The 102843-nt window shown below is 41.3% G+C and overlaps 2 protein-coding genes across 3 annotated transcripts; both read right to left on the bottom strand.

Annotated features, from left to right (window-relative positions):
- Window positions 1-41165: 41165 nt before the first annotated feature.
- On the bottom strand, window positions 41166-63179 carry KIAA0408 (KIAA0408 ortholog). Of its 2 annotated transcripts, XM_036404549.2 has the most exons (7): window positions 62959-63179; window positions 56207-56313; window positions 51916-52112; window positions 48860-49201; window positions 48439-48518; window positions 45871-47245; window positions 41166-44077 (listed from the first exon to the last, which is right to left on the bottom strand). In XM_036404549.2, the coding sequence occupies exons 2-7, from the start codon at window positions 56211-56213 to the stop codon at window positions 43907-43909; spliced, it is 2172 nt and encodes a 723-aa protein (XP_036260442.1). In that variant the 5' UTR covers window positions 56214-56313; window positions 62959-63179; the 3' UTR covers window positions 41166-43906. The 2 variants fall into 2 exon arrangements, with proteins under 2 accessions (XP_036260442.1, XP_036260443.1); XM_036404550.2 differs by lacking the exon at window positions 56207-56313.
- Window positions 63180-63308: 129 nt separating this feature from the next.
- SOGA3 (SOGA family member 3) lies at window positions 63309-94945 on the bottom strand. Its single transcript, XM_036404519.2, has 7 exons — window positions 94865-94945; window positions 91746-92692; window positions 91202-91426; window positions 87702-87860; window positions 66364-66435; window positions 64586-65761; window positions 63309-63966 (listed from the first exon to the last, which is right to left on the bottom strand). The coding sequence occupies exons 2-7, from the start codon at window positions 92616-92618 to the stop codon at window positions 63862-63864; spliced, it is 2610 nt and encodes an 869-aa protein (XP_036260412.2). The 5' UTR covers window positions 92619-92692; window positions 94865-94945; the 3' UTR covers window positions 63309-63861.
- Between the last annotated feature and the right edge of the window lie 7898 nt (window positions 94946-102843).

Genomic DNA, 102843 nt, shown 5'->3' with positions numbered 1-102843 from the left:
TGTCATCTCTCTTACCACCTTTCAGATATATACAAATAAAATAGGATTTGAAATATTAACAAAAAGCCTGAGTCATTAGAGAATTTCTTTCTGCTTTCTGGTGCTTCAATAACATATACTTCCCAGCAATACACAAGAAAACAAAGTGTACAAGCTTTTAACTGCTGAATCAAATTAATTAATCACAGTTAATGATTTATTTAATGCAGACAAATTTATTTTTCTATTCTTATAAAGCTGGTGATGAGGTACCATGTCATCATTTCCAGAGATACTTAGGATTTCTGTTGGTCTTCTCTTTACATTTGTTAGCATCAATCAGCTTGCAGCACAGCTGGCAAGTTGTGTGTCTGTGTGTGCATGTGTATTAAAGGGGAGTCTCCTGCCTTTCCCTTTACCTCCCCTTCCCCTTTGCAGAATGATGGATGGATGACTAGACAGACATTCTCCATAGTGTGTTTCCCAACACTAGATATTGGTATTATTGTTCATTGAATGTGATCAGACATTTGTGGCCATGTGGTGTGCTGTGCAGTATTCCATTTGCTGTTTCTCATCCAAGCAGGAAGAGATGGGTAGGAAGCATCATCTCATATTAACAAACAAACAAAAGCTGAAACAAACAAAAAAAACACTCCAAACAAAAATAGGAGGAATTAATCTTCCCACAGACTCGGCACAAAGGTCCTGCATGGTGTAGTAGCCTCACCTCAAGCCCTAGGTGGTTAAAATCCTGCCTGGGGCCCTGGCACCCAACCTGTTTGGGAGTCTCAGAACAGCTACTGTGCTCCAAGTGTCATTGAGGAAGGATTAGGCAACCAGACAAAAAGTGAAATTTTGTCTGAATACAAACATGAGACAGGCTCTGTCTGTCACCTGCCAGGTCACAGCAAGGTCATAGTCCTCCTTAAGCAGCATTAACACTCACACGTATTTCTGACACTCCATAGCACTTTGGTCTCTTCCTGGATGCTCTCTGGTGCATCTCAGCTGTTTGACAAACAGCTACAACAACAAATCCTTTACCAAGCAGAAAAGAGGCTGAAATAACACCTGAAATGCACGTGGTACAGGTCTTTGAGAGAAAGGTGGGAAAAAACTTCCATCAAAAAGGGGCAGTGGTGGCTGGCTGGCCCCATCTCTTGGTGGGCTCCAGTGCAGCTGGCAGGTGGATCCCTGCAGTAGCACCCAGCTCCAGCTACTGCCCTGACGCAGAACCAGGACTGAACTGCTGGCTGAGCCATTGCTTCTCACAAAGGTTCCTCATTAGAGATAAAGGCTTTTCCATGCTGTAACTAAAAATCGGTCCTGTTGTAACTTGTAAAGCCTTTGTTTTTGATCACAAGACAATGTGATCAAACATGAAAAATAAAAAGTAGAAAACACTAAAAGTGATTCTCCTATTTTTTTTTTTTTCTGTATTAGCTGTCATATGAGCTCATTCCTCTTCCTAATGTGCCTTTCCAGCATACAACAACCTGGGACTTTTCAGGTGCCTGATACACTACTGTGCCTCATGTTGCTTTTGGAGTGGAATCAATAGTAGTTTAAACAGCACAAAAATCCATTAATATACTAATCATAATGTATATTTAGGGCTGTATGGAGGGAAAGGATGATGGACTACAGTAAGACCAACATTCATTACCTCCTGCAAGCCCAGGAGACTCAGTACTGGGACTGTCTGGACATTTTTTTCCTGTGAGCTAGAAAAGCAAAGAGATGTAATTTCTATAGGTTTGTGCCTGCCTGGTGGCTCATCTAACTCCTTTGCAACAGCACAACATTCCCCATTGGCGACCCCAGGGAAAAAGGCAGCTAACTCCAACATACATGCTGGCTGGCTCCTGGTGCAGTGGGTGACCCATGCTGGAAAGAAGGAGTAATAGTTTTTTGCTTAAATTTCCCTGGAAAGGTGAAGCGGTCCAGCTGGAGGACGATGGTCCTTCTCGGGCGTCCCTGGCCAGCCATCCAGCACCGCTAGCAGTATGGGGGCACTATCCCAAGCTCTGTGGTTCGGGACAGCACCTAAGGCAAACACTCTGTGCTGTGACAGCAGCGTAACCTTGTGGTAGGACGTGGCTTGGCTTATGGCTACAGTCAGCAGAAACAAGAAGAAAGCGCTTTCCAGCTGTGGTGAACCCAGGTTCATTGGGTCCCAGGGGAACCAACAGCCGAAGAGAAAGACGGAGGGGTTGCAACAGCTTATAAGGAGGGAGGGACACAGGGGAGGAGTCAGTCCTTGGACGAATAGAGTTTTAGAGGGGAGTGGGATACAAAAGATTGACTTAGGGAGAACACCAATGGGGATAACTTGAGGGTGGGGCCCCAGCCCCTGAGCCAATCACTCGATGCTCTAGCTGGGAGTTTCTAGAGAGTTCTAGAGAGAAGGGTGGGAGCGCCGAGTGACGGACAGGGCACCAGGGAGGGATTTGAGAAAGGGTACATTGATCTCCAAAGCAACTGGGGAGGAGTTGGGATAACTGGCAGCACAAGGGAGGGAAGGGAGAACCAGGGCAGAACCATTACATGATAGGGGGAAACAGAACAGTCCAACTTATACAGGCACAACACAGCAGAAGGGGAATTCATTTGAGTCCACTCAGCTGATTTATCTGGAACTTTCAGGAATCTGAATACCTTTGAGACTTGGAGACCCCATCAGACTTGGCTGACATAAAACAAAGGGTTCAGGAACTGTAAGGGAAGTGACTGATGTGCAGACTGCATAATTTGCAGGATAAAAATCATAGTGAAAAGAAAGGGATGTTCATACATACATTGTATTTCTTTATCTGGATTCCTCAAATCTGAGGAATTTGGATCACATTTTAAGAATGCTAAAGGAATAAATTGAACTTTAAAAATTAAAAATTGATAATCTTACATGATTATATGACTTATGTTTGCAAATTTAAACTGACAAAATTTCTGTGTATAAAAAATTTCCTGCTTTCCCTATTCCCCAGTATATCAAAGTCTTTTTGACATTTTATTCGCAGTGTCCTGTCCTGTGCTCGGAGAACCCTTCCCAGGTGCACTCAGTCTGATACATGGAGACTTGTAGCTCGCAGCAGTTCACATCAGGGAAAGCCTCCACTTTTTCCTACACAGGCAGCATTTGTGGTAAATATAGCTGTCCTCTGACACCTTGCTTACACACTTAAGGCCTGCACTGCATCAAAGGACTGCACCCATCCCTGTCACCTTGCAAGCAGGATGAGCTCAGAGAAGGAATTTATTGCTGGAACAGGTTCATCTGCCCAAGATATTCAGGACTCCTTGGCAGATTTTCCAGGATATTATAGCTTATATGATATGGGTAGTTTAAGGACTTTAGCTGCCTTTTCTTGCTCCCCTAGAAACACAATATGGTAGCCTACAACCCAGGAACAGTGTAGGTTTCATCCCCATGTAGTAATAATATTTATTTCTTTCAAGGGGGCTGCAACTCCCTTCTTGCCTTATTAAGTCAAAGCAGGAAGGAACAAGGAGCAAGGTATTACTAACAATGGCAAGTTTATACAGTGAAAGCAGAAGGGAAGTGTCAGGAGAGAAAAAAAAAGAAGTTGAGGGGAAGAGGACGGATGAGGTGCTGTGCACAGATTGCTTCCTTCGTCTCTCCAAGACTGGAGACGGTCAAATCTATTTGCAAAGATGGTATTGTCTGGTTGACACTTTTGGCACAAAACAAAAGGATCCCTTGCTGTGGCCATGTTTTTTGTGGTCTCTGCTGCAGGACTTGTGCTGACGGGTAGACACTGTCTACATCATATATCAATGCCCAAGTGTCATCCTGTCTATGACACCTGTAGGACAGATGTCATAGTCCATTTACTGAGGCTTGGCTGAGAAAACCAAGATTAATTTCTCTAGCATGTAACACTTCACAGTGACCCAGCTGGACAAGAAAGAAAGCAAGAAAGCAAAAGATAGATAGATAGATAGATAGATAGATAGATAGATAGATAGATAGATAGATAGATAGATAGATAGATAGAGGTGTATGCCAACAAATTATATTGGCCCAGTTTGACCTCCCATGCTCATTGAAATATTGTCATATTTTCATAATCTTGAGGTACCTACTCTACATAGCCTTGCCTCAGCATAAAACAAGAATGGCAGCTTTAGCAACAAGACCACCTTAGCCTGAGACTCTCTTGAGTTAAGGATGGGTGCTGAGAGTAGACACAAAATTACTGTTCAGGCACATCCTTTAGCCTCACATTCAGGTGCTGCTCTGATTTTCTAGAGGAAAATGCAATGAGAGTCTGTTCTTAGTCCCAGAAACTTGAAAGTCATGGAAACAGTGTGATTCACAGAAACATGTACTGTGTGATTTAGCCTACATTTGCCCCAGAACAGAGGTGAAATTGCCCTTTTGTTCCCAGCAAGAGCCACTGCAGTCATGGCAGATTGGGTGTGAGCTTCCGGTATGACTACCCACAGCTCATGAGGGCCAGAAACAGAGGCTACAGGCTCTGGTACTCCTGCTGTTTTGTCTGGGACTATCATGGCCTGGGTCTGGGACAATCATGGGTTTTGCTTTCAAAGAAATAATGAAGGAACTTTTAGTCATCTCAGCATTTCTTTCAGATAAAACAGTATTATTATTCATCATTAGTAGTTATATGCACTCCCAAAGTAACTGTGAGTGATACTTTAGCAAAACAAAGCAGAAATACAGTATTTCTACAATAATAAGCCAGTTGAAATTCCCTGTAGGGTCAGACAAATGGGGAAACCCAATTTTTGCAGCAGGATGGAGGAACATAGGACATCATAGCTGACACTGTGTTGATGTTTGTGATACAGCTTCAGGGAAGACAACACATTGATCAAAAGGGATTTTAGTTTGGCCTGGTATTCCCAGAACAGGCTTTACTTCAAGAAGTAAATAGCACGAAGCCTTGTACCTGAAGCTTGCCTCAGAGTGGAGACTTCTGGAGTTGCAGCTTCTTGATAGGAAGAGACCCCATCTCCTTGCTTACTGCTGTCTTCACCTGTCTGTGAGGGGTGTCCACCCTTTCTGCAGCAGAGATGCCAGAGCAGTTGCACTGACAGGCAGGTCCCTGGGGACAGCTGGTGCTGAGCAGGCAAGGCAGGCAGCCCATGCCAGCAGCAGGGGAGTCACATAGAAGCCAGGCTGAGGCTTGTGCATCACCTATGCCTTGGCTCAGTTCTGTCATCCTCATGCCTGCACCAGGAGGAGGTACCAGCTTCCTTTGTGCCTGCAGAAAAAAAGTCATGGTGTGAACTAATATGAACCAGTTAATATCATGTGAAAAATCCTTCATGTTTTAAGGTGAAAAAATGGACACCATTTTTTTAAGCACAGGGGTGGAGTGAGGAACTAGCTGTGGGAATAAATGCCAAGAGGACCAGTGAGGTTTTTATCTCTTCATGTACATTTCATTCAAATATCTTCCAAACAAGTTCTCAAATAGCTATACTCAGTGCAGGGATAAGAGGGTGAAATGCAAGTTTTGTTTGGTCAGGTGGTCAGATGAGGTAGTTCCCTTTGTCCTGGGCTCAGAGTTTATAAATCAGTGTCCAGTACCAAGTGCCTTCTTGAGTACGCTGTGCTACAGAAGGACAAAACCAAGCACTTGAAAGCATATCACTGTGAGCAAGGAATGTGTGATGCTCTATCCTAAACTTCAGTCAATGGTGTCCCAAACTGCAAACTGTGACTGCCCTACAAAGCCTGTGTACAGCTGTAGCTGCCAGAACAGCACCTGCCAGTTGTATCTCTGCAGTCCAATAATCCACTATCACCCCCACAGCTGGCTTGCCTTCACTCACACCATCACAGACAGGCAACAGAAGCTACATCACCCTAATTATGAAAAGGCATGGACACAGTCATCAGATAGAAGCAGATATGTCTCCATCTTACTGGAGACATGATATTCCAACACATGTTCCATGAAATGTGTTTTCAGCTGTCTTGCAGGAGACTGTTTCCAAGTCCAGTTGGGGGAAGGAATCAGCTGCCTGCTGGCCATGAACTGCTCTTCCAAGGTAATATATAGACAAGGTGACCAACTTTGATTAATAACACAGGGAAACTGGTGCTATATAACCCTGAAAAAGTTGACTTTTATGAGGGATTTGCAAAATGAGCAGCTGCTTCCACCTCCCTGAACTGCACTGCCTCATCCCAGCCTTGGCTTTTCTCTTAGTGATCCACCTCCTCACTATGCCTAGTGATTTGACCATAAAAGGTGACCAAAAATGCCAATTTTCTAACATTTTTGTGTAGAACCCATATGTCTGTCATTTTAAGGTGAGATTTTCCAAGCTGCAATGTTGGGGCCAGTTCCTCTGTGTCCTCAGCTGTATTCAATTAATGAGCTGAGACTTCCACCAACACATAGCAGCTACAAAATGCATTTCAGGCTTATGGACACTGTATTTGTGGTGCTGCAAAACAGCAGACCAATGGATCTGACCAACATAGTAATCAAAGACATGGGAACCTGTGTGGGAACAAATAGGATAGTGTAAGAAAACTTGATTATGGGCAGGGATTTTTGAGAGAATTAAGGAAAAAATATCCTGCAGTGGTGAAAACAGATGATATTTTGAAATTGCTCATAATGAAATTCAGTTATTGCTCTGCAGATCTATGCCAGGGAATACTCTACTCTCTTCCATACAGTTACTAGGGAAATTAAATAGGGGGTTGTTGCTATTTTAAGTCTCAGAATGAAAAATAAAAGTGCTGGTTTACTGCAGCACAAATTTGTAGGGACTCTCCAGGCCAGGCTTTTTAAACAGACTGAAAAGTGGAGGGGTTTTTGTTGTTTTGGGTGGGGCTTTTTTTGTTTGCTTTCTTTGGAGTTGTTTGTTTGTTTGTTTTCATGTCAAAAGTAGACTTAGGCTCCGATTTTCTGAGGAGAAAAAATTGTAGTGGAAATGTGTGCCCCTTACCTTGTCTGCAGTGTGAAGTGAAAGAAAAATGTGCAGATGCTATTCAGCTCTGCCTTAGTTAAAGGTGTTGCAAAGACTTTGATGGCAGGAGTACTTTCCTGCTGTTAAATTACTCAATGCCCCATTTGTAACACCTGGTAGTTACTCTGACAGCTACACACTGATATAGTGAAGTCTTCAAGAGAGGTTTACAGCAGCTCACAAGGCTCAAGGATGGGCTGGGGCTGAAGGATCAGAGCTTCAAACAGGAGTTTCTGTGACATGAACCAAGAGCAATTCTCTCCTTCTTTCCAGGAAGTCTGTTTTCTTTTTCATTACAAACCTAAAAGAAGCTCAAATCTTTCTTAAAAGCAAGATATTGGGGCAGGCATCTGGCATTAAAGAATGAGGATAAATGTGGAAAAGCAGACCTATTTGCTATACAGATTTATTGCTCCAAGTTCCTACAGGAAAAGCAGTGGTGAGCAAAACCCTTCCCCAAGTTATATTTTGATAACTTCATAAAATGAATGACACAGTATTATATCCTGAAATTCACTTGCAGATTCTCTGAAACTTGCTCTCTGCTCTGCAATAGCACATTGAAAGCATCATCCTCTGCCATTACTGCTCCAAGTCACAGGAGTTCATGATCTCCTGTGGGGATATAGGGGGATAGGATATAAGTAAATAAAGGTGGTATAGAATGTAATTTTACCCCCTAAAGAGTTGCAGCTGGGTTAATTATTAAAGATTAGGAGCAGGCCTGATTTTAACAGGCCACAGCTGTAGCCAATCAGAAGAGTGCTATAAAAGAGTGGATTGGTTGGTTGAGGGGAACTGGAGTCAGTTGGTTGCTGTGAGGATAAGGAAGAGTCAGTGCCTAGAGGAGCTGCCTACAAGAAACATCAAGGAGGTGTGAAACTCTTGCAGTATGGAACCCTTGCAATGTCATGACAATAGAACTCTTACACTATAATGATAATGTGGGGAGCCAAACCTCCACTGCTTTGCCAGTATATTGAATGGCAGAAGTCCTTGGTGGGTTGTGTTTAAATGAGGGATGAGGGTAAGAAGAGCACGTTGTTTCTCAGGCACTGCTGAGGAGTGGCTCTTCTCTGCAGGGATGTACTACCTTGGCTGATTCCAGCCATCACTGGGACAGCATGGAGTTAGCTAAATGGTGTCAGTGGTAGAGCATGAGTCCCTTGGGAACAGAAGAGCTACTCAGCAGAGCCACACACTGCCCACCAGGCCATGCACTGCCCGGCAGCTGGTGTAGCCAGGCACTGCCATACCTGAGGTGGAGCACTGCTGTGCCCTGAACTCATGTCAAAAGTGACTCAAGTCATCTTCAAATTCTGCCTCAGACCTCTGCTGTCCTCCTCTCTCTCCCTGCCTGTAGCTACAAATGTAACACAAGGGCTTGTGCCTGTCAGTTTTGCAAAATATTTACCATAAACATCTCAAATTGTGATTCTTGCTAGAAATGCCACAAGGGGGAAGAATTGGGTTATTTACAGGGCAGCATTTACTTAAAACATTTGGTTTGTTCAGTTGAATTAAGACTGAGACTGCTCTTCAAACCATTTGTTGGGAGAGGTAGGGAAGGAAAGAGGAGAAGGGATAGCATGAAACTAAAATCCAAGGAAAACTCAGTCAAAAAATTCTGGGTTTGTGTCTAGATGGGGCATACTGAAGTTTTACATTGTATTGGTTAAAAAAAATTTGGCCCTTGCCAAATCAATCCCTTTCAAAAGGGCTCTTAAGCAAACTATTTTTCATTAAGCTTTCCATTAATTTCTTCAGCAATAGGTTTAACAGACTGCCCAGCTCTACACCTGACAGTGCTTCCTCTGGCTTTAATAATAAACCACTGAAACCAGCCACAGTAAAGATGTGTCATGGCAGCACAGCTAATCAAAGTGTGCCTGCAGGTTCACTGGGTTTAATTCTTGTTTGAAAAGTTTTTATCCTCATCATTCTAATGGCGTGTAAGTGCCTTGGTGGAAAATGAAAACCCCAGTCATCCATTTCAGATTCATTTCAAGGCAGCAGTACTTGCTTCGCCAGCAGAGCTGTGCCTTGTGCTAACACTGTGCTCCAGAGCACATCCATGTCATGATGTAGTGCTGGGTTTTTACAGAAAAGAAGCAGAGGCCAAAACAACCTGCTTCAGATTAGCACATTGACTTTGCAACCACAAAGCCATAAGTGCTAGCAATGTGTGTGTGTGTATGTGAGCACTGTTGTGCTTATGGGTTGACAGAATGAAGACAGGCTTCCATGACAGTGTCATTTGGATGCTCTTGGAAATCTGAGCAGTTCAGGGAGACAGTATAATGAAATACAGAGTGCAAATTGCTTTAAAATAACCTTGGATGTTCCCAAATTTTTGCCTGAGTGGTTTGGAAAAAAAAAAAGAGAAGTACTGAACCAGCATTCCTAGGAAATGAATAAACTGTTGCAGCCCAATCAGGAAGGCAAGCATAACATTTTCTCTCCTCAGGAAGTAACGAAAACTGACTTCATACTGCAAAACATAACGAGGGGTGTTTGTCATAAGTAAAAAAAATCAATGAACTCCAGCTGTTCCCCTAGTCCTGGAAGCTTCATTCTTCAATGAAGGAATATTTTTCTTACAGAAACATTCCAGAAAACAGACTTCACCTTCAGTGACAGTTGTGGAAAGTCAAATTGTATGGAGTATAACTTTCCAAGCTAGTAGACAGGCTTTCTGATGAGCCCTTAAAATAAATTGCTATATGAGAATTTAGCCTAATTTTTGCAATTAGAAAATTAGCAAATGAGAGTTTCCTCCTCTTCTGAACAGAGGGTCAGCCTCTATTTCAGATGCTGTCTTCTGGTTTGCCAAGGAGCACTTTCATCAACGCACCATGCTGAAATATGCAGGAGACAAATCAACCTCTGGCTTGAACCATACTGCCTTAGGGTGTTTATCAAGTAAAGCATTTACTTATCTAACCAGGAAAGTATCTCACTAACCAGAAGAGATGGAACATTACAGGATTTGGCTTGTCCATCTTCCAGTCTGGACCTGCATCCTCTTTATCTCTCAAGAAAGTCTTCTGGTCAAGTGTCTTTCCTCCGTGCATGCAAAGATGCTTTGAGTCCCCTTTGAACAGGAAGAGTTGCCTTATCTCTGTTAGGGCATGTTAGGGCTCTGGATCTCCAGTTCTGCTGTTTATTCCTATGGACATTGCAATAAACTTGTGTGATGGTGAAGACTAGAAATGAAATACAGTCTGGGCGCCCAAGCAGTCAATCTGACAGAATTCTATTTACTCTTGGAAAAATGTCCCGTGTTGAGCTGGTTTGGGTAGAAATGAAATGATTTAATAGTTTTTGGAGTTCCTCATTCCTATTTATGTCAATGTCTCCCAAGGAAAAAAAATATCAACATTCTAGTGAGATTTTTAAAATGGAGCTGGAGTCAGCCAGCCATCAGAAACAATCATGTCACTCCTGAGAGCAAGCACAGCAAGAAGCAGTGTGAGGGAGAATGGCTTCTGTGCCTAGCTCTAATAATGCCAGCTCATGGGTGACTTTAGCAAAGGTACACAGTAGGACTGTGACACAAAGGACTTTAGACTTTGACTTTAGCAAAGGAACACAGTAGTAGAAACTCACCTGTACTGCAGCAAATAAAAATCAAATTCATAGAGCAGTTTGGTTGCTAGCAGTTATTCACACATTGTGAGTAAATAATTGTGTCAACAGGAAAGAAGACAAGGGAAGTTACAGTTAGACCTCATTTTCACATTCTTTTTTTTTTGAGAAATGTAAACCCAGAATAATTTTTTAAGGACTATTCCTGAAATTTCCTGAAATATTCCTAAGACTTCCATCTATCTAGCATTTATGCAAAGAATCCACAACTGCAAATTTGAGCCATGACTTCCCAGCAGTGTAAGTCTCATAACAAATTAAAATGCAATGTTTCACAAGTTTTATCTTCTTCTAATGGTGGTGCAACCAAAGGATTACATTATTTCAGCTACAGTGCTGAATTTAGGTACCACGTTATCTGCATTAAAGGGTAAGTGTAAATTCAGTGCATTGATTTGCATGGTAAAGCTATTAAAAATGGAAGAAGGTTTTTTTCCCCTCAGTTTCCTTAAGCTGCACCTTTCTTGTAAAGTTTATTCTTGTCACAAGCTGCAGTAATAAGCAGCACTTGCCTACAAATACATTTTTCTGATGTCATGGATTTGGATTTAGCGGTCCTGCTTTGGAATATGCTACTATAACTGAATTAAATTTAGGAAACTAATTAAGTTGACTATTTTTAAACTGTAACCAGTGCTCTGTCAACAAAGCACAACAATTTTGCAATCAACATATGCATAAAATGTTCCAGAAAATAATAAAATAAAGTATCTTTTTCTTTAAAAGCCTCAAGTAGGATTGTAATCATCCAAACATGCATTGCAGCCTGGATCTTGACAGCTTTCCTCCAGGAGTCATAGAAAGAAAAAGCAACAGAAGATCAATGGCCTTCTGTCAGTATCTCTAAGTCATGGCATACTTGAGAAAATCCCGAATCTGGAATTTTCTTCTGTGTTATTTAAGTGTAACACAGAAGAAGATTCAAATAATTCAAATAATGATGTCACATTTAATGTGGTATGTGTGGGTGGTGTCAAGTCATGAAAAATATTTAGTGTAGGAAAGCCCTGATTTCATCCACTGAAGAGTTTAGTTGATAAAAAGAAGCTTGCACATATGGAGTCTTAGATTCATGGATTCATTAGGTCAGAAATGGCCTTTAAGTTTATCAAGTCCAACTGTAAACCCAGCACTGGGGTTTGTGCCTAGTCCAGCACAAAACCCTGTCCCTAAGTGTCACATAGAATGATGCAATCGTTTGGGTTGGAAGATTGGGTTAAAGATCACCTAATTCCAATCCCCCTGCCATGGCAGGGCTGCCCCCCACTAGACAAGGTTGCTCCAAGCTGCATCCAACCTGGCACTGAACTCTCCAAACATGGGGCATCCACAACTTCTCTGGGAAACCTGTCCCAGTGCCTTGCCACCCTCAAAGTAAAGAATTTCTTCCTATTATCAAACCTAACTCTACTCCCAGTTTGAAGCCATTTCCCCTTGTCCTATCACTAGGGGACAGTCCTTGGGGATAGCCTCTGTCCATCTTTCTTGCAGCCCCCTTTAGGTACTGCAAGGCTGCTATAAGGTCTCCCTTCTCTTCTCCATGCTGATTAACCCAAACTGTTCCAGCCCTCTGATTATCTTTGTGGCCCTCTTCTGGGCTTGTTCCAACAGGTCCACCTCCTTCTTATGTTGAGGGCCCCAGAACTGCAGACAGTACTCCTGGTGGAGTCTCAAAAGAGTAGAGTAAAAGGAAAGAATCACCTCTTTTGAGCTGCTGGGCATGCTGCTTTTGATGAGACAAGATGAAAGAAATCAATCAGAAGATCATGCTAAGATTGGTAAGCATAATGATCTTGACCTCTTGGTAAACTGGAACTATTCACTGAAAATAGCCTCAACACAAACCTGCAAAGTTCCTCTTTAAGAAAGAAGAGATGCAAGCTAGGAACTGTGCTAGGGAACAAACAAAAAAACAAGCAAGCAGACAAAATGACCTGATGAGTTCAATCATGACAAAAAGGTTGTCATGGTTTCATGGTGACACTTCATGAGAAAATACATCAGGTTTGAATTACCTCTAGTTGTGTAGACATAGTGCTACAGTAACAATGGTTGGAAAATGAAGCCAAAGTAATTGATGTGAGAAATCAGATCTATACCTGTAACCTGCCTTTGTGTATGTGCATGTGTGTGTGTTTGTGCCAACATAATACCAACATAAACCAAACAATCCTGAACACACTGAGAGGTAAGGCAGGTTCTCCATCTCTGTGGTCTTTAGTTTCTTTCAGAAGCCTGATGTAAACACATTACTTTTGCATCAGAATTTAGGTATTGCACTCAGTACAGGAATAGTGGATGAGGTGTAATGGCCTGTTGCTTTACAAGAAGCCAGGTTTGAAGATCTAATAGCTCCTTTAAATCACCAAAGCAAAAAATTAGCCCTGTAAGCAGGAGTATCAGCAACCATTATTCAAAAAACTGATCCCAAGCTAAATATTCAGCCAGCATAAATGGATGCCCCAAAATTATTCCCTGGAAACACGATGATATGGGAAATTGTGGTCACATGTTTAGAGACTCTCAGTTCCTCTGTTCCCAGTGAGAGATTAACTCATGGATCTACCATTTTTTTTGTCTGTGTGTCTTTTTACCCTGTGGCTGATGAAATAGCTTAGCTAGGTAGTGTGTACTGAGTCAGGGACTGCCCACTGCATTGCAGAAGGCTGCACAAACTTTTTGCAAGAGTTAGTTACTTATAGATTTTATTTGACAAATTGATTCAATGAGAAAAATTATTTGTGAAAATCACAAATGCAATTTGTCAAATCTAAACAGGTTTTCCATTTAAATAGACAAGGAGCAGAGATGTGTAGAAAGGCTGTAAACTGTGTCATCCTCAGTGTGTTGCTAAACAATCCTGTCAGGGTTCTTCCTGACAGGATTATTACCTATTACCTTAATGTCTTGCAACAGTAACAGTAATCCTTAAGAATATAAATCTTTATTATATATACTAAAGAGCTGACAGAGAAAGGCAAAATATAAGCACTAGGAAATCACAGGTGCAGAATGAGATCAGAATCTTTCTTCATGTAGGCAACATGATTGCAACTGCAGCAGCTGGCATCCTCTAAAAATCCAGGCCATCGTGCACTCTGATATCTGCTTAGGTCTTCAAATATTGCCTCAACACTGCTTTAGGTTTGGCAGTGCTAGAGGGGTCTGGTTTGATGGGAGTACCCAGAGTATGATATCACCATTTTAAAGAAGACTTTCACAGGGTAGGAAGTTAATAGAAGCTCAGGGCTGAAGCTCGATTTCCCAGGCAGATAGTGAAACCCAGCAGCCAGGAGATGGAGCAAGTTCAGAGCCCGTTTCCTCCTGCTCCTGTTTTCCTGATCGCTGGCTGTAATAGAAATGCTAGTGAGGAAATTGATCCAGACATTCAGGGCAGAATAGAGCAATTTGGACTGTGATGCAGCACAGATGCATAGTAAAACTCTCAAACTCCACTGAGCTATCCCCTCTTCACTGGGTCCCACTTATTTTTTATTTTGCAGACCACACAAGTTCACTATCATTTTACAAACTTTTTATGCCAAAAAGCTCTCCTATGAGGTCATTTCATTCAGTCAATGTAAATGTCAGCTGCCAGTTGTAAGTATTATTATGTATATGGATCTGTCAAGGAGTGAGGGGGAAATGATGCAGGCAGCTCACTTCTGTCTTAGCTCCTAGGAAAGGAGCCTTTCAAAAAGGGCTGTCAAAGCCAAACCGTCTTTCAAAATCCGTTCTGTAGAAACAGTGCAAGAAAGCACATGCTTTAAAGCCAGCCAAGGTAGGGCTGATATGACTGATTTCTTTTTCTGATGTCAAAAAGCTCCATTAGTGACTACTAGTGGTGCAAGAACCCAAGGCAGACAGAGAATGGACAGAGCTCACGCCAGTAATTGCATCCAGCTGCATTTTGTTTGCTTTGGGGATTTAATTTTTTAGCCTTCTGTTTGACCTAACCTACATCTGAGCAAATTTCTTCCTCTGATGAACATCCCCACATACCCCCATTTCACATCCTCCCTGAGTTGCCAGGACATGGAGCGGTTCTCACACCACGACCTGGATGGGAACAGAGGAAGATCAGGATGTACAGCCTACAAACTTTAAGACTGAGGGGTAGATTTTGTCCTGGCAAGCTTGGCAAAGGAATATGGCATGAATCCAAGACAGATTATAGCACTCAGTTGTGGAGAGATTGACCAGAAATTTTATAAGTGCAAAAAGGAGATCTCTTCACAGAGGTTTGTCTCAAATCTCCAAAATACCTAGGTGCCTAATTCCTGAGGATATCAATAGCAATTAAATAGTTAAATGTTCTGCCAATTACATAAAAGAAACTGAAGGAAATTACATTAGCTCTCCTATAGGAATTGCTCATGCAGTTCTGTGAAAATCTCCCTAGGGGATAGGATTAAAGGAGTAAAGGCAAATTCCAGATGAATGCCATGAAAACATTCTAGGTATCCAGAAGTACTCTCTCATGAACATCCCAGTCCAGAAATGCTCTGTTTCAAGCATGCTGAATTCCAGATTAATAGTTCCATCTTCCATTTTTTTTTATGTCACCCAATTAAAACAACAAATCAGGAAACATCTCCCTGAAGACATCTAAAAGTGACAAGAGACCCCCTTACTACTGCTGCTACATAATACTTCAAGGAAACACAAATGAGCAGGGCTTTATGATCTCTGTCCACATCAGTATTTACTGCTCTGTCCCCTCCTTAGCCAGAACTGCATCATTTAAGAAATGGGCTCTGTCCCCAGCAGGATATGAGTGAAATCATATAGGAAGAGTGAGTCCCTCCCTCCTGCTCCTAGTTTTTTGATCTGAGGGGAATGCTGAGCCAGACAGCATGGTTACAGAACCTTGTCCCTTTACCATGCCTATTTTTAATTTATTGGTGTGCTCAGCTGTTCTTTTTCCCCTTAGCTCATGACACCCTGGCATCTCAGTTTCTGTCTCAGTCCTGTCTACAAAATTCAGACAGAAAATACTGAGACAAAGATGTGCTAATTGAAAAGTAGTTTCATATGAATTTAAGGCATGTGTTGCTATGGGACAAAATCTTAAGGAGCAATGTGAGGTATTTAACTTGGAGATGGAAGAGTTTGTTTTCACTGCTGTTTCTGATTCTGCCATAGGAGGTCCTCAGGAGCAGAAGTATGTGAAGAAAGACAAAAGACTACTGCCAGAACACATTTTGGATGAAGTTATCATATCTCGGAAAGTTTGTGGCTTGTTTACCCATAAAGCTGTTTACCCTTTGACACAGATTTTGTCTTTGCTAGCATATATTGAAAGCTGGGAAGACTTGCTGGAAGCTGTGCTTATGAGGGAGAAGAAATGCTGATTCTTTGGTTCCTCAATGCTTTGCCCTCAGCTGTGCCACCTCTGGCCACCCCAGCAAGCTGGACATCTTCCTGCAGGAAGCAGAAGCTGGTCACCATGGCTCCTCATCTTCCATCTGGAAAGGGAACCCCTGCAAGGGCTTGAGAGAACTACCTAGAATTTGCCAGGATTTCCTGCAAGGTGCAGGACAACTCCACCACCCACCTATGCCACTCTTCACCTCTTCACCCATAAAATGGGACGAGGAGCATTTACCCACCTCATACCCTGACTCTTTTTAAGTCAACCTTGTGTAGGATGTACTTTAGCTTAAGGGCTCAAGTATCAAGTCCTATCCTTTCCCCTTACCATGCCTGTTTTGGATACTTATCCCCAAATAATTTTATCTGAAATTTAGTGGTCCTCTGCTTTACTTATTCCCTGAGAATGTAGAGCATTTTTATTTTCTCTGTTCTCTCCTTTTTATTTTTTATTCCCTCATTCTCCCTTTCTATAATCTTGGGCTCTTACTCTCCAGTCACAGCTCTTGGCTTCTCTCAAAACTGAGGTTTCATGATAATTAGTACCAGACCTGGACACTACATGTTCAAAAAGGACAAATGAGATCAAACAATCACATTCCTGCCAAATTAGCCCAAGCCTATAGCAATGGTTTCTGGCAGCCTGAAGCTTTCACATGAACTTCATATGAGGGAGAACAGTCAGTACCTGAAGGTGAACTTAAAACAGCCGGTAAAAGCTGAACCTGTCAATGTCCTTTGAATGAATGCATAATGGAGAGATTTTTACTCTCAGATTGGTTTCAGGGAGCTGGAGAGAGCTTTTGATCCAGTGCTAGAATCCCAAACTTTCCTAATCTTAAAAGTTTTCTGCAGACTTATCCATGTAAACTCACCAGTTCCTTCCTTCTCCCTGCCTCTTTCCACTGGTGAGCTGCACCCTTTCCCACATCCCTACCTGGCACTGCTGCTGTGGGGGTGAGAATGGGTGATGAAGAAAAGCAATGCAGGGCAGAGAGCAATGGAAAGGCTTTCACTGACAGTGCAGCATCTGAAATTGTATTTAGCTATTGCTCCCTCTATAATTAAGAAATAAATAAAAAGGATCAGGACATTGAATCGAACGGCACTGGTCAAAGCAAGCACTGTAGTGGTTCATGGAGGTTAGTGCATAAATTCTTTGCCAACCCTGGGACACTGCTTTTGTAACTAAAAGGAAAACCAAAATTGCACAACCCTACAGCTCTGATTTATTGTAAAGATGGATTTTTAGAATAAAAAAAAAGAATTTGGGTGAAAGAGTTATTACCAAGAGAAAATTTTCATATAGATTAGTTCTGTGGGCAATTTTGTAAACTTGTTTAAGAAGGGAAATTAATCCATTCAAGATGCCCACTCAGCCCTTTCTTACAAATAAAATAAAGCATCCAATCACATTTTGACAGTAGGACACACTATGTGTGTTGCAAGTTGGTCTGGCTGAGACCGAGTTAATTTTTTAGCTATTCCTATGTCTTTCAGATGTTCTGATACACTTACCACAGGGAAATCACTGCAGACCACCCTTTTATGATAATCCAGGAGAACAAGCCACCACTTTACCTGGTCCTTTGTGCTGTCTCCCCATTTCCCTGACCTTGAAAGTTGCTTTGAATCTTTTTGCAAAAAATCCAAAAGCCAGCAAAATGTGGATTGCCTTGGTAGAGGCTCTGCAGTGTGTGGGGGTGTGTGTGCTTGCACAGAGAATATCCTGAGCAGGCAGTTTTTATGTCTTTCTGGCTCTGACTGTGCTCTGACAGCATTGATGGTGTAAATGCAGTAAATAATTCTGAGCAAAGGTCTTGTCTAAATTTTGTGCAGGATCTTTCTACAGCAGGGACCCTTCTGACCATCATTTTCTGCAGAGAGCAAGCCAACATGGACAGGATTACCATGGAGTAGGATCTTTGGTGTGTAGGCCAGGTAGACATGAAAGCAAAAGCTGTGGGGAGAAAGGGAAAAAACAATTCTCCATGACAATAACAGGTAAGACAGGAAGTATTTAAAAGGAGTTCAATATTATATGTCTTGTTTAGCCCTTGAAGAACAGTGTCCCAATATCAGGGATAACAAAGCATGGAAAAGGAGCTCTCTGAGGCAGTTCAAGTCTAGCTGATCTTGCCTCAATATTTGAGATTCTTCCTGAAGCTGCTCCCATCTCTGTTTCCTGTGATTTTATAAACTGCAGAATACAAATAGTTTTTCCTAGTATTAAACTAGCTAGAGCAGCGAAGCTATCCTCTGTTTCAGGCCTTGTGCCATACAAATAGAATTTTTCTTTTATTCAACCTCAGGGCAACAGGGAATTTCCCAGGCTGTTCCATGGGCAAATAGTTTTTGTGTCATTCACTTATGCCTGTACTTCCCAGGGAACTCCTGGCTTGGCAGGTAGTCATGTACTAACTAACAGGCAAAAGTGCACAGTAAGTATAGCTAAGGGTCCATGTCACCTGTATGGCCACGTACTCATACAAGCTATTAAGCTTATAAGAAAAACAATGACAGCTCTGTAGCACACTGACAAAGCCACAAGGATGGCTCACAGGCATTCCTTCAGAAAAGAAGCTGAGCTAGCCCAATGCTTTCCAAGTTACTTTGTGTTCAGAGCACCAGGCATTTCTTACAGTAGATCTTTTTTTCTCACTTTTGTTGGCTTTCTTTTCCTTCTGTGAACCCCTCAAGAATGATGCACACAGTTGACCCTAGATGCTGCCATGGGAGACACCTAGTTCAGATTACATTTATGAGCTAATTGGAGATCCCAGGATGCAGAAGGAGGGGATGGGCTAGCAGTTTCCATGGCAATTCCCTAGTCTATTAAAAATAATCAATATAACTATAGTAACAAATAGCAACTTGTTAGCACAGAGCAGTGAAGCAGGCTGCAGGTTCATTCTGTCCACAGTACGCCAACGGGGTGTTCTTGAGATACTGAAATGGAAACAGCAAAACAGAAAACTGCATTTGACCTGATTTTTAATTTTAAAAATGTTTCTGCTTCCAGAAGCATTCCTGACATGAGCAGGAATTGCTTGTTATCAGCATCTCTGAAAAACAAGTTCCTGACAAGCATGTGCACGAACAGAGTATCAGGACATGGGCAAAGATGCAGCCTGGTCGTGCACAGGGTGCACAGTCTGCCTCAGTCACTGCATCTCCATCTCTAATGAGATGCCAGAGCTCAGACTGTCTTCCAAGAACACTTACATCAGTAAGGAAAGACCAATAAAACCAGATTAATATCTCAGGAAGTTTGTTTTATGACATTTTAACCTTGACAGTTATGAAGTAAACAAAGCTGTTTTCACATCTGTAAGCAGAGATTTTCAAGAGCTAAATATGCTGAGAATTTTTACTCTTAGTATTCATACTATTTTTTTCTTGTTCCATAGAGCTCATTAGATCCATGCTTTGTTTTAATGTTAAGTGGTTTTCATTACGTCTTCATGGAACAAATGCCTTTTCTTCCTGCTGGATATCCAAAAGAGCTTGCTGCTCGGGTTGTCTGACTTTTACAGAATTTTACTTTCCTTCTGTCTTTAAAGGAGTCACTGCTGTGGGCAAATGCCTCCCCATGCAGCACCACAGGCAGGTTTTTACCACCCCTCTAGTATGTTTGCAGGGCTACCACATTCTCACTAGATACTGGCATATCTACCTCTTTGAACATGACATCAAAACATGTCTTTTTAATGTCACATGCAGTAAACAAGTTATTTAAAATGCAGGGAGAGAGTACTTAGTTGCTGTATTTCCTAATGCTTTTTAAAGAGTTCAACACATTTTAGAACAGAGAAATTCCTTAGGAGGAGAGCTGCAGTGTGTGGTGTCAGCCTGTGCCATCTGCTGAACTGTACTCTGGGGTGCTAAAACACAGCAGCTTTTGTCAGGGATGTGCATCCCCATGGGCAGAAGCAGAAAGGCACTGGCACAGCTGGTGGTGGCTTTCCCTACCAGACAGGGAAGGGTTTGTCCAGCCCGTGGTCAGCCACACTCACTGCCTGTCCTTGGTATACATTTCAGGGCAGATGTCCTCCGAGTGATGGGGTGGGGCCACAGAGAAGGGGGTTTGCAGGGTATGGGGTGGAAGCATACATGGCACTGACTGATGCCAGTGGCAGAGCCCCTGCAGTCCAATAGGCTGACTTGCCTCTGCACTGCAGCCATGGCTGTGCCCTCCTGCCACCCGCCTTCTCCCATCTGGGCTTCAGCTGAGAGCCTCCAGGGACAGCAGCTGCAGGAATGAGCCAAAAAACCCCACCAAAAATGTCATGTGCATCTTCTTTATATGCAGCCTTTCCTTCCCTGTGTGAGGAATGGCACAAACTGTGAACTGGAGAGCTGGAATTCAAACACCTGGCATAAGGAGCATATAAGAGATTAAAAGCAGCGTCATGCCATCAGGTGAAGCTCATGCCAGCAACTCACATGATGGAAAAACTTCCTCCCAGTGTCAGCCTTGCTCTCACTGCTTACATGCAATAAAGTGTCTGCTCTGTGAATTTGGCAGTGTTGGTGGACACAGAGTTGGCTGCTTTAGGGGCTCAATTCCCTTGCCTTGGTTCAGCCTGTGAGGCAGGAGAAGCCAAGCCAGTGGGAAGTGGCTGGAAACCATTCCCCTATTCCAGCTGGCCCGTGCCTGGCAGAGACCTCTGGTCACCCAAGCAGGGTGGGGAGACATTGTTCCCATCCCAGGAGGGAGTCTGCTCCTCCCCTCAGCTGCCCCTCTGGGAGTGCAGCCCATCCAGAAGCACTGCAACACCAGGCTGGCTAAATCCACTGCAGAAACTGCTCCTTGGCTCCCTGCCCGCTACCCAGTGATGTACAGCACAGGCATGGATGTACAGCATCCCAGTGCTACTCCATCCATCAGCAGGCAGCACTGCAAACACAGCTTGGTTAATTCCTTATCACACTTACTACCCTTATCCTCCCCAGTGACAGTTAATAAACAAAAAATACTAGAGTGATCCTTTAAAAATAGTTCTGCTCTAAGAGCATGTGGTTGTAATTACTGAATTTATGGACATGTCTATTCTTTTTCTTTCCTTCCATCTCTGTGTAATAGGAAATGTGCCAGTTTTCAAACATTCTGCTTCATTACTATTAGAAAGAAGTTTCCAAAATTCAGAGTTTGTTTAACACGGGTTCCTGATTTCATCCTGAGGGTCACCCTCAAAAGCTGGGCTGGAACAGATTTGCATGAACTGAAGTTTCTGAAAGTCCTGGGCAGTTCCTTGCCTCTTCACTTTCCTTCTTTATCTATCTTTATTACACTAATTTGCTGCACACTTTCTTTCCCTTTTTCTGATTCTTCTTATGCAAAGTCCAGTGTCCCTTCTCCTTGTCCCCATTACCTTTTCTCTTTTGCCCACAACTTTCCTGTCAGTCCTCATGCTGTCTCCACTGCTGGTCTGCTCCCCAGGTACCTCTCTCACCCCAGACAATTCCTTTCCTTTCTCAGCACCCCTTCTGGGTGTTTGAAATCATCCTCTCCCTTTATTTCCCCTCTTCTGTCCCCCTTTCCATAGTTTTCCATGTCACCATCTTTTCCCCTTCCTATCCTCTTCTTTACCGTGTCCCCCACTCTCCATCCCTCAGTGGGATGCTCTCCAGCATCCCACTTCATGCCTTTTCATCTTCCTGGGGCCTTTCTTTGTGGAGGTCACCCTCTCACTCCCCACTACCTCCACCCAAACTTTCAGCCCTCTCTTGTGCCTTCTTTGGTTGCTTGCAGAGCTGGGTTCCCATCCAGCTGTGCTCTATGACTCTCATCAAAGCATTAGCTCATGCTTTGAGGGGCTGGCACCCATGTGGCAGAGGATGTGAGACCTGTGAGATCTGAGTGGCTTTCTGGGGGGCTGCTGCTGTGCTGGAGTGTTGGCACTCACTTCCCACCCCCACCCTGACACAGGAAATCATTGTCAGAGCCAACAGGCACAAGGCAGCACAGGCTCCAGATCTACTGGGAGAGGTTTGTTTGTAATGGAAGTAATCCTGGTGGATTAAGGAAAGCTGTCTCTTCCAAAAAACACACAATATTTCAATATTAGATGGGGAGAAGTGGCCAAAGGAACATGACCCACGAAATACCTTTGAACTTTTAAGGTTTTGGCACAATGGCAGTGGGCACAATGTTGCATTCAGCCACCTCACCAGTCCCTCTTGCATGGCTAAAAATCACTCCTGCTGCTGCTGCTAAGGGTAACCACAGAGCCCTGCCTCCTGCCAGAAAATTTCAGAGTGCAATGCAAATAATTAATGAATTATCACAACACTGGGGACAGATATATGCTTTTATTATTCTGTCACATACAGGGATTCCAATCAGGCATAGTATGTTTTTCCAGTGCCACTCACCGCCTTCATTCCGACATCACTTTTTTACAAGGTAGTCTAGCAGGTTAGCTTGAGGCTTGACAATCTAGGAGAGGGGAATGCTGGGCAGGCACAGGAGAACACAGAAAACTAAAATGCTTTTTCTGTAGCAGTATTTTTTGTTTAGAGATTTGGGGATTATTATTATTATTATTATTATTATTATTACTACTATTACTACTACTACTACTACTACTACTACTACTACTACTATTATTTTTGTTTTGACTGACAAAACCTTGAAAATGCAAATGTCTGTATTTAGGATATTTCTATGTTCAAGAACTCAACCATTTTTAGGGGAAATCTGACCTGATACAATGCAAGGCTTGCATCTGCCACCTTTGGTGAAAGCACATTGTCACAAGGCTGTCACATGCATAGATACGTGTACACACTGTCAGCGTGCCCCGCTCAGGTAATGCAGTCAGTGCAGCCCATGAAATTAATTCCTAGTATTTGCAGGGCTAGAACTGATCATTAATTCATTTAAGACATTTATGTCTTTCTAGAAGAGAGTAGGAAAAATTGAAAGCAAATGGAAAATATTGGAAGAGGAAATGTACATGCTTCTAAATTTCCAATATTATTTTCTTTATTGACATAATTTATTATCAAAAACTGTTGGCTCAAAATGGTTTGAATTTCTGGGAAGTTCTCTGGCCTCTGACTGACCATTACTGGCACTCTCAATTCTGTGCATGTACTGACATTCCAAGTGTGAGCACAGTTTTGCTGCAGTTCAAAACAGCTTCAAGAAACTGGGCAACCCCAGGGCCAAGGCAGTAACAAATGAATGGGCATGCATGGAGAGGGGTACGAAGGGCTGCACGTGGAAACAGCAATGAGAGCCATAGGAAATGACACATCCCTGGTAGACAAAAGCACAATGGAAAGAAACAAAGTGTAGTGTAATGAGAAAATTATTTGACCAGGCATGTACAAATGAAAAAGAAAACCAGAATACCAAAGCTTGAAGAGCAGAAAAAATACTCAAATACAAATAAATACAAGTACTAACCACAGGGATGCTCAGAGCAGACATGAGGTACTTATCACAAACATGCTTGAGTTAGAACCAATTGCTGCCTTTTACATGAGAGGGAGAGAGGACTGCTCCCCCTCCCATCACAAAGTGCTGCAGGGATTAAACATCAGGAAATCAGCCTCTGGAAGATCTGTCTTTGAGAGTGCATGAGTCATGACAGTTTTGACCATCTGCTACAAGACATGCATGAGAGACACGACTGCAAAGCAGAGATGTGGTGGGCACTTCTCCTGACTCAACAGGAGCAGACACCAGCTGCCATTAGCAAAACCTCATGAAAACAAGAGAGGCAACCAGGGAAGGCTGCACAGCATGTTGTGGTGCTGAAGTCTGCCGAGTCACAAGCTTTGGATGAGCATATGAGCTAAAGACAAGTGTATGTTGACAGCAAAAACCAAAGAGAAAGGATGATGGGTCTTCTCAGGAGGCACAGAAGCTGGGCAAAGAGCTTGCTGGTGTGGCAAGCCACAAAACTAATACTTATTTCTATTTCAGTCTAAAAGAACAGTCCAGAAAAACAGTCTCCTTGAAACAAACCCTTGAATGCTGGCCTAAGTCTGACTTGTATGACCCAGTCTGGGATTTCATGTGCACAGATCTAATTTCACACTGTCACCAAAAGGGACAAGACTGGCCCCGCTGCGCATGTCAAAAGCCTCCCTTGCACTGTCACCAGCAGAAGTAGAGACCCGTGGCAAGCTGAGTCAGGGAGTGTCTCAGGCTGAACATGAGTCATTATTTTTCATTTGGGCTGGTTTTTACCTGCACCTTTCCCCAGATCCTGCCTGCTGAGCAGGGACACAAGCATTAGCCCTAGGAATGCATGGCTGGCAGTGAAGTCCCCTTTGGTAGCAGCACCAGCTGCAGCCTGAGTCAGCAGCACCACCTGATACTGGTGGCATCGCAGGGCAACGCGAGTCCGAGGCACCTGGGGACGTGTGTGCCTGGGCTGAGCATGTGCCTGTGTGTGTGTGACCTGCCCATGGGTGGGTCCTTTCTCACAGACAGCAGAGCTGTCCCTGCAAGCATGGAAACTGGCACACGTGTGACTTTTGTCCTGACTTGGCAAAGTTTCCCCATCTTGCTGCCATTAGTGCATTTTTTTCCTTTCAGTGGTCCAGCCCTGGAGACCACCCTGAGGTCTTCATGGGATATGTTTGGCAGCTACAATGTTTTGCATGCCAGCTGGATTATATTTGCTATATCAGCAGCCTTGCCTGGAGCAGTGCCTGATCTTCTGGCTTCCTTTTGTGGTGATCTCCTCTTTCGTTCAACGTCTGTGTGCTCTGATGCCCATCAGCCTGTCGTGTGCCAGGGAAGAAGCAGCACGACAGAAACCCCCTAAGGATTTTTGTTTTCCCTTTCCACATGAATTCAGGCACAAGGAGGTTCTTGAGGAGCCCTTTATGAACAATTCCGCACTTGTTAGACAATGTCCTCCAAGTCATGCAGTGGGCCAGCACCGGTACAGAACCACATGTTCTCCTGAGGCCCACAGGAATATGATATGAGGTAATCCATCATGCTCTACCCGTTCCTTCACCCCCTCCTGCACTTTTCCCTGTGCACTGGGAGCAATATGCATACTTTCCTCTAGATATACAATTTACTTATAGTCTGGAGGTACCTGAGACACCTTAGCAACTAGAAGCTCATGTGGGACCACTGCCACTAAAAGTGTGGGATGAAAGTTTTGCAGGGAAGAGGCAGGAGCACTGCAGCACTGCTCCATGGTCTGTTCACAGGCACCACTGAGGCTGCAGGGAACCGAGGCAGTCGAACACATCATTGAGAAATGCATTTGCCTTTGGCACATTCTACCCAAAGCAGAAAGTGTGAAACACCTTGAAACAGTCATAAATTCTGTTTCAGCTTGATTGGTGTTTTTACTCCCCATTTTGCTCAAAATGACAGCCAGGCCTAAAACATCCAAGTTAATACATCATAGCAATAGAATTTCCTGTTGTGTCATACCATGAAGGACAAATAAAAGATCTAGTCTTGCAAAAAACATTTAATACATTCGGAAGAATCTCAACCAACCTTCAGTGGCTCTTTATAACAGGTGCCCCTTGCTTTGCGGTGCTCTGAGGTCTGGGGTCTGCTCTAGCAGAATCTGAGCAAGCTGTATTTGTTCATAGATAGTAACTAGCAGAATTTATTGTAGGTCTTCTTCCACTGCTGTTTGCTACTCACTTTAAAATACTACTCACCTTCTTTGCCAGAAAACTACACAATAAGTATCAGCAATTACTACAAGCAATCCCAAGAAGTTACACTTCTAAGACAATTTCCACTAAAATGGAGACCCCTCCAGGGTGAATTGCTCCAACACATCATGGACGTGCTAGGCTGCAAGCAGGGGAAAAAAAGAAAGACTATACTGGAGTATAGGAATTTGTTAGGATTGTCATGTTTCTAGCCACATGCTGCTTTTCCCCCCCTGCTTTTTCAGTGGAATGTTCCCTTGCTATCACCTTTTCCAACCTTTGGCTCCAGTTCAGTGAACTAGTTGGGCACATATTTAACTTCAAGCAGTTAGTCATGTGCTTATGTGCTTTGCCCTGTTGGGACTCTGGTTGTTAACTAGCTGCTTCCTATCAGGAAGGAGGGCTCTGTATGACAGCAACCTCACCCTTGGGGCTGTGGGAGATTACTCCAAACCTTAGACCAAAGGGACTTGTTCAAGAGCACTATGATTGCTATTTTTCCTGGGAACACATCATGTTGTCACAGCATCAGTCTTAGCCTATATAAACCTCATTCTTGAGATGGTCACTTTCTGTGCCCCTGCAGAAAGCAGACTTTAAATCAGAGGCTTCCTGTGGTCCTGCACTATTACCAGCCTGCAGCAACAGCTCTGAAGGCAGCAGTCTCAAACTTGAGCCATCTATGGCACCCAAAGCAAGGGGTAGAAAGAGTATTTTGCTAGCACAGTAGTTTTTCTCTAGTTCTGCATGCAGCTGCACTGCATCAGCCTAAAGGTACTTTCCTGCTTACGTGCCTGCTAGCTTGCACCTCATTGAGCTGACTACAGTTTAAAATGAATTTGGCCTGGCAGAGCATAAGCCTTGCTTTCCACTGCAAGCCTCTTTACTGAAGGCTCTCCTGGGACTGCAGATTCCTGGAGGGAGTAGAAGAAAAGCTGCAGAGCTGGGCACAGAGCCACTTTTGCAGGGAGAAAATACTGACATAGTGCCATCTGCCCTGTAAAAGTTGTTGGCACTGTAAACATGCATACCACATCTTCAAAGTGTAGAACGCCCCATAGAAAGAAAGTTAACATCCCTTGCTAAATCACACCCCTTTTCCTTTGGATTTTACTCTGCTTGCTTAGATTCTTACAGAAATGCTTAATATTATGTTGTCTGGCTGACTTTACCCCCTGTCACTTTTGACAGGCTCAAGTTAGGGGGCTAACTGGAATGCATGTTTAATGCTTTGTTCATGATTGTGCAATGAGGATGGAAAAGCTGTAATGACTGTTCCATGATGCAGGGCCTATAAATAGAGTGCATGGAAAAGGGTGCTCTCTAATGCATTATGTTCTAATCAATAACAAGCTGACTCAAATTATATTTTATTGTCTCTGAGAAAAGTATTTACATGGCATAACAGCTGTGAGTCACAGCAGTGGTTTAGTTAGGAGTCAGATTCACTTAGAAATACTTGAGGCTGATTTTGTTTTCTGCACTCAGGCACTGCACAATTGACTGCTCTTGCTGCAGTTAATATTTAATCCCTTCACTGAACTTGCACTACTTACCTCTAGGTGTGCCTCACAAGAGTACCCTCTAAGGCCATAGGAATGAAAAGGTTTCTAGCTGGAAATGAAAACCCCAACAATCTTATTAATTCTTTGTATGGAGAAGGTGTAGAGATATCAAGCACATAAGATCCTTCAAGTAAATGAGAAAGAGAATAAAAGTAAAAGTGAAGAAAGAAAGATGACGGATCAAAGTCACTTGTCCAAAGTTGCACAGCAGACGATTGGCAGAGAGGGGAGAACAACCCAAACTCCCTAAGCTCTGCATTGTTAGGTCTGGCTGTAGACCTTGGGTTTCATTTTTTGTTTTCTCTGTGGTCTGAGTTGTTTTTGCATTACTTTGTGGCTGTTGAAGACTCACAACAGGTACATAAAGGTCTACTAGAGATACACAGGTGTTGTGAGTCACATGGCAAGTAACCAGAATTCAGTCATAGGGCACAGATCTTATGTACATAGGAGCTTGAGGAAAACCTTCACAAATCAATCAGTAGACTTCAGGTACTCGGAACATGAAGAAATAAAATCCAAATACTGTGTACTTAATGAGAACTGGACCAGGGAGAAGCACATATTTTCAACTTTCAGCCATTTTTTCTCTTCAGAAATGACAAACACTGAGAAAAGATCTTTTGTATCTGTTTCCAAGAGATATAAAAACATACCAAAAAAGAAAGAAACCTTCAATATATATACTGCAATATGGTAAGTACAATGGTAATTATTTTAATTTGATGGATCTAATTTTCAAGTGGCATTTACATCCCTGGTTTCTCCAGAACACTTAATGCTTTCTGACAGCCAGCGAGGATGAAATCTTGAAAGATGGAAAGCTGGGAGGCAGAACAACTTTGGTGTTCCAGGAGAGCATTCACATCTATGTGGAGGTAGCCTAATAGCAACTAATAGTATGAGGTTCCTTTTGTCTCACAAAAGGAAACATTTTGAGAAACTTGCTTGTGCTTTCTTGCTTTTTTTTTTTAACTGCCAGAGAAACATGAGAAGAGATAGACTGAGATTCAGTGGGAGTAATAGGTAGCAGTCAAGACCAAAAATATAAAGTAACCCCAGAGATAAAGCAGAGTCATTTATCTCTTGGACACAACTATCCTTTGGTGAGAGGAAACACATTGCTGTCAGTGAGTTACAGACATCAGAAGCCAGGGCCTAGAAATACCCATTAGCACATTATTGTAAGGCTGGATCTCAATGTAGCTCTGCCTTTGAGAAAGGTGAGGTTGTCTTGCTCTTGTCTGTGCCTCTTGGCTGTTGAGATTTTGGACTCTGACAGTGTCCTGGGAAGTTGCTAATGTCTGGAGCCTGATTTCCAGAGAAACTGCATTATAGGCATGTACATTTTGCCAAAAGTTGTATCTTCCCTTTTGTAATGTCTTTGTATCGCTCAAGTAGCCCGAGCAAGCACCAGGTACCAAGTTATACTTGTGCTTGGATGGTCCAGTGGTTATTCTGACACAAAATGGGAATTCACATAAATCAATGCTTGCTCAATGCTTTGGGGATGTAACATTTTGCATAGCATCAGTACTTGACTCTCATGGTCAGTTGGTCACATCCTTCTCCTCCATTTCTGACAAAGCTATCCAGTTTCACAGGCCAAACTGAGGGCCATAGAGATGGAATGACCACTGCTGTGTAAATAGAATCACCAGGGTAAATCTGTAAACATGCAATGTTAAGAGGTTGTCAGATCTGATACTTCCAATACCAGACCATAGTTAGTACCTCTGCTATGATCTAGGCATGCAGAAATGAGTCATTGCTGACCTTGAACTTGGTAAGTCCATGAGCTCACAGGAAAGAAGATTTATCTCACTTTGCACTAAAAACTTTCTCAATATTTGCAGTCACATGAAATGCAGGGTGTGGAATGCCTCTTGGTGTGATAAATTGCTCTGGAGCATTTGAATATTCAGTAGTTACACTTTTGATTATAATAATTCCATGCACTCAAATTATGATCATTGTGTTTGTCTGACACAATGCAGTCGAAATCTTTCCTGATGCCTCCAAAAAGTACTCAACTACATTTGTGTTTCTAACATCAAAATGCATGTGTATTTCAATGTTTTTAAACAACTACTCAGGAAATTATTACCCTCCTACTTTATTTCATCTACCCTATTTTATAGGGCATCTCTTTTGGAACCCTGCCTTGGCAGAATACAAAATACACTCTGGTAATCGAAGACAACAGTTCACTTCCTGAAACAAATTTATCCACTTAAACACTTCTCAAACAAATCCAGGGATCAGGAGCACTAAAGAGGATAAAGGCCTAAGCAATAGGATTCTGTGTACTGCATTTGCATTTTTTAATTATCATCTTCTTTAAAGGGAGAGAAGGTCTTATTTTGCTAAACAAGATAGCTGGCAACCTTAATGAAAGTGTACTATACTAATTTCCAAACATTCTGGAGCTGCTCCTGAGCAGATGTGCAAGTCCAGCCAGTGACCTTCTTATGAGCAGGACTTTTACATATATGTTTCAAGAACAGCTTTCAGCTATTTTTTTCCCCTGATATTGCTGTGCTCTTTGTTTGACCCTAAGGAACTGCTAGTATTTCCACTAGTCATTGGCAAAACTCCCACAGACTTCAATGCAAGTTAAATTTGTCTGTCATTTAGTCTGTGGTTTGGTCTCACATTAACATGTGCTGCCCATTGCTATGCAAAACAAAATAACAAGCTTCTAAAAGGAAAGTTTATTCTTTTGCATATGTGCTTTCTAACCACATAAGTAACAAATAAAGATGGTAATTTCACTGGCTGCAAGTAAATGTCTGGAGCTTCTTGAAAATGGTACTTCAGAGGGACCACATGAACCCGTAGGGCTCACTGAGACGCAGGTGCTAATTCCATGACTAAGCTGTGTTGAAGTGACTTGAAGACAACTGCAAAGTGACATTCAATGGCTTACCATCTCTCAGGTCAGTGACTGCCCCAGTTCCTCTTTGTTGTGTGGATGTGCCCCAGGGCAACTGTAATCCATGTTAGGAATTAACTTGGTGTTGGTTTAGGGTACCACAAAAAAAAAAAAAGTCTGCCCAGTCTGCAGCAGTGATGACAAGAGCTGATTTTTGTCAGAATACAAAAAGAAGGTGATGGAGAATAGTATGAAATATGCTCTGTGTCATTTCATAATTCAGGGAAAGGTTCTTGTGCAAAACATAATTTTAATCCTACTTTGAGAGAGCAGAATGGTATTGGAGACAATTCCAAAGCATAGCTAGGGGCAAAGCAAAATTACCCTTAATGAATGCTTGAAAAGTTTGGGATATAAAATGTTTGGGAACGAAAAAAAAAACTAAATAAAAATAAACAAGACTGAAAGCATATAAAATGATGCAGACAGAAGTTAATCAGGAAGACAATGACAGGCAACTTCTTGAAAGGAAGTTTTTAACCTTTTTTTTTTCCCAAATGAAAGAAAAGCAGGTAAAAAAATGTATATTTTCACCATATGCACAGCTAACCTATTTTTCTATTAAAAGAGACTCCTCTTAATGCAGAAAGGCAAGTTAAGTGTACAGCTTAAAGCAGTGTCCAGAGTTGTAACAGGACAAACATGCAGGGCTCCAATCCCAGTCTTGGTGGGAATGCAGATATAATGGGGGATGTGAGAGGTGTAGGTTCAATTTCCTTTTCCACCATGCAATCTCAGTTTGGCCAGGGAGGGATGAAAGACAGTAGCTGGGCAGATGTTGAAACTTGGTTTGGAGACCAGAATCCCACACAAATTCTCTGGAATTACAGAGTTCAATGCCTTTTGAACATTGGTCTCTCAGTGCCTCTGCTCTCCAGCTGCAAAGTGGGAACAGTGTCTCTGCACCCCAAGCAAAACATATGAAAGAGACAACCCATCAATGTGCACAGATACATACTCCTGAGACTGACAATCAGAGAAACATTATCTCCAGAATGAATTAACTCATGTTCCTACTTCTAGGGATTATTGTTGTTATTTGGTTGTGTTGTTTTCCTTTGTTTTTTTCCTCTCCCTCCCACAAAGTACATGAAGCTGCTGACTGCTGCCAAGGTCAAGCTGGGCTTGTACTGCAGCTGCAGCCCTACTCCTGGAGGAGTTTAGTCAGATGCCAGAGTGTCAGGAGGGCAGGAGCAGAGCTTGATGATTCTTGCCTGCAGCTTGGCATTCTTCTCTTCTGCCTCTATTTTTTAAACTCCGGTCATTGAACCCATTCTTTTTCTCCAACAAGGGCCTTCACTGACAAAGCATCAGACAGGGCAGCAAAAGTGACCTCAGAGTGACTCTAAGTATGAACTATTGTCAACAATGTGTCATTCTTATACTGTTCATATACTGTTACAGTCATGAAACTACAATTCCCAGTGTGCAATAGCACAACTTTATCAAAATGGACTATTGGTTGCCTAGCAATTAAAAATATTGGCATCAAAATATCTATGCTTAGGGCTACAGAAGCAAACATTATCTGATTTGGTATTGCTTCCCACTCCAAACTGTGTTTTATATAGCAGTACAGCAAAATTCAGAAGTCAGGAGGTTCAGAGCACAAAAACTACTAGATTCACAGCAGAGGAGACACAAAAGGGATGCAGCACTTTTTGACTGTATCCTGCAGTATATACTGATATATAAATCACACAGCAAATATCAGAAGATGCAGTTTGGCATTATGTCCGACCATGCTTGAATAATCAGGTCAGTCTTATTTGTTACTGCTCCAATCTCTCCCAAATACTAGCTTCCTTGTTTTATTCTGATTCACACAGGCCCCACAACCATCTGTGATTTGGCAGCTTCTACTGAGTCAGAAAATGTCAGCAGGAAAGGGGAGGGGTGATTAAAGAGAAGAGACAGAAACTTTTCCAGCACTCTGCTTGCCTGCCTTTTTAGCATTCTCTGTGTGAGCTCTGCTGGCAACACCTACAATTCCTTTCTTTCATTAGAACATCTGATTGTGCTAACAGGGGCTGCCCAGCACTTGATTAAAGATGTGTTCTTAACCAAGAACAGTGCAATTAAATGTGAGAGTTGTATGGATCCAAGACCTTAATCAGGGGCAGGAGAATAAAGTATTGCAGATTTAGAACCTGATGCATGGAATCTGTTAAATCATACTGACAGTCACAGACCAGTCCAGCTTGTAATCCAATATGCCTTATATGGTAAATTCAGCAACATTTTAATAACTATCCACTAGCTTGGTAGTAAGTTCTTTTCATGACGGTGCAAGTGCAGTTCTTTTCGTGCACTGTCAGAGCCAACCTTTGGGACACTCTCCTTTTCCCCAGAACTAGGATTAACACTCAGGAAATTTTGCCAAAGTGTAATTGGGTGATATTTGTTAGTCAAACGAAAGAATTCCCTTTTTGTCTGTTCAGGTCCTTCTTTCATGGCTTGTCTCTCACAAATTTAGTGATAGGACATGCTAGGTAAAAGATTGATCTTAAACACATACAGCATGATCCAAGATAGAAACGACTTCTAAGTATCTCAGTGCACTTTGGATTTGTTACTGTTCTTTCTGGGCCAAAAAGAAGTTCCTGTTGTCTCTCTTCTATTTCTGCAGAGTGAGTAACATAACCTAAAGAGAACAGTCAGCCAAAGAAAGCATTACTATAACCATTGTTTTGCACAAGAGGAACACAAGCTGAGGCCCACAGAACCATGAATGTGCCTCACTCACTCCAGCAGAAATAAGCAAGCCCTAGGTCCCTATTTGAGAATCTCACCCAGTGGTTTGAGCCAGATCAGGTCCTGGTAGATCAAAAAGATGACAACAGGTCCCCAGAGTCATAGTCCCATAATCCATTTTGTTACTGTTTCTGTTCTCTGGTTTAAAGCAGGAAACTTACTGTAACATGCAGTCATTAGACCAGACATATACGTATGAGGAGGTGCTGCAGGACAGCATACATCCATTTTGAAAAAAGACTCTTAAGATTGTAAATAAATATTTATAGAACTATTTGCCCAATTGCTACACAGTTTGAAATGTAGAATAAGCTTGACAGAGTTATCAAATTACTTGGGATAATGACCAAATCTCTAAAAAATTATTTCCTTGCAAATCTATGAAAGCAAATACAGGCTGTACACAACCAGTAAATTACTCCCTGTGAACTGACTCTAGGCAGAACAAAAGGTACCTCCTCAGTCTTCAATGAGATCTACTGCTAATGCAATGTAGTCCTGATATTTCATGTTGGGGAGGGAAGAGAGAGAGGCCTAAGAGTCTGAGGTCCCCCATGGAGAAGCAGGATGCAAAGCCCAGGCAAAAGGTCTTGTCTTCTCAGCACCTGAGCCAAAGATGTGCCACTGGCCCTTGGCTAGGCTGGTACAGCCCACTGGAAACTGGTTTCTGACCTCACCTGCCTGTTCTGCCTTTGACTCTGACAAACCAGCCTGCTGCAGTGTGTGCCCAGGAACACCTTCTGTGGTGTTTCAGGCCAGGATAGTCTGAAATGGGGATGGATTGTTAGATTTGACCAATTTTGCTGGGCAGTGGTGACAGAAAGTCTTCTGCACCACAACAAAGGCATGTTAATGGCAGAGTAATATCCTTGGACTGGAGCAATGTTGTGAGCTCCAGTGAGCACAATTGTTCTGGCTCAGTAGCACAGATCACTTCTCACCAGTTGCCTCCTTTGACACTGCAGAAGGCATTTACTTTCCCAGGATGAGCCTCTGGAATGAACCACAGAAGTTCCTCACCCAATTCAATGCAAAATCAGCTGGGTTTTCCCTTCCTCAGAATTAGGTGGGTTTACATCTGTCAGAGTGTTTGGCCTGTAAGGTGGGAGCAGGTTTCACCCTTTCCCTCTTCAAAGAGCAGTAGAAAAGAGCACAGACCATCTTACATTGCTACAGCTGTGTCTGCTTCAATTCCTTCCTCCTTCTTACCCCCAGAAAGTCAAGAGTTCCCTGCTATTTCTTTTTCAGCTTCATTTTTCTGCACTTCAAAACTAGGATTGTTTATGCTTGCTCCACAGGACTGCAGAAAACACTAAAACAGTGCAATGCTCTAACATCTCATATCCAGCATGCTCTCACACTGTAAGCTACTTGCAAAGAGAAGAGTGGTCTTCCCAACCTCCAAATTTATTACTTAGCTGGATCACAATCTTTTATTCTACTTCCAAAGTGTAGTGATCAGAAGTACTTCTTGTGTGATAGCATTAAAGAATTTTGCAGATCAAAGCCTGTCAGAAGTGATGGAGATGGTGACTACCCCCCTCCTCTAGATCCAACTTAAAAATAAAAGCTGTGTGTGTAATGAAAACCAAATTGTCTGTGTCTCTGCCAAAGAAATAAGAAAACCCAGAGTGGCATTTCCTTATTCCGGACCTGTGGCAGCTGGCCTCTCTTGTAATATGGAAATTCAGTGGTGGGTAATATCAGAGTCATGGAAAACAGTTTTAGTCAGCAGTGAGTGGGTGTGTACACTTTTTCAGAAAGAGAAGTTAGCTGTTGGGCTCTTTAGGGTGTTTAGGACAAGTAACATTGTGAGCTTTAACCTCAAACAAGCCTAAACTTGCTGTGGGTGTCAACAAGACCCTTCTTCCTGCTGCCTTTCTTGGTTAGTAGCAGCAGCAAGCAGTCCTGCAGCAAAGATGATAGCTAATGACATCAGTACCCACTTATGGCACAAGAGCTGACTTCAATTCAGCTCTGACACTTGTTGCTCATTCAGGAAAGTCAGTGCAAACCTGTGAATCCAGCTATGAGCACAGAGAAGTTCATCTATTGCTCCTCTATACAGGAGGGAGACCACTCCTTTTTTATATCCTTCTATAGCAGTAAATCATCAGAGCTAAAGCCTGTGCAGCAAAGCTGGTGGTATCTGCTTCCTTGTTTTAGTAGAAATGTTCCACATGTGGCTTTTTTATGCAAGGGGTTTTTTTTGTTGTTGTTTTGGTGTTTTGGGTTGGTTTTTTTGTTTTGTTTTGGGTTTTTTGGGTTTTATTGTTGGTGTTTTTTTTGGTGTTTTTTGTTATAGTTTCCCCTGTGGGTTCATGGCTTTTACACAGTTGTTTTTACAGGCTAGTGATCAGCAGTGTGAAATAGTAGCAGGAAATTTTGAGCCCGCATGAAGTGCTGTGAGATTTATTACTGTACACTGCTAATACTTATACATGCATGTAAAATTTGAAGTTTCTTCAGTCATTTCAAAGTCAAACTCTGTGGGAAGCATCAGGACTGGCAGATTAATCTGAGATTTGATTTTGGATTTTAGGGAGGTTCAAGTAGCAATTAAAATAAACCAAAAGTCTGAATTTGAAGACTCAGTTCCTCTCTGATTTCAATACATTCCTGTCAGACACACTTTACATTTGACCCCTGTGTGCCAAGTTAATTAATTCAATCCAATCTTCCTGAATTGGGGAAATCTTCACTGTTAATCAAAATCCTTTTGATGCCTTGAGAGGGTACCTAGAACAGAGGCTAGACAGAGTTAAAGGAATAAAGGATATATTTATTAAAAGGCCTTCAAAGGACACACCTTGGGCAGTAGAATGTAGGGGCTTAGAATATAAGTAAATAAAGGTAGTATAGAAAGTAATCTTACCCCTAAAGAGTTGCAGCTGAGCCAATTATTAAAGATTAGGAGCAGGCCTGGCTTTACCAGGCCACAGCTGTAGCCAGTAAGAAGAAGAGTGCTATAAAAGAGTGAATTGGTTGGTTGAGGGGAAGTGGGGTCCATTGGTTGCTGTGAGAAGAAGGAAGAGTCAGTGCCTAGAGGAGCTGCCTATGAGAAACATCAAGGAGGTGTGAAACTCTTGCAATACGGAGACAACAATACGGAACCTTTGCAATATAATGACAACAGTAGAAGAGCCTGGCCAAGGCTATACCCAAGACAGATGGCGTGTCACAAGTTTTCACGCTTTTATAAGTTTTGGTCCATTTACATATTGGGGTTGATTTTCCAATTACAGCTTCAGGTAATGAAGTCCCATCCTCCTGGTTTCCTCTCTTTAATTAACTGTTGTTTACACTTTTTGGGCCTGAAGCTGTAATGGTGGCCTTGGTTCTCAAACTAGAAAAGGATTCCTTTGTCTAACTAAACTGTGAAGAGAACTTGCTAACACTTTATATGACGTTCAGAGTTATATACTAATGCACTATAGAATCTGGAAAATATGAAAGCTAGAACTTAAGGCATCATTTTATCTACAGCCTGGCTTTCTTCAAATCACAGGACAATGTAGGTAGGGGTAATATGTATATATTCACACTGGTCCTGTAAAGGCAGAAGCAAACCTATAATATTTGAACAAAATATAAAGGATTAGGACTGCTTTAGCTGAAAAACTGATAAATTACTTGATTCAACTTCCTACCCTAAAATGTCACAGCACTTCCTTTCATTGGATTTTGGTTGTGATTCCAAGTCCAGCATAACACCCTTGCTTGTTCCGTTTTAGCTAAGACTGACTATAAAACCATGTACAGGCCCCACTATTGTTTCCCTCCAGTGCAAAAACAAGAAGGAAGCAAAAAAATAAAAATTGATCAGTGTATATATCCATGTGATGTTTACATATCTGTGTGTATAGAGACAAAAAAGGAAAGCAGGCACTTGGAATTAGTGAGCTCTGATTTTCTCAAATGTTTCTTGACTGATGACAGAGGTGATGGCTCCAGCATTACAGAAGCCTTGGTCTCCCAGACATATCTAAATGTATACAACCCATGAGACAGCAGTCTAGGCCAAAATGCATGCAGGCTGGCACTAAATGGCATTGAAGGAAAAACAGAATATCTAACACATAACTCATAGGAGGCTTTGCAAGCAGTATAATGCTACTTAAATCATCAGACCACTGTTATCTTCATTTCTGAATGTTGCAAATTACTTTCATCATCCAGTCTCCACTCACTACAGGAGAAAGAAGCTGGAACCAAGCTTAAAGAGACAGTTCACTTCTAAAAACCTTGGTGGGCTGACTGCAGATCACTTTGGCAAGAGATTTTTAAACAGTCTTAAATTTGTCTTGGCCCTTTGTGCATCTAGTTCAGCTTTTGGCAAAACTCCAGTAGTAAATGAGGTTTTCTTCACTTTCTGTCCCAACTGCTGTGAAATTTTACTGTAAAATGAATTAAAATTGCAGAAATCCATCCAAAAGGTGGTTGAAGGGAATACAGACTCCTGCACAGAAAAGGAAAAAGCTTTTTCCTCCCTACAGAAGAAAAAAGGACACATGAAACTATTCAGCCCCAACCTGGCTTATGCAGTGCCTGTTGCAGAAAGATAACTAAAGCCATCTTTGTTCTCTCTCATCTGGTCTGTAGAAACATCATGTGTTTTGCAGGTCTGGGGGGCTGTGGAAGAGAAGCTGGAAAGTGAAAAGAAGCCTCCATAGAACTATTTTTACCAGGCCTATTTCTCTTCTAAAGTGGTTGAATGGTCCCCTTCTGATGGGAGGAGAGGGAAGGAAAGAATAAAACTGCAGAGAAGAGAAATGGAAGATCTTTGCACGGAAAACACTGTTAATCTTAAACTAACAAAGTCTCATCCATGTACAGGGAGACCAGTACAGCCATTTTTCCGTGCGTTAGCTTGAGAATTTTTCTTATTATCTCTATTTTCACTTCCTTTCTTTCTTATTTTTCCCCCCACAGTACAAGAGGCAAAATCATGATCAGAGCTGTAAGGTAGGCTTATAATATTTTGAAGGAAAACATGACATGCAGAAGCACATTTCTTTCATTAAAAGATTTGATTGCATTTACTTACATGAAATTGGGCTTTCAGAAACTGCTGGATCCCATTAAGTCACATGCTATTTTTATGTAAAGATTTCAGTGCCATTCTTTGGGAGGAGTCTGTTTACATACAATATTAGACATCATCTCTCTGTATGTACTATGTATCTGACTGTGCTGCTCATATATGCAGTAAAGTGTCTTACAGCAAAAAGCAGCTTCACTGAACACTGTGGGACTTCCTGGAAGAAAAGTTCCTAAGATGTGCATGGATGTGCAAGTGTTTGTGTGTGTGTGTACACAAAGACTTAAGAGTGAATGAGCCAGTTTGTGAACTGGCTTGTTCAACATACATCTCACCATCTTACCTCCTTTGGTAGCCAGCTACTCTCTGAGTAGATATTTTGGCCTCAGAAAAACTCCTATGAAACTGCTTACCAGAAACAGCATGGGTAGGTCAAGTGCCTTCAGCTGAATTTGGAAAAAAAAAATAAATCCCAAACTCCCAAAACAATCAGAATATCTTTGTGGAAACTAGAAAGATCCTGCAAAGAAACAAGCACGCCATATGCACACACATATCTGGCTGTGGTGATCTTCCAACAACATCTTAAGCAGCTCTACATCACATATGGTACTATAACAGCTGACCTGCTGCAGATATCTTGTGATACGGAAGAAAAATTCAGTATGATTTTCTGTGTCACCATGCCAGCTGGCAGTGTCATGGTTGCAGAGTTCACATATGACTGCAATTTTCTGTAATGACAGTCCTTTCCTACTGTGAATATCACTTAGAAATTATTCTAGCTGCAGTAAACTCATTTAGGGAAATTTGAGGGCACTGGCAGAAGTGCAGGCACATCTGCCACAACCAGTGGCCTCCTTCCATGTGGAGGGGCAATCAAAATCAGACTCCTCAGCATTACAATCCCTGTGGTACATTAGCAGGTTAGTAGAAGTCTATGCATTCACTGAGATCTAATATTAAAGAATCTCTGGCTTTAATGAGTTGACTAGTCAAGGGATTTAACTCAGCCAGTAATATCAGCCAGCAAAGCTTGCTTACTTGTGTTACATACCTTAGACATACCTGTGCAGGGCCTGCTGTCTTCCCATTGTTCATTTTGGGATTGCATCTACTCCATAGTGAAGGGAAAAATTATCTCATGTGACAGACCAGTATATTTTGGGCTCACACTTTAGATAATCTGATTTGAAGATATAACATGTATGGACTCCCCTACAGTGTCATTTTTTAGTGAATCTTGGCCATACACACACACAAACATGCACCATTAGGAGGAAACAAATTCCAGACCCTTTAACAGAAACATTGCTGACAGCAGGTACTAGAGAAGAGGCATTAACAACACATTCACTTTGATCATGTTGATGGTTCAATCTCTCTTATCCCATGGAAATTGTAGTACAATTCTTTCTAGAGCAACATAGTTAGCAAGGCACCCTTAGGTATGAGCTGTCACGGCCACACAGCAACTGGAACAACTGGACACATCAGAAACACATCTCCACTGATACAAGAACTTTGACCAAGAAGAGGTCTGAGGGAGAGGGTAGAACCAAAGTGCAAAAGCAGATGAATTGTCATTTCAAAAAGCAAAAGCACAAATTCTGTATAATGTATGCCATTAACAGTGAAGAAAGTGCATTTTCAGTGATGCGAAACAATAGGTCAAGTTCTAATATATTTGTGAATAGCAATAGTAATATCAGCACTTTTTAGAACAGCCTGTCCAAAAAATATTTTGGCTGCAGTACAGGTAGAAAGTCCTATGGAATGGCATATACATACAGACCAACAGCAATAAACCACATAAAAGTACACACTAAGAATCAAAGAGGGGTGGGAAGGCCAGAGGCAACATGGGGCTTTGATTCTGTGCATTTAGAGCACCTTCCAGTGTAAAGACATGTACACAACTAAAGACACCATTACAAATGAGAATACCATTACTGAAAATATCAGCATGAAATGGCTAGAGTTGTATCTCAAAACCAAAGAAATCCTTTGCATAGCAGCACGGTGAGAATTGTGTAAGTTCTTGGGCCTGCCTTCTGGATTGCTGTAGATCTTTGCTAAAATGCTGTTGAAGACATTTGGATACAAAATCCCTACTTAAAACCTCAATTTTTTAAATAGACAACTGGAGAAATAAACTGGTGGTCTGAATGCTCTGGAAAATTCTATTACACTGATTGCAAATCCTTTCCTACATATAACAGCCAACTCCCTTACAGTGTGTGTAATAGTGAGGGACAATTGTGTCATTACTGGAAAACAAAGTTCATTCCTTCAGCAACATTTTAAAGATACATAAGTCTGTCACTTACGTTGTAAAGAAAAATCACCTAATGGAATTGTACTCTGAGTTTGAGGAATGGTATGCAGAGGTTTTGAAGGGAATTATTCTCCTCTACTCCTTCTGCCTCCAGGAGAGGGTCTGAGTCAGGCCAATTTTCTAGCCTCCAGGTGGCCTGCTCTGTCACACATTCAAGACGTGAGTGATTCTCCTCTGTGTGCTTCTACCCTGCCACGCTCCTCCATAAAAAAGTCTGGTAAGATTATGGCTGTATGTCCTGGCATGAGGGAGAATGATGCTTTCTGTTAACAAGTACCAGACATCTGATTCCTAGTGACATCTCCATTTCAATGGGCAGCTGACTCTGTGTCTCCAGGGACTTACTACGACATGCAATAAAGAGAGACTAATTCAGAGTGCAAGTAAGAATAACATATATCTGCATTGAGACTTCAGACAGGGTATGGAGGAGTAAAATTATTAAAACCTATTTCAGAAACAGGCTTACAAAGCTCACCACCTCCATTGGTGACACTAGGATTAATAGGAGGGTCAAGTAATGCTTAGATCATTTGTGTTTCTTGCACAAGCATGTGTATATGTGTAGATTTCCTTGTCAGAAACAACACAGGGGAACTTGAAAGCCCAAAGGAGCTTTTCCCTCTATAGCAAATAAGTGAATAAAGCCTTTACTGTGGTTCAATAACCACAGTTATGTGGTTCAATAACCACAGTTTTCTAGTTATGGAAACTAGAAAAATCACCACAATCACCACAGCATTTGAAGAGAATATTTAAACAGTGACAGTGGCAATTTTCTAAAGTTAGACTTTCCAACTAGCCATCTGCAGACCAAAATCACCAGTTTTGATACTTTTAGGCATCAGAACCAATGTCTAAAATTAGACTGACACAGAAAATCTTGACAAAATGGACTCATCCTTGACCTATTCGTTTATTTCAAAAACCTTCTGTTCATTTAACTTACATACATCAGGGAATGTTGTTGGTATTTGATCCTTTCTCTGTGATTCAACAATGTGGTCTATGTCAAAGGTAACCAAAGAAACTGAAGGGAACTAAAGAAACACCTTCACTGTCTAATCAAGGGAAATGCTTTTGGAGTTACATACTTCAAACAAAAGTGCATCACAATTTCTCAGAACAAAACTGCTTAACTTCACCATAAAGGTAATTTAAACAAGTGTTTTTGCAGTCAACAGTGACTGAAGTTAAGAACCACATTTTTTTACAATTCTCTCATATTACCCTTTCCCCAGCATTAGGCATTCAAAGCTGGTCAGCTGCTTAGGCATTTAAAAGGTCAATTTGCAAGGTATTTTGGTTTGTTAATTTCCACAGTTAGATAGAATATTAAACCATGTTCCAAATTTACCATGAATCATGTCTAATTTTGCTAGTGCTGAGGAAGCTAATGGAGTGCAATTTCTAAATTAGGGCAAACAGTCAAATTTATAGAACCCTTGATTTTTCACTTGAGCACACAGATTTTTGTCTCTAACCAAACTATATGAATTTTCTTCAAGATTTTCTGTCCTTGTATCTTTTCCAGCAATAACTTTGCAATGATGTCTGAGTAAGTTTTGATGAATTGTTGATTTGCTTGAAATCTTCATGAATTGTGCGATAGACCTAAAAAGGACCAGAAGTTTGGATAGAGCAAATTATTGTGAGTGTATTTTTAGCCAAGCAGACAGCCACAATGGCATGATAAACTGGGATTTATGGCTCTAATGCCTGCTCACTCCAATATTCGCAAGCCTGAACTGTTACCAATACTACCACACAGGCTATTGCTCAGAACACAGGGCCTCCTGTTTTCTCTCTCTTCAAAAACAAAGTCATGCAGAGGAAAGAAGAATAAGGTCCTTAAAGGAAGGAAAAAAGTGTGAATTCTCAACATGACTGGAATAGAACAACAGATCACTACAAATTAAGCACATTAAATTTTCCCTATATTGCCACATATACAATTCACTAGGACAAAAGCCTATACTCTCTCTGAAATCCTTTTTACATTCACATAAGAAGATGTGCACATTAATGGATCCTGGGATGATTTTTGAAATTCCTTTGAACACACTATGTTTCTCCAGAAGAAGAAGGAAAGTTGCCAGACAAGATCAGGCTGATGTTGAAGAAGTGCCTTTTTACACCTTCTGACCTAGACATACTGTTTAAAGGTAACATTTATCATCATTACTGCACTGTGTACCCAGCAACAGCCTAATGAAAGGTGCAAAAATTCCAGGATGAAGAAGGACATTGTCTTTCTGAAAGTTCAGAGCCTGGACAGCATCCATACTTCTTTCGCTCTGTGAGAAGGAACAAGCCAGGCTCTCTGTACATGTCATTCAGATGGCAAATAATACCAAGTCAAGTGGTGGCAACACCAGAGTCGCAATGCCATGTGTCAGGATTTCGGGCATCATTGATCATATCTCGATGCAATATTTCCCTACTAGATGCAGCTTGTTGCCAGAGTGCAAGTAAACTTCATAAGTGACTGCCACGAGTCAGTCCAGGAGCAGGGAATTGGCAAGTGGCTCAGGCACTCTAGTCTAGGAGAAGAGTAAAAAAGGAGTGTGGCTGCAGCACTGGGAGCAGTGGTGCTTGTTCTCCTGCCTTGAGTGAAAGTAAACAAGTCCATTGTTATCTGACTTTGCCAAACCTCAAAGTATAATGCTAGAAGGAAAAATAAGCTTTACAGAATTGAGCATATACAACTCTTTTCTTCCCTTCATAAATTTTATGTTAGAGTAGCTGAATCTACCAAAGTGTTTACAGTATGCTATATATATAATGGCACATATAAGCTTTGTAAAGGGTTTGTAACATTTCAGAAATGTCTCTGGTGCTGAAAAAGGCTAATGTATTACAAATCATATAATATTTTAATTCAGAAAAAATATGTTTAGGAATTTTGACCTAGCATTAGAGTTAGGAAACTGAACGAGGATGCCATGAAGCGTGACTGACAAATCAGTCAAGCTAGTCTGCTTCAGATACATATTGTGCAAGGCATTATCACTGCGATCAGTCACAAAAAATGCATATTTAGTTTTTTTACATTAAATACTACACCTGTGAACCTATGTAAAAGATATACAAAATATAAATGTCATTGGGACTGTATATTTCAAACTTTTTAAAATAAACACAAAGTATATTTATATATATATATGTAGGCATATAGGTTGTAATTTCAATGTCAACACTAGCACAGTTTGTCTCTTCTAAATACAGGCCAGTATACTTCCTAGTCCAACACATGCACCTACAAACACATGATCATGCATACAGCTTTACGTTCTGCTGTTTGCAGAAAAGTCAGAATATACAGCACTATACATTGTTTCAACTCAAAATTGATCAACAAATTAAGAAAGATGCCGTTCAAAAGAAATTCCTTGTGAACTATTAAAAAAAAAATCCCAAAAACCAGAGAAAACCAGGGATATCTCTATTTCATCTCAATAAAAACACTGAAGACCATGGTGATGATGACCTAAGATTCAGAATGCTTTGTCCAGCATGTGGTGGGGGTCACTCTTGGACAAAACACAACAGTGTGGAACTGGTTGCTATGACACATACCAAACACAGTCATAGTGAGGCATAGAGCTTTCACAACACTATCCAACCCAGCTCTGGGTTCAGACTACTGAGGTCTCTGACCGAAAGGAGACAGAGTTGTACACTGTTCTTCTCACAGCAGGCGGTGCTGATGGGGATCTGGATGCCCATCTGGAAGGTAGGCGTCGATTTGCTGGCCGAGCGGGACGGGAGAAGCCCTTCTCACTGGAACATTTCACTGGCACACATATCTAGAACACAAAGGCAAGTCCTTGCTTTAACAAGTTGCAGCTTTTGTGGAATGCAGCGGGAATGCAGGAGGACATTTGCGGTGACCTCAGAACAGGTGGTTGGAAGCTATTAAAAGGAGCGCAGCAATGCACAGAATGCAAAAGAACAGCTATTTCTATGTACAGGGATTCTCACATCAGTTGTTGTTTAAAATACATGAAGACAAGTGTCAGACACAAGGAAATGTATAAAGTGATAATGCAAGACAAAATTGACATTTCCTCTTATCTTTTAGTTTCTGTAAGTTTTTTTGTCAATGAATGCTGTAAAATATTCCAAGTGTAGAACTCAGAATACCATCTGATATTACTGGAGTAGGATCTACATGCTTCTCAGGTATTTTTTGATAGATCCTATTTCAGGAAACTCTGTTTCCATTAGTTCAGTGTGAAGCTGTTTAACTTGGTAACTAATTCAGAATGGTTATGTGCTAATACAGTGTCATGTCTACCAGCACACCCATAGAGATGCAGAGGAAACTCAACAGATTTTGATCATAGCTACATTGATGTAAATTTGAAATAATGAAAATAAACCCAGTGCCTCAAGCCACATGTAATTCTTTACATCTCTATGACATTAATTCTGCTGGACATAAAATGGTAACTCCGGGTCAGGCAGTATTCCACACTTAGTTTCTACAGATAGAAATGACAATATAAAATGTGAGCCTGTGAAAAAAGTCATTATTCCTTTTCTCCATATTAATTGATGAAAATTTGTTTGCCTGTCAAAAGTTTATTGGATGAAAAAGAAATCAGAAGCTTCACAGCTTTTTTATTTCTGTGCTGAAGGAAAGATGTGCCTGTTAAGCAAGCCATTGCATCACAGCAAGGCTGTCAGAAAGACATGCAGAAGAAAATCTGCATGGTCAGATTCTCAGCTGCTTAAATCTATATAGCTCCACTGAAGTCTGTGAATTTGTGCCAGTTTAAGACATACCAGCTGACAGCCTGAACCCATTTAAGTTTCCTAACTCAAAACACACCTGCCTTATCTTTTTTGAGATTCCAAGAGGCATATCTCTTTGTGTTCTTTGTGGACTTTACAGAACCTGCAACTCACATGTTTTCAAACCATCTGTTTGTCTTTTCATTAAGAAAGAATGTTGGCAAAGGCAATATTCTAAACTTCTGAAAATAAACTTCAGCCAAATATAAATTAATTAGTCATGCCATGCTCTTCTGTTTCTGTGAGCCTATGCTTGAATATATAGGAGAAGTTGGAACTGAGACATGAGTAAGAGAAGGTTACTTTATTACTGGAAACTTTATGGAGTCACAATATTCCTTGTCATAGGTAGTTCCAAGGAAAACCTGATCCAAGCAGCACCCTGGATACTGAAAAATGTTATCTAAGACCTCTAGGATTTGGGGCATGGCCAAGTCTTCTTAAGCCCTATGGGAAGTCTTATGAAATAACACATCAGCTAAAGGAAGGAGAGAGGGTGTTAAAACCTGGTTGAAGCTCTCACTAGTGCAATCTTAGCATAACTGCACTGTAGTAAAAAACTAGCTTTGCAGAACACCAGCAGGGATAAGAATCTGGCATGTCTTCACTGCTCATTCTTACATGCTTCTGCCCTCCCACAACTCTTAATCTGCAGAGGAAATGCTCCTGATTCATCCAGATCCTGGCCTAAAGTATCTATTTTTACATAATTAGTTACAATATATTAGTCTGCCCCATTTAAGAGTCTGAGGCTTGCTATGAAATGGAATTGTTTTACTTTTGTCATTCCTATGAACCTTACCTCTGGTAACTTCTGTCTCTCTTTTCCTTGCTTGAGTTGCTGCCCAATATGCCTGGCTGAATTCCTCGGAAAGTCTTGTTTTTCTTGCTCAATCTGGAGCATTTCTAAATACTGACTCAGTGTCTCGCAACCCCCATTGGTGAATTCAGAATTTGCCTGTGTCCTCTTATCTTTGCAGCATTTTGCATTACACGGAGAAGTCACAGTTGATTTTTCATAGGTTTTCAAAAGCTTTTCAACAACACCATAGTTGGACCTTGAGTCAGCTGAGCGCGGGCGGCCAGATAAGTTACTTGGTCTCCAGTCATGCTCGAGAAGCATGTGCCTATAACCACTGGTATTTGGAAGTCCATTCATGTGTTTTTGCTGCCCTGCTGTCCTGACAGCTTTGCTGGGGTTGTTAGTTTCTTGCTCCTTTGCTGCAGAGAGCTTGGGATTTGAAACACAAGGCGTATTTACAGTTTCTGCCCTGCTAGCAGCAGAGTCACATGGCGGACCACACGGTTTGTGATCTTCTGAGGCTGTTTGAGGCACCTGATTCTCCTGCAGAGCATTGTTACGTTTATCTGTGTGAAATACAGTCCGATTAAACTCATCAATCTTTGCTGCTAGCGTTTCATTTCTTTGGGTCTTTCCCAAAGGATACCTGGTGTCTTCCAAAAGATCATTGTGCGAGGTAGCAGGGGCATAAAAGTCATTGCTGTAAAAAGGGCTGCTGTGAGACTTGGTGTTTTGTTTCTGATGCATCTTGTTGCTTTGGGCCATATTTCCATCTGAACAACTCTTTTGGGCTGACAGTGGGGAAGGCTCATTTTTATTGTCTTTTCCAAGCTTGCCCATATCATATGCCCATGTGTTGTGGCAGAAATTTGTTGGAACATTGCACTCATTTTTGGTTACAGGTATTGAAGCAGTTACCATCACAGGAACTTTCACAGCCTGCCCTTCATTTGCACAGGCTACTGCAGATTTATTTTTGTTTACAGGTGAAGGATTCCTCAGTTTCCCCCCATTCCAACAATCCTGAGCCTTGCAATTGCTTTTGATGCCTGGATCTCTTATGGGTGCTTCTGAAAGCTGTATGACTGCAGAAAGTGAGTTTGTTAGGTGCCGAGAAGTGCTCCGTGGAGGAACTGGTGGAGCTTCTTTCTTTTGCCAAGGTCTGAAATCTGTTCCTATGTCACCAGTAAGACTACCATAAGAAATGTCCTTCAAAGCCTTGGTGGAGCTCATCAGATTCTTCCTATTATTATGTTGCTCTGTTTCAAAAGCAACTGAAGTCTGTGAATCATTGCTGGACACATGGTTCATCTCAGGCAGGATAACTGTGTTTTGGGTTTCTTTAAATTCCCCCAGGAAAGGAAGTGACTTCATTCTGCAAGTAACAGAAGAGGTGTTTTAAGGATGAGCAATAAGGAACATTCCAGAGAACCTCATCATGGATTAATTCTCCCCAGAAGCAGGTGTTTTAACACTGGCTACTTCAAAAGGTTTGGGAGCAGTTTTGCTGCAGCTGGTATACCCAGCACAACCGAAACACACACAAAAACTTGAGGAAAGGTCAACAAAAGGAATTTGCATTCCTTTGCTTTGCTACTAAAATTCTTTTTCTGAGTTTCTTAGATGATGACTGTTTTCTTGTCTCTGCTACAGTAAGTACAGTAGGATCTTGTTCTAATGACTCCTAGGAGTCTACCTGACTATGAACTGAATGAAGAAAGTTGTAGGACAGTGTATCCCTTGTTTAGATTCATAACCTTACACATGAGATCTGCCTTTTGATATATGATAAAAAAGCATCTTTAAAAGTTATGCATCAGCTATGAATCCATTTGCTCTAAAGATAAAAAGAGTAGCTAAAATAATGAATTAGTGACAGACTTTTAACTGATCACATGGTGGATTGTGAGAAATCCCTCTGACTTTTGGGAGCATCTGAGAAGGTTCAGTTTTACCTGAGAATTTCTGCACAACTCAAGATGCAGTCTGGTGTTTAGCTTCCTAGAGAAAACAATGAACACTGAATTTTTAACAGATGATGGAATGTTCACTTGCCATACTTTTCAGGGTCTGACTTGACATCTTTCCATTAGTACAGATGTATGGTGGTTCTTCCTTCTCCTGCTTTCTTTCTGCTCTTGGGTCATCAGTTCCTGACACATTCCCCATGCTTAAGGCTAGATTTGGGCTTTAAGTAAGAAATTTCCAGCCTGACAAACCCACACAGTTATAAAACTACATGGCAATGGGGCCAGAGTAGACAGAAATACCTGTTCACTTTCCCAATCCTCTGTACAGCCATTAGAAACAAATACAATTTCATCTCATATAAATACTAATCTGAATTTGTATGTTCTGTATATAAAACCCATTTTGCCAGTAAAACCTGCCTTTGTATCATATTTCAGCATATTTCATTTGAATATTTTATGCTGAGCACTGAAACACTAGGAGGGTAAGAACTGCCCAACTAATAAATCCAACAGGAAACCTGCCTTCAAAGTGAAAAGCATAAGGAGAATTATTCACTTCCTTCCTCTAACATAAGAAGACTAAAGATGTTTTTACCTTCTGTGATTAGACTTCTTTCGAATTTCCTCTTGATAGCTGCATAATTCTTCACTGACTCTGGCAAGTTCTTTAAGAGCCTTTATAAATATAAAAACAGGCCTTTAATATATACATTTAAAATGGTATCTCCGGAATTAATTTGAAACTTGTGGTCATTTGCATTTAAGAATCAAAGCAGAGGGAAGTAGTATGAGAAAAGATACAAAAATGCCCCCACCTTATGAACACAGGTAAAGAGCATGCTGTTAACACATTCAAACAGTGAGAAGACACTCATTGATAGCAAACCTAGGAGCAAGTAGAGACAATGACTTGTGGAAAGCTAAAATCAGGGAGATCAGTCCTTTAGCTTAACCTGGCAGGCCAAAGTCCTCAGTGCTTTCCTCCCCCTTGTAACTGAAACATGCTCATTACTTACTACATTGAGATCACCAATATAATTCCTGGTATTTTGCTCAGCAGTTTTAATGGTGAGGCTGTCTTCAGGTTCTTCGTGGTTCTCAAAGGCCAGATTGTCCATTAACAGAATATTGTTTCTGCTCTTGTTTCTGGGCTCCTTCCATTCGTGTCCTGTTACACCAAGCAGACTCCCTTTCTCCATTCTGTCGTTTGCCACATTGTGTTGATGGTTCAGCTCTGCTGTGTCACTCTCTTGCAAAGTAGGACAATGCATGGACAGTTGCAGCATCTTGCTCTGAATGGCCTTGCTATCATGGATCGTCATATTGCTCTCCCTTCTAAGTTTTACCTCCTGGTAAAGCTGAAAAGGCAATAAAACCTTCTATTAATTATGGTATTGTAATGAGCTTTATGGCAAGGCCCCCATATTTATCTTCTGTTTTGAATGATGCTTACTCAGCAGCACTGATTAGAAAGATTCTGGATGTGTTAGGAAACTGCTGAGTCATCAAGTGTGACAATTCAAACACCAGGATTGCCACAGGATAAGGCTGCTACCATTCTCAAACTCTCTGCCATAATTTTAATGTATGGCTTCTACCTCTGGCTGGGTCTGGAAGAGATCTCACGAGATAACTGGCCCTGCCTTGAGCCAAAAGATGCAGGGCTGTTTTCCAAGTAATATCAGCACACTCTGTGGTTGCCACAACTGTTATCTGATGGACAGGGAATGTAGGGGAATGTGACAGAGAGAGAGTGTTCTGGCTATGCTACAGACTATTAAAGCATATTATTTGAAGGAGAGGAAGTGAATTCTCATAAAATACAGTGCCATCTGCACTAGAGCAGACTCCTTCAGTTCTCAGACAAGTGGAATTCTTCCCTATGACTTGAGTGATAAATCAGTACTGCAGAATGGTATTATTTGGCAATGTGCTGTCACCTTCTTCTTTCATGCTATCTGCTGAGATCCAGTGGCTTCATTAGTAAATGGTGTTAATTCTGGTCACCCAGCACATTCAAACTAGGAACTGTGATAAATTATAAATTAGAAAAAATGGTAACATCATAAAAATCTCTTCTACTTACAGTATAATTTCCAGTACCAAGAATCCCACAGTTCTGTATAAACATTCGTTCTTAACTTGCTCTCGTGAAGAAAGCACACAGGCACCTCTGAGCAGCCATCTGCCTGCCCTCTCCCAGTGCACAAGGCCATCACAACAGCTTTTGGAAGGACAGTGGAAAAGAATAACAACATGCAGAACATGTGGCCATTTCATGGGCAGTGCTGTGGATTAGAAGAATTCTCACGTTCAGGGACTTAACACTTGACCTCATCCTGGGTTTCCAGATTTCACTCCCAAAGCCCAGCTGCTCATGGAAACTGAGGGCTGAACTTTGCCATTTCCAAGAAATAAGAGCCTCATATGGATTCAGCATACCGGTAACAAGGAACGATACTACCCCATTATATCTCCTAAACCCTACCAGTCTTTCTAGAGGAGTTAAGTTAGGTTTGGTGGGCTAGAGAAAACTGCCAAATTAAAATACAAGCTGAAAAGTAAGCACAAGTTTTATTGAGGAAATCCTTCTACAGATAATGGCATTTAAAAGGTATCTATCTCTCCTTTTCTCCAGCCATGTGGCTTGTGGAGAAGAAATGTCAGGCATCTGAAACCAGCAGCAGCTATAGTCACAGCTTAAGAGGGGACCTTAGGATTCCAATAACCTTAAGGTATAATCTCTAGTTTTGTTTGGCCCTGCCGTAGCCAGCAAATTGCTTAATTCTTTTCCTTTCAGCCCCGTTCCACTCTTTATCTCTTTCTCTTGCTTTCCTAATCTCTTGCTAATAAACAACATGATGAAAACCATCCTTACTGACATTGTCAGTTCTACTAATAGCCAGAATACCTTTTCATTACTGTCATTCCAAATCAGCTCTTATACCTAAGAAAATGAAATTCAACTACATATACACATCACATTACTAACTTTTGAAGCATTCTCAGCTTCGCAGTGAAATTAGAGAAGACTGCACAGAAAAGTCCTAACACAAAAGACAAAATGTGGCAAAGACCATCATACAAAAGTCTGAAAGAATTGTGGGTAAATTATAAGAGAGTTGACATTATGGAGCTCTGCTGCAGGCTGGTTTAATGGGCAGTGTATGGCTGCAGTTCCTTTGGCTTTGACCATTTTCCTTCTCAGTTTCATGTGAGCAATCTCTGCCATACATTCCTGTGCTGCTCAGCCACACAACAGTGCTGGCAGAGAGCAAGTGAAACTACTCAATGAAATATTAGATGAAAAATGTGGAAAGCTCACTAATGAAAAAACTTGCCTCCACAGGCTGCCAAGCAGACTCAGTTAATGCATTAGAGAGTGTCAGAGGGTTTGGCTGCAGGGACAATTTGGGGATAAAAGAATAATAAATAATTGCTGTGACTATTTCTGGAAGGAGATGCACTGCAAATAGCAAGGACTGTTTGCTAGTATCTGTAAACACAAGTGGTTTCAGAACTTTCATGCTATTTGCTGTACCTGTTTTCTCTCCCAAGAGTCATCCATAAAAGGAACAGGTTCTAGCCAGAAAAATTCTGTGTCATGCAGTATTTCATATATATATTATTTTTAATATTACCATTTGCCCCAGCAGACCTGTGCCATCTAAAGCCTTTTTGCTAGAGAATGATTTTGCTAGAGAATTATGATACCTAAATTTTGTGTTACAAAATATGCATTTTCTAAACCCCATATTGTTCAGTGTTTACTTGAAAAAAGCATGTATAATATGTACAACGTGGCTCATGCCCATGACTGAATTGTCAGCAGTAAGTACAGGCAATAATCTCATAGCTCACAAAGCCACATTCACCTCCTACCTTATTCATGACTATTAAATGAGCAATTGCAAATACTGCTTAATCCCAGGATTTTCATCCTTCTATCAGCTGTTAGAAACTTCCAGTGACACATAAGAAATAGGGTAAAATACAGAAAAAAAACTTGAAGCGACTCAATGTCACTTCAGGCCAAGTGAAAATGGTAGTTTGGATTTTTCTTTAAAAGTACCTCTTCTATTTTCTTCTGCATGACCTTCCATTGACATTCCCATTCTTTCCTTTCATTGTCAAATCTCTCCAGCAGTTCCATTTTTTCTTTATTCCAGTTCCTCTCAGTATTCTCCAGTTGTTCACGCAGGTCCATGGCTAAAGTCTGTGCAACAGCAAAGACAGCTCTCCTTTTTTTCTTTCTTCCCTGAATGTTTCCTGGAAGTTTAAGAGAATAAGTCTTCCTTATGTTTTATTCTAGCTTTCAGGGAACAAAGACAATCAAGAAAATTCCCAAAAATAATAACTGAAAGGAGCTTGCAGGAGACAGGGTTAGGGTTAGGGTTAGGGTTAGTTTGGACTGTGACTCAAATGTGGAAGAACTAAGCATTATAGGACATAAACCCAAAGGCAGAGATGCCCAGTCTGGAGAGGGGAGGTGGAACACATTCAGCATCACAGAATTCAGTAACATCTGCCATAGCAGGCTCTGTATCATGATCACTTTGCATCTTTGCCATTACTCTTTGCTATAAATGTGTTTTCCATGAACTTGGGTCTGTACAATATTGAATGGCACTTCAGGACCTTGGGATCCTGCAACATCTGCCCTTGAGGGTGAAAGCTATTTTTATATTTGTTCAAAAGACAACTGTAAAAGTATCACATTTGCTCACGCACTCCCTGCACACATGCAAGGAGCACGACAAGGACTGGTACATTCTTTTGGCAATTGAGGACTGCAAAGTTAATATACTCAGGGAATTTTCATGGCTACATGAATGCTTTGGAATTCATGAAGGAAGATAGGACAGGAAAGTTAGTAACAGGTACAAACACATAAACAGTAGAAATCAGTTATATAGGAGGGACAGAAGGTCACCAGAAAGGATTCAAGAATTTTGGATTTACAGATCTAGATCTATAAATGTTAGTTTCAGGATCAGTATGGGGAGAACTAGAAAATATTCTTCAACAGCACTAACTCCAATCTAGTTCAAAACCTTTCTCAGAATATTTGACTAATTAGTGCTTCAGTTTCTTCTTTCCCTTTAGAAGTCCTTAGCAAAAACTTTAGCCAAAGACAGTCTTTAGCCTTTAGTGTCTGTAAATGAAAAAAATATTAATTGAACCACTAAATTGGCAAGCTTTAAGGGAAATATTTTAGATCTGCTAATCTGATTTTGGAGCAAAGAAGTTACAAATCTTATGGGCCTGGTGATCCTCAAGCTTCCTCTTGCTTTCTTAGGTTTTACACTAGAAAGCCCATTACCATCAGCACATTTACTATGCCAGCAAGATTGAAATAACACTCATTAATTCAGTTATGATGGCTTCTGTGATATAATGTCTGGTACAGAGGCATTGATACTTGAGTTTGCTAACTTCAGCTCTCAAAGCCATTTGTTATGTTACCAGGGTGGTCATGGAATCTAGTTCTAGTAATAAAATGCCTCTGCATTGCTTTCTGCTCCTGTCAGAAATCAAATACGTAGGAAATTGAATTATCACAGAGTTAACTAGGAGTAAGCCCAGTTTACCTTTCTGCAATTTGTGCATTTCCCTGACTGATGATCAGTGATTGTCAACTCACAGGAACTGCTGATTTTACTGCCCACATTTCCTATGATATAGTAAAAATTCATTCCTGAGCCAAGTTCTTCCCATCCCTTATGTTACTGGCACCTCTTGTTGATTTAGATGTGGTTACCATGTAACCACCATTTGCTGTGTCTGCTTTATTTCAGCTGACTGGGAAGACAATGTCAAACTTGCAGTCAGCTTCTTTCACGTACAAGTAAGCAGAAGAGCTCAGATGAAACCAAACAGGTTACTAAGGTCTTTGGGTCATAGGAGTTCCTCCCACAGGATCTCCAAAGCCATCACAGGCCCAGCCCTAACTCAGGGCTTGCAGAACAGTTTGCCCCAAGTGCCTGCCTTGGAGCTCTGAAATGACAATCTGTCCCTCAATTACCTACAAATAGATTTCAAACCCTTCTTCTTTCCCCTGCCTAAAAACATACAGAGCAACTTCATAAAACCATAAACCACCTTGAAACTAGGAGCTGCTGAAAGACAGCACAGAATTCTCATCAAAAAAGAAGCCAAGTACTGGTTTGCTCACGGCCTCTTAGGGAATATAGCCAGGCTACAGAGACTGCACCTCTCCAGGCCAGAGTTTCAGCTTTGTGCCAGACTCCAGTAAGCATTGACCAAAAACAACTTGCAAAAAAATTATATTACACTTAAGATCCATTGCAATCTAAACATCTATTGCTAATGAACTTTAAGAATATTGCAGTACTTTCTCACCTTGCTAATTCAAAGGCTGCAATCTTTAGTACTGCCATTTGATTTTTTTTTTCTACATTTATGTCTTTATAAACTTTCAGGATACCTCTGAGAAATAAACAAAAGTCAACTCTCTGCTCCACTATAATCCTTACACAAATACGTGTCAGAAACAAAAAAAAAAGAAAAACCCCTATGTGTAAATGCTGTACAGTCATGAACAAGACAGGCAGACATAATCTGTCAACAACTTGCACAAATGGTGACTTTGCTAGTGCACTATTAGTAATAATGACCATGCTTTAGTCAGCCACATATTACTAGAAAGGTCAATACTGTATAGCGTATTTGTTTTTACACACATAAGAACAGATATAATATGCACTCCTTTTAAGCATGAATATAGTACTGAAAAGGCCTCTGGTGCTTCCTTAGTGCTGGAAACTACTATTGCCGTGTTGGCATTCATCTTAACAATTTTCAAATTGTTTCATGGAACTCCAATTATAAAAAAAGACTGAAGACAGTCAGAAGGAAAGCAAGTCTTAAAAGAGGATAGTTACAGAAGTTACAGATGGTCACTTGTAGCTCTAAGATCCACAAAAGGCGTGTATTGTTTCTTAGGCTTCTCTGATTTCCTCTTGACATAAATTCTGAGAAGAAAACTCATGTTTATTGATATTAGCAGCTGGATGACTATACAGCTTTGCTGCAATTTTACAGTGGATCAGTTCCTCAGAAACTTTGACTACCATTTCCACTTCTCTTCCCCCCCACTTTCTCTTTTTCTTGGTGTTTCCTTTGCATTTGTTTGGGGTTATTTTGGTAGAGAACATTGTGCAGTCCTGGTAATACACCCTCTGTGTGTATAGTGCACTGAGATTTCCCCATGGGTATTTCACATTGTTAAAGCAACCCAAGGCATGTAAAATGTCACATTGTCATTTGCTCTGTGGATCAGAACAATATCTGTGCTCTTGCAGTATTGGCAATTTCTCCATGTCCTAGACAAGGTCAGAAGCTCATTACAGCAATCAAATTAAGCAAATAATCAATTTTGTCTGCATCAGCTGCATTTTGCTTTAACTTTTCCTTTAGCCCTTCCTCCTCTCAAGCAAAAAATGTTTTAAGCCACTATTTGATGTTAGTCATTATTCCCCCATATCTTACCCTTTCTAGCCAGATATTAAAAATGCAAGATAGTTTGCAAACAACCTCTAGCAACTTCTGAAAATAATCAGCTTGACATCAGCTGAGATATTATTTTTCACCAGAGTTTAATCAGATTGGATGTGCATAATCATTCAGATACACAAATCTTCCCTTCTTTTTACAGAAAAAAAATGCAATCAAATTATATTTCCAAATAAGTGCTGTGTTTTGGATGACTAAGAAAATTGTAAACGTATGTATTTGTTCAATTATAAATGTGTGCCATGTGTCATGACAACATGCACTTTATACATTAAAAGAAAGTACAGTTGAGTGAGAGAAGGGATAGAAAAGAGGGAAAATGAGGAAGAAAGAGAAAGAAAAAAGAAAAGGGAAAAAGAAAAAAGAGAAAGAAAAGGTAAGGAAAGAAAAGAAAAAAGAAAGAAAGAAAGAAAGAAAGAAAGAAAGAAAGAAAGAAAGAAAGAAAGAAAGAAAGAAAGAAAGAAAGAAAGAAAGAAAGAAAGAAAGAAAGAAAGAAAGAAAGAAAGAAAGAAAGAAAGAAAGAAAGAAAGAAAGAAAGAAAGAAAGAAAGAAAGAAAGAAAGAAAGAAAGAAAGAAAGAAAGAAAGAGAGAGGATTCAAGTGCACACAATGCTGTCATCCCTGTTCTGTTAATATATCTCTGCCTGCACTGAAAAAACTAACTGAACTTTAGGAATAAAGACAATGTATAACATATATGAACTTCACATTACATATAAATAACATCAAGAGGGATGTTTAAATAACTGTTTGCCACATCAGAAATTTGCCTTCTTTTATAATCTTAACTGTTCAAAAACATTCATTTGAAATAAACTGCAACCATACCTTTCATGGAATAAGAAATCCTTTAGGAGTTTTTCAGTCCATTTCCAGGCAGCAGAGAAAGCAATGAAACACACAGCTAGCAGGGATCCTGTTCTGTGAATCTTGATCTTTAAAAGAAGTAAGAAAACTAAGCAAGACACAACCTTTCAACTGGGGCAGCATTTGCAACTCTCCTTGAATAAATGCTCAACTTTTGCAAACTGGAAAACAGTTCCGTTCAGCATCATCCCCGCAGCTGGCTTCCACGTGACGTCAGTGCACGGAGGATGGTTTTAAAGCCATCTCTTCCAACCCCCAGCTTTGTAACTTTATATCTCCTCATATTTTGTGTAAACAACTCCAACTCCAGGACATTTTTAGGCTTTATAGTGCAGTCCAGTCTTTAAAGCTTGCCGAAGCAGCTAGTGTTAATATCAAAGCTGTGACAATAGGCAATTTTAGCTTTCTTTTATTGTTGTCCATGCTGTAAAGGAAGATTTTTGCTGTCTTCCAGACCCCATTTTCAGGGTTATATTTTTTAGTATGATCATTTTGAGATTTGCAACTTGATCCTCCTTAACTGCTTTGTAAAAGGAGTTTTGTTTAAAGCAGAGGTTTTGTTGGTTAACAGCTATCCTAAAGAGCTAAAAGCGAACCACTCCTCCCTAAAATCCCTTTCTGTATTCTAAATGTGCTCTCAGTTATGAAATGCAGAATTATTGGGCACTGTGTAATCCTACTGTCTTGCATTCTGGGAATGGCAGTAACAGTTTCTTTGGGATACACCCAAATATTCCTGATACTTTATAGTGTTTCTGGATCAGATTCTACAGTCTGTTAATTCACTTTGTATCTCAGCAAAGCAGAACACTTGAAATTGGATGAAGAATCTCTCTTGAACAGGGAAACTCATCTCTGGCACAAGGCTGGTAAAGAAGGTCCAAAAACACCTTGGGCTGGATATAAATCCCTAGGAGTGTCCACAGCAAGTGTTGGCATGGGATGAGGGAAGGGAGCGTGACAAAAGCATCCAGCAAGCAAAAGTCCACAGGAGACCCTGAAGCCAGAGCAGCAAAATTCAGCTGCTCCCCCTGCTGAGCTGCAGGCAGGAGGAACCCAGCTCACTCCTCAGGTCTCTGACCACCAAGATAACTCCCCTGCTGCCCCCTGGGTTAAACTGCTCCCATTTTTTGGCAGCCCGAGAGAGACCCCGGGGGAAAGCCTCACACACACCACCCTGCTGGGCACTGGTGATTGGGTGTGTCTGCAGACAGCAACTGAGACAGGCAGCAAATTCACCTTTCAGGGAACATTTTGCCCCATATGTGCCTGGAGAAGGGCCACAAAATACTTGATTGAGGCAGCACAAAACTGGACAAATCGCGCTGTCAAAAAGATGTCTTGGAATGCCCTAAGCAGGAACATATTTTTGTGGGCAGTGCAGCTTATGACAAGAGGATCAGTGAGAAAAAGGGCACAATATGAGGATTCACACATCCTTTGCTTAGTCAGCACTCTCCTCGTTAGAACAGCAAGTTTTTATCTGACAAAATCCATTATAAAATCCAGTATAAAAATTTTAACTCTGGGTGCATTTTATAGTAAATACCAAACCAGGTTTCAGGGAAAACACATTTTTTCTCCTTATATGGTCTAGCTGTAAGTCTCAGCGAGAACATTAATTGGGTGCTTATTCTGCTCACATGTAACTTAAATAATGGGACTTGGGCTATTTGTGAAAATTGTAAAGATGATCTAAAAATTGAACAAATAATACCCCAAGTACACAACTGAATGTTTCTGAAGAAAATCCTCAGAGTCTAAACTCTGAGGATTTAAATCTAAAGAAACAGTATGACTTTCTTTTGTGAGGTTAGGTCTCAAGTGCCAGCTGACATGGTTGGAAGTGAAGCCGGAGTGCTTGGGAGCAGAGCTGAGCCCACAGCTGGAGGCCAGGCATCAGCGCACTGCCTCCTCCCTGAAGCCAGCACAGCTGCACTACTGCACATGGAGGCAGACTCTTCAGACATGTTTTTTTTACTCTATTCCATCAACAGAGGCTATTATTCTTGTGTCTTTAATATTGCTAACTCCATGCCTCTTGTCTTGCTACGTGCACTCTTTGAAGTAAAAACAGTAAAAATAAATAAAACAATGGGCTAAATCCCAGGCTTGAGTTCTCAGTCAGGCAGAAGGCTTCATTTCTGTCAGTGTGAGGAATTAGAAATGTGTGAGAGTCAGGGGCTCATTAGGAGACAAGCACTAGACACACCTCATAGGTCAAAGGAACACATTAACTTCATCCTAATATGGAAAAGGTGAGACAAAGAAAACATGAAGTGAATTGTAAAAACATGGAATCATTGTTCTATATACCCTTAAATGTAGCAGTAGAGAATTCTGCTTTTGAGGCTAAGAAATTATTCAAGAGAGACTGTCCCTACTGTCCATCCTCCAGCATCAGCAGACAAAGCAGCAAATGTAGCTTCTTGGTATCTGGCACAGATAAAATAAGCAGGAAGACTACTGTAGGCTTTTTACATCCAACATATTGTTTCCACAGGAAAAGTATATTTTGTCCATATCTGGTACCATCACTGCTTGAGTCAAAAGTCAGCACCTCAACAAAAAAAAGCTGCAAGAGCATTTTAAACAAGACCTCTGCTAAATTTCTCTTCATCATGCAAGACTGGAGACAAAGCAGCATGAGTTTAAGCATGAGCTATAATCTGATCATATACTAAGGGCAGTGGCTAATAAAATCTACTGAAGACTACTTCACAGCATCTTTGGCTGTGCTGCCCCAGCTTGGTTATGGCACACCCATTCTGCTGTGGCCACAAAAGCTAGTGACAAAAAGGAAGAACAGCACTGCTGCCACTGCAATCAACCCAACCTCACCATTAGATTCCTGAATGATGTACACCTTAATAATCCTGGTACATACACCTCGGGAGAGGCTATATACAATGGGAAATGGGCAGAAGGGAATGCAAACCCTGTCTCCTCTTACTCCTATTGCTTCTCCAATAGGATATAACTCAGTGCAGAGGCAGAGCCAGCTAAATGTTATGTCATGTTGCTGCTCCAAGGTTACATTGGAAATCGGTGGCAGATACTTTAGATGTTTACTTTAAATAGAGCCACCGTAATTTTCCCCATAGGCAACTGCATGTGTAATGGCAAAAGTTGGATTTGAATATCACTTCCCCTGGCATTAAATCAGAGACAGAAATGTAAGCCAATGGGAACTACGTCCCTGATACTGATGCCTTTAGAAGTCTCCTACTCACCTATCAGATTCCGGGGTGACTAAGGAGAAGGGCATGTAATACCCTGAAGCTCTGCTTGTTTTCATAAACAACTCCTGAAGTTCATGTGCAGTTCATCTCTTTTTATAACACATATCTAGACAGCCACGTTTTTGGCAATTTTCTATTTTCCAACTGCCAGGCATATTTCTGCACTATAGCACCTGCTCTCTTCGAGTTTTGATTCTGAAGCACTGGTGACATGTGTCAGCAGACACTTATTCTATCTCTCAACTGGAGCTTCAGGCATGGATATTTTTGGTTGAAAGAAGTATTTCCGAGCCTGGAGAAAATGGTCATTCTAACATAATGGGAATTTTTCAGTAGCAGTAAGAGAGAATATCTGTAGAGGGATTTTGTCAGGGCATTCAGAGCCAGCTCTAAACTAATTTATTGAATTTTTCTGGTAGCATTAAAGGAAAAAATGCACCTATTCCCTAAATTACATAAAAATTCACTGGAGATAGTGCCAATTTCCACAAGTGAAACAATATCATAATTAGATCTACAGAAGGAAGATCTTTTCCTTTTGAAAGAATACTGAATAAATCCCCTGGGAACATAGGAAACAGAAATTTAATATATCAGGGAAGTGCTAAATTAAGGCAATTTCACGGTTCAAATTCCATGGCTTTTTTCCCCTGGAACATTAATACTTCACCAGAATATTCCAAAATGAGAGCTGTAAATCTGCTAAATGAGATTTCAACTGATAGGTAACCTGGCATATCCAGCTCCTTGCCACATGCAAACAAAACCTGTATTCTTCTTACTGTTTGTCTTCAGAACTCCGAGCGGTGCAGCCAGCGGAATCAGTGAATCAGCAGTGCCCTGCCTGACTCCAATGCACTCCTGCTAGAGGATGCTGATGTGTTCAGCTGCATTTGCTCACTCACCTGTGAGATGGTCTTCACCCACCAGGCCAGTTACTGAGTGGGGAGAATCTGCTTTCTTTCTTGGCAAGTATAATTACTGCATTTCGTAATATCAAGTTATTTCAATTTAGCAAGACATAGAACACATATTTCTTTGGCTAGATCTTATCTTCTGGCTATGGATAAATGGCCATACTCATTCTGTTAGCTTTCTCAGCATCTTTTAAAGTTGTGCAATATCTGGCATGAAACAGATCAGCAGCTCAAATCACTCCCTTCAACCTGAATGCAAAAGGACAAGAAATACACATCTCATTTCTCACTGAGATTTCTCTGTGAGGCTCCTCGCCATTCTCCTTGCTCATGAGAGATTCAAAGACTGTCTGGAGCTTCTAAAATAATTTTGTATGCTTTAGTGTGCTTTAATTTCAGACTGCTGGTTGTGCAATAGCTCCCTAAATGTCCCAAAAGGTTTCAGCTTTGATTTTGCTTTGTTGATGCCTGATAGAAATCTCCAGCGTTTATGCAAGAAAAAATACAGTGAGAAATCAATGGGAATGTAATTGCCAGTGCTGTGCAGAGATTATCCCCACCTTTTATCCCAGTAATTCATTCTTACATTTTCTGATTTCTGAGAAAGAAACAAATCTTTCCCAATTAATTTCCAAGATTTATTCAATGTATGAATTCAGGGTGTTACTACATTAGAGTGTTACTGATACACTCTTTGTAAATCAAACCTTCTCCACTCATTTTTATTACATACAACACCAAGAAAGGTATAAGCAAGTGTGGGTTAAAAACTGGAAGCCCAGAACTTCAGATCTTAGATTAAGTATGACTTTTTCTCTCTTAGGGAAATTGAGTCAGTAATATTTAAGAAAACACAAATGATTGGTTTTTCCTCCACAGGAGATACTAAAGCAGAAAGAAACTGTAAAAGTCAATCTTGTGCTAAGATTTGGTATGACAAGTTTAAGCCTCAAATTTTTGTATTTTTAATGTGCAAATTGCAAATCCATGGGGGGAAAAAAAAAACCCTAGTATTTCCAGCAGCTGCTGAAAAACAAAAGGCCTTTTCCAGTTACAGAAATTCACTGTGAATTATGGCTTGATCATATCTTGCCATAATAGTTTTTAATATGTGGAATTTAATTTTAGGTAACTGCATAAATTATAGCATCTTAGAAACTCCTCAGAATTACTTTGGGCCTGACTTTATCCTTTGCTGGGATAGTAGTCAAAGCTATCTATTAATCTCACATATATTGATTATAATTTCCTTTATACATCTCCCTAACTATAACATGGATAATGATGACAACATCCCCTAGTAGGAATAAGTATTTGGATTAAATCAAGGAGTTGAGTGATTTAGCTGATCAAGGTAACTGCACCTGCAGAGGGTGTTGAGGGAAAGCTAGACAAAGAGAAAAATACTGTACTTTTTAATAATGAATATTTTTACTATTTTTTTTCACTCACGTGACAAAAATTTTATTGCCCATCTCTTGCTGCTCTCTGTGGATTTTCCCTCAAAAATGGTGTCTCAGCTATTTCAAGTAGCAGAGCATAACCTAGGCATGGAGATGAACTGTTCTCACTGGGGAATGCATTAAGTGAACAGAGAGCTAACATGATAAATCAAAGGTAATCCTTACCACTAGCTAGAAAAACAGCTACTTTATTTATTACCACTCTTTACCACTACATTATTCAACATGGAAACTGCAGAAAAAGAAGTGTCATTAACACACACACTTGTTCACCTTTCGAGAATTTGTATTTGTGGGACTCAATGGTTTCAGCATGGGTTGAATGAAACAGAAAAGTGAGCTCCATTGGGCATTTCAGATGAGGTTTTCATAGTGGGAGATCTACTGCTTGTAGGAGCTGCTATGTAAGTGTGAAAGAAAGAAATTAGTCAACTGTACTCTTACTTCAGCCTCTCCCAGGCGAGAAAGGAATATTCAGCGACTACTGATGCACACCCATGTACAGAAGCTTCCCTCACCATGGGCACTGGCTACCAATGGCACAGTTAGACAGGGGTCACTCAGCAAACCAAGAGTTGCCACGTCCATTTAAAAATCCTGCTCAAATCTGGGGATGTAGCATGGCCATTTTTCTAGAGCACAGAGAGAATGCAGCCAGCCTCTATCTCTCAGAAGACTCCTCAGCTACTCTGATACCTTCTCCTCACGCTTCTCATTCTCAGAGGCTCCAGCTCCTGGCCACCATTGCAGATATAGTGCTCTATACACCAACTGTTTTGATTGGGACCTAATGCACATAATGGAGTGCTGAAAAACATTATCATCACCATTATGCAAAATATACATACAAGCTCTGATATAAAACTGCAGAATACACACACAAAGTGGCATTACCATTCATATGTGGCTAGAATACAAATTCTTTTTCTAGGAGTGGGGAGAGGAAAGTAACAGAGTCCTCACACCCACACTGCATTTTTTTGTTTTGGTGCAAATTAAGGAATATTAAATTGGTTCCACTCCTCAGGAAATTTTTATTCAAAAATTATAAAACCAGACAAAGTAAAAAACTCAATTTTTTGCTTGCTTACCTGGAATACCACAGTGGGCAGGTTTCCTATTCAACTGGGTAACTTTTTGGTATGGTTTTTTTCAGTTCTTTTGGTTTGGCTTTGGTTTTGGCAAACAAGTAGTCTTCAGTGTTTTTACAGCAGTGGATATTACAGAAACTATGTCTCTTGCACTTCTTATCTTGGAGGGTGGACAAAATAAACAAACTGAAAATAACACTACAATGAACAGTAAATGATGAATGACTTACAGTACAAAAAACAGTGTAAAAAGGAAGACAAGTTTAAATATTGTTGTGTATGAAAGGGATGAAAATAATACAAGGATGAGAATAAGTAAAATGATAGGCTGGAACATCTGGGAAAGTAAATACAAAGACAAAGAGAACAGTCAATTAATGGAATAGCAAGTCCAAAGTTTCAACAAAATAAATAGTGAATCAGAATATGCTTGTGGAGGGACCAAGTGCCCATCTCCCATTTACTTCAGTAGGAGTTCTGCATGGTCAAGCCCTGAAATGTCCAATTGTTAAATGTTCAATTTTATTATTTGTTTAGAGAAAATACTAATTAGTTTGTTTTAAATTTGTGTAGGTCCATGCAGTGCTCTGCCTTTAAGCCAATGGGAGCTCTACAAGCTCAGAACTAGTGCTAGATCAGAAAGTGAGCATGCTAAATGCCATCTCTGTTTGATTTCATGCAATACATGTATAGTAATTGATTAGCTTTAAACTCACTGCGTCTGTGACTTTCTGATACAAGGAAACAAAAGACTAATTAGTCAGCATAGGAATAAGAATAGCTTTCAGCTTCACCTGGCAACTACTTCAACTGTAAACTAGCAAGACAGCACAAAGTAAATTAACACAGCAAGAGACTTACAAAACATTCGATAACTTCATTAGCAATAACAAGATATGCCAACTATAGGATTGCATGATAAGATAAGGGTAGGTAATTTTCATTTTTCATGGCAAAAGATCTTGAGTCAGCAAGGAGTTTGCTCCCCAAAACCTCTCTGAAACAATTCTGTACAAAAACAAACCACAACAAAGACGCTTGTTACTGCTGCATGCAAGCAGTGATTAAAAGGCCTTCAACAAGATGCAATCTATTACAGCAACTACAATATTCACATTACTGTGTGGCTCTGTGACTCCATATAGTAGATGTGCATAGTTTCTTTTAATCTGTGGTTTGCCATATTCTCTACAGTTTTTGAAATTTAGTATTTCCTCCTGCTTAAAATTAACAAAATTTCCCTTTTGTCCATTTAATAGCAACCCATCCACTAAGAAAACAATCATGTTCATATGTACCAAAAATACCGTTTGCACTGCCTTTAGTGGCAATGAAGGCCCAACTCTGTCACATGCAATTGCAAAGCCGAAAAGGAGTAAAATGTTCTGTCTCCTAGAGCATGATTTTAATTTTCAGGAGACCAGATTTATTTACTGTTCAGAAACAACTCTATTGGTAGAGTATGTTTTCATATGGCCAAATAAGAGCTTGAAGTAATATAAGAAACAGTGATTTTTGTTCACTGCCTAGAATAAAGAATTTTCTTTTTGTGCCATAGATCGAATTTGAGGTTTAATTTGCTTGGCAGAGCCTTTTTACCTGTAGGCCGTAATAAGTAAAAGTCTACCTGACTCACTGACAAAGGTTCATCTGCACTTCGATCGTCCGAAGACTTAGGAACTTCCAGTCTGTCGATGAAAGCCTGGAGCTCCTTCCTGAAGGCCTTCATCTGCGCATTGATCCGGTACAGGAGCTCGTGCTCACGTATCCTGCTGCCATCGTCCTCCTCGTCCATCAGCCCAAAGAGGTCCCCGTTGGCCACATAAATTCTTGCCTCTGTGATGATGGTGCTCGTGTCGGAAATGAGGCGATCTATTGTCTTGCCCAGCCGCTCGGCTTCGGAGCGAATGTCCTTCATCTGCTGCCTGTCAGTGAAGCTTTTCTGCCACCCTGACGGCGTTGGATAAAAAGACCTGGTGGGCGTCAGGCACCGAATGTTGCGCACCTCTTCGGAGTCGCTTTCCCCACCGATGGGACCTTCCCTTTTGCGGTGAGGGGGGCGGGAATCATCATCGCTCTCCTTTTTTCCCGCATCGCTTTCCGCATCGCTGTCTCTGGGGCTGCCGCGGATCCCCAGGTGAGAGGCCAAGTCGTAGCGCTGCATGTTGGACATCAGGACTCTGTTCTCATACTGGAGCTGCATGACTTTGCCACTCAGCTCGTTGATCTGCATTCGTGCAGCTTTTAGCTCCTCCTGTAATGCTTCTGTCTTGGCATTGTCATGGTGCCTAGAGCTCTCATGGGCCCCAGACTTGTACTTGTATTTGTTCAGCTCAGCTGTTATGCGTTTGTTTTGTTCTTCTAAATCAGCTACGTTTCTCCTCAGCAATTCTGTTTCATCTTCTACTAGCTGCAAATGCTGTCGTAATTCTGACAGGGATTCATTCTGCTCTCCCAGGAGTGGGTTCGTGGTCCCTGAGAAATCATCTCCTCTTAAATCATCGAGTTCTGCTTTCAGTCCTCTATTTTCTACTTCTAGTTCCACTATTTTCCTCCCAAGAATGTTAGCTTCCTCCTCCACAAGCCTCAATCGAAGCTTGAGCTCAGCTTCTCTTGTGGTAGGTGGCCCACCTGCTTCACCTTTTGGCAAGGGACTGTCCAAATCCCCATAAAATGATCTGTATTTTTGCAGCTCATGTTCAAATCTGTCTTTCTCTTTATCAATTTTAGCCATTTTCTTCCTCATCAAGGCTGCTTCTTCTTTGACAAACTGTAACTGGCATTTCAGGTCTTCATTGTCATCCTTAGGAAAAAAAGCAATATTTGAACAAACTTGAAATCAAACAGGAGACCTCCAGTGCGATTGTCTTAATTTACAAGATTATCACAGGTACATGGCTTTAGATACTAAGATATTTTTCTGCAATATTTTTTCACTGATCAATAAATTAAAAACAGGGGAAAATACTATTTTACTTGTGACTGAAATTTGCACAGTCCCCAGAAGTACCTTGGGGGGGGTGGGAAAAGGGAGCTTGTAAAAAACCTTATATTTTCTATGCTTGCAACATTATCAGACTTTACAGTGTTCAAAAATCCTGGAGTCAGCACAAATAGAGCCTATAAATCTTGTTTCACTGCTGCTGCCATTTACTTTGCCTAAAATACAGAGTAGGTGAAAGCTGGTGGGTTCTGTTGCAGCACCAAGTTTGTTTAGGGAGTCCTTGAGATTAGTGGTGTCTGACTGCAGATCTGGGTAAGAGCTCATCCATTTCACAGCATACAGAAAAACAAAGGGCAAAGCAAAAAGCAAGCCAAGTGCAAATAAGTAAACCATGTACCCCATTTCCACAGCTCCTTGAAGTCTCCACATAGGAATCAAGGCTACAGTTACTTGCAACATACCTCTGTTGGCGTCTGCTGTGACTTTTTTTCTGATTTTGGTAGGTCTTTGCTTCCTCTCCTCTTCAGTGATTGCTGCAATTACAACAAAAGGACATGCACTGAATTTTTCTAAAGGTACACTAAAGATGTATATAAATTGTATATAATTAATTTTAAAAGAGAGCAAATCAAATGCAACTATAAAGGAATTAATTTCTTGTAATTTTTGAGATACTAAATACAGAGGAAAGATGCCATAGCCCAAGAATGAAACAGCAATGGCACACAAATAAGGTTTTAGTTTAATCAGTCTTACCTTTTTTATTCAACACATTTTGAGACTCGTGCATTATGAATGCTTAACAAACGACAAGAGTGGTAAGAAAACAGGCATCCCAAGTGGTAACTGTCAGATGGGAAAGCTGAGACAAGCAGTGAAACCCAGCTCCCCCATTTGATATTAACCCTGGTGGGGCCAGGGCACTTAAAAAAGCCTTCATATTAGACAGCTACACTAAACAGCGTCACTGAGATCTGTAGCTGACTCCAGTGTGCATCTACAAGCACACCTTCTCTGTGTCCCCCCCTCAGGCTTCAACCTTGCAGTGCACTGCAGTCACACTTCCTTAAGTGTACACTAGGGACAAACTCACACATAGCTCTGGTCACTATGTTTGTTCTGTTTCCAGATCATATTCAAGTAAATGCCATTTAAAACTGCTTGGACTACAAAATTCTAAAGAGAAACAAATCATACCAGCTCAAGGACAGAAATACACAAAACACACAAACACAGGTCTGCCCCACCATATGAGTGAGATTCTTTGGTGTCCTCTCATCTGCTATGCAGCCCAAGAGAGTAAAAAAGAAACTCCTGCTTTTAGAGCAGGATGCACTGGGATTGCAGCCAGCTAGTGTATCCAGCAAAAATCTTGTAGCTGCTGACAGCAGAAAACTTGGTTATGGAAAAGCAGCAAAAGTGGAAAACAACTGCCACCATCCCATTGGCAACACTAAATACTGATCATCAGGAAAACACAAATGAGAGAATATGTTAATACATAATGCCCCACTTGCAGCTGTTCCCAGTTTTTGTGTTCCCCAGGTAAACTGTAGCCCCCAAGGCAGGACAGTGATAACCAACACCATCTCCTTCTGAGACTGTGCTCTGGTAGAAACATCCTGTGAGAAACATACTCTTCCCTGCACCAGCGGGGGCAGAATCCATCTCCATCTAAAAGCTGTCCAGTTCCACAGACTGAGAATTAAAATATGTTCATAATTCTCAAGAAACAGAGTATAGTGGGTGACTATGCTGCACATAACAATCCTGTGCACTATTTGCCTGCTGGTACTAATCATCCTCTTTCTTCTGCAGATCAACTCTATTAAAAATTCCTACACTCGTGGACTGCTCACTAAAAAGGAAAAGTTAATGCCACAGAAAGACTCACATGTAAATCAAATTTTTACGTCTCTTGCGGAAATATTGAATGCTCTCAGTAGACCAAACAATAAAACAAATCAAAGATCATAGCTAGATAGCTGTAAAACAAAGGCTTCTAATGGAATCCAGAAAAGACATGAAAATAGTTCAATTAACTCATTTATCCCTTTCAGTATAAACCCAGCAAATTTGGAATCCAGTCTATAAACAAAATGGTTCTTTTCCAGAGTCACCCACAACTTATCCTGTTGTAGAAATGGTACATGCATTTTTGAAGGGGTTGTTTTGTTGTTTTCTTTTAGAATTGGCAAGTTTATGAAGCCCTAAACTTCCAAAGGAGTAGGTTCCTCCTCTGTGTTACCATTAACTACTGTGTATCACCACTTTGAAAAAACCCTTTTCAAATCAGTTTACACTGCAAACTTTTCCTTGCCCTGTATTTAAGCCAATATCATCATGACAATAATAATATCAAATAAATAAATAAATAAGCTATAGCTAAACTATATTTCTGCTCTATTACCTAAATGCCTTTTGCTCACCCTGTTGAGCTCAGCATCTCTTCAGAAATAATGAAGTTCTGGAATGCTGGGATGAAACTTCTTTTGTACCCTATGACTTTTCAGAAGATAAGAGATAAGAAAAAGTACTTTTATAGGTATAATGTGCAACACAACCCCCTTGTTCTTCTCCTTTCTTGCTCTATTTTTTTGTAGTAGTCAGGATAGCTTACAACAGTAGTTGTGGCTATGTAATGATTAAGCACTACTTTCTGTTCTGCTCTATTTGAATTACAACTAACTCTCCAGAGCTTGTATTGTTCACCAACAAAATCCCAGCATTCACCAAAAATTTTATAGCAGAAAGCAATGAAGAACATGCACAATTCAATTAGCAGGATGATGTGGGTAAGCAGATTAGGCCCAGCTGGAATTGGTGTGATCTCTTTTCATATGAAAAACACCATGAAACAATTTCTGATCACTATGATCTCACACATTTCAGCTGACAGAAAATATCCTCACAATCACAGTGTCCTACAACATCACATCAGGGTACTGAGGCAATGGCAATATCACACTAAACAAAGAATGCCACATATCAAGAAGTATATTCTGCTATAAATATTAAATTTTCGCTATAAATACTAAATTTTTTGAGCCTTTCTTCCAGATGTGCATTTCACAATTTACAGTAGCTACTCTTTCTATCAGTTCTCTCAAGCCTTGTACTACTGAAGTCTTCCAGTTCAATTTTCAACATGAAAAAAATTATTGATGCTAATGAGATAAGCAATGAAATTCATCACAGCAAAATGGAAAAAAGAAAAAAAATGTTCAAACTAACATATGGCAGAATGAAAAAATAGCAACTCAGAACTCCTGCATCCAAATCTTCATACTAAACTGAGACTGGACATTACTAAAATTGTCTGCACATTGCTTGTCACTAAAAGCCACCTCTTCTTTCTCAACTGTAGCAAAAAATCTGCCCTTCATATGCTAGAATTGTTGTTGTGAAGGAGAGTTTGTGGGCTCAGATAATTTTTTTTCCATATAATTAATAAAATCCTATTCAGAAGTGTCCACAGCCAAGATAAGACTGCAGATGATGTTTGTATTAGACGCAAACCAGATCACACGCAAAGGACAATTCTGCTGTGGTGCTCAGCAGCATCAATTCTCCAGTGACCTTCACTGGAGTTTATCCAATGTCTTGCTGGATATGCTAAGCACTTCTCAAGATGGCATAATTCTTCTCTTGCCAGCCCTAAATTGCAAGCCAAATGTGCAGCCCTAACATCACCTGTCATGCTCCCTGCTTCTCAGGTGGAAAGAGACCTGAAATCTACTCTGAGAATAACACAATATGGAGATAATTTCATCTCACTCTTAGTAGTAAAGCTATAAAATGAACTCAAATTCTTCCTGCCTTATTCTAAGCTACAATAAATATTTCAAAAATTAATAAAGAATCCTTAAGTAAAACCTACCAAGATTTTTTAAGATGCTTAGGTTTGATTTTTTCAAGCCTGATCTAGGGGTATATAATCTAAAAGTCACAGTAGGCAACCACGGGAGGAATTCCTGACACATCAAGGGATTTATGCATGCACTGAGTCCCCAAACAGCCTTTATCCCTCCTCACAGAACAAGGCAAAGGGTGTGCAGCTCCTTGAATTTCCACAGCTACCACAAACCTTCTCATCTGCACAAAACTGTGCTGTACTTGGCTATGGTAAGCTGACTCCCAACTGCTGTGACACACCTGCAGTGCTTTTGAAAATCAGAGTAAACCCAACACTTCACACTTTACAGCCTTGAAAAGTCGATGGATATTGAACAATTTTTGGGCTGCATAAACTTGCCTCTTTGTGGCACAGAGTGACTATGACCAGGGAAATGTAAATTTGCCCTAAGCCTCTCTCTGCACTTTCCCTTTAATCAATATGGCTGTGTAACCCATGGAGCTGGATCAAATCAGACACCAAACTGATTTTTCAGTTTTCTGCCACTGGGTCTAAGGTAATAAAAACTAAATTGACACTCTCTTTGTTGGCAAATTGAAAATTTATATTCTCCAAAAACAACAACAACAAAAAATCTTTGTTTTTAAAATGTCCTCCTTATTCTGCAAGTCTTAGTGCAATTTGCCAGCAATTTGCCAGCTCAAGACCCTGGTTTTGTCTGTCATTAGCACAAGCACACAGAATGATACTTTACTCCTTCCACCACTATTCAAGAGCAGAAGTCTTGAATATTTCTGTACTCTACTTGCTAGCAAAATTAAACCACAAATGAAAAAGCAGAGGATAACTGAAATGCAAAAAGCACAGCCTACCTGTCCACAAAGCAAGCACTAAGCATATCCCTATTAGCTGTACCAGCACTCTCTTCATATTTAAACTGGCTTGTTTCAAAAACACTGCTGAGGACCAATACAAAATGAAAAATATATTTACTACTTCACTAGAGAAAGAAAAATAGTTCTCATGTAGTTGAATGACTCCATACTGTAGAAAAGAGAAGCTCACCTCCAATATTTGTATTATTTCATTTGCATTTATTTAGGAGTTATCTCAGTTATCACTTTCAGATCCTTTACATTATTTATTTATCAATTAAATAAGAAAAAATACAAAAGAAGGGAAAAATATATGTAATATTTGCACCTTATCTAGAGAAATGTTTTGCAGTTTGAACTAAAACCATATTGTTAGAGCATATCATAATAACTATTATAGTATAACTAGGTAGAAGAATTCTTTGCAGTGCATAACTGAAGCAGCATATTTATGCTTCCATGACATTTGCTTCCTTCTTTTCCTTAGTCAAAAAAATAACATTAGATGAAAGCCACCTTTTCAAAGCTCTCACTACATCCTGGTCAAAGAGCCATCCAAATTGATACTTCGCTTTCTGTGATTACACACTCCTTCATCCACCAGGATATCACAAAACAGTGAAAGCAATTTCTCTGAGGAGGAAGAGGTCTTCTGCCATTTGAACCTTTCAAAGCATGGAAGAGCTAGACATGGTTATTTCCCCAAGGCTATCCAGCTATCCAGCAGAAATCACAATCATCTTACACTTGGCTCCCTAATCCTGAAACGCAAAAGAAGATCTCAGAACATCATGAATATTTTGAAGCACAAGTGCAGGAATAAGTTATTGTGCTGCATACTGATGACAGTTACACTTTTCCTCGGGCTACCTAAGTTGTTGTTTATTTGCCAGTTCTGCAATTTATTGTTGTTTATTTGCCAGCTCTATCTATTCTGAGAGAAGAGATTCAGTCTTTTTGACAGGGTTTGCACAAAGCCTAGTACAATGCACTGCTCCAGCCTTTATCTGGGACTGACACCACGACAGACAGCACATCAACATAGTTAAAACCACTGCCACGTAACAACAGCAATATTCACAGGCACAGATACGTGTATGGCAATTATAAATTAAATACATAAGAGATTTCATCAAATGTAGAGTGTTTTTTTCTCACACCTAGTACCACATGCATTGTTTTTCAGTCTTCTTAGAAGGATATCTCAGAAGAGATTCCAAATAGATTTTCATGAGAACAGGAAAGTGCCAGCAACCAGATGAGGTTCATTGCCTTGGTTACACAAATGCATATATATTAACCAAAGTGTAGTTACACTATCCCAACAGAAAATATTTGTGTCAAAAATGAAAAGTAGTGAGAAGGAAAACAAGAATGATTCTGCATGTAGTGTGTACCTCTACACTGCTCACTGGAAATATATAGAGAAGGCAGTTCTGCAAAATTGTGGGCTGATCACACATGTCCATTGGTGTCCATGCTCATTTGATACTCAAGAGTTGCATTAAATGCACAGACAACAATTACAGTCCCTCACCTGGATTCACAGGGCAGGACAGCATCAAGCACAGGCACATCCAGGTGCATCTGTAGGCGCACAGCAGAGAAAGGAGCTTTGAAGCTCACCCTCTTAGACTGTGCCCTTCTGACAACTTCCACTTACAGGAACATCTCACCAAAAAATCAGATTTTAGAGTTCATTTCAAAGGATGCAAAAATTGAAGATGAATTCCTCTGTTACTCTTGGTCTCTTCTTTCATCTGTGTTTACTTGGGGAAGTGCTTTTGTAAAGCTAACTCTTTGTAAATTGGCTTAAAAGTATTTTCTGTAATACAACATATGGGCAAGTTTCAAAGGTGTTAGGAAAGTTTGGTCATTGAAAACAGAGGATCAGACTGCAGTGCTCTGAAGTTATGCCAGTGTGATCCAACCACAAACTAAACACATTTTGATGAGCAGCTCATGTAAAGAAGGTACCCTAGAAAAAATAAACCATGGAGACTAAGAGCTGAAATGGAAGGAAGGTGTTTTATAAGTTTTGGCGGCCCCACACCTGCTTTTCTCACTCTGGTACCAGTCTGATTTGAGATAACCTAAACCTGCATCCCATACTTTTCCTGGTATTTCAACAATGGATGGAGATGAGGGGAAGGAGGACCTTGCAGCCCTGGCTAGAGCAGAGTGTCCAGCTCCCTCACTAACTTCACTAGAAACTGTAAGACCTGACACTTGATCCCCATGTCCTGCCCTCCTAAACAATGACTCTTCCCCCTAACTGAAACTTGCTCTGGTTCTTATGGGAAATGCTTACTCCCAGATAGGGAATGGGCTGTGACTCGGGCTGACTTAAAACCTTCATGTAGAGGTTGACCTAAAACTATTATTTAAATGTTCCCTTTGCTAGAAATGTGAAAATCTCATTTTGAAAAGAAGCTTGACAGTCTTCCACTCATTATAAATATTTGATCACTGGAATGTATTTTTAATTAGCTATCATGAACAAATATTTGACTCTTCAGCATTTATCATAAATGTCACTGAACCAGCAAATCACCTGCAAATTAATACCACAGCAGCCCTAATGGGGTCATGCAAGAATCAATTCTAGGTCCTACTCTAATTAACATTTTTTCTCACTAACTGGAAAGAAGGCCCATAAAATAACATTGGATAAAGACTGCAGGGTAAAGGTTGGAGAAACACTAAATATTGAAAAGGAAGATCACTGATACAAACCTTTATGCAATCTAATAAAATCTGTTTTAATATGACTAAATATGAAGATACAGATGTAAGAACAAGGAATAAAAGTTACGCTAAGACAACAGGAGAACTGCCTAGAGAATAGAGAAGATCTTTTGAAAAGCCACATCTCTGAAAAAAACCTGTAGGTTTTTTAAGCAAAGCAGGGAGAGACCCGAACTCTTTCCCGCCGGAAACCCAAGAGGACCCTCCCAGGGGAGAGCTCTGCTTTTAACCCCGTGTTCTCAGAGGCGTGTCCATGTCCCAATGGCCAGGTTAAATGCCAATATTAAAGTCTGAATATCCATTGGCCAAAAACACAGCATCCCAAAAAACACATTTCCTATCAAACCACCACACTCATAGAAAATAATCAGCTGAAATTATATTGAGGTGTAATTTTGTGACCAAAAGGTTTACTAATGTGGGATGTCGGTATCAAAACTGGGGTTTGCTGTGCAGTAACTAGAAAGGGTTTGCCTCTCCACAGAATCAAACCAGCCTCAGGCAAGTGAAAAAATTCACTTCCAAGTAGTGTCTACCTTTCTCCTTTGAGAGAGGTCAAATTCCTAACCTAGGTTAAATGCTTAGTTTTCACATGGGTAAATGATATCCACCTTAAGCATGAAGATTTTACGCAAAGAAAAAAACAAACACCAAAACACTGATGCCAGACTCTTGAATTTAGCAAGGCAGAAAGAAAGTTTTTCCTGCCTGGTAACTGAGTTTCAGCAAATTCAGATGAGAAGGGAGGTGCAAATTTTTACCTGTTCCTGGGACAGTTCACAAAGAGCTGTGGTAGACTGTTCTCAGCTGTTAATTTTTAGCACAGACTGGAACCCTTTTCTGAAAAGTAGGCATCAGCTTGAATAAAATATCTGGGGTATTTTATGACCTGTGTTATTCAGAAGACCAGACTGGTTTACTGTTTAAGACAGTTCTGTCCTCATAACTTCTGAACACATGAAACTTGACCAAAATTTAGAAACTGAGCAACAATACTCCTGGAAGCCCATCACAAGAAAAATAAACCTCTGCATGTATTTATATGTATCAGCAAGGCAATATTCCATTTCAAAAGTCGTTCTGGAGGACCGTTACTGGTGCTTCTAATTAATCATTTAATCAAAGATTTAAACTGCTAGCATCTGTAAATTTAAAATAATTTAGACCAGCCTGTAATTTAAAAGACTGCTGATAATCAGGGCAGTTGGATGCCATCATCTGTCATGCTTTGTAGGGAGGTAAAGTCCTCTCATTACAGACAACACTGATGGAAACAGATTTATGGCAAAGACCTTCTAAGTGCAAGTACTCATCTGTGACCTCAGCAAAGGGCTTTGCTGTTATCCTAACCTGGATTCATTGCTAAGCTAAGCCAAAGTCAATTAAAACAATCATGCAATCAGGATCAAGCAAAGCAAAACAGACTTGATACCTGCAGGTTTTATTCTACACATCTTGATCTATGCAGTTGTTAATACTAGCAATGAGGGGGAAAGGGGGGAAATCACACATATATCAAAAAATCTAAGCAGAAACAAAGACTTCAAAAAAGCACACCTGCACATCTAAGAGGTAAATCCATTCCCTTTTACTTCAAAATAAGAAATGCAATACTTGGAACTCTTAGCTATGGAACATTATCAAAATCTGAATTTCTCTAATGTCAGAGGGTTGCATTTCTTGATACTATGAACACTGAAGTAAGTGAAAAGAAACCCAAAAACTCAAAACATCAAAAGCCTGGTGCTCGTGCTCCTGGCTAGCATTAATTCCACATGATTCAGAAGAGCTGCTGAGCTGATCCCAGAACCCAGCACACCTATAGCTGGGTGTTCCCCCTGTCAAGTGACACATATTATATAGCTATATATAATAGCTATAAATGTGTGTGAATGGGAGGGTCTAAAAGATGATAGGGTCTAAAAGAAGAGGGTCAGAACATGCCACTCTGCTCCTTGAAGTGTCATATTCTTCCAGGGCAGTTCAGAGGTAAAGCACAGCCAGCACACTGCCAGTTTATGACGAATCAGCTGGCTGCCTTGAACAATGGCACACAGAAGCCATTTGCAGGGCAGTGTTCCCCACCACTGAACGTGTACAACACCTCCCTTGTCTCACTTTGTTCTTCCTCCCTCGCTCCTGCACTGCACGTGAGCTATGTGCCTGATGGAGAGCTCAGTGCTGTGCACACAGACACACACGTGCACAGCTGCATGACACAGAGCACAAGCAGAGGCACAAACCTCTGTGCAATATCAGTGTCACTGGGAACATGCCCTTCTTGGTAGCATGTAGCTGCCTCAGATCTCCTGCTCATTTGCTGTGTTTTCCCTTGGGAAAAAAGTCTGCTTGGACAGACCCTGAGCTCTCCTGTTTAGCAGAAGTAACCTGGAAACCATTTCCTTTCTCCCTATCCAGAAGTGACCGTCTCTACCCCTCGTATGCTCCACTGCAAAATGGGAAAATAGATTCTGCTTGTTACTAACAAGAACAGATCAGAACAGTGGAGGCTGAAAGAGACCTCTGTTATGACCAGCCCCCACAACTGGCCTCAGCAAAGCACCCTGGTGCCTCCACAAATAGACAAATGTTTTGAGTCATTACTCATTTAATAGTCCAGTCTCTCACAACCTCTGAAGATCTAGTCCAGTGCCCCCTGCTCAGAGCACAGACAGCTGAAGCAGGCTTCTCAGGGCCATGTCCTGTGTGGTCTTGAATTTCTCCAGAGGTGGAATCTCCTTCCTCTATAGGCAATGAGTTCAGTGTTTGAGCACCTTCACACTGAAGTTTGTTCTTGTCCTGTCACTGAACACCACTGAAAAGAGTCTACCTCCTTCTTCTTTCCATCCTATCAGATATTTCATAGAAACACAGATCTGGGGGCCTCCCCAGATACCCTGCCCCCAGGCCCAGGAGCTCCATTTCAGCTGAGCCCATGCTTCAGGTCCTGCTTGAGCTGTGTGAGATGCAGTGAGTCTGTCATTAGCTCACCACAGTTGCTCCTGTCACTGGTCATGGACTTTGTTGATACACCTGTGCACTGGTTTTCCAGCTGAACCTTAGACCTGATTCATCACCTTGAACCTGACTCATAATCTGGACTTCATAAGTTTTCATTTCTAAGTGGACTGCAGGCAAACACAAATGACATTATAAAGCACTGGCAGCAAAACATTAAGTTGGGCTGATTTTTGGGGGGATTGAGTGGGCGTGAGGGCAGGGAAAAGGACATGGGAAGATAGTTTTAAAGGAGAAGGACCAAACTCCATCAAAAGGCTGGAGTATCACACCACATCTTTTGCATCCTACTATGCGCCATTAGGATACTAATTAACAAACAGTATCACTTTTCCTTCAGGCACTGCATACAAGTCACAGCAGCATACAAAGGTATGCTTGCTTCACTAGGCTTTTCTGATTCTGAACATACTGGGTAATTTATGCCAGCCACCTAAATTCTCAGAACCATCATTCTGAAAAAAGTGACGAACAATTACTACTGAATAGTAAATTTAGAAATTCTTGTGATAGCTTTATTGTACATGTCTCTGCTGTCCATGTTCCATTTGAGGTCGTGCCAAGTTGTTTCACCTGGTTTTACACTGGAAACTGCACTGAGGTCACACCCTGAGGGCCCGTGACACGTTCCAGAACAGCCATCTGTACTGTGACAGGACAAGGTTCCCTTCCTTACACCAACAGCTGAGTTCAGCCAAGATGCAGAGCAGCACAAACCTCCATAGTGCTACTTCCTATTTATTCTCCTAAGGCCAGAACAAACTACCTACAGCTGTGAGGATCTCCCAAACTCCTGTCAGGAGCATCTGAAAGATGCATTGGGAAATTCCATGTACAGAATCACTGAAAAATCTATCAGTCTGCAGAGTTCTCTGGAGGTTTTTGAAACTGTAGATTTGCTAGAACGTCCGGAGGATGTTAAGACAGAAATATCTTTCATAAGGGGTTTCTGAAAAGCTCAGTTTAATATGTGAGATAGCCCTGAAACCAGCAATGACTACATACACTAAAACAATAACAGAACTATGGCAATTTCTTTTTCAATCTGAAACAAGCTCATATTTGACCTGTATCAGCACATTGCAAATACTCTGTTATTTCAGCTGTTTCTTTGAAGGGACAGGTGCACTTAAGCAGGACTAAATACAGTGGTACAAGGGACAGAAAGCATGTATACCTATTACTCATCAAAGCCTTGGAGGGACTTCCAGTAATATGATGACATTTGGTGTACATTGATTCCATACAAAAACATGTATCTAGAACTCTGGTTCAGCACCTAGAAAATGTCTGTTCTGCCTCTATAAGGCCTTCCAAGTAATAGAAAGCAATTTTGACAAGTCATATGGATTTCCTCTAAATCTAGATAATCCTGGCCTACATGTATTTTCCCGTTCATCTTTTTGTACCAGCACAAAGATACTAAATTTGTCCTCTATATCATGCAATCTCTTTCTTTAAGATCTAAAGTAATCATACATAATGTCTTATAGCAAGAAAAAATTTTCCACCTGCCAAAAATGAAAAAAAAGAGCAAAAATAAAATGTGAGGTGGAATTTGAAAAGCACAACATATTACTAAACAAAAGACAAAAAACAAAAGCAAACAAACAAAAAAAAACAAACAACAAAGCCAACTTAGGCAAAACAACAACTAAAGAACCAGGGTAGATTATATGCTGTCTCTGATACTGTGAAAAGTAACATAATAGAGCTATTTAAGAGTCCCCTAAACAAGGGAGCTCATTTTTACACTTCTGAGTGACCTGGCAACTTTTTGTTTCAATTGGGCAGTCCAGTTGGTACCCTTATGTCTCAATTGTATATAGGGACACTTGAATCTCCATTTGAGTAAAGAAATACTGAAATTGAGAAGTACAAAAATATTTTTTTTTCTGTGACTGAGGACCATTAGAGAGCCTTCTAATATTTTATTTCCCAGACTTTTCTCCATTTGTTAATGTGGTATCATATTTTGACAGCCTTAGTGAAGTCAGTAGTGAGGCTGCCTACTCAGCAAAGAGATAAAGAAGGTTTTCTTTCTCCTTTATATCTTGAGGAAGTCATACTATAAAATCTGTACTAAGAGAAATACATCTTTTACTGCCTGCTCTATGGTGAGTTCATGCTCACAAACCATTTTCTCTGATAACCAGATACCACCTACCACCCAATCCACAGCTCCCACCCTGTCCATTACTTCCACGGACAACTGGGCATGGCAAGTGATTGCCCCTTGCCAAGTAATTCCCAGCAGGACGAAATCACATGGCAGCAACAGACTGGACTTGCTGTTCTGCATCTCGTTTGCCATCTCATCTGGCTCCACACCAAGTCACAGAACCTTTGCCTGGTTTTTGCACTAATAAATGAAATGGTCAGAGACTGTTCTCAGGACCCAATGCCAACTGGCTCTTCACAATTCAGTCTCCTTTCAGCTCTGATGACAATACAGCTGAACTTCCCTACAGCTTCCTTTCAAACAAACAGGAGCACATCCAAATTGTCAATCAGTAACAAGCTCTGACCCAGGCCAGACCCCAAATCGTGCCCAAGCACTGAAGCAGTAGCAGCTGACCCAGGTCAAAACCATCTAAGGGACATGTTAGCAACTGCTTGTTCAGTGTGTGGGCCCTTCCTTAGCCTGATTTACTTTACATATATAGTTTTTGACTGCTGGAAGCAATTCTGTAGCAAAAAAAAACAACTTTGAAAAGAATTATCCAAGGAAAAAAAAAAAAAAAAAAAAAGGGTTTCAGGTGCTTGAGACCAGAATGTTTGGACTAATGTCCTTTCTGTAAAATATAGCTTCTATATTTTTAGAAGCTCAGGTTTTATTCTATGCTTCCATTTCAGTTAGGTTTTTTGTGGGTTTTTTTAAGATGGTCATTACTGTTTTTTTTTTCCTTTAAAATACACCTTACTGCAAAGAGACTCTAATTTTACCTGGAGACTGTATATAATATCAGTAACTCCTTTGACAAAAGAGCTTGCAAATCTAAGGCTGCTGCTATCTACCACAGAGATGAAGGAAAATAAAATAAGAGTCTGACACAAGGAAAGAATTCTCACGTTCCCATGAAATCAGAGTAGCAGCATTATGTTTACAGATTCAAAAGAACTGATCAGTCTTTATTTTGTGATGGCTAAATTAGTTTCTGTTTTAAATCTATTCCAGATATACTCTTTTTTACAACAGCTGCCACTCCTTCATTATTACTTCCTAATCAGCCATCAATCCTGCCACTTCTTTTAAACATCTTAATCAATTTTCAGAATAGAAATTCACAAAGCAGCACACCAACTTCAATGACTAAAAATATCCTTCCAGGCATCTTTACCCACAAAATCTCTCCAAAAGAATATGTTTATGGAGCTTTATTCCTTTGAAATAATTCCCTATTTACTACATATGTTTTGGAATACATTATTATTGACCATCAGGCTGTTTATATTCAATTTTGAGTAACTCTCTTGAAGCAAATGGCTCATGTGAATTGCTGATGGCTGATAGATAACTAAAATCTAATTTTACAAAGTTTAAGCATCAGCTGCATCTCAAATGCACTTTTTTTTCCTGCTCATGGCATGACATTTTCAGAGAATTACTACAACAGATTCTGTTACAGAGATTAATTTCTTACTCCATTATGATTCTTTTCTCATATTCAAAGAACAAAACCGAAGCAAACTCTGCTTATCCCAGTCCCTGTGAAGTCACAGTGTGCTCTGAGCAAGTGTGTCAGAATCACACCCTCACAGGTTATGAATAGCATCCCTGCTGAGTACTGTTTTTAAAGGATCAAAATACTTGGGCAAGACACCAAAGGTAACAGAATACCATACAAGCAATTCTGACTGAGGGTTACACATCTGCTGGGATGGGGTGCTTAGAAATCACTGAGCTGTGCTTGGAGATAGAGGACTTATTCTCTTTTTTCTGTACAAACCCAGGCAGACATTTGTTTCTCATCTTTTTGAAAAGTCTTATAAGTACCCTGTTGTTCTTTTCATCAAAACTAGTTGCCTTTATTTGAGACAACAAACCAAAATTCCAGATCACAGAAACCCTCTGCTTAAAGGTACTGTTGGTAAAAGTGTTGCTGATAGACTTAGTATTGGATACTCCAAAAGACACAGGAAGGAACTGGTCTTGTGAGAGCCCTATTAAATCCTCCCCTGCTGCCATCTGGTGCCAGGAGCAAGTAAATTACTGTAACTCTCCAAAGACTTCCACTTGCTGCACTGAGCCTGTGAGGATGAGCAGCTACAGCAGCCTCTCATCTCACTCTGCTTAACCTTGCTCCCTCCATTACCAGCTGTTTGAAATGAGGCTCTAACTCTGAGGAAAAATGAATATATGAGGTGCAATTATGATGTGCTTGGGAGACAGCATGATGGAGGAGACTTAAACTTTCTCTTTCAAGTATCAATCTCCAGTGATTCATATGCATGCAGCACAGGCAAAAAACAGAAGCTAGAAATCCATGAACATCCACATAGTTATGACCTCACTGGAATCACAGAGACCAGTCAGGATAGCTCACATGCCTGGAGTGCAGCAATGGATTGATGAAAACTCTAAAGGTGAGGAAGAAGGGTTTGGCTCCACACAAAAGAGCAGTTCAATTGCATTTGGTGCTGTCCTGTGGCAGGTGATGATGGGCCAGCTGTGAGCTACAGGCAACAATCAGAGGACAGAGGAGCATCATCTGAAGTGTCTCCTGATCATCTGATGCACAAGGGAAAATAGATGAAGCATTTTCAGACAACTAACAGTCACATGATTTCTGCAATGGATTGAAGACAATTTTTGCCACAGGTGATGAATAAGTCAGCTGTAGCAATTACTTTGATGGACCTCTTGCAAACAAGGAATCAGAGGTTTAATGGTCAGTGGCAGCACTGGCAGCACTGCTGTGAGATGGTGAAGTTTAAGGTCCTGAGAGAAGGGATCAAGACGAGTACCAGGCAAGGAAGTTCTGAAAGCATCCAAATATGTAATGTTACTGTTGGATATGGCTGCCTTGCCTGTTGGAAATGCTGCAAACCACCACTCTTTATGAGACTTGGTTCCAATTTCTTGCAACCTCATCACATTTTAAGCATTGCAGATTTTCCACACCAAGCATCTGTCCTGGGATAAGTTACCAACACTACTAATATTTTGGGAAATTTAAGCAAATTATTCAGCTCTTTTTAAGATGACAATATTCTTGTTTGCTTATAGTAAATTATTCTAGCACCTGTTCTCTTGAGACATCCAGTATGTCCGTGTTCCAGACCATTTTTGTGTTTATATACAATGTATACCTCATACTTTCCTAACTCATCAAAAGGATGACATAACCTTTTAGAAATTTTCCATTCCTATATATTACCAGGTAATTATTCATTGGAGCTTACCAGTTTGAATTGCTGAAAATTCAGTATTTATAAATTACCTTACCCTCTCCCACTGCCAGCTATCAATCTGCATGTTTTCTCCAGCTGACAGATTATGTTCCAACTCCAGGGCCAGAAGGCAAAGCCAACTAGTCCTGCAATTGTTGTTCCATGAGGGCCTGGATAAAGCTGAAGCCAGGCATTAGAACCAGAAACCTTCATTCAGGTGCTCACAGAGATACAATTCCTGTTTCCTAGCACAGAGAGTGATCCTCCACTGCTCTCAGATCAGATGCAAAAATGATGAGCTAAGGCTTGGATACAAGGAAATGAAAGAGAACAAACCAAGGAAGCTGACAGATTTGCATGAGGGGGCAGAGGAACCAGGGAAAAAGTAAAAATTTCACAGCAGACTGAAGTTGTAGCTAAGAAATGGGGATAATATATTTAAATCAGAATAAGAGCAAAATTAACTAGAAAATTCTTGAAATCCAGAAAGAAGATTGGACACTCATGAAGAGTTGGAAGGATGCAGGGAAGGAAGGAATGGTGGGAGAGAAGGACAAGACTGGGACTTAGAAATCAGAAGACAGCACAACAGCTACTACTATCAGACATAAAAGAAAAAGAGAAAAAGAAAGAAAAGGAGAAAGTGAAAGAGAAAAAAGAAAAAGAAAAAGAAAAAGAAAAAGAAAAAGAAAAAGAAAAAGAAAAAGAAAAAGAAAAAGAAAAAGAAAAAGAAAAAGAAAAAGAAAAAGAAAAAGAAAAAGAAAAAGAAAAAGAAAAAAGAAAAAGAAAAAAGAAAAAGAAAAAAGAAAAAAAGAGACACAGGATCAAGACTGAGTGAAAGAATCTGGAGAATGTGAGACTTTGTGAGTTATAGAGGAAAGACTTGAAATAAGTGGTTGTGGTTAAATGGCAGGAGAAGGGGCTTAAAGAAAGAAAGGGTTATGAGAAAGAAGAGATACTGGATTTTCATCCTAGAAAAGCAAGGCAAGCCAGTATTGTTGATCAAGGGGACAGGGACAGCATCTTACCAGATCTTTTGCAATGTGTGTTTGTTGGTTTGAGGTGTTTTTTTGGTTGTTTTGGGTTTTTTGGGGTTTTTTGTTTGTTTGTTTGTTTTTGGGTTTGTTTGTTTTTGGTTTTGGGTTTTTGTTTGTTTGTTTTTGTTTTTTTGGTTTTTTTTTTTCTTTTGCAGGGGTGGCAGGGGTCAAATTTGGAGTTGTTTGGGGGTTTTTTACAGCAGCTTTTTTAGTGAAATTTCCAGCTATCCTTCTGATGTCTATGCAGTCTGAACACTCAGAGGTGTATAAAGAGCTAATCTGTGCTTAAACAGGGCAGGCAAAGGTTGCAAGAGTAAGCAGAACAGTGCAATTATGTTCCTTTGGTCCCACAGCAGGTTAATGTCAAAATAAGGAACAGAATTCAGATTCTTCCTCCAAGCTCCAGTGCCCAGTTCCCCAGATCCTGTTGCCTCCTTCCATTTCCATGCAGTGTATGAACCAGATTGACAAGACAGGCACCACTACAGCAAAATAGACTCCGCTGCCTGCAGTCTGAACTGAAGGCACAAAAGACATCTCTGGTTCAGTGCCATGGTTATCACAGGTTCTGTATCTGAACTAAAAGTCTGTGCTCAGAAAAAGAAAATGGTGGCTTGACAACACCACCCTAAAGCAGCTGTAAGAACGGAGCTGCCTTGCATCTGCCCAGCTTGGAGCAGTAGCAGAGCAATCCACACCCATCCAGAGAGACACATTGTGGGGGTACCAGTTGTTGGTTTCTCTGGGTCTGGATTGAAGGCACTTGAGATATTATTTCAACTTTGGACTCAAGTGTTTATTATTTCTTATCAGTAAAATAGTCTCACTACTGTGAGTTTGGCAGCTTTTCATTAGAAGGCACAAAATGGCTAACAATCTCTTGTTACAAGGTCTTTTAAGACTAGACTATCCAATTAAGACCTAGATTATTTTCCCTTTTTAACCCAATAACTGATCCCAAAGAGCCTGCTATTGGACTTTTCTGCCCAATTAAAAAATGCAACCCAAACCCATGAAGAAGAAGGAAGAAGCATGAAGAAGAAACTCAGGATGACACCCGGTGCCCTCCATCTTGCTTCCATCCACAACATACTAAAAATCCCAAAACCTAAATTTCTCACCTAAGGGATGCACCTACACTATTCTCTGTAATCTATTTCACACTTTTGTGGATTCTAGTCTATCTTGAAGGCTAGGAAACTTTCTCCATGAAAGAGGGTCAAAGTCAGTGCTCCCCTGGGGGTCAGGGCACCCCAGGGCAGAGAGAGAAATATTCCCAGTGCTCTGGGTTTCCACAACCCATGTCCCCAGAAAAACACTGTGCTTCTTGCCATTGCATGTCTGCATTGCAATCAGGATTTGTAGAGCCCAGGGTCCAGTACAACAACCATATTTTCCCCCTATTTCATTTGTTTCACAACAAACCACTAAACGTCAGGTAACTGGGTGTTTGCTACATAGCTACAGCAAACAAATTGATTTTTAGTTCATGATAACAGAAAGATCTACAAGCATTATCTAGGCTTTACTTGTTAACAACAAATTAATGAAAGTTAATTAATTAATCCATGAACATGTTCATTATTATTATTATTATTAACATGTTAATTTTTTTAATATCTGAAAAGTTACATCTAGCTACTGTTAGTTTCTCTTTCCTGCTAGGAAACAATTCCTCTACTTTGTTTTCAGCTTCCCAAAAAGGATTACAGTTGATAGCAACCAATATTAAAGAAAAAATCAGCAGCAGTTGCTACAAATAAAACCAACACAGATTAAAAATCTTGTGTGTCTGTGTGGATATATGCAGGAATAATTTTCCATCAAATAGCTGCAGTTTGGAGGGCTGAAAGCAAAAGTAACTGATAGAAAATGAATGCATTGTTGGAACACCTTCCAAATCCTGGATGCTTGCAAGCTTCTGCTGCCATCAACAACATCTTCAAACTTGTTGTGGAATTTATCATAATTTGTTTTTTCCAAAAGCTCCAAATCAAGAAAGCAAACTGCAATTACATCTTTACATAAATGGACAAATACATTCACATGTCTATATTCACCCAAATGTTCACTGGAGAACTCCAGATTTGACTCTAAACCAACACATCTGCTAGCTTTTATCTTTTCTACATGTTTTCAGTCAAGTATCCATGCTTTTTGAAACAACAGAGAATCCACAAAGAGAAAACTTTGGCTTTGGTCCTGCCCTAGAGACTACCTAACAAAACATTATGCTTTCTTTCTTACATTTTCTATTAAGTCATATATTAATTCTATGATATCTCACAGTGTTCATTATTAAAGAACAAGAAATTTCATATGGCAGTTGTACATAAATAGATTTTAAGAATGGAAAGGTTTGGGTTTCTGCAGCACATCTGATGACAAAAGTACAGAAATCAATCATTACATCTCCAAGCATTTTTTCTATGTTGTGAAACAAAAATGTTTCTTTGTCTTTAGAGACATACTTTCCCATTAATTCTAAGCTCAATAAAGCAAAGATCCCAATCTAGACAAAAGGCCTTCCCCGTATTTCAATTTAAGCTGAGTAGAACTCCTTTAAGCAGGAGGTTCCATTGGTTATAATGACTGTATTGAAATGAGAAAGGGTTGTGAATCCATGAGATTAGAGGAAATAACTCATAAACAAACAGAAAATTAACATTGTGACTACCTGACAATGACATTTAAAATGCATGAAACCTTCAATTGCCAGAGAAGAAGAAAAACTATTTGTCACAGAAAAATTCTAATGCAGACTGCTTTTGGTTGTTTTCATGGTTTTTTGTATTAACATTTGAATAGCTTCTTCACAGATTCTAAATTTCAATTCTGTAAGATTTACTATTCTTTACAAGCATGTTTCTATGGGTCCCCCAAGTCATGGTATATTTGCCAAGTGCATAATAATAATAATTTGGCTTTGCTTCAAACTCATTTTTCCTCTTACTTGCACCTCCTCACCCATCCTCCATCTCTCCCCATGGTGTGCTGAAAGTCCTGGCCTGAAAATCAGCATTCACCTGCTGAAAGCAACTCAGCAGCCTATTTGAAATACATAAATCCTGCCAATTATGACAACACATTTCTGAAGAAGTTCTCCCTTTTTCAGTATAAGGATGTATTTCTGACTCTTTGTCCACTCCACCCCTACTATGGTGTCAAGGCTTACTTAATGTTTTCATTCTGGCTCAGTGCCTCCATTCTGTGCCACTGGGAAACATCCATCTGCTTCAGCTTCATGAAAACCATTATTGTGTAACAAGAGACCCTAAAGATGACACCATCTCTTCTGAGCCTCCAGCACCCTTTCATTGATACCAACAGCAAAACCAGAAAGGACTAAACACAAGCCAAAGAAAGGAGTGGAGAGCAGTGCGGGAGCAGCAGAATCGTAACTCCGCGTAGCGGGCCAGAGGGAAGAACCATGATAAGGAGAAAGTGACTGGTGATGACAGGGATGAAGAAGTCAATTAACTGGCTTACTATCAAAGAACACAAACTGCTAAATTGCCACCAAACATCACTGTAATCTGAAGATGCTTCAAAAAAGCAAGACAAAAGGATTTTACAGCAGTATAACCTATTAGAGAGAAGGAGGAGCCAGAGATGAGAACCTAGAGAAAGTAGAGTGTGAGTAACAAAAGCTTTGGAGTAAAGGCAATCTTAAAGACAAGTTACAAGGATTATTACAGAAAGACCATGCTCTTATCAAGAAGAAACCAAGCTCTATTTAATGGCAGTAACCAGAAAGAAAACAGAAGGGGAAAGTTTCAGGGAGATGAGGGGAAACCTGACTAAAGCTCAGATTTTTTTCATGCCCTTTTAAAATCAGCAGTTATTTGAGAAAGCAGCAGAAGGTGGAACAAACCACCTGTTTAACCTCTACTAACATGCTTGAAATTCAGCTCCTGTAAAGAAAAAAATTTAATATTTTTAATACTACATCACTTAAAGGACTCATTTGCAGTTCCTAAAAATGTCCTAACATCATACAAATCAAAATTTCCTGCCCTTTTTGACAACTAAATATGTCTCTCCTGCTTCATACAAGATCAAAGAAGACACTGGTGTTCCTACCAGGGTATATTCCTAAATGTGAAAATTGGGGGCATTCATTGAATTTTAAATCTTGAAGAGGAAACAGGAGAGCTGTTTTTAGGGACTTCTGATAAGTCATTCTTAGTCAACAGTTTCTCCTTTTACTGCTGCTTTGTTATCTCTGTCAGCCTGGCTAATACTGCTGTAATGCAATTTTCTGCTTACTTAATGGGACAGTATCTTGCATCTATATAATGGCAGCTGGAGTAATTTTGAAGATTAATTAGATACAATGAAAAATTACGCTTAGATTGAAAAGCCAGGTAGAGTCTCTCACTTCCCAGTACTCCAAAGAACATGACTGAACAAGATGGGGAGGTGGCTAGATCCCCAGTCTCAGTGTGCCTGCTAGTCCCCAGGTGTAGTTAGCCAGGGAAGAACTACTGGTCTTTGTAAAAACCTGTGGGAAACATCATCTGTAAAGTTAGATGCCTCTGGCACACTTCAGCACACTTCCTACATGAATATTTATGTAGGTACAATGTATCAAAGCATCTGAAGTCTTGTTACCAATAACTTCACATTTCCCTCCTAGCAGAGAGAGAAAAAAAGGCACCTCTTGGTTCCTGTTTTGCTAAAAGCCACCAAATATTTTAGTTTCTTCTCAGCTTCGCAACCATCAAGTTGTACTTTAGCACTCCTCGCAACTTTCAACTTTTGACTGCCATATTGCTTGCCCCCAAACCAAGTTGTAGAAGAAAAACACTTCATCAGGAAGAATCTAAGCTCTTCAAATAATTGGAGTAGAAGTAAATAGCAATACTAACCTCTTTCATTTTTTCCAGTTCATTCTGTAGTGCTTGTTTGGCAATTTCAACTTCTATAAGCTGCTGTCTTAATTTTTCATTTTCATCTTCTGTTATAGTACGTTTTTCTTCCACGTTTTCTAACTCGTGATGAAGTCTCACTGATACATCTTTTGCAACCTAAATGAAATGGTATATCAAAAGAAGGGTTAAAAAAAATTAACTGCTGCAGTGCTTAGTGCCTAAGCAACCATTTAAAAGTTAATTCTGGGTGTTTTGATGGAAGAGGTATGTAAGGAAACAGGTAGACAAGGACACCCACAGACAGAATTCTAAATAATTCCAAATTCAAGCCAATTCCTTCCAAAAAAATTATACATTATCCCTATGGACTTCACTGGAAACCACATCAGACATTAAACACCAACTCCTTCTTAGGTTCTGTCACATCAACAGTTAAACAGGACCTTCACTATTCCTGGAGATAGTGCATCATCTATTTTCTCTCAACCACAGCTAGCTTATGCTTTTCAATGCCTAAAACCACACACTCTTCAAATACTTGACACGCAAGAGCACCTAAAAGCAGGGCCCATCTTCTCCAGGCCTTCCCTACCTGTGTCTACCTGTGACTGCAAATGGACACGTTTATTTTGACTCTGCTAGTATCTCTCTCCTTGGTGGACAATTAATGAAAATATTTACTACCATTGGCTCATTTTAAGATCAAAATACAAACAAACAACATTTTTACTGATGTTGTGTTCACACAAATGATATCCAATATTTTCAATGGAAATTAAGGTTTGTGGTTGTTTGGGGGATTTTTAATGCATTTTCATAGGAATAGAGTTATAAGGCATATGACAAGATTTAATTCCTCCTCCTCAGGAAAAGTAATGAGAATCTTACCCTGCAAGCCACTTGCACTATATTTTTGAAACTACCAGAAATTATAATCACACATCAAAAATATTTAAATATACACTAATCACTGTGTTGATGGTGATTTAGATGCACAGAAATATAGTTTGAAAAGCCTAATTTCCTGCTTTTTTTTAGAACACTGGCAAGCATAATTAATCCAACTTAGCATTAGCTAGGGGAGTTCAGCGAGCTGTCCTTCATGGCTTTCACTCAAACCACCTTTATGTTAGTATGTCAGAAGTTCTTTGACATACTAAAACTCTAGAGAAGAAATTCTAACGGTAAGTAAGCATCTAGAAAGATCTAATGTTTCAGAAATCAGCAGCAGCTAGTGACTCAGCCTCCCTTGACAAGAAACCCAGTGTGTGTGAATTACAGATACAACACTGCAGTGTAGAACAAGATCATTCAATAACCTCCCCCACTGCACACGCACTCAAGACACAAAATGCCCAACAGAAAGAGTGAGTGGAGGAGAATTTCAATTATAACCATAGGCCAAAGAGACTGCAGAATGAGCTGAGAAACACACCACAGGGCTTTAGCTTGATGCCTTTTCCTACACTTAGTATTAAAGTGCTCATCTGGTTGTCCAACCAAAGTAAATGGAAAATCATGGGGGATATTTAAAACAGCACCTTAATAGAACCTATAGTCTATAGATACAGTCTGGATCAGTAAATAAAACCAAATTGTAATGCAATTACTGGTAGCTAACTTTTTGACACAAAAATTGGTGGAATAGCTGTTAATGCAGGAAAAAAAATACAGAGCATTCTAGATCACATGGGAAATGGAACTCACTTATGCAAGATACATTTTAATCCAGGCGTATGTAAGATACAGTCTTGCAGATAGCTGTATTAAAACATATCTCTGAAGGATCAAGTTCCCTAATATACTGCAAAATGAACAATGTCAATTTGGATAGTCTTTCTTCAGAAGAGGACTTGAAAACACTACCTAAAACCACACAAGTTATAATTATGGTTAGCCAGCACCCAGAACTCTATAAGGCAGAAATTTGGCATTAGGCATTCATCCCTACTCCAAAGCAGAGCACATTCATGAACAGTGAGAACACTCTGCAAGAACACTGCTCCTTTCCAATGAGTCAGTCACACTGGGAAGCACATGGGAGAAATGCTAATTAAAGCAAGCTCTTTGTCCAGCTAAATCCAAGGCCTTAGCTTCTATCTCCTATATTGGCAGACAAGAACCTCAGCAGAAGTGCCCTCAACAATTCCCTCCCCAGCCTGCATGTGTATGACTTGCTAATAAAAGTAACACTGAGCCAACAAAGAAGCCAACTATAATCACAATTCACTTGAGACATGAAGGCCCACCTTCAAATTCTGCCTGCAAATGTGTGTGTCTCAACTGATCACCTAAGCCTCATCCCTTGTTTCAAACAGAAATCCCCAGGAGAAGGGGGTGATTTTGCTTCTGATCAGGAAGACTCTATTTTGCCAAGAACCACATGGGCAGCTGTATTTATAGAACTGTCACAGCCACAACAGAAAACGTGGGTTTTGAATACTCACAGAAAAGGAATATCAAATAGAAATTTTAATAATAGTGATGACAAGCTTGAAAACTTTCAGAAAAGATGATCCAAACCAGGTCTGAGAATAACATATTTATCCATCATATCCATCCATCATATTTATCAGAAAGAAGTTAAAAAATAACCTTGTTCGTCATCATGTATTAAATTCACATTTTAAACTGCAGCCCACAGAGCCCATGTGCCATGGGTATCTAGGCAGAAGTGTGGCCAACAAGCTCACATTTGCTATACAGAGGTCTGCACTTCCATGAGAAAAGGTCAGTTAAGTGGGAGATCAGTCAACTGAAAAATGTTTAGGTGTCCTGATTCAGCAGGAGTCCTTCAATATCTAGTGAATGGAAGCAGAAATTAAACTTCCAACTGTGTCAAGAAAGGCTTTTTTCTCTGTAATTGGACCAATCTAGAATGGAGATGATGGGTATTTTACCAATGACAATCTTTAAACAAGGACTGAAACTTTTCCTTAGCAAGAGGCTGTGGTTGATTCAGATCTTATGGATGAAATGCAGTTGATGACACACTGAAATTTGATGGGTTTTGTCTACGCTTTCAGGTGGATGTGCAAAACCCTGGATTCATTGACTATGACAGCAGTTTTTTTACTGATGGAGACAGAGTAAGGATTTAGTGTTGTGACTGCAAGTATTCAATCTGCTTACCCCCTAAAATCTTTCACTTAAGAGTAACAAAATCCCCTCAAAGTCAACGGGGCTGTTTGGTGAGGTTGGTTTAATTCTGCAGTGGAAGTGTATGTTTTGCACTCATCATAAAGAGCCCAAAACCTTTCGCTTCTAATTTGCTTTTGAGTTAACTCCTTGCACATTACCTTTATAAAAAATGATAGCAAGGGCTACATACAGCAAGGGCTTCCTATTACCAAGAAGAGCTTGGCCATTGCTATTTCATGAACTGCACTGGGTGCACAGTGGAACGGATGGAAATGCCTGAGTCATGAGGACCAAGAGCATGGTTGTGTCTCCATCTGAGACGCTCCCTTTCCCTCGACACCTGCCCGTGTCTGTACCTTGAGGTCCTGCTCCATGCTGCGTATGAGCTCGTTGTCGATCTCGCCAGTCTGGGCGTAGCGGAGCCTCTTGCGCTCGGCCTTGCGCAGCCGGTACTGAAGGATCCGGCAGTTCTTGTTGGCTCGCTCCAGTTCATGGCGCATTTCTTGAAGCTGACAAGCATCCTCCTCAAAGAAACTGTCCCTCATCTCGTCCATCTCTGTCCTCAGCTCGTCTATTTCGTTCTGGCACCAGGGGCAAGAAGGGGACAGGGACGCAACAGGTGGGTCAAAAGCACAAATGTCAGCACACATAGGAAAAGGCAGCCAAAATGGAGCTCCGCCCCGCAGGGACGGCAGGTAAATACAATCCAGCTCATTATAAGCACCGCAACGAAGCAGGGAAGTGGCACTGCCCGCACACTCCACAACAGAGCCATCTTAAAGATGCTTCAAGCGCTCCTGCTGCAAGAGGGAGGCCGGGAAGGTCCTCCGGTCGGGAGGCAGCCCTGTCCACGCCCGGCCCTGGTTCTCCCCCACCCCCGTCACCGCCCCGGCCCCTCACCTTGAGGCTCTCGTTCTCCTCCCGCAGTTTCTCCATCTCCTCCTGCATCTCCTCCTGCAGGTGGGGGCTCAGGGCGACTTCGGGGCCGCAGCTCCTGCCGTCGCCTTCTGCCTCGCCCTGCCGCAGCCCCTCCGCCCCGGCCGCCGCCATGGCAGCGGGCGAGGAGGCGGAGGCGGCCGGGGGAGGCTCGGCCGGGGCGGCGGCCGCGGAGGCGGCGGAGGCAGCGCTGCCGCTGCTGCTGCTGTGGTTGCTGCCCTTGGTTTGCATCTGGGCGGCCGCCGCCAGCCCTTTTCTGAGATGGAACTGGATGAGCTCACTTTGCAGGCATCCCTCCTTCCAGTACCCGCCGCCGCCCGCCGCCGCACCGCGGCCCTTCCCCGCGCCCGAGGAAGATGGAGGCGCCGGGGCCGCCTCCCCCGCGCCCTTCAGCGGGGACCGCCCCGCTTTCCCCCGCCACTGCTTGGGCGGCGGCGCCACCGCCCCCTCCCGCTCGCCCCCACCGCCCCCTGCAGGGGGCGCCTCCTCGGCGGCGCCCGGCGGCGGCAGCGGCTCCTCGGCGGCGGGAGCGGCGGCTCCTCCTCTCCCGGCGGCGGCGTTGGGCGGCGGTTCAGCACCGCCGCCGGGCTGGACAGCTCCCCGCGCCGGCTTCTCGGCGGCGCGGCCGCGGGCGGCTCGGGGGGCCTGGCCGGGCGGCGGCCGCGCCGAGGCGGCTTTGGCGGCGCTGGGCGCGGCTTTGGCGGCGCTGGGCGGCGGGCGCGGGGCGGCGTCGCGGGCCCGGGCCGGCGAGGCTGCCCGCGGCTGCTTCCTGCCGCTGCTGCCCTCGGGATGCAGGCGCGGCTCGGCGGCGGCGCCCCCTGCAGGCGGCTGGCTCATGGCGGCGGCTATCTCGGGGACGCGTCCATCACCGGCCGGCTCCTCCGCCTCCTCCGCCGCCGCCGCCCCGAGAGCTGGGGGAGGAGAACCGGAGAAGCGGTCGGGGTGGGCACGGGGAGGACGGGGAGACGGGCTTTCCGGCCACGGCGGCCCGCCAGCCTGCCCGCTCCCCGCCGTCGCGGCGCCCCGCCGGCCCCCGGCCCTCACCCGCGCCCACCGGAGCGGTCCCCCGGAGCGGCCGGGGAGAATCCGACCGAGGCCGCAGCCCAGAGCCAACCGGAGCGGCTCAAGGAAGGGCCCGAAGGGCTCGGCTGAGGCTGAGACCTGTTCCCACTCCGCCTGCACCTAGGGGCGTTTCCCCAGCCCCGATGCTGAACCTTCCCCCGCCGGACCGCCACACCGGGGATGGATTTCCTCCCACACACAAACTTCCCTCTCCCTTGTCCTCACCACCAAGCCTGCGTTGCTAATGCACCTGTCTGCCTGCTAAAAGGCCTCGTTCCAATGTCTATCACAGCCGAATAGGGGAAAGCTACTGTACAAAGGGACTGCACACGTGGAAGCAACTACAGATTTCCCAGCTTTGACAGCGACTCTTCCGGGGCAAGGTGACTCGGGAATCGAGGGTCATAAAGGAAAGGGGTTTTGCAGTCAGCTTCTAAACACACATTTGCCCCAGTTTTTTATCCAGAGGTGCTGTCAGGACCGATTCATATTTGTTACCAGTTATGCATATCAATAAGTTATATAGGACTCAGACATAATCACTCCAGCAGATTTTCTAAACAGAAGAAGCGAGGAATACACTGTCACCCGGAATAAAATGTTATATGTCATTCTCTGAAGGATGCTCACTTGACAATTTGCCTCTATAATGACACAACCAGAGTTTTCATGATCACAACAGATTATGAAGAAGGGCTGTTAAAAGCCATATCATGCTGCTAATGCCCCCAATATATTCTGAAAGTAATGGCTATGATCCACAAACTGTTTTCACACAGCCTTTATTCAACTCCCCTTAGGGAGAAAACATGGGCAACATCAGAAATGACAGCATTCCTAACATGGCCTGCCCATTCCCTCCTAGAACATGGCTTAACCATTCCCTGCTAGAACAGGGGATAAAGAAAGAAGCACGACTGGGCAAAATCAATGTAGAGACTATACCGTGCCCTGACAATTGGTTGACTCCCTCGAACATACTAGACAATGAGGCTGTGTTTGCTCTGCTGTCACTGGCAGGAGGACATCATTTCCTCTCAAATGCACTGTCATTAATAACCAGATTTAAGCCAATATTGTCGAAATTAATCCTCAAAATGACACAATTTGGCAGACATTTCCCAAGCATTAATTATTAAAAAAAAAAGCATGGGCGTATAGAGCTATAAAACTTGTATGACAACACTTTATAAAAGATTTGCTTGCATTTCTATTAGCCACCACAAACAGAATTCCCACCCTACCATTGTTTGGAGCTATACAGGTATGAAATATAAGAAACGTAATTCAAATTAATCATCGGAAACCCTATGCTATACCTGAATCTTTTAGGGAACTTTCACGGCAACTAAGACATCGGACTCAACTGCGACCTCCCAGAACACAATCCCTTACCCTGCATGCCCCAAAATCCAAGATCTGCTACCTCTTAGGGTTAAGCTGGCTAATTTTATGTATATATATATATATATGTATTCATATACATTTTTAACTGGCACAACGAAAGCCCTGTTTAAGATCAAGTCCGAAACCTCTGTCCTCACAAAACTCCGCAGCTCGACCTTCTCCCCAGAGACAAACCCACGTGGCGCCGGGACGCGGCGTCTCCGCAGGTTTTCCTGTCGGGAACAGCTGTCCAGGCGGAAAAAGGGGTAAATAAATGGAAGCAACAAAAGGGAGCAGTCCGGTGGCTCCACGGGCCAGCACGGGACTCTCCCGTGCCCCGAACTTCGGGCAGAGCATCCACCTGTCCCTGGCCTTTTCGTCCTACCGGGCATCCGCCTCTGCCCCGGCGAGAATTCGCAAACGCGGCTTAAGATTTGGGAGCGCTTCTGCCTTTTGTCCTGGTTTAAAGGAGCAGAGGGGATTTTTGAAAGTCCCCCCCCCCCCCCCCCCCCCCATACCTGGCGGGTTTGTTACATCTGCATTAGGAATAATATTTCCTTTTTGGGGAGAAAGAGAAAAAAAAAAGTAGAAGGAAAAGAGAGAAGGCTTGTACCTAAAGCATCTGCGTTACTCACCACCACTTTGTCCGCTGCCCGGCTGGCGAAATGCATGCACGGAGAGCCGGGCACCGCACACGAGGTACCCGCCGCTGCCAGAGCCTCTCAGAAAAATGAAGCAATATTCATGAGCTGACCTCACTGGGCCTGGGAGACGGAAGGGGTGGGGGGGACGGGGGGGGAAGGGAAGAAAGCAGCGAAGGGAAGAGAAAGGAAAAGATTAAACGGCGAGAACCCCGCCCAGGCCTGAAGGCTGAATTACGTCCCTTCATCTATCTGCACATGGTGGAATAGGATTACAGCGTAAATGGGGGAAGGAGCGGGCTGCAAGCAAGGGATGCGCCCGCTCTGGCTTCCCAATGCATGCGGGCAATCGATGATGATCAATTATTTAGCGTCCCCTTCAGGGGAGCCTGCTCGGGCCGGGCAGGGGTGCCGGGCATCTCCTGTACGGGCAGGGCTGCGGTGACAGAGCTTTCTTCCTTTGTTCGCCGCCCTCCGCTGCGCCCCTTCGGCAAGAGCCCGCAGCCGCCCGGAGGGGCAGAGACAAAGGCAGCGCCGTCTCTGGGCTGGTGGAGATCATTCTCTGGGGTTACTTACGCGCCTCAACACGGGGACCAACGGGTCACTGACCCTTTCTTTACTCGTGTCGCGGGCAAATCTGTTTTACCTCTCTGTTCTATCGTGAGGTGAATTTACCTTTGCTCTGAAGCACCTCAGGAGGCTCTTAAGACTTTGCGCTTGAAGTCTTTCTCAATTACAAACAAAGAAAACTGCGGAAAGGCTTGCTTTCGTTCCCCTCGCCACGTGATGGTGTGGGAGTGTCCCGGACCCACCTGTGTCTATGTGAACACCCGGCAAGAATAGCCTCAGGGGCAGCGACGCTCAGTTTGGGTCCCTCTCCCTCCTCCTGCAGCAGCTCGGAGGTCGGGGCAGCTCCTGGGCTCTGCCTCAGCCCCGGCAGCGCCTTGGCGGCGGGAGGGGCGGCGGACGCTTCCCTCCAGCCGTGGGGAGAATGGGTTTCTGGGCTGGAAACTCCTCCCGAAGGATAATTAAGTGATGGTTTCGTGCCCATAGGTATACCAGCATATACATGCATGCATACATCTATATATAAACTGTATATACACATATACATTGTGCATAAATATGTGCACAGATGTGTGTGCATATGCATGTGCTAGCACGCCTACAAAATATACAAACATATGCATGGGTTGGTACATTGCATGTACATATATACTTATCTCTGAGGTTCTTGTTTTACTTATCTCTGAGGTTCTTGTGCAGTCCTTGGGCGACGGCAAGGGGGAGATGCGCTACCCCCCTTCCAGCTCCCCCCCTCCTGACAGTCATCTCCACCTCTCCTGATATGCCATGCAGAACTCAACACATCTAAACCATCATATGTGGCATGAAGAAAGATACTCCCCCCATGCAGGTGCATGTCCTCCAGACTCAAGCCCTGGGACTGCATGAACGGGATATAGATAGATGTGATGAGTTGAGGGCAATCAGAAAATAGGAAATGGAACATTAATGCTGAATAAGAAAATCACTGGGACGATGAAAAGCTACTTTTAAAATTATTAATATTTAATGATTTTTTTTGGGTCTTTGACACTCATAAAAAACAACTGCAATCATACCAAGTAAAGAGAATAATTGATTGAAAACCTGAGGAATGAAAATAAAAATATTTCTGGAGTAGGAGTTGGGAAAATTTCATATGAAAACGCTAGATAGATTCTGCTAGAACATCTAGGTCCTGATCTCAGTGAATAAACAGAATAGAAGTATTAAGGACATCACAACAACATAACATTTCATTTACACAATATCATTCAGAAGGACAAGCACAACAGTCCCTACTTTTAAGCACTGGACATTATTTACCATCTTCTCTGCCCCCTTGGTGGGTGAGTTGCTTGGATGAACAGAAAACAATTATGCAATGTGATGGCATCTCATACCACCTACTACAAGTTTGATCATGCTTTTGGAAAGGTACAGATTCTTATTTTGTCACAGTGGTGGCCAAATGAAAACCAGGTCATCAGATTATCTTCACCTACATTGTCATAGGCCATATGTCTGACAGTAAAGATCAATCTTATGGTGGTAAAAAATGCCAGTTTCTCAGTGTGGTTTGGTATGGTTGACTTAATTCTCAAAAATTTCCATTTTGTCTAAACATCAGTACTGACAGAGTTATAAAAATTGACATGGGCACAAAAATATTCTACTCATATAATTTACTTTTCTGGGGAAAATGGATAAAATGAATACAAGTTAAAGTACTCTTTTTCTAATATAAGATGTATTTCCACAAGGAAATTTTCTGCCAGATCTCTGTGGACATTTTCTATTACTAACAGATCATGATATAAAAGATACAATAATTATATACACCCTTGAGTAAGTGCAGTATGAAGAGACCCATATATACAAATTAATACAGTAAAAAATTCCATTTATGAGCAGATTTTATTGTAGAGTCTCTAAAAACCTGTGGATTGAAATAATACACAGAAGGAAAGGTATTAACTTCACACAGAAAACAAGAGGATCTCAGCTGACTATTGTCATTCAGAAATGAAACACTGACATGGTGCAGGACAGTTGTACAAATACACTGGCTCAAATGTCAGGGAAAACAATGGAAATAGAATACCAGAAATTATTTAGTGAGAAGTAGAGAACAAACCAGAAAACATAATTACTGGTCCTGTATAATTCCCTGCTGCCGAGAGATTTTGATTACCGAGAACAGTTCTGGTTCCCCGTCTCAAACCAGGCATGGTGGAAAGAAGTAAGGTTCAGAGGAGGATGGCCAGAGCCTGAAGTGTCTCTGCTTAAGGAATGATGAGATATGGTAGGAGTTTTCAGACTGGAGACAGGGTGGCTGAGGACAAATGTGATGCAAGTCCCTACAATCTTTAGTAAGGAAGGTAAACAAGTGTAAAAGGTTCACCATTACTCACAGTATCTACCCACACAAATGGTGCAGAGATGCAAAGAGGAAGGAAAGAAACAAACAGGTGATGCATTCCAAAAACCTAGAAGACAGTCCTTGTGGTTAAGCTATTCACTCCCTGACACAGAGTGTTGGGAATATAAGGAACTGCCTGAGTTTAAAAAGTGGTTGAAGAAAGTAATGGAAGAAAAATCAGTTGGCGACAAAAAAGGACGAACGTGCTCAAAACCCACCTCTTCTCTGACTATTTTTTTGATCTGAGAGATGGTCTGGGAGAGGTATTAATATGTGTTTTTGCATTCTCTTCCAGCATCTACTATTGACCACAGTTAGACACCTATCAGTAAGATAAAAAATCTTGGGTCTGGCTGTGTATGACAATTCTTATCCTGTTAGTATCACACTCTAGCTTCACCCCCTTTCTCTTTTCCACCTTATTTTGTTTTCTTCATTTCTATTTCATTCTTCCACCTTAGATTTATTTTTCTGCAGAGCATTGGCAACCTGCTGCACCCTGGTAGAGCATACCTATGACTTTTTCATTACTTTTCTGCTTTCAATAGCTAGAATTGTTTTGACTTAAATTCGAGTCAACAAGAGAAAACAAGATTTTGTTTTCTAGTTTTCTAGTTGTTTTCTAGTCCCATTATTGCTTACTCATGTAGAGACACATTTTTCAGCCTACAACTGCGTTAAGTTGTATGCAGTTAAGCAAGAGATGAAAGTAGAGGAAGATGAAGGAAAGGAAGAATTTCTCCTCCAAGCAGAGTTTAGCTTAAGCCATACAAGTTTCTTTTCCTAAGTTAAGAAGAGAATCCCTTTACATAACACCCTAAAAGTGTGACCAAAGCACAACCTCCTAGCTTTCAGTAGAGAATACTTTAATAACAGATTTCAGGAGTGGCTTGCAGAGGATGCTTTTCCAGGAAAATGCCTGGGTGGCTCACAATTGCTGTACTTTCTCCACTTGCTTACTCACCTCCTCTGCCCTCTTGGGAGTATGCTGGGTTATGCTTGTTCAGAAAGAGAAGCTTCTGGAGCATGCTGTGCTAATTCATGTTGCTGGCACTGCCCCAGCTGGCAGAGGCTGCAGTTTATCTCCCTGCCCAGGAGGATGTGCTGGACATAACTAATTCTACCCTGGGCCAAGGCCTGTTTTCTCTGTCCATACAGAAAAAAAAAAAAAAAAAGAAAAAAAAAAGAAAGAAAAAAAAAAGAAAGATAACTTTGAGACTTTAATTCACCTATTTCTAATATGTTGACTAAGCACCACAAGAGGTAATTTGAGAATAAACAATGAATACATTACAACTTTTCTATTTTCTTATATACTTGTAAATGTAAAAGCTTTCCAGAGGTACTGCATAGCAGAATTGTACAGCACCAAATCATCACACTTCAAGAAGAAGAAACCTTGAAGCCTTGATGTTAGATAGGAATAACACTTGGCTGAAAAAACAAAGCTAAACCCCATATATTTTAAGTTCATACAACTCAGTAGAACAGAAATAACAGCACCAAATAATTTGTTAAAAGACACATAGTTTGGCATACCAGTTTAGCCAGATCATTCTATAAAATCATGGTGGTCTGATTGCCATTTCTCCTTCCTATATTTCCTTTTCCTCCTCCTCCTTAACAGCTGCTTCTCAGCCAGAGACAGCTATAGCATGGCACACTGAGGCTGCACCTTCTGTTCATCAGCAGACCCTACCTACCAAGGGGGCAGGATGCTCCACCAAAGGTACAGCAATGCCATCTGCACCTTCCCTGGCAAGTCATTCCCATGGGAGAAGTAGGTCATGTTGCTTTTTACTGTTATGTAAAGGAAGCAGCTTCAGCTACCATACCTGTGAGGGATCACCTCTATCCCAGTTCTGGAAGTCTGGATCTCATGCACTCTGTCATAATTCTCTTGGTTTAACCCTTGCATTCAAGCACCTCACTGGATTCTCAGACTCACAAGATTGTGAGAAGACACAAAAAATTTAAATTGTAATGAAAATTAGAGGCATCTTTTGTTCCACCAATGGAGAATAAAACTAGATGAAGTTAGGTCTGTTGCTTTTAATAACTAAATTCTTTTAAAATAAAGGCTTAGTTCTAATTTTGTTCTCAGACATTTCATTCAGCCCTCCCAAAGGCTTCAGGAAGTTTCATAATCCTTTTTTTTTTTTTTTTTCTACAGCAATCAATTCTACCTATTGTTCAGAGATAATAACAGAACTGAACATGCCCTGAAACAGGCCAGTTCTGCTCAACCATTTCTAATGATAAAAAAATTTCTATCAGTCTCTCTCTGTCTCTTCTGGAATTGCTATATCTTATGTTACTAGAATGATTTAAAAAGTATCAATTTTGAATTGAAGACACTGAAAAAGGTCTCTGTATTGCTGTGTTTGCTGCCATTCTACTTTCTCATACTCTTTTCAGAGGATAAGATTACAGCAGACTTGCATAAATGCAATCATGCATGCACATATCTGAATAGTCTATATATTGCATTAGGATCTAAGCCTCATTGATTATTTAATAGGGCTAATGGTAGAGGAACAGTAGAGAAAATTTTATAGCTAAGACTGTGGGAATGAAAGCCAAAATATGAAATTCCTCTAGATTTATCAGTCTCATTGCATTTTGTATAACATGCTTACTGGCTGCTGAAGGTAAACAATATTCCTTTGGACACTAACACAGTACCAATATGTTCAAACAGCTTTTCCAAGAAGAGATTTCAAACAGAAAGCATTTTTGTTGCAGATGATCAGTTGCAGGTGATCTCAGACTTAAAATGACTGGTGTTAAAAGAGATTAGTCATGAGCCAGCTGTATTCTGGGGTCTGCCTGTGCATCTCACTGAGAGGTGGCCCACAACCAGTATGAAGGGCTTACTGTCTATCTTAATCTTTAAAGTCCTCATTGTGGCTTTCCTGAGCAGACTGCAGAACTTCTTACCCCATGGTGTCCACCACAGCTTGAAGCAAGTGAAAACAGTGGTTCTAGCATCCCAGGGGGGTTGCAGACTCCTTCCTCTATGCCTAAGGAGAGTTTGGGAGATGCAAGGCCATCCTAGTCTCACACATCTGGTGATCAAGAAAACACAGTACTTTTCAGGGGTCTCCACAGTAGGCGATTTTTCTTCATTTATTTCTAGGCACTAGAATGCCCAATTCCCTTTGAATTCTAGAGGACTTAGGTCCTTAGCTTGGAAAGACAGGAAGATGTGAGGAAACAGGTGAATAAACAGTCTACATTTTGTTAGCTGAGAGGCTTGAGAGTGTTTTATGTTTTTATTTATTCCTCGTTTAATGTTAATTAAATTTTTATTTCCTCCCTGTTAATTTGTTATGCTTGCTTTGATAACTTATGTATGTGTATAATTGTTTAGGCTGGGACTGTATCTTCCTACTCTGACTTCCAGGTGGCATCACATTACCATATACATAAACTTCCAGATGAAAATTCCACCTAGATTTTCCAACACCTGATGTTAGATAATTAGTTTCTTTTCCACCTGTGATACCTGCTGAAATATTCTCTGCCTTTTTGTCCTCTTCTTATGGATAATCTCTCTCTTTATTTTTTCTTTGGTTTCTCTGTTATTTTTTCACTATAACCTGCATTTTAGGATCAGTGGATTTTTGGATATATAATTTCTAAGCTTAATGCAATTTTCAGAGGTAAGTCTTGGACTAGAAACATTTGAAAATGCTGTCAAATTTATCTCTGTTCCTTTTTTATCTTAAACACCTGTGAGACCTCAACATAAGTAATCCTGAAAATAAGTTTTTTTCATTTCTATGTCTTACTGGATTTTGTGTATGATGGCTGGACATTTTGGTTGTTAATTCACACTTACAAATCCTATAAAAAATCACAGTATTTAGGCAAGCTGCTGATTAATAAATCAACAGTGAATGAGATCTGTTGTTCAACAATTTGCTGGGCTTTTTATCAGGCCTGTTATGCTGTTATCTACATCCTGGATCATATCCAAGCTTCTTACATAATGCCCTAGTACTTTCAGAGAAATTAGAGGACTCTGGCACACATTAAGACAATAAAATCAGGATATCAGGTTTTCCAGCTGGTGCATGTGCACAGAAAAAGCTCTGTAGGTGTATTGAGAAGTACACACGGCATATTTGTTGCAAGGCTTTTGACTCAGGGACCGAATTTTGATTCTGATTTAAAGAGCAAGGGAGAAAATGATTTTCTCCAGATCTGCTGCCTTGTGTTGGCTGATATTGTTATAGATGGTTTTAGATGGCAGACAGAGGATCAGTTGTGGCTGTAGCACAGCAGCTTTGTGCTCTCCGTGGGCTGCGGGGGAGCCGCTCGCTTGCAGTGCGGATGAGGCCAGAGCCCCGGTTTCTATGGTGACTTTACCTGCTGCCACCTCATCAAGCAGCCCCTCTTCCATTCCGTGGAGATGGTGCAGGGGAGGGAGAGGAGGGGGAGGCAAGGATGGAGTATTTCCAAGGAGGAGCCTGAGAAACCAGTATTGGTGTGTTGTAGTGTCAGAGTGTCAGGGAATGGACAGAGGCAATCCCTGCAGGGCAGGTTCCAGGGACATGCTGGGCTCCTCCATGCTAACCCACTCCTGCACTCCTTGCATCTCACAGAAAACATAATGGTGATGGTCTGATCTTGTTTGGAGTCCCTGTAGAGAAATGTTTTTCACATCTACCCTGGTGTAATTCTATTATGGGCAAAACAACAATCGAGCTTTGTGAAGTAAGGACAGTCCCAGAGACACTGGAGTCCTGCAACAAGGCTCTGGGTCACATTGCCATAGCAATGTGTAAACCCTGGACAGCTGATGCTGCTGCCCACAGAGAATCAGGATGTTGCAGGACAGATCTGAGATAATCCTTTATTGATCTGAGGTGCAAGAGACCATAATTGAAGCATAATTGACCCTTAAGGTAATGCCTTTGTGTTGAAAAGGGTGCTGCAGAATTAGTCTTTCTGCTCCTCCTGTTCTGAGTCTGAATGTGAGGTTTAACTTGGTATCTAT

Source organism: Molothrus ater, chromosome 3 (assembly GCF_012460135.2).
Source record: "Molothrus ater isolate BHLD 08-10-18 breed brown headed cowbird chromosome 3, BPBGC_Mater_1.1, whole genome shotgun sequence".
Taxonomy (NCBI): Eukaryota; Metazoa; Chordata; class Aves; order Passeriformes; family Icteridae; genus Molothrus; species Molothrus ater.
Note: the sequence above shows the minus strand (reverse complement) of the source record. Positions and strands in the feature narration are given on the sequence as shown.

What these genes read in the sequence shown, in the direction of transcription:
- KIAA0408 (XM_036404549.2), bottom strand. An exon ending in TGCAGAAGAAAATAGAAGAG is followed by an intron (nt 49,202 to 51,915) that starts GTACTTTTAAAG and finishes TTGCCTTTTCAG; the next exon opens with CTTTACCAGGAGGTAAAACT. An exon ending in ATATTGGTGATCTCAATGTA is followed by an intron (nt 48,519 to 48,859) that starts GTAAGTAATGAG and finishes ATATTTATAAAG; the next exon opens with GCTCTTAAAGAACTTGCCAG.
- SOGA3 (XM_036404519.2), bottom strand. Translation starts at nt 92,618, where the DNA reads ATGAGCCAGCCGCCTGCAGGGGGCGCCGCCGCCGAGCCGCGCCTGCAT. An exon ending in AGGAGAACGAGAGCCTCAAG is followed by an intron (nt 91,427 to 91,745) that starts GTGAGGGGCCGG and finishes CCCTGGTGCCAG; the next exon opens with AACGAAATAGACGAGCTGAG. An exon ending in AACCTTTGTCAGTGAGTCAG is followed by an intron (nt 63,967 to 64,585) that starts GTAGACTTTTAC and finishes GTTTTTGTACAG; the next exon opens with AATTGTTTCAGAGAGGTTTT.